The sequence below is a fragment of the Salmo salar genome, chromosome 18, assembly GCF_965601325.2.
Source record: "Salmo salar chromosome 18, fSalSal1, whole genome shotgun sequence".
NCBI classification, from domain to species: domain Eukaryota; kingdom Metazoa; phylum Chordata; class Actinopteri; order Salmoniformes; family Salmonidae; genus Salmo; species Salmo salar.
In genome coordinates this window covers 27784186-27928364 of record NC_138308.1, presented here as the reverse complement: position 1 = coordinate 27928364, position 144179 = coordinate 27784186, and the positions used below count along the sequence as shown (strand labels likewise).

Below are 144179 nucleotides of genomic sequence, written 5' to 3'. Positions count from 1 at the left end.
CCTTGAGACAATTGAGACATGGATTGTGTATGTGTGCCATTCAGAGGGTGAATGGGCAAGACAAAATATTTAAGTGCATTTGAACAGGGTATGGTGGTAGGTGCCAGGAGTACCGGTTTGTGTCAAGAACTGCAACACTGCTGGGTTTTTCATGCTCAACAGTTTCCCGTATGTATCAAGAATGGTCCACCACCCAAAGGACATCCAGCCAACTTGCCACAACTGTGGGAAGCATAGGAGTCAACATGGGCCAGCATCCCTATGGGGACACCTTGTAGAGTATGCCCTGACAAATTGAGGCTGTTCTGAGGGCAAAAGGGGTGGGGGGGAGTGCAACCCAGTATTAAAACACGGTCAGATACAGAGAGAGAGAGAGAGAAAGAGAGAGAGAGAGAGAGAGAGAGAGAGAGAGAGACAGAGAGAGAGAGAGAGAGAGAGAGAGAGAGAGAGACTGAGTTGTGTGTCTTGTCTCAGCCAGTCTCTGAGGCTACGTTACAGCTTGTAAAGGGCAGGTTAGGACGTGGTTAGTAGAGATGGGATAGACACTGAGATAGCTTGATGAAGTGTAATGTTGGAGAATGAGGCTCAGAGCGAAATAAAATTTAATTGGTTTGTATGGCCCTTGGTGTCCAGTCAGACATACAATACAGGCCCCAAAGAGATTAACTCTGCTTATCAAAATGGCGGATTAATTCATCAGTAAAACAATGTCATTATAGTGAAGACAGCTCACTCAGAGTTTATTTACCCCTAACAGTGCATAAAGATTTTACAACTAATATGCAGTAATTAGCCGTGGCGATGAAGTTGTATGATTGCCCTGTTGTTTCCTTATAGCTACTCTCCCAGTTAGTCCTCTGTAGTCTCTGTTCCCTTCTTTGTTTTATGGGGCATGGAAAATAAAGACAAGTTAATGTAGAGCGATAGATCATGCCAGTTCTAAGGCTGGTCCACCATTTTAAACAATGTAGCATTTAACCAGAAGAGTGAAGCTAATTATTTCAAATGGCAGCTTGTGAAACAGTATTAATGTTTCGTTTCTACATGGATACATCTAATATTACGCACTGATGAAGAGAGTCTGAAATTAGAATTTATAAAGAATTAACTAGCAGGAGAAACATGCAGAGATGTAGGCCTAGATGTCAAATAGAACATGTTCAAATAGAAATTGGTGTCGTTCAAATAGAACATGACTTCCTGCCACGATTATTAGAGCTTTGTTATTAGAACAATCTGCTCCAGTGATTCTGAAAAAAAATTGTTTCCATTCAAAGACAACAAGATGATAACCCATTGTTACATGGTGGTCCTGTGTTGCTCAGTAGATTAAGCATGGCACTTGCAACACCAAGGTTTGTGGGTTTGATTCCCGCTGGACCCACCCGGCCGCTATGCTTGTTGTAAATGATATTGCAAATGCCTTAGATGATAGAAAGCACTGTGCTGCGTTGTTTGTAGATTTGTCAAAAGCTTTTGACACTGTAGACCATGCTGTCCTTTTGAGTAAGCTGTCATCTACAGGACTGGGCACTGATGCCTGCCGATGGTTTTATGACTATCTTAAAGATAGAACTCAGGCCGTCATGGTCGACGGGGTCAAGTCCGACCCCTTACAGTTACTTAAAGGGGTCCCTCAGGGTTCAATAATTGGCCCACTATTGTTCTCACTTTATATAAACAACATTGGTGATGATGTCAGATATTGTAAATTCCATTTATATGCAGATGACACAGTAATGTACTCTATTGCTCCAACAGCGGACCAAGCTTTAATGCAGTTGGAGTCTGATTTTAGGATACTACAGGGGTCTCTTTTACAGCTAAAACTTGTTTTAAACGCTAAGAAAACAAATGTCATGTTTTTTTCTAGGTCTAAACTCTCAGTTAGAAACACTTTTGTAATCACTAGCTTGGGTGGTACTTAAATCAAACAGGTCTCTGCATATAAATACTTAGGGGTATGGTTAGATGATAGGCTTTCTTCTAAAAAACATGTTACTGAATTGGGGAAAAAGCTCAAATTCAAAATAGGGTTCCTTTACAGAAACAGGGCTTGTCTGTCCTCTGTAAATAGAAAACAAATTGTGCAGGCTACTTTTATGTCCGTTTTAGATTATGGTGATATTATCTATATGCATGCATCGGCAAACACATTAAAACCACTGGATGCTATTTACCATTGTGCACTCAGGTTTATCACGGGTGACAGTTACAAAACTCATCACTGTATCCTATATCAACATGTGGGTTGGGCCTCTATCTGTGAGGCGAGAGCAACATGCTCTCTTGTTTATTTATAAAGCACTTCTTTTAAAACTACCTCCATATATATCGTCATTAATTTCCACTAGATATACTAATTTTAAAACCAGATCACAGATGTGGATTACATTAGAGACTCCTGCGGTCTCCACAGAGTTGGGTAGGACTGCCTTTAGTTCCTTTGCACCTTATTTATGGAACAAACTGCAGATCCAACTTAAGTTAGACACTCTGGTGTCCCTTGCCCATTTCAAAAATGTTATGGAGGATCAATATGATGTCTGTGATTGTTTCTGTTGAATTGTGTCTTTGTTTTATATGTTTGAAATGTTCTTGTCTGTATGCCTAAAACTGTACATGTCAACATGTTTACACAGGGCACAGCCGTAAAAGAGATCCAGGTCTCAGTCTGTTTTCCCTGTTAAAATAAAGATTTAAAAAAGGTAAAATGCATGCATCCCTGAAAGTCGCATTGGATAAAAGTGTCTGCTAAATGCCGTTATTAATATACATGGAGCGTACAAAACATTAAGAGCATCTTCACCCTGTCAGAACAGTCTCAATTTGTCGGGCATGGACTCTACAAGGTGTCGTTACAAAGGGATGCTGGCACATGTTGACTCCAATGCTTCCCACAGTTGTGTCAAGTTGGATGTCCAAGGCTGGATGTCCTTTGGGTGGTGGACCATTCTTGATACACACAGGAAACTGTTGAGCGTGAAAAACCCTGTGTCACGGCTGTCGTATGAAAGAGACCAAGGCGCAGCGTGCGTATCGTTCCACATCTTTATTTCTATGTGAAACTATGCAAGACAGACAATAAACTATAAACAAAAACAACAAACCGTGACGAAGAGGTGCTACATGCATAAACTCAAAATAATCTCCCACTAGTGGGAAAAACAACAACTTAAATATGATCCCCAATTAGAGACAACGATGACCAGCTACCTCTAACTGGGAATCATATGAAAACCCCAACCTAGAAAAAGAACATAGAACACAACATAGAAAATTTAAACTAGACAAAAAACCCAACATAGAAAAAAGAAACTAGAACCAAATATAGAGATAAACAAACTAGACAAAACCCCCCAGTCACGCCCTGACCTACTCTACCATAGAAAAATACGAGCTCTCTGTGGTCAGGACGTGACACCCAGCAGCGTTGCAGTTCTTGACACAAACCAGTGCGCCTGGTACCTACTACCATACCCCATTCAAAGGCACTTAAATATTTTGTCTTGCACATTCACCCTCTGAATGGCACACATACACAATCCATGTCTCAAGACTTAAAAATACTACTCTCAACCAGGAAGAGGGGCCTGTCTCAAGACTTAAAAATACTACTCTCAACCAGGAAGAGGGGCCTTCGTCAGACATTTTGAAGAAAAAAATAGGTCTATCCCTCAGAGTGATTCACTTTGACTGAATTGTAACTAATTCTGTCAAATGTTAATCTTACAATAATGTTATACAATGTTACGCTGTTATTAGCCCATAAATTACAGGGAAGCTCTTTCTATCAGGTTTGAGGAATTTATTGCAACAAGGGTCCTTCTATTGTAAGACACAAAATTATAATTTTTTTTGTGTTCATTCAATCTAATGCACATGTCAGAACTATGGAAGTAGGCCTAGATATTTAAACAAAACAAACACATTTCAGAGAGATGACAACACTTGAATATGCAAGTATGCACATGTCTTCTCAGCATGTCAGAACAGCTGTTCAGAATGTCAGTGAAACATTCTGTGCTTTAGCAAAGACTGTCACAGAGGGAGATTCATGGTGATTGAGAGTTGAAAAGATTAAGAGAAAGTTCCCCCAAATAATCATTGCTTTCAATGCCAGAGACATTATGGAAGCCTGTTTAGGGAAGAGTGGGGTAAGTTGAGCCGAAAGGTTAGTTGAGCCACCCCTTGTTTCTAGGAAACCATACACAAAATGTATAATTTGACCAAATATTTAGGAAGAGGTCATCATTTCATGCAGTCTGTAAAGGAAGAAACCACATGGAAAAAATTGTAAAAAGTTAGGTCCAAAAAACAGATTTTCATCAGGTCAAATTAATTTATTGTGTTAGAGTTTTCCTGATGCTGGTATCTAAACCAAAGTAGATAATTTTAAGATTGTTCTATACATCAGTCGGGGTCTCTATTAGCTTCAACATGAAGTCCTAAACCCGAGCATGAAGTGCATCCTTGTAACTGTAGGGGCTAATATAGTTCAAATGTTTGCCTTGGGGTAAGTTTGCTGGCTACGTCCCTTCCGTCTTCAAGAGAGCGAGAGTTGCACCCCTTCTGAAAAAACCTACACTCGATCCCTCCGATGTCAACAACTACAGACCAGTATCCCTTCTTTCTTTTCTCTCCAAAACTCTTGAACGTGCCGTCCTTGGCCAGCTCTCCTGCTATCTCTCTCAGAATGACCTTCTTGATCCTAATCAGTCAGGTTTCAAGACTGGGCATTCAACTGAGACTGCTCTTCTCTGTGTCACGGAGGCTCTCCGCACTGCTAAAGCTAACTCTCTCTCCTCTGCTCTCATCCTTCTAGACCTATCTGCTGCCTTTGATACTGTGAACCATCAGATCCTCCTCTCCACCCTCTCCGAGTTGGGCATCTCCGGCGCGGCCCACGCTTGGATTGCATCCTACCTGACAGGTCGCTCCTACCAGGTGGCGTGGCGAGAATCTGTCTCCGCACCATGCGCTCTCACCACTGGTGTCCCCCAGGGCTCTGTTCTAGGCCCTCTCCTATTCTCGCTATACACCAAGTCACTTGGCTCTGTCATATCCTCACATGGTCTCTCCTATCATTGCTATGCAGACGACACACAATTAATCTTCTCCTTTCCCCCTTCTGATAACCAGGCGGCGAATCGCATCTCTGCATGTCTGTCAGACATATCAGTGTGGATGACAGATCACCAGCTCAAGCTGAACCTCGGCAAGATGGAGCTGCTCTTCCTCCCGGGGAAGGACTGCCCGTTCCATGATCTCGCCATCACGGTTGACAACTCCCTTGTGTCCTCCTCCCAGAGTGCTAAGAACCTTGGCGTGATCCTGGACAACACCCTGTCGTTCTCCACTAACATCAAGGCGGTGACCCGATCCTGTAGGTTCATGCTCTACAACATTCGCAGAGTACGACCCTGCCTCACACAGGAAGCGGCGCAGGTCCTAATCCAGGCACTTGTCATCTCCCGTCTGGATTACTGCAACTCGCTGTTGGCTGGGCTCCCTGCCCATGCCATTAAACCCCTACAACTCATCCAGAACGCCGCAGCCCGTCTGGTGTTCAACCTTCCCAAGTTCTCTCACGTCACCCCGCTCCTCCGCTCTCTCCACTGGCTTCCAGTTGAAGCTCGCATCCGCTACAAGACCATGGTGATTGCCTACGGAGCTGTGAAGGGAACGGCACCTCCATACCTTCAGGCTCTGATCAGGCCCTACACCCAAACAAGGGCACTGCGTTCATCCACCACTGGCCTGCTGGCCCCCCTACCTCTGAGGAAGCACAGTTCCCGCTCAGCCCAGTCAAAACTGTTCGCTGCTCTGGCACCCCAATTGTGGAACAAGCTCCCTCACGACGCCAGGACAGCGGAGTCAATCACCACCTTCCGGAGACACCTGAAACCCCACCTCTTTAAGGAATACCTAGGATAGGATAAAGTAATCCTTCTAACCCCCCCCCCCCCCCCCCCCTTAAAAGATTTAGATGCACTATTGTAAAGTGGTTGTTCCACTGGATATCATAAGGTGAATGCACCATTTTGTAAGTCGCTCTGGATAAGAGCGTCTGCTAAATGACTTAAATGTAAATGTAAATGTAAGTTGAGCCAATGGCCATGAGGTAAGTTGAGCCAATGGCCACAGGGTGAGTTTGGCCAATCGCCATGGGGTAAGATGAGCAAATGTAAGTGTTTTCTAATGCAAGGCATTATCGCTGGGATATAAGGTAACCCCAGGGCCTGCCCTTTGTTAAGTGTTTAAAAAAGTACAATGTTTTTGGGTGTTACGCCTGTGTTAAAAGATGATGATTAAGAAAATGATTTAAAGACAAAAAAATGTATTGTGATTGTGTTGAATTGTGTTTGGGAAATAAAGATAGACATGGTTTTCAAAAGGTAATATTTAATACAGTACAGAAAAGTGTAGGGCTCTCAACTTACCCTGTCCTTATTTTCAACTTACCCCAAACACGAGGTAAGATGTACCAAGATACTTTTAAAAACTTTTCTTCACAAGCTATGTTTTGAAAACGGTCATGTTTATTTCCAGGAATACACAACATCCTGAAATCTATGTAGATATCTTTGTTAGAAATAATATTATATTTCCCTTGACGGAGTCATACTGAATGTAAAAAATGGCTCAACTTACAACACTCTCCCAAACAGTTCATCCATTTTATTTGGATGCCATTTTATTTGGATGCCTTCTATGGGATCATGCAAATCTACATGAAAAGGTATGAGCAACTCTGGCACATTCAAAGGATGATACACAGAAACATTCGTAAATTTCCTTACCTGGCATTATTCACTTGTATAACCCAACTCTCAGGGTTATCAATAGTTGCCACAGTCAAAATTGGCTATATCGTAAATATTTATGAAAACACAAATTTGCTTTTTGATCTTAATCTAAGGTTAGTGTTAGGCATAAGGTTAACAGTGTGGTTAAGGTTAGGTTTAAAATAACTTTGATGATACATTTTAGAAATAGGCGGGGTTTATGACTTTGTGGTTGTGGTAACTAGCAATTGTCAGTTGTGTTATTGAGGCTCTTTTGTAGTGCTAAAGCAACCTCTGCTGGTCAGCGCAGGAAATAACCAGCTGCCTCTTTTCTGTATTTCCGTTTCCGTGTAAACAAAACAACATGGCAGCCCACGTAGGTACTGGCATGGAGATTTCGAGTTTTACTTTTATAGTTTAGCATTTCTAAACTCGACAGTATGAACGACTCAAATTGTCAGTGTGCTGCTCTACAGTTCTATTGCACCGCAGGGAACGGCATGGAGCCTTTCCTGATTCAGGAGGTGAAGACCAAACTTGCAGCCAAAGATGTGAGTAGTCAAGACATAAGTTAGTTCCAGGCTACAGTATTAGTGTAGCTAACGTTAGTAATAATGTGCAATGAATTTATATAAAACACTAGCCAATAAAGTAATACCGTTTATATAAAATGGTCTTCCTCTTAACTAGCTGGAAGCCAGGCAGCTGACTGCGCATGCATATTGCAAAGGTTGGCTGCTTTGAAAAAAGCCAATCGTAAATCCTGGCTCTGTATTAATCTTTTCTTATTAACAAGTGGTCATTTCATGTTGTTGATATGATTATATGTTAGGGAATTCTTAGTTTGCACTAAATAAGTGTATTGTGTAGGTGGATCACATCCCTGGAAAAGTGTTCTTCACCACCTCTTTTGAAATAAAGCAAGTGAGGGAGCTGAAATCTGCAGAGAGGCTGTTTCTACTTTTAAAGCGACACTCCCCCCTCTCGGGCCATACAGGTAAGCCTACCAAATATTCTGTATGAATATTTATCCTCTCTGATTAAAAGTATGAGGCTGCAATTAAATGGTTTGCACAGGACTTTATATTTTCACTGTATTTACTTTTCTGTCACACTCAGCTAAAACACCATCTGGTATCCAGTCAAGGCTCATGGGTGATGGAAGTGACTGGACCAGAGCTGTGTTGTCATGGAGATGCCTGCAGAGAGACCTGATGATGAGAAGCGACTGTACCTTGAGCGTGGCCCTACCAGGGAGGAAGAGGAAGAGGGAGGAAGAGGAGGTGAAAGAGAGTGGTGTTGAGGGGTCAACTTGTAACGGGCCAAATGGAGCACAGAAGCTGGGACTAGAGGGAGAGAGACGAGAATTAGGACCAAGCAAGGATCACATTTCATCAACAGAAGACTCTGGAAGGGTAAACTGTGTTGCAGGGGACAAAGTTGAAGAGGACCGTATAGAAGGCAGCCGTGACAGGAAGACATCCACAGTGTCTTTCAGAGTGAGCTGTCGGTGCAGTGGAGCCCTGTCCAGACGTTTCTCTCCCCAGGTATGCACTTTGGAGGAGAGAAGGTATTTGTCACATCTTTTCTTCTTAATGGAAAATGCGTATAAGAACAGGTGTTTAGTCTGGAAGGTTTCAGGTTATTGTGTTTTTTTTAATGAGGTGATAGATGAGGATTTGACTTTGTCCTGTTTGTGATGGTGTCTGTCTGTCTAGGATCTGAGTAGGATCATTGGAACAGCGGCGAGCAGACAGCTGGGCTGGAGAGTGGACCTGAGGAAACCAGATCTGGAGGTAATATGAACCATATATGGTCATCACACTAACATGAAGATAATCTGGAGGTTATATTAATTTTGCCATAACCATAATTGGATGATTACCGCAACCTGTGAGGAGATTCTCATATTTCTTTGTCTGACCATGCCAAGTGTAAAAGTCCATTTAACTTTTCTGCAGTCAGGCATGTAGAATATACTGTTTATACACAGAACAAAGATATGAACGCAACATGTAAAGTTGGAATTGAATGTTCGTTTCTCTACCATAAGCCGCCTCCAATGTCATTTTAGAGAATTTGGCAGTACGTCCAACCGACTTTACAACCACAGACCACGTGTATGGTGTTGTGTGAGGGAGCTGTTTGCTGATGCCAATGTTGTGAACAGAGTGCCCAATGGTAGCAGTGGGGTTATGGTATGGACAATGCATTTTATCGATGGCAATTTCAATGCACAGAGATGCCGTGATGAGATCTTGAGTCCCATTGTCATGCCATTCATCTGCCACCATCAACTCATGTTTCAGCATGAGAATGCACGACCCCATGTCTGTACACAATTCCTGCAAGCTGAAAATGTCCCAGTAAATATGTTCTTAACTCTATTTTCTTAACTGCATTGTTGGTTAAGGGCTTGTAAGTAAGCATTTCACGGTAAGGTGTTGTATTTGGCACCTGTGACAAATAAAATTAGATTTTCTTCCATGGCCTGCATACTCACCAGACATGTCACCTATTGAGTATGTTTGGGATTCTCTGGGTCAACAAGTACAACAGCGTGTTCCAGTTCCCGCCAATATCCAGCAACTTCGCACAGCCATTGAAGAGGAGTGGGACAAAATTCCACAGACCACTATCAACAGCCTGATCAACTCTATGCGAAGGAGATGTGTCGTGCTGCTTGAGGTGAACCTTCACCCCAGTTCTGAGGTCCTGAGCGCTTTGGATCAGGTTTTCATCAAGGATCTCTGTAGTGTGCTCCGTTCATCCTTCCCTCGATCCTGACTAGTCTCCCAGTCCCTGCCCCTGAAATACATCACCACAGCATGATGCTGCCACCACCATGCTTCACCGTAGGGATGGTGCCAGGTTTCCTCCAGGTGTGACGCTTGGCATTCATGCCAAAGAGTTCAATCTTGCTTTCATCAGACCGGAGAATCTTGTTTCTCATGGTCTGAGTGTCTTTAGGTGCCTTTTGGCAAACGCCAAGTGGGCTGTCGTGCATTTTACTGAGGAGTGGCTTCCGTCTGCCACTACCATAAAGGCCTGATTGGTGAACTGCTGCAGAGATTGTTGTCCTTCTGTATGTTTCTCCCATCGCCACAGAGAAACTCTGTAGCTCTTTCAAAGTGACCATCAGGGTTCTTGGTCACCTCCCTGACCAAAGGCCCTTCTCCCCCGATTGCTCAGTTTGGCCAGGTGGCCAGCTCTAGGAAGAGTCTTGGTGGTTCCAAACTTCTTCCATTTAAGAATGATGGACGCCACTGTGTTCTTGGGGACCTTAAATACTGCAGAACTGTTTTGGTACCCTTCCCCAGATCTGTGCCTCGACATAATCCTGTCTCGGAGCTCTATGGACAATTCCTTCAACCTCATGGCTTGGTTTTTGCTCTGACATGCACTGTCAACTGTGGGACCTTATTTTAGACAGGTGTGTGCCTTTTTGAAATCGTGTCCGATCAATTGAATTTACCACAGGTGGAATCCAAGTTGTAGAAACATCTCAAGGATGATCAATGGTAACAGGATGCACCTGAGCTCAATTTCGAGTCTCATAGCAAAAGGTCTGAATACTTATATAAATGTTTTTTTTAATATATAAATTTGCAAAAATGTCTAAAATCCTGTTTTCGCTTTGTCATTGTAGGGTATTGTGTGAAGGTAATTAATTGAATCAATTTAGAATAATACTGTAACGTGTCAAAATGTGGAAAAAGTCAAGGGGTCAGAATACTTTCCGAATGCACTGTTAAATGATGCGTTTCCTCTGTAGGTGAATGTGTATATGAGTGATGACCACTGTGTCCTCGGGATACCTCTCCTCAGGTTGGTGACATGATCAGAACCTGTTCTTGCCCTCTGTGTCAACAATTGTATTCAATGTCTATTTCCTTCTGGATATCTCTTCTAGTTGACTATGTCTAATAGTGTATGCTTCCCTCTTTCTCACCAGGCTTCCTTTAGCCAACCGGAGTTATATGAAGACTACTGGGCTGAGATCCACTATAGCCTGGGCCATGGCCTCTCTGTCAGACATCAAGGTACTGTAGCTACCGCATGGCATGGAAGGAGTTCCTCTCTCCAGCTCACGTGTTTGGTCTCATCTTCCTCTCGTTGATGTGTGGTTGTGTTCTGAGGTTCTGTGCTAACATCAAAAGGACCAAATATTTTGTTCTCTTCTCACACCGTCGCTTGGCCTGGTGTGTTCTGAATGTATTCTCTCTCTCTCACCCAGCCTGGCTCTTGTGTGATAGACCCGATGTGTGGAGTGGGAACTATTCTACTGGAAGCTGCACATGAATATCAGGTGTCTTCTGAGGGAACCTTTTATATTGATCCATTTGAATTTTATGGTCATTTTATGATGCTTGTGTTAGCTTTTTGATGTGGATGCAGTTAGGGGATGTAATTGACAGAAAAAAAGTTGTAAACATGCTGATCCTTTTTTAATTCCATTACATTTGTATAATTCCACTTAAATATATGTTGTTTTGTTCAGAAATTCATAGTGTTTTTTTCTCCAAACAGGATGCCTTTTTCCTGGGTCTGGACATTGATGAGTCTCAGTTGGTGAAAGCTGATCAGAATGTGGAGTTTGCAAAGTTTGGGGATAGGGTGCAGCTGCTGCAGGCATCATCCAAGGGTAGGAATGCCAATCCACTACACATGAGTCATTGTGAAGTATGCCATTTATGTATGACCATTTGTCATGTATGACTTCATAAAAATGTGGTTAATTCTGATGTATGTACGGTAGATCAAATTAGGTATTTTAATACATGTAGCAGTTGTCCCTGATATACTGTAGGCATTATGGTATTTGTTTACCCACAATGCAGTAAATGATTCTGCATGATTTCCTAATTTAATTCATTCCTCCTCGTTTTCCTCCTTTCTGTGAAGAGATTCCACTGCCTTCCTGTAGTGTGGATGTCGTTGTCTGTGATGTCCCTTTTGGGAAGAAGTTTGGCACCAAGACTGGCATGGCTGCCTCTCTTCCAGTGATTGTGAGAGAGATGGAAAGGTATTGTATTTAGCTAGCTGTAGTATCATGTATCCCAATTTCATAATTGCTCAAATAAACATTCAGGATACAGCAAAAGTTGAGAATGGAATTGCTTATTGATTGATTTATTTTAATCAATCAAACATGCATGTTTTTTCAGAGTTCTCTGTGTGGGTGGGACCCTGGTTTTGCTGCTTAGTCCCCAGCTCTCCTGCCTGCTGAAGAAAAGCATGACCCCCAGACCAGTACCTTCACACACCCAGGGAGAGGGGACTGGGGTGGGATTGGGAGGTGATGTGGACCCCTCCCATACCCCAAGCCTTTTCCCCTCACTGCAGCCCCTAAGCTACCACAGAGTGAGCCTGGGAGCTATAGACGCTCTTATTCACAAGTATGTCAAGATCCTGACTGCTACTACCACACTCAGTGGACCTGACTGTATACACACACTCAACCCCTGCATAGTGGAGCCTGAATGACACTTTTTAGGAGATGGATACACTGGATTCAAGAGACATTCACACAGACTTCAAAGACAATGCCACCTGTGAAACACAGAAAATCACTATCAATTTGGCATGGTTAGAATTTTACCAACGTGTACTGTACTACCACAAAATGAAGCAAAATACATACATGTCATAGAATGTCAAACCCAATTTTGTTACTACTTTTATTCTATTCCAATTACTTTGTTAATGGTGGAAGGAAATAATGCATATTTCTCGAGTTCCTCAGTTTCACTTCTCAGGAGTCTGAAATTCTGCAGCTCTATTTACCCAATCAGACCACGGCTCACATCCAACAATTATTCACTGTCTGGGATTAGATTACAGAATACATCCACTGAGACTAAGGTAAATACACTCATCTTAGGTTCCACTGGGAGGATCAGGGGTTGATATCCATTGATGGGGGGGGGGGGGGGGGGGAGCACAGGGGTTTGGTCTGTGTCCATTGATAAGAGGATTAATGAATAGCCACAGATGGATGTCCTTACAATTTTGGTTAGAGATCTGCTAGTATATTCTGCTTGATCCATTATGGTCAGAGTACATATCAATGTCAGTTTGAGTCACCTCTGTCTATAAATTCTATCTTCTTTTCTATAGTTATTTTCCTTTCAAATAACTTAGTCATTTTTGATGACCCGTCAAGGCCTCTGTTTTCCCACCAGTGATTTGACCGTTACTTGCATGACACTGAATTCTGATCACACATAGGAAATATAATGTGGAAATGTAGCAGTAGGCTGAATCACAGACATAATTGCATAAAGGCCCCAGACAAAGCCTGAATGCAGGGGTGTAGCTAACATTGATGGTTCAATATTTCCATAATTCCAGCATGTTTTGCTACATGGAGGTAACCTAGATTTTTATGCAGGGTCTAGTAGAAGCACTCCGAAGTGTTTTCACCCTGAAAATGTAGGAGTCAATGTTAGTCCCAGACGCCTGCTGCAGCAGTGTCAGACCAATGTCTGGGGATGGGCTTGGTCAGCAGGCTGTTGCTACGGCTCAGAGTTGATGTGAAAGATGCAGTAAGAGGTGTGTCCGACACCATAAAGGGGTGTGTCCGACACAGTAAAGGGGGATGTCCGACACAGACATATTAGACTCTTTCTTCCTACAAGCCCTTGCTGCAGCTCAGTGTGTGTGTGTGTGTGTGTGTGACACACAGCAAAGTGTATATCAAACGCAGGAAAGTGTGTGTCAGACACTGGCGTTTGGGGCAGCCTTGCCCTGCTGGGCTTTGCTGCTGCTACAGCTGAGGATGGGGAAGGTGGTGCACAGGCATCCAGATGCCACCGTCAGCCCCAGACTGAGCCAGGCACAGAAGCTGGACCAGCTGTAGCCATGCTCCACGTCAGCAGGCAGCCCGTAGATGAAAGGAGGAACCCTGGCCAGGTCGTAGGACACGTTGGCCGCGTAGGTACACAGGGAGATGATGCTGAAGGTCCCTAAGAAGGAAGAGGGACCGCAAAGAGGAGGAGAATGTGAGAGACAAATCAGTTGTTTAAGAAAACACACTATCACTATCAGGTGATTTTTTTGGGGGGGGTTAACAGTACCTGCCATGAGAAAGAGCAGCCCAGAGACGTGCTGAGTGAGACTCTTCTCCCAGGCGAAGCTGACAGACGCCACGATGCAGCCACACAACAGAACGGCTGCCGCCATGCCTAGAAACCCTGCTGTGATCCGCCGCAGGTCTGACATCAGGGAAAGGAGGAGAGGATGAGCACACAGTTGTTTCCCTCTCTGTAACCACTCTCTTTTCTAGTGTCAGCTAAATGTAATTCATGTAAATGAATATGTGCCCTCCTTTTGAATGGAAGGTAGTAGGAGAGTAATAGGATGTCTGAATGAATCAGGGAACCTCCTTCATAATGAGAAAAGGTTCTTACGTAAGAGGTGCCACTCATCCTGCTGGATGGTGCGGGTCAGGTTGAGAGGGATGTTGCGGAGCCGTATGGGCTGGGAGAAATGGTACTTGATGATGGTGCATCGCTGGGCTATACCTGCACAGAGACAATAACTTGTGTGAACATATTGTGTATCAGGTTAAGGCCAAAAAATAGAAAAGGGCAAGTGTTTCTCAAGGACAGTTGTCTTGAGAAAAGCTGTACTCATTTCTAGACTTTATAAAGCCCAAGGGGGTCTACTTTCACTTTAATGCCATGATTTATTCTAGCATCTTAACTCTATATAATTAGTTGCTGTAGTCAAGTCACGTACACGTTAAGGTTTACTTTGATATTCAGACCCACATGTCATGTGAACAGACTTCATAATAGGCTGTAAGTTAGAATTTTACCCACAAGATGGCAGATTTTACTTCCTCTAGACTAGTAAAAGCCAAACGTGGAAATGCCGTACCAACCCCAATAGGTCTACTACATCTCTGATAACTAACAATATAAACGCAACATGTAAATGTTGGTCCCATGTTTCATGAACTGAAATAAAAGATCCCAGAAATGTTCCATACGCACAAAAAGCTTATTTCTCTCAAATTTTGTGCACACATTTGTTTACATGACTGTTAGTGAGCATTTCATCTTTGCCAAGATAATCCATCCACCTGACAGGTGTGGCATATCAAGAAGCTGATTAAACAGCATGATCATTACACAGGTGCACCATGTGCTGGGGACAATAAAAAGTCACAAAAAATGTGCAGTTTTGTAACACAACACAATGCCGCCAATGTCTCAAGTTTTGAAGAAACGTGCTATTGACTTGCTGACTGCAAGATAGTCCACCAGAGCTGTTGCCAGAGAATTGAATGCTATTTTCTTTATCATGTCATTTTATTGAATTTGGCAGTACGTCCAACCAGACTCACAACTGCAGATCACGTGTAACCACGCCTGCCCAGGACCTCCACATCAGGCTTCTTCACTTGTGGGATCGTCTGAGACCAGCTCCCCGGACTGCTGATGAAAATGAGGGGTATTTCTGTCTGTAATATATCCCTTTGTGGGAAAAACTATTTCTGATTGGCTGGGCCTGGCTCCCAAGTGGTGAGGGTTTGTGCCCTCCCAGTCCCACCCATGGCTGCACCCCTGCCCAGTCATGTGAAATCCATAGATTAGCCTAATTCATTTATTTCAATTGACTGATTTCCTTATATTAATTGTAACTCAGTAGAATTGTTGCATTAAGTATGGCAGGGATCTGACCTGCTCCCCTTCCCGAAAACTATATACCAATATTAGAAAAAGTTGGCCTAATGACATTTCTATTGTCACTTACTATATTAATTGGTATACAAAATGTTTATTTGAGAAGCCTAGCTAACCAAACTCAACTCCACGATTTCGAGCTTTTGAGCAAGTTTCCAACTGATTGAGTTCAGAGCATGTTATGTACAGAAGGCACCCGTTTATCTATTCACATATATTAAAATTCATATCACGTTCTATCCTCATGCAAATGATATGGATCATAGAAATATAATGTATATTGAACACATCCAATGCTTGCTAGAATGCCTTTTGTGTCAGGCCAAATGTAATGACCTTGATTTCTGACAGATCACAGAGCTTATCTGAGGTCTGGATGGTTATCCGAATTAATAGATTTGTTATGGACACAAAAATACACAAACATGGCTTACAGATGGGCTAGGCCCACACAGAATCTCCGAGGGCAACATGATAGTTTAAAACATGTTTTGAAGCTATACATCGTTTGTTTACAAACACTGAAATTGCAACAAAAACAACTACATTTTGGGTTATAACGGGTTTAAGTCAGTTGTAGCCTATAAACTCATGAGTTTTCTTCAAAGATCAATGGATGTATTCTATCATTAATTGAAATGACCATTGAACAGCATTGCATGCATTTACAAATAGTCCTACTATTTCTTTCAGGAAAGTTATCGGCCTATATATTGGTTCGATGTTAAGTAATATCTCCAAGCGATGCGGTTTCACTGCACCGCACTGGGCCCGGGGTCAAATAACCCACAGCATCTCTTACCCTTGGATATGAGGTTGTCGATGTCCTTGTCCTTTCCTAGATAATAACATTTCCTCCAAAGTCCAGAGTAAGTGGAGAAAATAGGGCGCCCGCATTCCGTTTCTAAAATTCCCATTCCCAAAATGGACCTCCAGTTTTCCAGGAGCTCCTCTCTACTCCCGACGTGGATCGCTCGGAGCAGCGCCTGGTTCCTCCGAGGATTGCTGCTGTCCATCAGGGGCAGGTGATAGATGGGCATCAACCGGTTCTTGTGTTCGTTGGCGTCCGGCCCGAACTGGTCGCAGTTCTGCCTGTGTCGTGTGGTGTCCGTCTCGTACCAGTGGTCAGTCATGATAGCGGTGATGAGAAGCACCAGTGACGCCAGGCTCATGGACAAACTGATAGCTGTCACCAAGGTCTGTTTCTCCATCCTTCGGTCATCAACATTTGAAGAGTTGGTCAAGGAAGCATCTGTCACTCTGTTCACTTCACTCCTCCTAATCAACACGGGTGTGCAGGGCTTCATCCTGTTCTACATGATGCCGAAAAGGCTGTAAAGTCCTGGCATCTCCGGCTGGGTGCAGGCACTAGAATAACCTGCCTCGTGTTCCTGCTCTCCCACTTTGTCGACTCCCTGACTTCAGTATATCCTATAAATGTGGGATGAGGAGTGTGTATATCTGCAACCTGTGCGCGGGTGACTCTCTGTGTGCTGTGCTTCGGATTTCCAGTCTTGCGGGATTAAAACAGGTGCGGCGCACAGAGCGCGCGATGAAATGTCAATCATTCTGTCAGCGCAACGGCGCGTCGCTAATAATACAAGTCCCTGTGGCATGAGAGTCATGATAACACCACTACTACTTATCATAATATAAATATATTATAATTATTTTTTAATAGCAACAATGTCTTTTGTCATTATCATAACCTAGATGTATTTTTCATTTCTTTAGTGATGTCATAGTTGAAACACAGAACAAACACTTCAACACAGTGCATTCAAATAGTCTATTTAGGCTAATGATTAACATGATGCTGCAACATGGTCAGAGACATTGTGCAGAGAAAAGGCTCCCTTCTGCTTCATTAGCAGATATGTGGCATGGACGTCTCAGGACATGGTGCACAAGTGCTTATGAAGATTCATTAACACAGGTATATTTGGCTTCTCATTCAGTGGCTGTTGTTGATTTGTTCATATGCACTCAGCAGAGCCTTTGTATCAAAGGGCCTTCTGTAAAGTAAGAGCAAGTACATCAATAGGGAGTGAAACTTCAATAAAGCTTTCTTAGCTGTCTTTAATCAATATTGACTGAGTTTCACTTTCACCTTTTTACCCCTCCAACGTTTTTCGTCTGTGTGTGTGTTGACGTAGGTGCATGGTTAATCTCTTCCTTATTGTTGAACAACCATCCATGAAATTAAAGGCTTGATTCCTGCCCAGAGTATTCAGCAGAAATAAACCACTCCAGCTATTAGGTATAAATTGAGAGGATATTTATTCTTCCTTGTTGTTTGGTTCAGTGAGGCAGGCAGACATTAACTTAAAATCAAAGCTTTCTTCGCATTTGTAGACTTGCATAAATAAATGATAATAAACTAATTAAAAACCGTAAAAGCATTTATGGGGTGTGTTGGCAAGCAGCCTCAGTGACAGACACGAGGCTATTCCTCTTCCCAACTCAGACTGCATAGTAGGCTACTCTGCCATGTCACCACAGGGTGGAATTGAGAACAAGGGTGCTCTTTAATTAAGTGATAATGCCCGAGAAGCGTTTTGAGGATATATTGGCACGGGTGTTGTTAGGCCTGAGACCAAGTCGTGCCGATATATCCTCCAAACACTGGCTTCAAGGGCATTATCACTTTTTTACAATGGGTTACCAACATTGTATAAAGTGGCCAGTGGCGACCCATCATTTTTTTGGGGGGGGCTTGCCTGTTTTGCATGTTATTTTGGCTTTAATACTTGTCACATATCAGTTTGCAAACAATGGGAAAAAATATATCATTGACTTAATAAAGCCGCATACAAACATGATTTTCTTGAGTAAGGGAGCTCCAAAATGCAGGTGTTTCAACCTAGCTCAGTGCTTTCTGTGGCAGTGTGGCAAGAGAGCAGAAAATATGGAGATTTTGAAAATTCAAGCCCCTTGGGTGCTGCAATATAGTTACATTGGAAGTGCCCATCCAAGAAGGCTCAAGGTCATTGACCACAGATAAAATTACCTAAAATCCCATTATATCTGCAGTAGCTTTGATTGGACTAATCAAACTTTCATATCTTAGCTAGCAGTCATCATCATGAATCAAGTCGACAATCTACTGGCAAATCCTTTTTAATCCTTGTCATATGAAGAGAAATAATGAAGAGAAATTATAGATAAAACGTATCGGTGCTCATTGGCCATTGGACATAAACATTACACAACAAGTTGGAAATTGCAAATTCAACAATGAGTGGTTCGGAAGGTATCAGTGGCTAACTGTGAATTCAAGACAACTGTGAACTCAGGAAAAACGAGCTACGACTTGGAAAATACGTTTTGAACTTTCATCCAACTCGGGAATTGTAAATCTGGAACCCGGGCCTCTTTCTAAAGCTACGACCAGAAGATCACTGATGTCATCATGATTCAACCTTGTTTTTTGTGCGAGTTCCCAGTTGTCTTGAAAGCACCATCAATCCAGAGAATGCCAGACTTTGATGACAAAGTTTGATGACAAAATTTGCCCACGAAGGACCACCGCGCCACCTTCCTGTTCAAGTGAGCAATAGCACAACAAGGTGAGTCCAAAAATGACAGTATGCTGCTGCATAAATGATGTAATATGCCAGGGAGATATGTATACTGTAGCTAAGAAAGTTATACTAAGTGTATATTCTGTAGTAAGCTGTTAGTAGCCCATGTGCCTCACCCTAATAATTTGGTCTATTTTCACCTCTTATTTTCCCCTACTTTTCTGACTTGGTGGTGCACATGTAGCCTATAACCTGTTTTAGAGAAATTTTTCCAAGACTAAGGAGATGATTGTGGACTACAGGAAAAGGAGGCCCGAGCACGCCCCCATTCTCATCGACGGGGCTGTAGTGGAGCAGGTTGAGAGCTTCAAGTTCCTCGGTGTCCACATCAACATCAAACTAGAATGGTCCAAACACACCAAGACAGTCGTGAAGAGGGCATGGCAAAGCCTATTCCCCCTCAGGAAACTAAAAAGATTTGGCATGGGTCCTGAGATCCTCAAAAGGTTCTACAGCTGCAACATCGAGAGCATCCTTGACTGGTTGCATCACTGCCTGGTACGGCAATTGGTCGGCCTCTGACCGCAAGGCAGTACAGAGGGTAATGCGTATGGCCCAGTACATCACTGGGGCTAAGCTGCCTGCCATCCAGGACCTCTACACCAGGCGGTGTCAGAGGAAGCCCCTAAAAATTGGCAAAGACCCCAGCCACCCCAGTCATAGACTGTTCTCTCTACTACCGCATGGCAAGTGGTACCGGAGTGCCAAGTCTAGGACAAAAAGGCTTCTCAACAGTTTTTACCCCCAAGCCATAAGACTCCTGAACAGGTAATCAAATGGCTACCCGGACTATTTGCATTGTGTGCCCCCCCCCCCCCCTCTTTTTTACGCTGCTGCTACTCGCTGTTTATCATATATACATAGTCACTTTAACTATACATTCATGTACATACTACCTCAATTGGGCCGACCAACCAGTGCTCCCGCACATTGGCTAGCCGGGCTATCTGCATTGTGTCCCACCCACCACACACCAACCCCCTCTTTTACGCTACTGCTACTCTCATCAGAGAGTAGCAGTACAGGGAGAACACTGTAAAAATGGCCCATGTTCTGAATTCTGTCGTCGTACATTTCAAAAGTGCTGAACAAATATTTATATTGACTACATCCGTCCTAGCTCGCTCATTAATGTCTTAATCGAAATTACGGATTGCCTCTTATCCCCTTGTCGTCCCCTTATGCCATAGTTTGTACATCTCAATTGTCAGTAGAAACCACATTTGTTTAAGCAAGTCAGCTATATCACCTATGTTTTTTTAAAGCAGTAAATGAGGCTGAATGAACTGTTTCACTGCCAGACAAGGCTCCGCTGATGCCAGGTGGAGCAGTGGTAAGGTGTTGGGACTGATGTTGGGACTCTGCTGTTGGGACAGCTTTACAGTATGTAGGCCCAACAGTTTGTTGGCACCATTTGTCACCATTATAGTGCAATTGATGTATTGTTTAATGTTGTGTTGTGTAGTGGCTTTGCTGGCATGCATCCCACATAAACATTTTTTGCCCCACCAAGATTGACATGCTAAAATCGCCACTGAAAGTAACCATGATAGTTGATCCTCAGCTACCACGAGCTTCACGGCCCATCGGACGGATAGTGAAGACGATACCAGGTGCAGATGGAAGGATCCGGACTGCGAAGGTCAAGGATCGAGTCTACTTGCGTCCTGTTGCCCTATTGGTGGAGCTTCCCACCGTGTTAGACGACGCAGACTTGCTTTCATAGAAAGGAAGACAGAGGCTTTTACTAAGTTCGAAGTAGTTACACTAATTCTGGGGCAGCATGATTTGGAAAGGCACACACCTTTCTATATAAGGTCCCACAGTTGACAGTGCATGTCAGAACAAAAACCAATCCATGAGGTTGAAGGAATTGACCGTAGAGACACAGGATTGTGTCGAGGCACAGATCTGGGAAGGTTACCAAAACATTTCTGCAGCATTGAAGGTCCCCAAGAACACAGTGGCCTCCATCATTCTTAAATGGAAGATGTCTGGAACCACCAAGACTCTTCCTAGAGCTAGACACCCGTCCAAACTGAGCAATCCGGTGAGAAGGGCCTTGGTCGAGGAGGTGACCAAGAACCTGATGGTCACTCTGACAGAGCTCTAAAGTTCCTCTGTGGAGATTGGAGATCCTTCCAGAAGGACAACCATCTCTGCAGCACTCCACCAATCAGGCCTTTATGGTAAGATGGATGCCACTCCTCAGTAAAAGGCACAGAACAGCCCGCTTGGAGTTTGCCAAAAGGCACCTAAAGACTCTCAGACCATGAGAAACAAGATTCTCTTGTCTGATGAAACCAAGATTGAACTCTTTTGCCTGAATGCCAAGCATCACGTCTGGAGGAAACCTGGCACCATCCCTACGGTGAAGCATGGTGGTTGGAGCATCATGCTGTTTTTCAGCGGCAGGTACTGGGAGACTAGTCAGGATCGAGGGAAAGATGAACGGAGCAAAGTACAGAGAGATCCTTGATGAAAACCTTCTCCAGAGCGCTCAGGACCTCAGACTGGGGGCGAAGGTTCACCTTCCAACAAGACAACGACCCTAAGCACACAGCCAAGACAACGTAGGAGTGGTTTCGGGACAAGTCTTGGAATGTCCTTGAGTGGCCCAGCCAGAGCTCGGACTTGAACTCGATCTAACATTTTTTATTTATTTAACTAGGCAAGTCAGTTAAGAACAAATTCTTATTTACACTGACGGCCTACCCCGGCCAAACCCTACCCCGGGGACACTGGGCCAATTGTGCTCCGCCCTATGAGACTCCCAGTCACGGCCAGTTGTGATACAGCCTGGCATCGAACCAGGGTCTGTAGTGATGCCTCTAGCACTGAGATGCAGTGCCTTAGACCACTGCGCCACTCGTGAACATCTCTGGAGAGATCTGAAAATAGCTGTGCAGCAACGCTCCCCATCCAACCTGACAGAGCTTGAGAGGATCTGCAGAGAAGAATGGGAGAAACTTCCCAATTACAGGTGTGCCAAGCTTGTAGCATCATACCCAAGAAGCCTCGAGGCTGTAATCACTGCCAATGTGCTTCAACAAAGTATTGAGTAAGTGTCAGAATACTTATGTAAATGTGATATTTCAGTTTTATATTTGTAATAAATTAGTAAACATTTCTAAAAGCCTGTTTTTGTTTTGTCATTATGGGGTATTGTGTGTAGATTGAGGGGAAAATATATAATTTAATCAATTTTAGAATAGGGCTGTAACATAACAAACTGTGGAAAAAGTCAAGGGGTCTGAATACTTTCCGAAGGCACTGTATTTTCATTAAAAACATTATTTTGATGAATTTATTCATACTATTTCATTCTTCCTCAAGATTTAGTCCTTGCTACACAAGCCGGCTGGTCGTTCGTTCTATCAGTTCGGTTGCCAGAGACACGACCCAGTCGTTCATTATTTTTGTTCTGTATCTATAGACGTCGTTCGTTCTAAACGTTCGATTGCCATACTGGCAGCCAGAATAACAGCAAAGTAGCTGCATTTGTTTAAGCTGTTTTCTAGTGACATTTATTTGGATACATCCATATCAATGAGCTAATGAGGCTTGTTTTCGCCTGGCATAGAAAATGTGCTCCCTCATCAGGACACTGTTGTTCAGAGGAACTAGCCAACAACACAGCTAACAAAATCACTTCAAACTGCAGCTGGAAAGACTGCAAACCAGCTGCATTTCCTTTCAGTTTACCTTTTTCAATTGACATTCTTTGTATATATCCATAAAACTTATGCCAGCTGATTCATGATTTCGACTGGTTGAGAAACGTTTCCTGTCCGTCTGTCTTGTCCCGACCCGTTCATTACTGTGGGACAGGTGCATTGTCACGGATGTCGTAGGAAGGAGCGGACCAAAGTGCACCGTGTGTGTCGTTCCACATTTTATTTACACTGTGAAACTATGCAATACATATAAATAAACTGAATAACAAACACAAACCGTGACGCAGAGTTAACATATACGTACTCAAAAACAATCTCCCACAAACCCATGTGGAAAAAAAACATACTTAAATATGATCTCCAATTAGAGACAACGAGGACCAGCTGCCTCTAATTGGAGATCATCCCAAACAAAACCCCAACATAGAAATACAAAACTAGACCCTGACAACATAGAAATAGAAAAACTAGACAAGAACACCCCCCTGTCACGCCCTGACCTACTCTACCATAGAAAAACAGCTTTCTATGGTCAGGACGCATATGTCAGAGAGACAGACAGCAAGGTTTATACAAATCTCAGCTGTTGAAAACTAAATGTTAGTCTAAAATAAATGTGAGATAATGACTAGATGCTTTTTAGAGTGGAGATCAAGTTTATAAATTGCTTGGCTGATGAGACAGGGGATTGTGCAGTCAGATGGAACAGAGTAAATAGGCATTTTAACGTCATAGATTTAGCCGGTGGTAACTGGTCGAATAGACACCGGCTGGAATGCGGTTCAGGATTAGATCCACCCATTGTATAAATACTTGTAACACAATAGCTGCAGTAGCCTATGTTCCAATTGGACCAGTTGACACCTGCGTGGTCTGTCATAATTCTTGCATTGCACTTCATTACAAGACCAAGTTGGCTAGATAGTGGCTGTGGTAACAAGTGGAATCCTCTAAGTCAAAATGGGCTTTTTGGTCTGAGTTTAAGGTTAGGGTTAGGCATAAGGTTAGCAGCGTTAAGGTTAGGGTTAGGTTTAAAATCAAATTTAAAGAAGATAAATTGTAGGTGGGGTTTATGACTTTATGGCGGTGATAAGTAGTGACAACCTACACAGACATTATCTCACTCTTCCGTGTATCAACATGGCTGTCTGACCTCTATATTTACAATACTTTCTAAGTATAAGAACTTATTGAGTGCCACTATAGAGGTCAGTATTGGTAATATTATGTGGTCATTATCTACAGTGCCTAGTGAAAGTCTACACACCCCTTGCACAGTCTTCACATTTTTGATGTACCTTTTGAAAAGACATTCTGGTGTGTCTTTGACATGACCATTTGTGTAATTGTCCAGCTGAAAAATGTAACTATTCCAGGGTAATGTTTTCAGAAGACAGACTGGGTTTTCCTCTAACTTTTTATCTGGGCTTTGCTCCTTTCTTATTTAATTTGAACCTTAAACTCCCCAGTTCCTGCTGGTGACAAGCAAACCCATAACATGATGCCACCACAATACTTGAAAATACAGAGGGTTGTGTTGTATCGGATTTGACTCAAACCTGTAGTTTTAAATTTAGGCCAAAAAGTTAATTTCTTTGCTGTGTTGTCTTGCCATATTACTTAAAGGCCTTGTCGCAAACATAATGGATGATTTGGAGTGAATTTTTTAACACAGACTTCCTTCTTTTCCCTTTGTCATGCAGGCCAGTAATGTGGATGAATGCAATGTTGTTGATCCTCTGTATTTTCAAGTATTTATGGTGGCAGCATGATGCTATGAGTATGCTTGTCAATGACAGGGACTGGCGAGTTTGTCCGGATCAAAATAATATGAAAGGAGCAAAGCCCAGATGAAAAAGTTAGAGAACCTTGTCTCAGTCTTCTGAAAACCCAACCCTGGGATAGAGTTTTTTAAAATTTTATTACACATATGTTAATGCAAAAGACACCAGAATGGCTTTCCAAGAGGTGTTCATGAATGGTCCAGTCTCAGTCCTGACTTAAATCTGCTTGAAAATCAGTGACAAGGTTTGAATATTGCTGTCCATCAATGATTCCCAACCAAATTTACTGAACTTGAGCAATTTTTACAAAAACAGCGGATATACATTGTTTCCCTAAGAGTTGTGCAAAGTTGGTAGAATCTTATTAAAAATTATTCACAGCTGCAATGGCTGCCAAATGTGCTTCCACCAAGTATTACCTCAGTGGGGTGGAGACTTACACAATCAAGACATCTTCGTTTTTATTTTGTAACTAATTTGGAAAATGGTCTATGATTTTCTTTCACTTTGAAAATATTTATTAGCTTCTGTAGATCAGTAGGGAAAAAAATCTAATTTATTTACTTTTTTTTATTTTTTATTCAGATTTTACAAGTGGTGTGCAGACTCTCTAGGCACTGTCTGTAATGTGACTAATTACCAACGATAGCTACATATATTTTATTTATTTATTTTTATTTCACCTTTATTTAACCAGGTAGGGAAGTTGAGAACAAGTTCTCATTTACAATTGCGACCTGGCCAAGATAAAGCAAAGCAGTTCGACAACATACAAAAACACAGAGTTACACATGGAGTAAAACAACATACAATCAATGATGCAGTAGAAAAAAAATAAGACTATATACAATGTGAGCAAATGATGGATGTTATGTATCCCTGGAAATAATTAGAATTCATGTAAACATTACAGTTTTGAAAACATAGCTTGTCCAAAAAAAGTGGTCTCTTGGCACAACTTACCCTTGGTATGGAGTAAGTTGAGCCATGGGACAGGGTAAGTTAACCCACCTACACATTTATGTACTGAATGAAATATTATCACTACCTTTTCAAAACCATGTTTATCTTTATTTCCCAAACACAATCACTTTTTTGTCTTTTAATACTTTTAAGCATCTTTTAAAACAGGCTTAACATTTAATAAACACTGTACCTTTTAAAACACTTTTAACATAGGTCAGGCACTGTGGTTACATCATATCCCAGCGATAATGCCTTGTATTACACCTGGTAAGAAAACACTTCAATTTGCTCAACTTGTCATTGCCTCAACTATTGGCTCAACTTTCCCCATGGCCATTGGCTTAATTTACACCAATGCAAACATTTTGACTATATTAGCCCACACAGCTACAAGGATACACTTTAAGGACCTAATATTGAAGCTTATAGAGACCCCAAATGATGTATAGAACAATCTTGAAAAATGATCTACTTTGGTTTAGATACAAACATCATGAAACCTCTTATACAAATTTGTTTGACTTGGACACTTTGTCCATGTGGTTTCGTCTTTCACAGACTCCATGAAATGATGACCTCTTTCTAAATATTTGGTCAAATGATTAATTTAGTATGTTTACCCCACCCTTCCCTAACCCAGCCTGCACACACACACATACACACACCACCAAGGAATGAATGGCAGTACCCTGTAGTGGACTAAAGCTAATTAACATCCCTGCTCATCAACCGTTCACTCCAGGCCTCTTGTCACCAAAACCAATGTAAAGACTTTGCTATTATCAATCGTCAATTGAGCATAGGAGTAGTGATTGACTTGGCAATGCCGTTGAACAATACCTTTGAATACACTAACATGGGCACTCAGAAAAATGCAAACGTGAATTAAAAGCCAAACAGTTTCGTGTAGAGATCTTATAGGTCTCCTGTCTAAATCTTTGTTAAACGTTCTGCCATAAAGGCAGTGAGAAATAACTGAGGCTAAAGGGTTAACCATGTAGCCTACTCCAGTGTTTAATTGTTGTAGAAGCCATGTCGTTTGTAGTTTGGGGCCCATATCCTTTTCTTGGGGCCAGAGCCTGTTTCATTCAGTCTTTATCTCTCACTTGGTCTTTATTGTCAGCCAGCCATCTGACACCGTTGTAAGCTGCTGCACACTTTCTCCCAGTCTGCTTTTTTTTTTAAGAGAGAATTTAAAACTACACATTGATGCGCATGCCCATTGCGAATTGGAAGCCATGTTGAAGTTTTGGTGGAGGCTTGCTGTTATTTTCTGACGCTGTATGTTTTTTTTCGATTTGTAGTATTGGTGTCGTTCAACCATACCATTCGGGAACCATAAATCGGAGTTCTAAAGATGAATTCCAGCGTCGACCTATCCAGGCGCAATCCGCAGGAGGATTTCGAGTTAATTCAGCGGATAGGAAGTGGCACATACGGAGATGTCTACAAGGTAACTGCAGCAATAGTAGCATGTAGTTAATTGCTCTGCTATTTTGATACATTACAATATAACACGCGCATTACATTGTAACGACGCAGGGTATTCCAATTGACCCAATGATAAACTAGAAAGCATACTACGTTTTTTTACACTAAAACCTTGCGCTCAAGTGCTGGTGAATACCTTTGCTTGGAGCCGTGGAAGGCACCTGGCCAGAATATCATATCGCGAAATACTTAACAGATAGCCCAATCCCTCTCATGTTCTGTTTTGATAAACATAATTACGCAGTCCGTCACACTTGGTCACTGGGTGGCTTTGTTACAATGTTGCATTCCTGTTTGTTAGTGTCCTATTTATGGTGTGGTAGAATATCCCCGAACGATTCAGTCTGGTTCCACACATAAGACAAGGCCCGGCGCAGTCGGTCAGCCAGGGCAAGGGAAAGCACTTAATATTCAAGTTTAATTAAATTGTAGCCCAACAAACATTTACATTGGATATTATTTAAGGAACTTAATTATACAGTTTTGGGTCCCTCCAATAGAGTTAATTGTGTTAAATTGTTAGGAGCGGCAGGTAGCCTAGCGGTTTGCAGCAACCTAAGAGTTGTCAGTTCGAATCCCGGGTCCGATTGTAAAAAATCTTGCGTCAGTGAGCTGGTAACCAGAGGGTTGCTGTTATCAAATCCTAGATGCCATTGCCTGATGTTTGGCCCTTGAGCAAGGCACTTAACCACTCTAAACAACAGCTTCCATGATGCCCAGTGTGGCAGCCCACCCACTCCTCCAAAACCTGTATATGTGCATGCATGTGTGTCTTTCGCAGGGGTTGGGTTAAAAGTGGAAGTACAATTTCGGTTGTACCTAAAGTGATCTTAATCTTCTAGCTATTAAAAATATTGCCTATTCAGACCATTACTCTGTTCCAGCCGGCAGATGGGCGTTATTAGATACCACTGGCGTAGCACAGAGAATTTGACCAATCTTAACTTGTCAATACTTCCTCAATTACCGACTTGGAAGAGAAGCAATGTCTTCTAAACATCCATGTCTAGTTTTAAAGTAAATAAATGTTTTGCTCCATGAAGTAATCCAACCATGTGTATGCCGCCATCTTGACTATTTCAAATCTTCTCTCATTGATTGAGACAGGTGGGTGTCCACCCCAAAGGGCCGTATGTCTTCTTCTGTGGAGTTTAACAAAACCTATATCCTAGTACTACCTAATTTCTTCCATAGCTCCCTCCCCAAGCTCTGGGGCCTCAGGGTATTACTGCTTGTGACATTGCGTCGTATAACTCCTTCCCTGAGAACTTTTATTCCAAAGAACCGCTCAGCCCCATCCACAATATTGTCCATCTTCCTGGACCTCCCTTACACATTAGCCGTGCCATTGATCACCATTGCCACAAAAATCAAAGTCCACCTTCTTTACACGTAACATCCCTGCATCCTCCTAAAGGGAAGCCAACTCTGCAGCCTGCATTTAAGGACTTGCCAACACCATGGAGTCCTCAAGAGTTCCTTTTGTTCCGTCCACCCTTTTGACAGCTTCTGTATATGAAATGCACTGGACGGCCCTGACTTTGGCAACCTCATTCTGTTTAGTCCTTGTCAGGCACTCAAAGATGTAGCTACATGCTTTCCACCACAGATGTAACACTTCACAGCTTCTTCATAACATTCACCATCACCTTTTTTCCACAACTTCTGCATCTCGGTTTCCTCCGCCTGTAGACACTCTCTACGTGTCAAAAGATGTTACACCGTTTACACTGCAACGGCCTGGAAATAAAAGCTCTTTCAGGAAAGTACACACCCCAGCTTCACTCTGGTCGGGAGGGACTCCACATAAAAAAAACACAAGAATAGACAAGCTCTTCTTTTCCTTGCCACTGACCCAACGATTCATCCTCCGTGCATCAACCACTCAAGGAATACTCTTCAGCTCCTCGATGACCACTTCTTCCGAGACTCCAGCAATGACTCCCTTGACAGGTGCTCTTCTCCTTAGCTCAAAGCACAATGCAGCATGGTCATTTCATGTGTGGTCATTCGCCTGTGTTCAGCAGAAACACAAAAAGTCAAGACCAGCCCACTCCTCGTGACTCACCGACTCCACTTTACCCACACCATCTTGGATACTTCCAATGGATTTCACAATTCAGGCCCCAATTGTCCCAGAAACCGGACTCCCACCAGATATGAGGTATTCTTCACACTAGGCATATTTTTTTCCATCACAACTTTTGCTTCTTTAACTGTTCTTTTGAACAAAGGTCCATTCTTCCTTAATTCCACCGACATCAGATTTAATATTTCCACCATCCTTCCTTCATCTGAGTCTGTGCGCTCATCTTCTCCCGATTGGCTATCAAATTCCATTGTTCTGGTGGCCTCAACAAATTTGTCCTGTCTGCTTAGTCGACTTTCCTTTAAATCCTGTCTCTTGAAATATGTCCATTACACTCACCTGTCTCGATCAATGAAAGAAGATTTGAAATAGACAAGATGACGGCATACACATTGTTGGATTACTTCATGCAGCAAACATGATTTTACATTTTGATAATGAGGCATTTTCTACATTTAAACGAGCCCCTTGCAACTAGACCTGGACATTTTGAAGACGTTGCTCCTCTCCAAGTTGGGAATTGAGGAAGTATCTCCAAGTTAAGGTTGGTCAAATGATCTGTGCTGCACCAAACAGTACCTAACCTTTAACGGCTAATGAAACATCACATTAGCCCGTTATAATCTGCTAGCTAGTCATTCCTTTGTTGCAAGTGCACCACAAATAAACCTTTCACTCCTCCTACTTGTTGTTATAAATTAACCACAATATTGTGGGAGGCAGTGGCGACCATTCAAAATTCATAAACATTCAAACAACGCAGATTTTATTATGCCGGGTTAGTATAACCTTGACTTCACCCAGAGTAGGCTACTTAACAATCTTTTTGCCATGCAGTTAGTTGTTTGTCAAAGTATTTAGAGTATTGCATGGCAATTAATTGGATAAAGAGGAATTTGAAGGCCTACAATATGAAGACATCAAAGTATATGTTTAGACAGTAACCATTAACTATACAGAATATAAGATATGTAGAAGATGACCTTATCAACTGTAGCCCACATCCTGAAATGTTTAGCTTAAGGACATTTGCTGCACTATGCTTTCAGGAATGGAATAATTTTCACCTTGGTCATAGTGATTGAATGTAAAATGTGAGTGGCACAGCTGGGCAGGCATGGTCTGGAATGCAGTGGTCCAGACTTCCTGTGTGTGTGATCCATTGTTTAAGACTGATCCTGTAAAGGAAGAGGTAAAGCTTGTTCAGACCTTCAGCTGGATGTGTTCACAATCGGACCGTGCAGAACCGTCTGCAGTGGCCATCCTGTTTGGGCCGGGGATGTTCTGTTTTCCTCTAGTTTCCTTATTAAAACTGTTGGACATAAGCCCCAACTTTGTTTATCTTCAGGGAGGCTCCTTCTACCTATTGAACCAGTGTAATGTACTGTAACAGCCTAAGTTTACCTTGTGTTTTCTTGATACACACACTAAAACATACTGAGCCAAGCATTTCTTCTACCCTAAGGAAATGAAGTAGCTCATACAGCCTCCGTATTGTTCGCCACTATGCTTGTCATATCATCATTTGCTAACAGTGCAGATTACACCAGTACGATGGGGAGAGAATCAGAAGGCGTGGCGGGGTGGTGATATCTGCCACCCCGTCCCAATAAGAATGTGTTTGTTGTGGGCTACAAAACACTGTTGTTTTGTCAGCTGTGTCTGTAAGATAGCTGTGCTCTCTTTCTAAATGATGTCTCCTGTGTCACTATCAACGCCATTGGTTAAGATGTTATAAAACATGCATTAATGAGGGTTTATTCCAAGGAATAGGTTACTCCACAATACAACAGCATTCCTGTATTTGAATAATGAGGCAGTAATCACGCATGACGGCTGTCTTTTACTGCCCTTGTCCAATACTTTTTGTTTCGGGAGGGCAGAAGTTCAGTGAGGATTTTTGTTGTTTGGATTGGAAGCGGGACTTTAAGGTCTAAATTAGAGGTCGACCGACTATGATTTTTCAACACCGATATCGATTATTGGAGGACCAAAAAAGCCGGTACCAATAGCCGATTTTTGTTTTATTTATTTAAAATAAAAATGTAAAAAATTATTTGTAATAATGACAATTACAACAATACTGAATGAACACTTATTTTAACTTAATATAATACATAAATCAATTTAGCCTCAAATAAATAATGAAACATGTTCAATTTAGTTTAAATAATGCAAAAACAAAGTGTTGGAGAAGAAAGTAAAAGTGAAATATGTGCCATGTAAGAAAGCTAACGTTTAAGTTCCTTGCTCAGAACATGAGAACATATGAAAGCTGGTGGTTCCTTTTAACATGAGTCTTCAATATTCTCAGGTAAGAAGTTTTAGGTTGTAGTTATTATAGGAATTATAGGACTATTTCTCTCTATACGATTTGCATTTCATATACCTTTGACTATTGGATGTTCTTATCGGCACTTTAGTATTGCCAGTGTAACAGTATAGCTTCCGTCCCTCTCCTCGCTCCTACCTGGGCTCGAACCAGGAACACATCGACAACAGCCACACTCGAAGCAGCGTTACCCATGTAGAGCAAGGGGAACAACTACTCCAAGTCTCAGAGCGAGTGACGTTTGAAACGCTATTAGTGCGCACCCACTAACTAGCTATCCACTTCACATCGGTTACACCAGCCTAATCTTGGGAGTTGACAGGCTTGAAGTCATAAACAGCGCAATGCTTGAAGCATTGTGAAGAGCTGCTGGCAAAATGCACGACAGTGCTGTTTGAATGAATGCTTACGAGCCTGCTGGTGCCTACCACCGCTCAGTCAGACTGCTCTATCAAATCATAGAATTAATTATAATATAATAAACACACAGAAATACGAGCCTTAGTTTCCGGATTCGACCATATTAATGACCTATCATCTCGAAAACAAAACGTTTTTTCTTTCAGTGAAATACGGAACCGGTCTGTATTTTATCTAACGGGTGGCATCCCTAAGTCTAAATATTCCTGTTACATTGCACAACCTTCAATGGTATGTCATAATTACGTAAAATTCTGGCAAATTAGTTCGCAACGAGCCAGGCAATGAACGCAAGAGCAGTGACACAATTTCATGTTAGCAGGCAATATTAACTAAATATGCAGGTTTAAAAAGATATACTTGTGTATTGATTTTAAAGAAAGGCATTGATGTTTATGGTTAGGTACATTGGTGCAACGACAGTGCTTTTTTCGCAAATGCGCTTGTTAAATCATCACCCTGTTTGTCGAAGTAGGCTGGGATTCGATGAGAAATTAACAGGCACCGCATCGATTATATGCAATGCAGGACACATTAGATAAACTAGTAATATCATCAACCATGTGTAGTTAACTAGTGATTATGTTAAGATTGATAGTTTTTTATAAGATAAGTTTAATGCTAGCTAGCAACTTACCTTGGCTTCTTGCTGCCCTCGCGTAACAGGTAGTCAGCCTGCCATGCAGGCTCCTCGTGGAGTGCAATGTAAGGCAGGTGGTTAGAGCGTTGGACTAGTAACCAGAAGGTTGCAAAAACAAATCCCCAAATCCCCCCTGAACAAGGCAGTTAACCCCCGTTCCTAGGCCGTCATTGAAAATAAGAATGTGTTCTTCATCTGACTTGCCTAGTTAAATAAAGGTGTAAAAAAAAAAAAAAATGATATTAAAAAAAATCGGCAAATCGGTGAGCAAAAATACCGATTACCGGCCATTCCGATTAATCGGTCGACCTCTAGTCTAAATAATTTTATACTGAACAAAAATATGAACGCAACATGTAAAGTGTTGGTTTCATGAGCTGAAATAAAAGATCCCAGGAATTGTTTTTCACTCCATTTTTTTTGGCGCAAATTTGTTTACATCCCTGCTAGTGAGCATTTCTCCTTTTGCCAAAATAATCCATCCACCTGACAGGTGTGGCATATCAATAAGCTGATTAAACAGCATGATCATTACACAGGTGCACCTTGTGCTGGGGACAATAAAAAGATGCCTCCAACGTCGTTTTAGAGAATATGGTAGTACGTCCAACCGGCCTCACAACCGCAGACCACGTGTAACCACGCAAGCCCAAGACCTCCACATCCGGCTTCTCACCTTCTTCACGATCGATCGTCGTGAGACCAGCCACACGGACAGCTGATGAAACTGAGGAGTATTTCTGTCTGTAATAAAGCCCTTTTGTGGGATTTTTTTTATTTATTCTGATGCCCTCCCAAGCCCACCCATGGCTGCTCCCCTGCCCAGTCATGTGAAACCCATAGGTTTTGTTCTAATAAATGTATTTCAATTGACTGATTTCCTTATAAACTCAGCAAAAAAAGAAACAGCCCTTTTTCAGGACCTTTTCTTTCAAAGATAATTTGTAAAAATCCAAATAACTTCACAGATCTTCATTGTAAAGCGTTTAAACATTGTTTCCCCATGCTTGTTCAATGAACCATAAACAATTAATAAACATGCACCTGTGGAACGGTCGTTACGACACTAACAGCTTACAGACGGTAGGCAATTAAGGTCACAGTTCTGAAAACTTAGGACACTAAAGAGGCCTTTCTACTGACTCTGAAAAACACCAATGAAAGATGCCCAGGGTCCCTGCTTATCTGTGTGAACGTGCCTTAGGCATGCTGCAAGGAGGCATGAGGATTGCAGATGTGGCCAGGGCAATAAATTGCAATGTCCGTACTGTGAGATGCCTAAGACAGCGCTACAGGGAGACAGGATGGACAGCTGATCGTCCTCGCAGTGGCAGACCACGTGTAACAACACCTGCACAGGATCAGTACATCCGAACATCACACCTGCAGGACAGGTACAGGATGGCAACAACAACTGCCCGAGTTACACCAGGAACGCACAATCCCTCCATCAGTACTCAGACTGTCCACAATAGGCTGAGAGAGGCTGGACTAAGGGCTTGTAGGCCTGTTGTAAGGCAGATCCTCACCAGACATCATTGGCAACAACTTCGCCTATGGGCACAAACCCACCATCACTAAACCAGACAGGACTGGCAAAAAGTGCTCTTCACTGACGCGGTTTTGTCTCACCAGGGGCAATGGTCGGATTTGCGTTTATCGTCGAAGGAATGAGTGTTTCTCAAAGGCCCATACTCTGGAGCGGGATCGATTTGGAGGTGGAGGGTCCGTCATGGTCTGGTGCGGTGTGTCACAGCATCATCAGACTGAGCTTGTTGTCATTGCAGGCAATCTCAACGCTGTGCGTTACAGGGAAGACATCCTCCTCCCTCATGTGGTACCCTTCCTGCAGGCTCATCCTCACATGACCCTCCAGCATAACAATGCCACCAGCCATACTGCTCGTTCTGTGCGTGATTTCCTGCAAGACAGGGATGTCAGTGTTCTGCCATGGCCAGCGAAGAGCCCGGATCTCAATCCCATTGAGCACCTTTGGGACCTGTTGGATCGGAGGGTGAGGGCAAGGGCCATTCCCTCCAGAAATGTCCGGGAACCTGCAGGTTCTTTGGTGGAAGAGTGGGGTAACATCTCACAGCAAGATCTGGCAAATATGGTGCAGTCCATGAGGAGGAGATGCACTGCAGTACTTAATGCAGCTGGTGGCCACACCAGATACTGACTGTTACTTTTGATTTTAACCCCCCCTTCATTCAGGGACACATTAACAGAAATTGAATAGTCACATGTCTGTGGAACTTGTTCAGTTTATGTCTCAGTTGTTGAATCTTGTTATGTTCATACAAATATTTACACTAAGTTTGCTGAAAATAAATGCAGTTGCCAGTGAGAGGACATTCCTTTTTTTGAGTTTATGAACTGTAATTCAGTAAAATTGTAAATTGTTGCATTTGATAATTTTTTGTTCAGTATAGTTCTGAGCAGGTTATGTAGGCCTGTTGTCTGTGAGTGGCAGGGTAAGCAGATGAGAAACGCAGCAGGTTATGTAGGCCTGTTGTCTGTGAGTGGCAGGGTAAGCAGATGAGAAACGCAGCAGGTTATGTAGGTCTGTTGTCTGTGAGTGGCAGGGTAAGCAGATGAGAAACGCAGCAGGTTATGTAGGCCTGTTGTCTGTGAGTGGCAGGGTAAGCAGATGAGAAACGCAGCAGGTTATGTAGGCCTGTTGTCTGTGAGTGGCAGGGTAAGCAGATGAGAAACGCAGCAGGTTATGTAGGCCTGTTGTCTGTGAGAGGCAGGGTAAGCAGATAAGAAACGCAGCAGGTTATGTAGGCCTGTTGTCTGTGAGTGGCAGGGTAAGCAGATGAGAAACGCAGCAGGTTATGTAGGCCTGTTGTCTGTGAGTGGCAGGGTAAGCAGATGAGAAACGCAGCAGGTTATGTAGGCCTGTTGTCTGTGAGTGGCAGGGTAAGCAGATGAGAAACGCAGCAGGTTATGTAGGCCTGTTGTCTGTGAGTGGCAGGGTAAGCAGATGAGAAACGCAGCAGGTTATGTAGCCCTGTTGTCTGTGAGTGGCAGGGTAAGCAGATGAGAAACGCAGCAGGTTATGTAGGCCTGTTGTCTGTGAGTGGCAGGGTAAGCAGATGAGAAACGCAGCAGGTTATGTAGGCCTGTTGTCTGTGAGTGGCAGGGTAAGCAGATGAGAAACGCAGCAGGTTATGTAGGCCTGTTGTCTGTGAGAGGCAGGGTAAGCAGATGAGAAACGCAGCAGGTTATGTAGGCCTGTTGTTGTTGTCTGTGAGAGGCAGGGTAAGCAGATGAGAAACGCAGCAGGTTATGTAGCCTGTTGTCTGTGAGAGGCAGGGTAAGCAGATGAGAAACGCAGCAGGTTATGTAGGCCTGTTGTCTGTGAGTGGCAGGGTAAGCAGATGAGAAACGCAGCAGGTTATGTAGGCCTGTTGTCTGTGAGTGGCAGGGTAAGCAGATGAGAAACGCAGCAGGTTATGTAGGCCTGTTGTCTGTGAGTGGCAGGGTAAGCAGATGAGAAACGCAGCAGGGGATTGGTTTCTTTGGCTTCCTCAGGAGTTTAGCATTTCCTTTTATGAGCGTTGTACCTCTATTCACACACTGTGTTCTAACGTAGTGTCTACATGTGAAGTGTGGGTTATGAAACTTCACAGCACAGACTGTGAAGAGGGGGTTTTGGTAAGGCTATTAATCATCAAGTTAGGTGTTGTCAGAAAGTCTCTGAGCTCTCTGGGGGTGAGTTCGTCCTTTGTCCTATGTTGTCCGTCTACTAGCCATGCTTTAATAAAGCCTTGGCCTTAGCTTGGCTCTGTTTTATTCTTCTGGCCATCCACTAGCTTATTCCACTGGTCTAGCTAGCTGCTGGTCTGGGATGCCGGAATTTGGCCTAAAGCATTAAGGAGAGAAACTGGAACCAATTCTCTCACGCTCACTCCCCACTTGCCGCACACACCCTTGTTTTTTCAGGGTCTAGGCCTATGTTATAATATGTAATTTAGCAGACGCTTTTTTCCAAACCGACTTACAGTAAAGCAGGCATACATTTGTATGTATTCTAAGTGCAATTGTTGGGCCCTTTTTATTTATTTCCATTTGGGCTATGTTTATTATTTAGCTCATTTGAGGTTTTTAGGACAATTTTTGTTTTATCTTGATTATTGTCCGGTCGTGTACTGCAGCTGGCCCAAAACAGAGCGGCACATCTTGCTCTTCATTGTAAACAGAGGGATGATATAAATACTATGCATGCCAGTTTATCTTGGCTATGAGTTGAGGAGAGACTGACTGCATCACTTCTTTTCATAAAAAACATGTTAAATCCCAAATTGTTTGCATAGTCAACTTACACACAGCTCTGGCGCCTCCACTTATGCCACCAGGGGTCTTTTCACAGTCCCCAAATCCTGAACAAATTCAAGAAAGCATACTGTATTGTATAGAGCCATTATTTCATGGAACGACATTCCATCTCATATTGCTCAAATGAACAGCAAACCTGGTTTCAAAATACAGATAAACACCTCGTGGCACAACGCCTCTCCCCTATTTGACCTAGATAGTTTGTGTGTATGTATTGATATGTAGGCTACGTGTGCCTTTTTTAAATGTATTTTTTAATTGATGTAGTTCTGTCCTTGAGCTGTTCTTGTCTATTAATGTTCTGTATTATGTTTCATGTTTTGTGTGGACCCCAGGAAGAGTAGCTGCTGCTTTTGCAACAGCAAATGGGGATCCTAATAAAATACCAATGACTGACTGTGGGTTGCGTGGTCGGTTTATGTTTCTATGGCCTGGCTCAGAAGCAGTGAGAGAGCGAGGGATAGGGGGAAAGTTCAGTGACCCAGTTTTCCCAGGATAAGCCTGGATTTTAACGCTGGCTGCCTGGGCTGAAAGAGGGAGCCAAACCCGCTGCCCGGGTTTGAACCATATACGGAATGAGCTCAGACGCTGGGCATAATGGCTCTTAGTCCAATGGTGCCCAGAATCATAAGAGATCTAATAATTTAGAGGGGGAGACAAAGGAGCGAAGTGACAGGTATCCTAGCGGTTAAGAGCGTTTGGCCAGTAACTGAAAGGTCGCTGGTTTGAGATCTACAAGCCCACAGACTAAAGTTAGTTTCTGTGTTTTCACTCTGCCTTCACTAGAGGGGTGCTTGTCCCTCCTGGTGTAAAGCTGGGAAGTGGGAGCGAATCTATGGAGATTTCTATTGAAATGTTGTGGGAGTCACAAACAAAGGAGGTGTTGTAAAAATGCAGAATGCAACTTTCAAATAATCACTGTCTGTAAATATGCCCATATACTATGAACAAAAATATAAATGCAACATATCTTGTGTTGGTCCCGTATTTCATGATCTGAAATAAACATCTCAGATATTTTCGATGTGCACAAAAAGCTTACTTCTCAAATTTTGTGCTCAAATTTGTTTACATTCCTGTTAGTGACAATTTCTCCATTGCCAAGATAATCCATCCACCTGACAGGTGTGGCATATCAAGAAGCTGATTAAACAGCATGATTCTTACACAGGTGCACCTTGTTCTGGGGATAATAAAAAGCCACTAAAATGTGCAGTTTTGTCACACAACACAATGCCACAGATGTCTCAAGTTTTGAGGAAGAGTGCAATTGGCATGCTAACTGCAGGAATGTTCACCAGAGCTGTTGCCAGAGCATTTCATGTTCATTTCTCTGCCATAAGCCCCCATCAACGCCATTTTAGAGAATGATGCAACTGTGGGTTTGCACAACTGAAGAATTTCTGCAGAAACCGTCTAAGGGAAGCCCATCTGCGTGCTCATCGTCCTCACCAGGGTCTTGACCTGACTGCAGTTTGGTGTTTTAACCGACTTCAGTGGGCAAATGATCACCTTCGATGGCCACTGGCACGCTGGAGAAGTGCTCTTCACGGTTGAATCCCGGTATCAACTGTATCGGGCAGACGGCCTGTATGGCGTTGTGTGGGCGAGCGGTTTGCTGATGTCAACGTTGTGAACAGAGTGCCCCATGGTGGTGGGGTTATGGTATGGGCAGGCATAAGCTACGAACAACAAACACAATTGCATTTTATCGATGGCAATTTGAATGTACAAAGATAACGTGACAAGATCCTGAGCCCCATTGTCTTGCCATTCATCCACCACCATCACCTCATGTTTCAGCATGATAATGCACGGCCCCATGTCGCAAGGATGGTACACAATTCCTGGGAGCTGAACATGTCCCAGTTTTTCCATGGCCTGCATACTCACCGACATGTCACCATTGAGCATGTTTTGGGTGCTCTGTATTGACGTGTACGACAGCGTGTTTCAGTTCCCGCCAATATCCAGAAACTTCGCACAGCCATTGAAGAGGAGTGGGGCAGCATTCCACAGGCCACAATCAACAGCCTGATTAACTCTATGTGAAGGAGATGTCGCACTGCATGATGCAAATGGTGGTCACACCAGATACTGACTGTTAATTTAAAATATCCACGCCACTACCTTTAAGGTATCTGTGACCAACCGATGCATATCTATATTCCCAGTCATGTGAAATCCATTGATTAGGGCCTAATGAATTTATTTAAATTGACTGATTTCCTTATGAACAGCAACTCAGTAAAATCTTCAATTGTAGCATTTTATAATTTGGTTCAGTGTAGTTTCACAACCATATGTCATGATCCAAAAGTGAATGAGTCATAATTTAACAAAAACAAATGATTAGCAAATAAATGGATTCTGGATTAACACAGCATATTTTACAAACATATTTCTTACTTTGCAAACACAATTGGTCAAATATGTTTTTGTGAGTATAACAACATTTGCATTACATTTGTGAGTTGACTCCCATTTGTGTGGCCTCATGTTTTACAGATCAGTTTTACAGATCAGATTAGGAAATCCTCAATTCTCATAAAAATAAGACTAAAAAAATGAATATTGCAATTTACTTTTAGAAATGCATCTGTTTGGTGTCCTAGCTTCCTTTTCTATAATAAGTTCCTCATTTCCTAGCTTGCTTTCCTTTCGCCCTTTTTTCCTCTTTTTCTTTCCTAGCTCTTTTCTCCTATCCTTTTGTAATTATTTCCTTTTCTTGCTCCCTTTCCTTCACTAGCTTCCTTTTCTAGATCCCTTTCCTAATTTCCTAATTTCCTAGCTTTCTTTTCTCATTTCCTTGTTTCCTTTCTTTCCTCTTCTCCTTTTATAATTGCCATTTCTTCCTTTCCTTGTTCTCTTTCCTTGCTGTCCTCCCCTCCTTTTCTTTATTAGCTCCCTTTCTGCCTATCCTTTCCTAGCTTCCTTGCTTCCTTTCTTCCTTTCCTAGCTTCCTTTCCTCTTTCCCTAGCTTCCTTTTCTAGATCCTTTCTTAATTTCCTAGCTTTCGTTCCACATTTCCATGTTCCCTTTCCCTAATGTCCTGTACTCTTTTTCTTTCCTCCTTTCTTGGTTTCCTTTCCTTGCCTTGGTCTTTCCCATCTTCCTTTCCTTTTTATTTGCTATGCTAGCTCTCTTTCCTCCTGTCCTTTCCCCCTTTCTTCCTATCATAGTTTACTTTCCTCCTTTCCCTGCTCTCTTTTCTTCCCTAGCTTTCTTTCCTCCTCCTTTCCTGGATTCCTTTCCTCCTTTTCTTACTCCATTTCCTTCCCTAACTCTTTCCTTTCCTAGACCCATTTCCTCCTTTCCCAGCTTCATTTCCTCCCACTACATTAGTCACTGAGCATTCTACACTACTACTACTACTACTACTACTACTACTACTACTACTACTACTACAATTACAATAACTATAATGGTAGCAGCAAACCAGTGGCCGATGGTAGTGTCCACCCTGAGATTGGAAGGGTGGAGGTTTGGTCCCTGATTGTGTCATACCAACCAGACTCAAAGAATGTGACCTGATGCCTCCCTGCTTGGCACTCAGCATTAAAGGGGAAGTTCACCAATTTTTACATGAAGATTTATTTTCACTCTTTATGTGATTGTAGTTGATCCCCAAGACGTTTTTGATATGTTGTTTCATTACAGAGAAAATGGAGTAGTCACTTGCCATCGACTACAATGCATTATGAAAATGTGTCTAAAATATCATTTAAAAAACTCTCCAAACCAACTCGTATTACATCAGAATCACATTCTGAAGATGTCTCGCAATATTTGAAAAATGTTCCAATGTCCCATAAATCCATATTTGCATCTGTTGTTGTTGTTGTAAACATCATCATTCAAACAGATTTATGGCACAGTGGAATTTGTTTTGGGGGAGTGCAGAGAAGTCATTCAGAATGGGATTCTGTTGTAATGATTGGCTGTGGACTGTTTTCTAATATGCTTTAGACATATTTTCTTATTGCATTATAGTCAATGGCAAGTGATGACTGCAAAATGTGACAACCTCATACATACATACATACATACGTGCATACATACATGCATGCATACATACATACATGGATATAGCATTTTAAGAGATAATAGAACCTTCAAGTTAAAATACAAGTAAAACACAATTCACGTTTACTTTTAGGAGATACTCGAAGAGTTGATTAAGTGGACACTCAGAGTGAAGTGGCAAAAGTAAGGTATGGGTGACTGTATCATTCAGTCCTGGCCTGTGGAATAGTGAGCATGTGTGTACTACGGGTGACCTGCCTTACACTTGTCCTTGGCAGGCAGGTAAACAGTCTCTGAAGGGGGACTTGGGACATTGCAAAGTCCAGCCATAGGTTGTCTTTGCTCATGAAGTGAGGGCAATGATCAGTGTAGTGCATCCATTATCCTTTTATCCAAGGTATGCCGTGCCATGGAAGATTTGGCAAGCACGCTTCTGGATGCTCTCAAACTGGCCACCAATGATTGATTGATTGATTTATTTTGCTGTGGCCCTCCTCCAGATAGCGCTAGTCTGTTGTAAGTCCTTACCCCCAATCCATCTTCTTAATGCTGAGTGCCAAGCAGAGGGGCATCAGGTCACATTTTGTAGTCTTTGGTTGGTATGACTCAAGCAGGGATCAAACCTCCAGCCTTCCAATCTCAGGGTGGACACGCTACTATAGGGCCACTGATTTGCTGCTACTGTTATAATGACTGTCATAGTTGCAGTAACAGTAATGTAGAATGCCCAAAGTCACTACTGTTGTAGGAGGAAAGTCAACTGGGAAAGGATGAAAATAATCTAGAAAAGGAAGCTAGGGAAGTAAAGGGAGCAAGAAAAAAGGAAAGGAAGCTATGATAGGAGGAAAGCAAGCTAGCATAACAAAGGAGAGGAGGAAGGGAGGAAAGGGATCAAGGAAAGGAGGAATGGAAGACGGGAAAGACTTAGGAAAGGAAAGCAAAGGTAGCTAGGAAAGGATAAGGGGAAAGGGAACTAGGAAAGCAAAGGAGGGAGGAAAGGAAGGAAATAAATATAGGAATGGAGGAAGTAACTAGGAAAAGAGAAGAGGAAACTAGAAAAGAAGATGAAAGGAAGCTAGGGAAGGAAAGGAGCAAGAAAATTAGGAAAGGAATCTATGATATTAGGAAAAAGTTTGGAAAGGACAGGAGGAAAAAGAGCTTGGAAAGCAAAGGAGGGGAGGAAAGGGCTCAAGCAATGGAAGTTAGGAATGGAATATAAGAAATTAAGCTAGGAAATGATACGAGGAGAGGAACCCAAGGAAGGAAAGGGAGTAAGGAAAGGTGGAGAGGGAAGGAATAGATAGATTGATTGGATAGGAGGAAAGGAAAAAGGGTGAGGGAAGGAAGGAAAGGGATCTAGGAACGGAGGAAATTAAGATAGGAAAGGTAATTGTTATATTCATTTTTATCTTATTTTTTAAGAACTGAGGATGACCTAATCTGGAATCCGTATATTAGAAATTTTATGTCACATGCGCTGAGTACAACAGGCCTTACCGTGAAATGCTTACACGCCCTTAATCAACAATGCAGTTCAAGAAATAGAGTTAAGAAAATATTTACTTTTTATTTTAGTTTATTTAGTAACACAATAAAATAACGATAATGAGGCTATATACAGGGGGTACCGAGTTAATGTGCGGGGGTACAGGTTAGTTGAGGTAATTTGTAGATGTAGGTGGGGGTAAAGTGACAATGCATAGATAAAACGGCGAGTAGCAGCAGTGTAAAAACAAAGAGGGGGGGGGGGGTCAATGTAAATATTCTGGGTGGCCATTTGATTAATTGCACAAGATCTGTAAAACCCAACTCACAAATATGTGGAACAACTCACAAATGTGAGTCAAGTCACATGTAAAATGCAGGTCACAAATGTGGAGTCAAATGTCATATTCACAAACATATTTGACCACTTGTGTTTGCAAAGTAGGAAATATGTTTGTAAAATGTGCTGTCTTAAACAGAAAAAACCTGTCTTGCATTTATTTTTTGTTAATGAGGACTCATTTGCTTTTGGATCTTGACATACGTTTGTAAAACTATAATGAACAAAAATATAAATGCAACAATTTAAAAGGTTTTATTGAGTTACAATTCATATTAAGAAATCAGTCAATTTAAAGAAATGCATTAGGCCCTAATCTATGAATTTCACATGACTGGGCAGGGGGGCAGCCACGGGAGGGCATAGGTCTACCCACTTGGCAGCCAGGCTCACCCACTGGGACCCAGCCATTCAGAATGAGTTTTTCTCCACAAAAGGGCTTTGTTACAAGCAGAAATAGTTCTCAGCACCCTCATCCAGAAGCTGGTTGTGGAGGTCCTGGGCTGGCGTGGTTACATGTGGTCTGTGGTTGTGAGGCCGGTTGGGCGTACTGTCAAATTCTCTTAAATGAAGTTGGAGGCGGCTTATGGTAGAGAAATTAACATTAAATTCTCTGGCAACTGCTCTGGTGGACATTCCTGCAGTCAGCATGCTCCCTCAACTTAAGACATTTGTGGCATTGTGTTTAACAACTGCATATTTTAGTAGCCTTTTATTGTCCCCAGCACAAGGTGTGTAATGATTATGCTGTTTAATCAGCTTCTTGATATGCCACACCTGTCAGGTGGATGGATTATCTTGGCAAAGGAGAAATGCTCACTAACGGATGTAAACAAAATTTGAGAGAATGAAGCTTTTTATGCATTTCTGGGATCTTTTATTTCAGCTCATGAAACATGGGACCAACACTTTACATGTTGTGTTTATATTTTTGTTCAGTGTAGATAACTTTGTCATAACATGTGAGCTTGCATGGTTATATCCAATTTGTCATTCATGTTCATGGGATCTATAGATTTAGGTCTAGGCTGTCGGTTAGCTGGCCTGCCAACATGGGCCTCCTCTTTAGCCTCTGTCAGTTCTCTGGCTGTCCAGCTAGGACTAGACCTACGCTGTAACCCACACACAGCTCACTCTGCCTGGAGTGTGCGCCTGATGCTTTCTTTCCTTCACTCCTTTTCCATATTGTAAGTAGATGGTTTTCCATGCACAAAGTTCCTAGTTTTCCATGTACAGCATCCCCGCTTTTCCACACATTGTGCTCCTTTTTTCCATACCATGATGTCCCTGTTCTCCACAGGCCTAATGAATATTGCACCTCATATATTGCACCTCATGAATACTGCAGTCCTGGAACTGGTCCCCAATCGCAGCTAGTCCGTTGTAACGCTCTCCTGCCACCTCCTATATTTAGAATAGACCCACTGCTGCGGAAAAGACATATGGTCTTCTGTAGCCTACATCAGTGTTCTGTGTGTCTAGAGCCCTCTATCTCCGCACCAGTGACCATGTTTACATGCACACCAATATCCTGTTATAATTCGGGATGCTCAAGTATTCTGTTTTAGAGGTAACTCATATAAACATCATATCCCATTTTACAGTAACCTGAAAAACTTTGTATCCTGGTTATGAGAAACCCGGATAAGATGCCTGGGATATGCTGATCTTAGACGGGATACTGTGGCATGTAAACATCTTATCCCGTTTACTGATGCTTTTCAAATCAACGCCGAGTACAACAGGTGTACAACGTGAAATGCTTACAAGCCCTTAACCAACAATGCAGTTCAAGAGTTAAGAAAATATTTACTAAATAAACTAAAGTAAAAAGTAACACAATAAAATGACAATAATGAGACTATATACAGGGGGTACCGGTACCGAGTCAATGTGTGGGGGTACAGGTTAGTCAGGTCATTTGTACATGTAGGTAGGGGTAAAGTGACTATGCATAGATAATAAACAGTAAGTATCAGCAGTGTAAAAACAAAGGGGGGGTCAATGTAAATAGTCAGGGTGGCCATTTGATTCATTGTTCAGCGGTCTTATTGCTTGGGGGTAGAAGCTGTTAAGGAGCCTTTTGGACCTAGACTTGGCGCTCCGGTACCGCTTGCCGTGTGGTAGCAGAGAAAAGTCTGACTTGGGTGACTGGAGTCTTTGACCATTTCTTTGGGCCTTCCTCTGACTTTCATGGGTGTTTTTGCATACAATTCTGCCTGCGCAGTTCAATCCACCATAATAATTCAATTTATTTAGCTGATTCTCTATAGTTAGATACACGCAGCATCTCTTCTGTCATAACTTGCTGTCCTAGAAGACTAAAGTAGTGCTCACTAGAAAGTCTTACGTTCTATTTCGAAACAGTGGAATTGTAGTAGTGGATTAATCCTGTCCAAATGTCATCGGTTTGACCGGTTTTAAAGAAATGAAAAGCTGAGAGAACTATGAAACACCTTTCTGATAAGACTTCAGTTTGTCTTAGGTGCGTATTTTATTCCATTTAATTAGGAATATTATATTTATTCATGGCTACAGGGATACTCGTGAGCGGGATATCAAAAGTATATGTAAACAGCTTATCCCAAAAAAGACCTTAAGCGGAATATGAGCTACTATCCGGAATACTGTGCGCATGTAAACCTGATCCATGATATGTGGCCTAGAGTAGACCAAGCTTGCTGTTTGGCCACTGTCTGAGTCGACTGAGGTGAGGTTCTCTCATGATAGAAGATGGCGTCTAACCATTGATTATACAGATGACGTATTATGGCCTTGGGACCATTTACACTTGTCATGAGTCATCAGGCACTTGTCAGTCCCTTGTCTGCTGAAGTACTTCTTTCTTTCCTATTTGTCTTTGTTTTTCTCTTTCTGCCTTGTCCTCTCTGTCTCACTCTCTCTGTCTCACTCTCTCTAGGTCTCTCTCTCTCTAGGCCCCTCTCCTCTCTGCTTCTCTTTCTGTCATTCCCTTTCTCACTGGTGACATCGGAACTGAAGCCTTTTAAGTCAGCCTGCCAACTATTCTGGGACGGTGGAGTTGTATAGTGCAGTGTTCGTATAGTGAAAAGGGCTTTGTTCATATTGCTCAGTGAGCCCTCAGTGTCTCAGTCTGAAATTGAGGGCTGGTGAAGCTAATAAGGCAGATGTTCCATGACTGGCTGTAGCTCAAAACAAGGGCCTGTATGGGAGGGTGTATATAATGTCACATGGCGTCTGTGGATGTCAATCTTCATCCTGTCTCCCACATGGTCTTATCTGCTCCTAGTAGACTGGGAGTTCTTTTTGGCTTCAGACTGGGTATTACCCATCTGTCTGGACGTTCCAGCTATAGAAGTTCTATCTCCAGTTTGACATGGGCCATTCTGTCTGGGAGGTCGATCTGTGCCCAGATGGGATGTTCCATCCATAGAATTAGAATTGTGGGTCTGTGCCCAGACTTGTTGTTCCATCTGGCGCTAGTCTGTAGACTACTCAATCTAGCTATTAGATCTCATTTAGTCTGTCTCTCAGGTTCAATCAGATCAAGTCTTTTACAGACACCATGTTTGTCATTCTTATCCATGCTGTTACTGGCTACGTCAGGGCTGTGCTGGATTGAGTCTCCTGAGCCCTGACTCGTGTCTACAGGTGTCTTTTCCAGAAGTGTCTCTCAGCGATAGAGGCTTTAGGGTTTCAGTCATGAAACAGGGGTTTGAATATTAAATACTGGTGAGATGTAGCTTCTTACTGTAAATCAGGGAGACCCAGATAATGTAATATTGAGAGGGACAACAGCCTGTCAACAATTTAGTCAGACTTTCATTTCTTGTAGATATTATATGATGTAGCCTACTCTGATCTCTTTAAATAAAATAAAAAGATTGAGAAATTTGCTCTGAGTTCCTTGGCTGGACAGCAACTGTGGGTGTACCAATGGGAGGGAGGGGGGAGGCATGAATCAGCAATGTCAAAGTCAATCAGGGCTTTTTCACTTCCAAAGTAAGCGCTCTGTAAAATAAATGGTTTATGTACCAGGATTTAAAGTAAACGACCAGTGCTGGCGAGGGTGATGGTGACGCCTCGCTCAACTAAGGCGTTGATTCTGTAATGATAGAATGGATGAGCAGAGAGAACTGACTCCTGACTGCAGTTTGTGCAGCCTCCTGTAAAAGCCAGAGCTCTGTGGAGGAAATGCGTCCTTTAAACGCAGTTTTTCGACCCAGCATTCTGAGACCACATATATTTTTATTCATGCTTTTCATATATTATTCCACCACTATTTCTACGTCACTAGCCCACTAATACAGTGTCTTTTCCCTTGTCTGACAATGACCATTAGGCCAAGGTTATGTTAACTTTATTTATGGTTATAGTGGTCATTTAAGAACAGGAAGTAGTAAATCTATAATGAACAGCCTAAATATGTGTTATTTGTGAGTGAAAATAGTGGTTTCTACGAGTCCGGTCCCCGTGGTTGGTTGTTCCATTTCTAATCTCTCGTCTGGCCCAGATCTGAGCCATCGTGCTATGAGCCCCACCTAGGGAGTGTGTGTGTGTTTGGCACAGTTTTTCACTGCATCCTCATTATGCTTATTTATAATGTTTTTGAAATCGTACTGCCATAAAATAAAAAGAAGTCTGTCACATATTATTTTCATTCATACTGGCAGTGTATCATACAGTTATAATATAGCCTAGACGATGGGTTTTGATCGTGCTGGTTCATTAAAACTGAAGTCGTCGATGTATCATTATACATCATGCAGCTCAGGCTTTGGCTTTGTAACTTACTTTTCTGTAATTAGTCCACTGATCAGTATTCCTGGGTGCTCACGCTGTTCTCTCTCCTCTGCTGCTGGGAGATTGCCATGTATGCAGGATGCAAATTATATTTAAATGCTGCCCCCCAGTGATCGTGCTGGCTGACCTCTGACCCTGCGATTGACTTGCTCAGTGTTCCCATGCGATGTTAGCAGAACGCTGATAGGGTTTACTGCTTGCCCAGTCACGCACTCGGTAATGAGTAGAGTGAAGTGAACACTGTTAGGAGGAGTAATGTGTACAGGAGTCCGCTTGCAGTGGAATCAGCTTCCAGTCCCTGTGTGATGTTTCATAAGACTTGATCTGGATACGTGCTGGCCTCCTGGAGCTATCCTGAGAGGATATGTACAACATCAAAGGATCAACTTCCAAGAGGGAAGGGGAAAGTGAGGAGACTGGTGGAGGAAGGGAGGGGAGAGTGAGGAGACTGGTGGAGGAAGGAGAGGGGAGAATGAGGAGACTGGTGGAGGAAGGAGAGGGGAGAGTGAGGAGACTGGTGGAGGAATGAGAGGGGAGGGTGAGGAGACTGGTGGAGGAAGGAGAGGGGAGAGTGAGGAGACTGGTGGGGGAAGTTAAAATGATTGAGCTTAGCTAGCTTGAATGCTGATGACAGAGCTGTTCAGTATGGCACAACGATGTTTTAATGATCAGATGTATCATGTAGAATAGACATGCCTCTGACTTGTAGGCTACATCACAGGAGTCAGCTCTTCATGACTGTTTTAGTTCAGTATGGCACAACGATGTTTTAATGATCAGATATATCATGTCACATAGACTGACTTGTAGCCTACATCACAGGAGTAGCTCTTTTCATGACTGTTATAGATCAGTATGTGGAACCTTCCAGAATGTGACCTTGATGTTGGAGACTGACACAGAAATGGACAATGAATATCAGAGAGATGGAGCGGATGGCCTTTGAAATGAAATCTCAGAGCAGGAGACCGATGAGGGAGATGTTCAACATATATTACAGGGTTGATCCTCCAATCAGTTTCTAAATTAACTTTAATCTAGTCTTTGTGTCCAGTCTTATTCATTAGGCCTAAACTAGGATGGGTGATGGGGGAATAACATCTGATATCAATTTTGCTCATCAAACTCTCACAAGATTTCAATCGACTCACTTTTTTAGACAGATTAGAGAGACTGAGTTGGGTTTCAAAAGATTTTGACACAGAAAGAGAGTCATTTAGCCTGATGTGGTGTGTTGATGTGTTAGCCCTAGTCAAAGGGACTGTTTTTTGAACTGGCTTAGACCTGTGACATAAGGAGATGGATGAGTTCAAGTCAGTCACCATGTTAGATTGTACTGAGTAAGAAAATGTTCCTTGAATTTCAGTCTGAAGGAATGCCAATGTTTTCAGTCCAAATCAAGTTGTATTGGTCACATACATACACATGGTTAGCAGATGTTAATGCGAGTGTGGAGAAACGCTTGTGCTTCTAGTTCCGACAGTGCAGCAATATCATCTAACAAGTAATTTAACAATTCTACAACAACTACCTAATACACACAAATCTAAGTAAAGGGATGGAATAAGAATATATGCCTATAAATATATGGATGAGCAGTCCGTTTCCATCGCCGTAAAGGTTTATTTTTCATATTTTTCATTCTCAGTCTGATGGTTGGAATGCAATAAGCTACTGTTTGAATTGTTAACTGCTCACAGATTAAAGGGGACATTATTTTCATTAGTCCACTGCTGATACAGTCCCAAAATGTTTTGTATGTCAGCAGTCAAGTTTTCAAGATATTGGACTTTCAAGACGCAAAGTGTCAAATGCCACTAGGGGTGTAACAGTACGTTTATTCTTACACTACCGTTCGGTATGGAGACCTTGGTTCGGTCCGCACGGTGAACCCTAATGAATACATAAACAAAATATATAAACTCAGTAAAAAAAGAAACGTCCCTTTTTCAGGATCCTGTCTTTCAACGTTCGTAAAAATCCAAATAACTTCACAGATCTTCATTGTAAAGGGTTTAAACACTGTTTCCCATGCTTGTTCAATGAACCATAAACAATTAATGAACATGTGTTCAATGAACTGTCATGACGTTGGCCTCTTTGAGTACAGGGAGGACAGTTGACCCCCTCCCCCCTTGCACCATCCCCCAACCTACCTTCCCCCACCCAGGCCCTGTGTGAAAGGGTTGTAAAAACTCTAAGAGGAGAATCTCTTGCCACATGGCCCATAGAGAGACACAGGAAATTCTTCCAACTCACAGAATTGGGGAGCCAAGCGACATTTGTGTTCTGGAGAAGGTATGGAAGACTGGTGAATCCAGCTACGAACTGGTCCGCTTGGTACAATTTTGTGATACTCAGAAGAGACAATATAGCCATATTACCATAAAACGGTTTATATAATAGCCTCAGCGATGAGACTTGCACCACATGGTTGTATAGAATGTATTAATAAGGATAAAGCTATTTGTAATACATTGAGATGCTATGTACTGATGTTAATGTGATAGAATTATATTTCTGTACCAAGCTTAACTCAGTCATCGGCACGCCCCCAGGGACACAGACAGGACCAGGCGTCATGTTCTATGTTCACTATAAAACCCCCCCTACCTTACTAGTCTAACAGACCCCGGCCTCCACTCCATTGCGAGTTGGCCAATAGGTTTGACCATCCAAGTACTCTACTGAAAGTGAACTATACCACGTGGTTAACTTTTAGACTATCGATACCGACAGAATAAGAACAAGTCTTTGATATTAATTAGTAGTCTGCAGCTAAGTAAATTATATAATTGAACGCGAAGACCAACGAAACAGCCAGTCTATGACGACATTAATGAATGTCGCTTTGAAAGATCCATTCTAACCGAGAGAGAGAGAGAGAACTCTCCAACCGAACGACGCTCCAAGAAGGATCCCGACGACACACTGAGCGTAAATATATATTGATTGCAATTGTTCTCAAAAGAGTGAGCGTTCATGTGCAAAGGATTAGCATGTAAATTGTTAATATTAATGAACTTTGTGTGTCCTCAGCTGACCGTTTATGACCCTTTGTTAACAAGACACCAGCCATGCCTGTGTTAGCCCACTAGGGCACATTACTCTACCAATTCTTTGTGATGATAATTACTGTTTGTATACTTTCTGTGAATGAATTAGTTTAGTAAATAAATGATTTTAAGACGATTGATGTATGGATGACTCTTAGTAAAGACTGGGTTCGTGCAGATACAACAATTTACGACGTTTGGAATGAGACTGGACGCGAGGTAAAATACACCATTTAAAGCAGAAGATAATCGGCCTATACTATAATAGAATATAATATATAATGTTATAATATAGGAAAGTTATATTAGGAAAATTATAACTTGGTAATCTGAATATTTTCCTTGGTGCCCCGATCTCCTAGTTAATTACAATTAAACGATTAATCAGTTTAATCGCGTGATAATAATTACAGGGAGTTAATTGATAAACATGTCTTCAGTTTAATGGTACCCCAAAGACACGACAGAACCATAAACAATTAATGAACATGCACCTGTGGAACGGTCGTTAAGACACTAACAGCTTACAGACGGTAGGCAATTAAGGTCACAGTTCTGAAAACTTAGGACACTAAAGAGGCTTTTCCATTGACTCTGAAAAACACCAAAAGAAAGATGCCCAGGGTCCCTGCTCATCTGCGTGAACATGCCTTAGGCATGCTGCAAGGAGGCATGAGGACTGAAGATGTAGCCAGGGCAATAAATTGCAATGTCCGTACTGTGAGATGCCTAAGACAGCGCTACAGGCAGACAGGACGGACAGCTGATCATCCTCGCAGTGGCAGAGCACGTGTAACAACACCTGCACAGGATCGGTACATCCTGTGTCTCTTAGGTAAATCTGGGCTGGAAAAAAAACATTTTGGACTATTCTGTTAAAACAACTAGAGCCTTTGCACTTTGTAATAATTGCCGCATTTCAAGCTGTCTTTTTGTGAGGCACAACCAGGAACTAGTTCTGTACGATTGCGAATGTTGTCGTCGATAAACCAGAATTGGAAGGTCCTCAATCATTGTTTAAATCTCTAGACACAGCCTACAGGAAGGTGGTGAGGGCACTCGGAGTGTGGTGTCAGGAAAACAACCTCTCACTCAATGTCAACAAAACAAAGGAGATGATCGTGGACTTCAGGAAACAACAGAAGGTGCACCCTCCTATCCACATCGACGGGACAGCAGTGGAGAAGGTGGAAAGTTTTAAGTTCCTCGGCGTACACGTCACGGATAACCTGGAATGGTCCACCCACACAGACAGTGTGGTGAAGAAGGCACAACAGTGCCTCTTCAACCTCAGGAGGTTGAATAAATTTGGTTTGTCACCGAAAACCCTCACAAACTTTTACAGATGCCCAATTGAGAGCATCCTGTCGGGCTGTACCACCGCCTGGTACGGCAACTGCGCTGCCCACAACCACAAGACGCTCCAGAGTGTGGTGCAGTCTGCACAACTCATCACTGGGGGCAAACTACCTGCCCTCCAGGATAGAGGTCGTCCGAATTATGATTTTTCAACACCGATACCGATTATTGGAGGACCCCAAAAAAAGCTGATACCGATTATTGGAGGACCCAAAAAAAGCCGATACCGATTAATCGGCCAATGTTTTTTATTTACATTTTTATTTTTATTTTTATATATTTGTATTAATGAGAATTACAACAATACTGAATGAACACTTATTTTAACTTAATATCATACATCAGTAAAATCAATTTAGTCTCAAATAAATAATGAAACATGTTCAATTTGGTTTAAATAATGCAAAAACTAAGTGTTGGAGAAGAAAGTAAAAGTGCAATATGTGCCATGTAAGAAAGCTAACTTTTAAGTTCCTTGCTCAGAACATGAGAACATATGAAAGCTGGTGGTTCCTTTTAACATGAGTCTTCAATATTCCCAGGTAAGAAGTTTTAGGTTGTAGTTATTATAGGACTATTTCTCTCTATACCATTTGTATTTCTTATACCTTTTGATTATTTGATGTTCTAATAGGTACTTTAGTATTGCCAGCCTAATCTCGGGAGTTCATAGGCTTGAAGTCATAAACAGGGCAATGCTTGAAGCACAGCAAAGAGCTGCTGGCAAATGCACGAAAGTGCTGTTTGAATGAATGCTTACCAGCCTGCTGCTGCCTACCACCGCTCAGACTGCTCTATCAAATCATAGACTTAATTATACTATAATAACACACAGAAATACAAGCCTTAGGTCATTAATATGGACAAATCCGGAAACTATCATTTTGAAAACGAGACGTTTATTCTTTCAGTGAAATACGGAACCATTCCGAATTTTATCTAACGGGTGGCATCCATAAGTCTAAACATTGCTGTTACATTGCACAACCGTCAATGTTATGTCATAATTATGTAAAATTCTGGCAAATTAATTACGATCTTTCTTAGGAAGAAATGGTCTTCACACAGTTCGCAACGAGCCAGGCGGCCCAAACTGCTGCATATACCCTGACTCTGCTTGCACAGAACGCGAGAAGTGACACAATTTCCCTAGTTAAAAGAAATTCATGTTAGCAGACAATATTAACTAAATATGCAGTTTTAAAAAATATATACTTGTGTATTGATTTTAAGAAAGGCATTGATGTTGATGGTTAGGTACACATTGGTGCAACGACAGTGCTTTTTTCGTGGATGCGCTTGTTTAATCACCCGTTTGGCGAAGTAGGCTGTGATTCAATGAGAAATTAACAGGCACCGCATTGATTATATGCAACGCAGGACAAGCTAGATAAACTAATAATGTCATCAACCATGTGTAGTTAACTAGTGATTATGTTAAGATTGGTAGTTTTTTATAAGGTAAGATTAATGCTAGCTAGCACCTTACCATGGCTCCTTGCTGCACTCGCATAACAAGTAGTCAGCCTGCCACGCAGTCTCCTCGTGGAGTGCAATGTAATCAGCCATAATCGGTGTCCAAAAATTCCGATTACCGATTGTTATGAAAACTTGAAATCGGCCCCAATTAATCGGCCCTTCCGATTAATCGGTCGACCTCTACTCCAGGACACCGACAGCGCCCGATGTCGCAGGAAGGCCAAAAAGATCATCAAGGACAACAACCATCCGAGCCACTGCCTGTTCACCCCACTACCTTCCAGAAGGCGAGGTCAGTACAGGTGAATAAAAGCTGGGACCAAGAGACTGAAAAACAGCTTCTGTGTCAAGGCCATCAGACTGTTAAACAGCCATCACTAACACAGAGAGGCTGCTGCCTACATACAGACTCTAAATCATTGGCCACTTTAATAAATGGGTCACTAGTCACTTAATAATGCCACTTTAGCCTCCCGAGTGACACAGGGGTCTAAGCCACTACAGATTCTAGGTTCGAGTCCTGGCTCTGTCACAGCTGCCCACGACCGGGAGACCCATGGGGCGGCGCACAATTGGCCCAGCGTCATCCGGGTTAGGTGAGGCTTTGGCCGGCAGGCATGTTGTTGTCCCATCGTGCATTAGCGACTCCTGTGGCGGGCTGGGCGCAGTGCACGCTGACACGGTCGCCAGATGTACGGTGTTTCCTCCGACACATTGGTGTGGCTGGCTTCCGGGTTAAGTGGGCATTGTGTCAAGAAGCAGTGTGGCTTGGCTGGGTTGTGTTTCGGAGGACGCATGGCTCTCGACCTTCGCCTCTCCCGAGTCCGTACGGGAGTTGCAGCGATGAGACAAGACTGTAACTATCAATTGGATACCACGGAATTGGGGGGGAAAAAAGGGGGAAAAAATATAATAATACCAAAAAGATTATGCCACGTTAATAATGTTTACATATCTTGCATTACTCATCTCATATGTATATACTGTATTCTATACCATCTATTGCATCTTGCCTATGCCGCTCGGTCATCGCTCATCCATATATTTATATGTACATATTCTCATTCCATCCCCTTACTTAGATTTGTATGTATTAGGTAGTTGTTGTGGAATTGTTAGATTACTTGTTAGATATTACTGCACTGTCAGAACTAGAGGCACTGGCTACACGCGCATTAACATCTGCTAACCATGTGTATGTGACCAATAACATTTAATTTGATTTAGTTTGGGAACATTCTGGCTTCCCAGTAGATTACAACGGAGATGGACAAAGTTGTGGATAAAACGTTAACACTATGTCGCCACGCTCAACGAGAATAGCCTATGCAGCTGCCAAAGACTCCAATATGTTGCACCATTTACGGCGGAGCAAGACTGAAAAACAGAGACAAACAACACAACATTGTTTCCCTCTGTATTCAAGCAGTACTTGGCTGCTGATTTATAACCGAGCCAAAGAAATTAGAAGAGCGATAGGTAGGCTATGTTTTATATTTTATACTTTGGTTTATAGCTGCGGACATTACGAACTTCCCTCTTGCACCCATTTCAGCATACCGGTAGTGCCAGCTCTATATAAGCAAACCAAAGCCGAAGTTTTCAATGAATTGGTCAATGCATCCTGTTTTGTGCTTAGTGACATCACATTACCCTGGAGTGGGAGATGTACGTACGGTGGTACAGACACGGCCCCTTTGAGAGTCACAAGTGCTCATCTGGCGCTGAAGGAGGCAGTGTCATGGTGCGTTTTTTTAACCAAGTGGGAATTTACCACATACTAAAAAAAAACCTCTTGAACAGTAGTGATTACTAGTGGGAAATTCAGCTATCATCCTGAGCATCCACTTCTCCAACATGGTGACCACTGACCGCTGACTGGCCTCTAGAACAGCATTTACTGTAGTTAAATGCAACCACAAAACATTCTTTATAAAACGCAATCTATTAATGTGGTTTTTGAACTCTAATTTGTTTACAAGCATGATTGCTGGACTTTTAATTTATGGTTGACACAGCTTTCTGGCCATTAGCCAATCCCCGTTTCACAACGAATTCTGACTTTACAACTGGTAAATTCCCACCTACCACATGGTTACAAACACAGCATCAGAGTGGAAACTTGAGGCCCAACATAACAATTCTGGCACAACAGACAATGCCAGGAACATTGTGAATGCTGAGCATTGTGACTGGAATTTAATTTCCCCGCTGTACTGAAAACCGAACCATGACCCCAAGAATCACAGTACGTACCGAACCGTGGGTTTGGTAAACCGTTACACCCCTACCAGCCACATCATAATGATGCACAGTGTATTGTTTTTATGATCTTATTTGCTTTTCAAAGGTGAATCAGCCATCTTCAGTAATATCATCAAACTTATTTGTTTATGAATCTCTTTGCAAATATTCTGTCCATATGTTCAGTATTATTATTATCATACAATACTTTGGATACATGTGTTAGCCTGTAAGGCCAGTTAGCAGTTAAGCAATGTTATCCTACAGTAGCTGCCAAGTGACTGTTCTAGCCTACAATCTCTCAGGCTTAAACACAGTGTTGGTCTGACAGAGGCCAGTCCTCTCTCAACTCCAGTATGTTCCCTCCTACAGACAGCTGGCTAATAAATGCTCTCTCTCTCTCTCTCTCTCTCTCTCTCTCTCTCTCTCTCTCTCTCTCTCTCCCTCCAGGCCCGTAATGTCAACACCGGGGAACTGGCTGCCATTAAAGTTATTAAGCTGGAACCTGGTAAACTCTTTTTTATTTCTCTCTGCTGTGTGTCATTACTGTTTCCCTCCTCCTCCTTTCCTCCCCTTGGTCCCTTTTTCTCTTCTCCTTTCTCTCCTCTCTTATCCCTCTGTCATCCACCGTTTCCCAGGTTTTCTCTAGTCTTTTACAAACCCATTTTACACTAGGCAGTCTCTTGTCTTCTGTTGCAGAGATATAATCAAATGTTTATTTTGTTAATCTTCCTCTGTCCCCAACAGCTGAATCGAATTATCCCTTAGAAAGACAAGGCCATGTCCGAATACCCATAATTGCATCCTAAATATTTTGTATTTATGTTTTAGCCAGTGGATTTCTGTTTTCTCACTGAAGTGTTTCTTGTTCTCTTGGCCTGCACCGGGGACTCAGGATGTGGCAGCATTATTGATGTCATTTTAATCAAGCCTTTTGATTTGAACAGATTGTTTTAGATTTGTAGGCTAGGCTACCTATTTAATTGATGGATCAAGCCTTACCAGTCATTCTGATCTCTTTCCCAATGATCAGTGCTTTAGTTTATTATGTTGCTGTCCAGCGGTTCTGAATTTGCGATGCACCTGCCTGTCCACGTCCTTTTCATTTGAACATTTTGAAAAATTTGGTGTGTACTGTTTTGATTTCTATATGTTACAGCACTTTGGTTTTTACTGATACATATGATGAAATTAAACAAATGATCTGTTTCTGTCTTCAGTCCTTTTTAAATAGGATAGATGGGATATATGGTCTACTACTGTATAGGTTGAATGTGATCGTCTGCCTATAACCAGCCTGAGCAGGCCTAGAACTCCATTCCTATTCTATTCAGAGTTTAGAGAAATTAGTTACATTGGAAATGAGCTATTATCAGGCTGGTTAATGCGATGCATGTCTTTTGAATTTAGAAAAATCCACCCGCACTCGGCCCCGCCCCACCTTTTCAGCCAATCAGGAGCATCTCCTGCGTTGCGGCCGTGGCATACCGCATACTTTTTACTAAAAAGTACGTGCTAAATAGAATGCGACGATGAGTACATAGTATGCAGTTTAAGTATGTAGTATTCGGACACGCCATCGTCTTGTCTCCGTCTTCACAATTTAACAGTCCAATTAATGCCTTTTTATGGTTCTCTCTCATCAGTCATGATTTCTGCCTAGATGTTGGTTCACAGTACACTGATTTTAATGATTAGATGGAACTATAAACATTTTGTTTGTTTCTGCTTGTGATTTATGAGCGTCATCATTCAAACCCCTTGTCTCTCCTCCGAAAGTGTTTATTTTCTGTCGTATTTGAGTGTAATTTTCAAAGCCCTTTAATGGAAGTGAATGCGTGCTGCTAGGCTACATTCCAATAATTTCCCCAAGTCTAGAGCACAGCTTGCGAGCCAAACAAAATAACATGCAGCACACGCAGTGTCCCAGTTTCCGCTTCCTCCTCCATAGAATGTTCTATCGGCAAACAACCACAAACGCTACCAAGCTGCCACCTAAATGTGTGTTTCTGTGCCCGTGTATGCAATACACATGCATATCTTTATCACTACAGTTGGACTACATTCCTCCCACACAGAAAGCTTGTTTCAATGCATGTCTTTATTTTTCCTGCACACTGTGAATATAATTTTGTTGCGCACATTAACAATTCTTGCATCACAAAGAGGATTAGGCAAAATTTACAAGATGACATCCTTGTCAGTTTTTCAGTATTTTGATGGCATCCTCTTAAGAGATGCAGCTGACGGTTGGTGAGGGAACAGCCTAGTCTGTCTACTGTACCAAGATACTTTTAGACTAAAGCTGTGCCTCTATTGTCTGTAGGCCTTGTCCATTGATGTACATCTAACCCAGGGTTTCCCAAACAGACCCCAAGGCATGCACGTTTTGCTTTTTGTCCTAGCACTACAGAGCTGATTCAACTAACCAGTGCTTAATGATGAGTTGGTTATATAAATCAGCTATGTAGAGCTAGAGTAGGGCAAAAACCAGGACATGCACCCCGGGGGGGGGGGGGGCTGCAGGAGCGACTTCGGGAAACCCTGGTCTAACCTGACGAAAGCTTTTCACTCATTGAGTTTTTCAATACAGTTGCTATGAATTTAATCTGAATAAAGACATTGAACAGGATCTTAAGCACTTTGGGAGACCCGTTTTGGCTCGTGAGTGCTACTTTCTACAAAAACTGTGCTGCATCACTAAATATATAAAGAGAGATGAGGGGTTGGGATGCACCCAATGTATGATAGGTACCAGATAAGACATTGGGAAGCATTCCATTTCTTCCCACATTGCTTTATTGGCATTGAAATGAATTTGTAAAATGCTGAAACATGGGGAATGGTCTGTTCATTTCAGACATGGCCATCGTCTTGTCTCCGTCTTTACAATTTAACAGTCTAATGAACGCCTTTTTATGCTTTTCTCTCTCATCAGTCATGATTTCAGTCTGGATTCTTGGTTCACAGTACATTGAATTCATGAATTAGATGGAACTATAAACATTTAGTTTGTTTCTGCTTGTGATTTATGAGCATCTGGCTGACATGTCATGGTCACGCTGGGAGCGATTACAGTAGAGGAGCTACTTGATACGGACTGCGCCGCCTCAGGCCTGCAGAAAGCTTTGGTGCAGTGTTGAATATGCTAAAGCCTCACGCTTTAGCCGCACACCAGTTTTCTCTTCCGCACACTGCATCATTGCTTCCCACCTGAGATATTTTAACTTGACGTTTTATTCATTTAGCAGACTTACAGGAGCAATTAGGGTTAAGTGCCTCGCTCGAGGGCACTTCGGCAGATTTTTTCACCTAGTCGGCTCAGGGATTCAAACCAGCGCCCTTCTGGGTACTGGCCCAACGCTCTTAACCGCTAGGCTACCTGCCGCCCTAGCAGTCTGTGCTGTCCCATACAGTTTGTGCAGCTAGACTGACCACCACATGGGTTATTAGCTCTGACTTTGCTGAAAGCTACTTTGAGGAAAAGTGTACTTACTATGGCTGTGATACGTGGTTGTCTCACCTAGCTATCTTAAGATGAATGCACTAACTGTACGTCTCTCTGGATAAGAGCGACTGCTAAATGACTTGAATGTAAAATGTTCACCTCTCCCTTTAAAACCTGTATGGAAACTCCCGCTCACCTGCCCTCAAACGGTTGGAGGATATCTCATTGCTGACTGTATTGTTGTGCGGCATGTGTAGTTGTCATGCCCCGTGGGAAAACCTAGAGCCATAACCTAAATGTGGGTAAAAGAGCTGACAGCCAGCAGTTTTCAATAGCATTGTGTTTGATATCCTAGCCTAGCATTAGCCTAACCTGTCTTAAACTCATTGAGGTTATATACTACACCTATAACATAACGGGAGGAAATGATCCCTCTCATTTGCTTTCTCTTACACACAGACACAATGTTGTTGTTAATGTTCAACTGTTAGCCGCGCATTAACATTAACAGAGGGGAACGATTATCTGGGGCTCGTTATTCTTCTCTCTCTCTGTGTGTGTTGTCGCTAAGCTAGCTGTCAGGCTGATTGTCCTATAGAAAGGCCAATGTGGACGCACGCTCCATGGAAATGTAGTGGTCACAGTCAGAGGAATGTGTTATTGTTCACTAGAACAAGCACTTTATTTTTAGATTTCTCTTAAGTGTGTTCGAAGCCCTGTACTTATCACATTCTTTCCATTGTCTCTGTTCCCTATTGCTTGTGTGTGTGCCCGTGTGTGTTTTCAAATGTCTGTGCTTCTAAGTAGGTGTGGTGTGTGTGTGTGTGTGTGTGTGTGTGTGTGTGTGTGTGTGTGTGTGTGTGTGTGTGTGTGTGTGTGTGTGTGTGTGTGTGTGTGTGTGCGTGTGTGTGTGTGTGTGCGTGCGTGCACACCCTCTTGTATGTGTTATTCCCCGGCTTTGAGATCTATACACAAAGTGATGACTACAGGACACGCTTATGGAGTCTGGCTTTAGGAGATATGGAAAGGTCATGCTTCAGACTTGTGCATTTGCTTACATGCTTCAAGGTTTTCCTCAAACTTTCCTTCTGTTGACAACGGAGTTGCTTGGCTTTGAGAAAAGGTATTTTAGCTTTGACTTCAGACAGTTCTCAAACAGTAAGCTGGAATAAGCAGATGAAATGGGGTGTTTTTCACATCCATCCTACAAATGCAAGTCCTTACATGACTCACTGCTCCAACAAACGCTGCTGCCACAACTTTCTATTTAGAAGAAAGTTTGACTTTTTGTTTTGACTACTTTGTCAGGAAGCAGGACCTGTATTACCCAAGGTGAAACTGCTAATGGAATCAGACTAATGATTCAGTTTGTACTGGCACACCCATCAGAACATGTCAGGGTTGACTGTCTTAAAGCCTGGGTCATTGAATAACAAACACACGTGTGTGTGTGTGTGTGTGTGTGTGTGTGTGTGTGTGTGTGTGTGTGTGTGTGTGTGTGTGTGTGTGTGTGTGTGTGTGTGTGTGTGTGTGTGTGTGTGTGTGTGTGTGTGTGTGTGTGTGTGTTTGAGATAAAGATCTATTTGAATCCTTACAGTGAATAGGCTACCATGGATTATAAACCCGGTGGTTTCGTGCCCTGAATGCTGATTGGCTGACAGCCGTGGTATATCAGACCATATACCACAAAATGTGAAAAATAGTCAAGGGGTCTGAGTACTTTCCGAAGGCACTGTAGCTTCAGGGTTTATGGGTTTACATAGTGAATGGTCCGTTCTAGAAGTGAATGTATGCCAGAACAAAGTGTTTTATACTGCTAAGCATCAGTGAGGGGTTTGGCTCAGTCTTCAATTGATTGGTTGACTGGAATGTGATTTATGCAGTCTGAGCGTCTGAAAGGCTGGGTCTGGATTTCAGATGCAAAAACCTTGAGCTTGATTTGATAAGCCATTGCACCGGTGTACCAGTCGTTTTCAGCAGGCACTAAAGGACAACAATCGAAGCCTTAAAACACGGCACTGTGTTTGTACTTCATCTTCAAATTTAGCTGACTTCTCCCAGGGTTGAGTCCTGAGTTCTCCGTACACAACTCATCATTTTCATGTCAAAACCATATTGACACATCAATTCTGATTTAAGCAAAAGTTTTTAAACTGCACTTGGATGTCATTCAGGATTCGGCCCACAATCCTTCTTTTGCCTCTGTGCTGTAGCCTATGATTTGCCCTTATTTTCCCTTTTGTGTTGCCCTTCGTTATCCTTGAGAGGTGACGTGAGGACCGTAGCGGTGCGTGGGTAAAATCACTGGGGAACCAAAATCCCCCCCCAAAAAGCCAAATTACATCCCATGTGTTGTGATAATTGCTTTGTTTGCTCTATAACATGTTAGTCCATATGCCTTGCGACCTTGCGTTAGTCCATATGCCTATATAGACCTAAAGGCAGATACAATAAGAAGACAGTGGCAGGATAAATTCATCCACACATTTGTTTTATCACAAAACCAGATAGTCACTCTGTCCAGTGAAGTCCACAAAACATATTTCATGTACAGTAACAGACACTTACTTTACCTACAGCATGGTCAAGCAAGTGAATGTTTCCATCACTAAACAACTATTGATTTAGAACCACAGAGAGTTACTGCAAGTCACAAAGAAAAAAGGGTCTGCCTCCACTATTGTGGCACCATTTCAATTTCAACATTTCAACATCATCAAAACAATTCTGCTTAGTCTAATTTAGTGAGAACTATAAGATATCAAAAACAATTTAGTCCAATCAACGTAAGCTAAATATGTGGCTGTCCATGTTTCTGATGTCACTGTGTGCGTTCATGCAAGTAGAAAAACATGTTAACTCACCATACTTGTAGAGAAACACCAATGCCATCCACCTCTCTTTCATGTTGACGAAACAGTCTATGACTCTGTCAAACAGTACCCACTTTTAGTTTTTGTTGTTCTAGGCTACCTGGCTAAAATTCTTGCTTGCTAGCCTAACTTCCATTCATGGGCAATGTTAGCTAGTTAGTATCAGCCTTCTACTTCTAGCTACATATTGAACGTCCATCCTCTCAGGCCAGGGGCACAACAACGTATGAATTAATAGTATGCGCAGAATCTCCATTATAATCATTGGCCAGTATGGAAAATTAAGTAAAACCACAAGTGCAAATCCCTATCTCCACCCATGGCTAATTAGGAAAGGGACAATTTTAGCTAGCTTGCTAGGAAGACAACAACACAACAAGATGCAACAATTCCGTTTTTTCTATCGATGACTAATGCTCTCAATGGGATTTGATAGGGGTGATGCCCAATCCAAGCTGGCTTCCCTTAAAATGTTTTGATGCGCCAGGACCATTCACAGTTAACTCGCTCAGTTTAGCTCAACACTGATTGTCAATTTTTTTAAATACTTTTTTTGTCAAGGGAGGCCAATGTCATACAGACGGCATCAGATACAGTGCATTCGGAAAGTATTCAGACCCCTTCACTTTTTCCACATTTTGTTACGTCTCAGCCTTATTCTAAAATGTATTTAATTGTTTTTTTCCTCATCAATCTACACACACTACCCCACAATGACAAAGCATAAACAGGTTTTTAGAAATGTTTGCAAATGTATTAAAAAACAGATACCTTATTTACATAAGTATTCAGACCCGTTGCTATGAGACTCGAAGTTGAGCCCAGGTGCACCCTGTTTCCATTGATCGTCCTTGACTGGAGTCCACCTGTGGTAAATTAAAATGATTGAACATGATTTGAAGAGGCACACACCTGTCTATGTAAGGTCCCACAGTTGACTGTGCATGTCATAGCAAAAACCAATCCATGAGGTTGAAGGAATTGTCCGTAGAGCTCCGAGACAGGATTGTGTTGAGGCACAGAAGGGTACCAAAACATTTCTGCAGCATTGAAGGTCCCCAAGAACACAGTGGCTTCCATCATTCTTAAATTCCTAGAGCTGGCCACCCGGACAAACTGAGCAATCGAGGGAGAAGGACCTTGGTCAGAGTTCCTCTGTGGTGATGGGAGAACCTTCCCTCCACCAATCAGGCCTTTATGGTAGAGTGGCCGAAAAGAAGCCACTCCTCAGTAAAAGGCACATGACAGCCCACTTGGAGTTTGCCAAAAGTCACCTAAAGGACTCTCAGACCATGAGAAACAAGATTCTCTGGTCTGATGAAACCAAGATTGAACTCTTGGTCTGAATACCAAGCGCCACGTCTGGAGGAAACCTGGCACCATCCCTACGGTGAAGCGTGGTGGCAGCATGCTGGGGAGATGTTTTTCAGTGGCAGGGACTGGGAGACCAGTCAGGATCGAGGGGAAATATGAACGGAGCAAAGTTTCAGAGAGATCCTTGAAGAAAACCTGCTCCAGAGCGCTCAGGACCTCAGACTGGTCAATTACCCTAAGCACACGGCCAAGACAACGCAGGGGTGGGTTCGGGACAAGTCTCAATGTCCTTGAGTGGCCCTGCCAGAGCCCGGACTTGAACCCGATCGAACATCTCTGGAGAGACCTGACAATAGCTGTGCAGCGACTCTCCCCATTCAACCTGACAGAGCTTGAGAGGATCTGCAGAGAAGAATAGGAGAAACTCCCCAAATACAGGTGAGCAAAGCTTGTAGCGTCATACCCAAGAAGACTCAAGGCTGTAATCGCTGCCAAACGTGCTTCAAATAAGTACTGAGTAAAGGTTCTGAATACTTATGTAAATGTGATATTTCAGTTTTGGATTTTTCATAAATTTGCACAAACATTTTTGGTTTTTATTTGTCATTATGGGTTATTGTCTAGATTTATGAGGAAAAAACACAATTTAATATATTTTAGAATAAGCCTGTAACCTAACAAAATGTGGAAAAAGTGTAGGGGTCTGAATACTTTCCGAATGCAGATGTAGATGGTGTACATGTAAGGAGACTGGCGCTGTTTCGCTCGCTCGGATGCTTTCTCCTGTGAGATACAATTCAGCCTCTTGCGAATTGAAGGAAAATTATGAAACACAGAGACGAAAGATACATTTTTGGTTATTTCTTTTTGGTCTATTTTTGGGGGGAACCCTGACTTCCCTTGGCATCCATGAATACACGCCACTGCGTGAGGAGGACCGTCACCCATCAGAGCCATCTTTGACGCAGATCAAGCTGTCATGCTGCAGCGTCCGGGTGTAAACACTGGTGTAGCTGGATGATATAGCCTAGCCTACCATGTGACAGTGATAGCACTTAGCAAGCTGTGTGGCTCTATCCCTGCTCAGGGCGCTAGAAGGATATCGGTAGTTATGCAAGGATTAATCATTTGGCCATTCACCCACATGAATTCATAGCAGGTTTTAGTGACTGGAAAGGGATAAACCTCTCTATGCATAACTTGTTTTTAAGGCTTACGTGAACAATTTGAAGCTGTATGCCTTTTTGTCCATTATGTTTCTACACTTCCTGTCAATATAGCTGCTGGGGCCTTGGGTCAGAACCATTACCATAGTAACAGAGATTTTCTATTATGGGTCAGGAAGGGCACTAATTTGCTTCGACAGTCACATATCTGAGGGGCTCGACACCCAGATAAAACCTGAAAGCCACACCCAGGGTATCCATCAGATGGTAGACCTTCACCTCGGTGTCAGAGCTCAAAGAGTGCAAAGGTCATCTTGATCCATGGACTATGTAAGCCTATGTATGCTAAGCCTATGTATGCAGAAGCCAACTCTACAACATTCACCCACAGCCATTCTTAATGTTGTCAAAAGCAATCTGCCAGAGATGGTTCTGAGTGTGGATGGATGCAAGTGTCTCACTGATTTCACTTTTACAGTATAGATGAAGCAACTGAAACAGTCATTTTTACATTTGAATAAGATATATTTTTAAGCTGGCACGCCACTGGAATGATTGTCTTTTAGCTATTTTATCCATGCTGAGGTGTGCTGTCATTTCATATAAGCCTGGGCTCTTTTAGACATGTCCCAGTGTTTGAAGGCATTCTAAAATAGCTGGATTTGATGCAGTTAGCGCTGCTTTCAATTTTTGCATCAATATATTTCCTGTAGACACTACAGCCTCCACCAGCGCACAGCCTAATGATGATCAAAACAAGTTCTATCATGTTTACCATCTGCTTTAATTTGAAATGATTTCATGTCTTGGTGTCTGTATCCTGCGACGAATGCTTGGCTGTGTTGGCCTGGTAGCCGTGTCTGTTTATGCTTAAGCTAACTTCTCTATTGTTGTTTGGCATGACAACAACATGTCACGTGGATGTGGCTAAAGCACAAACAGATCTAGCCACCAGGCTAATGCTTTATGGCCTGAACATGATCCAGCCACCAGGCTAATGCTTTATGGCCTGAACATGATCTATCCTCCAGGCTAATGCTTTATGGCCTGAACATGATCTATCCACCAGGCTAATGCTTTATGGCCTGAACATGATCCAGCCACCAGGCTAATGCTTTATGGCCTGAACATGATCCAGCCACCAGGCTAATGCTTTATGGCCTGAACATGATCTAGCCACCAGGCTAATGCTTTATGGCCTCAACATGATCTAGCCACCAGGCTAATGCTTTATGGCCTGAACATGATCCAGCCACCAGGCTAATGCTTTGTGGCCTGAACATGATCCAGCCACCAGGCTAATGCTTTGTGGCATGGACATGATCTAGCCACCAGGCTAATGCTTTATGGCCTGAACATGATCTAACCACCAGGCTAATGCTTTGTGGCCTGAACATGATCTAACCACCAGGCTAATGCTTTATGGCCTGAACATGTAACTGATCGGATGACTGACTGTTTGATTAACAGGTGAGGACTTTGAGGTGGTGCAGCAGGAGATCATTGTGATGAAGGACTGCAAACACTCCAACATCGTGGCCTACTTCGGCAGCTATCTCCGGTAAGACTGACATACTGATAGATCCGGTATGGATAGACAGTATTACAACTCTCTGAAGTTGGACTCAAATGATACAGCTATTTCAGGCATGACATTGAATATGTTGTCGTTTTAGATGGAGCAAAATTTAAAGTACAGCTAAAATGTCTGTCTTTGGTCTAATCGAGACTTGTTGTCTGATTGGGACAGCATCAGTCTTGCTATCTTGTGGTCTGTGAGTGTATCACTTCCCTTCTCCTTCAGGAGAGATAAATTATGGATCAGCATGGAGTACTGCGGAGGAGGATCTCTGCAGGATATTTATCACGGTAGGACACACACATGTGCGCACATAGTCTCTTCAAGCACACACCCGTTCCCACATTCACAAAGTCACTCACTGTGGTGACCTATGCATTCACCCATGCTCACAGTCACCCTAATAGAATAGCTGTGTAAAGCACAGTAGATGAAAGCTTGTTGCAATCAATATCCACACTCTTCCCACTCTCCCACTTAAGCTGTCATAGCCAGCCAGCACAGTAAATAGCACTCGTAAGTCAAACATCTGGTGTTGAACTCAAACTTGTGTATGAAATGCTTCAGATACTTTGCCTTGCTCTTAAACTCTGCCCTCTTTCTCCCTCCTCTCCAGTGACTGGGCCTCTGTCCGAGTCTCAGATTGCGTATATGTCACGGGAAACCCTTCAGGTACGTTTTTTTCCCCTGCTGACGTGTGAATCTATGGGTCAGATTGACTAAGAATTAGTGATGTGTTGTTTTCTCCCTTCCTTACAGGGTTTGTACTATCTCCACAACAAAGGCAAAATGCACAGAGACATTAAGGTAATGCCATGTCAATGATGGCAATAAGCGTGCTTTCAAGTAGAGATGATTGACTTTCAAACCTTGTTTGGTGTGGTTATTTTTTGCCTGACCCTGTAACTTTTTCTCATAGGGAGCAAATATTCTATTGACAGACAACGGCTATGTGAAATTAGGTAAGGTCTTGGACAACCATTGCTTTCCCTTCAACCAGATATCAGTTGCCAAAGCCTCACCTTGACTACTTAGGCTGCATTCACACAGGCAGCCTAATTCAGATATTTTTTTGCCACTAATTGGTCTTTTGGCCAATCACATCAGATCTTTTCAAATCAGATCTGGCTAGAGCCTGTCTAAACGCAGCCTAAGTTACCTACTGTATTAGAATAAGATCTCACAATACTTATTATCTTTTGCTAATTTTCTCTCTATTTTCCCTCTATCTCCTTAGCTGACTTTGGTGTATCAGCACAGATCACTGCCACGCTGGCTAAGAGGAAGTCCTTCATTGGAACTCCATACTGGTGAGCTTCACCGCTGGTCACTCCACTCGGTGTCACACTCTGGATGGGCTCTGACATGATGGTGTGGTTAATTGACTTATTGATCTAAGGATGTGACAGACCATTCATATTGCTCTGGACAGTGTTATGATTAGTGTTATGGCTGGAATTGATTGACTCACAATGATTAATTGGTTCATGACTGATGCTAAGTACTCTTTTATTTATTCTTTTTTCCCTCTCCCTCCTCTCAGGATGGCTCCAGAGGTGGCAGCAGTGGAGAGGAAGGGAGGCTACAACCAGTTGTGTGATATCTGGGCCGTGGGCATCACCGCCATTGAGCTGGCCGAGCTGCAGCCTCCTATGTTTGACCTGCACCCCATGAGGTAGTATGTGTGCTGGGAGATGTGTGAATGAAGCCTTGACAATGTGATGTGATGCTGGATATTTCTTGTTCTTTTTGTTCTACAAACCAAGTCTGTTTTCTTACTTTCCAGGGCCCTTTTCTTGATGACAAAGAGTAATTTCCAGCCGCCCAAATTGAAAGACAAAGTGAAGTGGTAAGGGTTCATGTTCTCCTCTGTGAATAGCAGGGATTGGAAACTGTTCAGGGAACAGAACCGAAAACCGGAAAAGAACAAACAGGAACCTGGAATGAAAGTGATCAGTACTGGAATGGAACCATTATTTAAAATGCTGGGAACTGGTTAATTTACATTTTAGTCATTTAGCAGAAGCTCATCCATAGCGACTTATCGTAGTGCGTGCGTACATTTTCATGTTTTTTCCCCCCGTACTGGTCCCCCGTGGGAATCAAACCCACAACCCCAAGCTCTACCAACTGAGACACACGGGAACGTTCTTTTACGTTCCAGGCATTTTTTCTAGTCCCACAAAAAAATGCAACAAAGCGCCTATGCAAAGCCCTCTCTGTCACTCAAACATATTCCAGTGTCTGCCTGCAAGCTGAAAATGTTTGTCAGTGTATGTGCATGTTTAGGCTACTGTAGCCCCTCCCCCCTCTGAAGCATAGGCTACTGTAGCCCCTCCCCCCTCTGAAGCATAGGCTACTGTAGCCCCTCCCCCCATCTGAAGCATAGGCTACTGTAGCCCCTCCCCCCTCTGAAGCATAGGCTACTGTAGCCCCTCCCCCTCTGAAGCATAGGCTACTGTAGCCCCCCCATCTGAAGCATAGGCTACTGTAGCCCCCCCCATCTGAAGCATAGGCTACTGTAGCCCCCCCCCATCTGAAGCATAGGCTACTGTAGCCCCTCCCCCCTCTGAAGCATAGGCTACTGTAGCCCCTCCCCCCTCTGAAGCATAGGCTACTGTAGCCCCTCCCCCATCTGAAGCATAGGCTACTGTAGCCCCTCCCCCCTCTGAAGCATAGGCTACTGTAGCCCCTCCCCCTCTGAAGCATAGGCTACTGTAGCCCCCCCATCTGAAGCATAGGCTACTGTAGCCCCCCCCATCTGAAGCATAGGCTACTGTAGCCCCTCCCCCATCTGAAGCATAGGCTACTGTAGCCCCTCCCCCCTCTGAAGCATAGGCTACTGTAGCCCCTCCCCCCTCTGAAGCATAGGCTACTGTAGCCCCCCCCCATCTGAAGCGTAGGCTACTGTAGCCCCCCCCATCTGAAGCATAGGCTACTGTAGCCCCTCCCCCCTCTGAAGCATAGGCTACTGTAGCCCCTCCCCCCTCTGAAGCATAGGCTACTGTAGCCCCTCCCCCCTCTGAAGCATAGGCTACTGTAGCCCCTCCCCCCTCTGAAGCATAGGCTACTGTAGCCCCTCCCCCCTCTGAAGCATAGGCTACTGTAGCCCCTCCCCCCTCTGAAGCATAGGCTACTGTAGCCCCCCCCCCCATCTGAAGCATAGGCTACTGTAGCCCCCCCCCCCCCCCCATCTGAAGCATAGGCTACTGTAGCCCCCCCCCCCCCCCCCATCTGAAGCATAGGCTACTGTAGCCCCTCCCCCCTCTGAAGCATAGGCTACTGTAGCCCCTCCCCCATCTGAAGCATAGGCTGCTGTACTGACATTGCAATCGTGACTCAGAAGATAGGGAGAGAGATTTTTTTTATTAACTAGAGAAGAATGAATCAACTTTTTCAATGCTAGTTAAGGCTATTATAGGCCAGGGCTATCCAACCCTGTTCCTGGAGAGCTACCGTCCTGTAGATTTTCACTCCAACCCTAATCTATCACACCTGATTCTAATAATTAGCTGGTTGATAAGCTGAACCAGGTTAATTACAACTGGGGTTGGATTGAAAACCTACAGGGTAGCTCTCCAGGAACTGGGTTGGAGAGCCCTGCAATAGGCCTAGTTATCACGTTTCATGTTGGATTTATTAACTACAAGAAGGCAAGATGTTTTATTAATTCTGGTGCCACTCTGCACACACAATCTTGTTAGCTAGCTAGCTCAAAAGACATTCAAAGTTCCTCCATAGAAGCCACAAGTATAAATCTGTGACTCTAATTCAGATAATGCATGTCTTAAGATGCCAAGTAGAGTATGACACAGGAACAGGACTCCGGAGGGTCCCGCGGGATTCTGTCAGGAATTGGAGTGAAGTTCTGTGAAGTTCGGGACAGGATCAACAGTCTACAGGAACGGGCAGTACAGGAATAGTTACAAACTGAGTTTTTTGGTCGTAAATATGTCATGTGTGGAGCATTTTGTAAAAGCACCAACTGTGTAGGCTAGGCCTAATATAGTTTACTTAATAAAAGTAAATACAAAATAAATTGTACATTTCCCCCTTCTGTCGGCTCACTCTCGCACCTTGCTACAGTAATACATGGCTTGTAAGAAATGCTGGTGTTTAAACAAATAGGCTATCAACTGGAGGGTTGGACAAGCGGCCTGAAGCAGTATACCTGCTCTACTCACTTTACCATCAAGCCCAATTCTTCGTGTATTTAACTAAACCCGTGCCATCTGCGGTGAAGAGGGAAATAAAAATAGATTGACTGATGCAATACTGCCGCTCAGGTTTTTTCGATGTTCATGTTGTAAATGTTAATGGGTTGTTAATGTTCATATGTGGGCAGTGCTCAGCTGGAGCCTACAGATTTATGCAGGTGCTGTTATGTGCAGACCATCCTGCTGGGCTCTTTGTCCTCATCCTCCAGCCTTAATCGATATACATTTAGGTCATTTAGAATATGCTCTTATCCAGAGAGACTTAGGCCTACAGTCAGTGCATTTAACTGAAATAGGTAAGACAACCACATCACAGTCGCATATTGGATTACTGAAACTATTTTCAATACTTCCTAATTCTGCGTCCACAAATGAGCACGGGACGGGAGTGATTTTTATTGGGACGGGACAGGAAAGTTCTGGGGTTATAGAACTGTTGCGGGATCAGGACAGTACAGGGGGAAAAAATGACGGGACAAGCATTGCCCACATATTAATACATTTTCACTCCCATATCAATCTCTAATTCCCAGTGCTTCAAGCCTCCTCCTCAAACCTCTCTCGCTCTCTCCCCACCTGCTAAATTCCATCCGCTTCTAGCGCCAAAGACTAAACTTGTCTGTCCATCACACATGTTATCAACCAGCTTGCCTGCTCTAACCACGCTGATTGGTGAAGTCATTTAATGAACTAAATGTAAACTGTTAGATTTCACAGGTTACAAAGGGAACAATATAAACCGTAACTTTTTTGGGGTTCCAACTTTATTTTGCTGGTCGGAACAGTGGAACGGAACCCCCAAAAATTGTGATTCTGTTCAGAATGAAAAAATGTGAAAATAATTTACGTTCCAACCCCTGATTTTTCAATTCATATTAAAATCATAAATGTTCTAACATGTATCTGTTTGTTCTGTCTCCTCATATAAAAGGGGAAATAATTTCCATCATTTTGTCAAATTGTCCCTGACGAAAAGTCCCAAGAAGAGGCCAACAGCAGAGAAACTATTACAGGTACCCCCAGTCTAAATGGAAACACTAGATTTCAGTGTCTGTCAAGAAAACATGTTAACCAGCCAATCATTGATTACCAGTTTAGAGAAGTGTAAATGCAATGGCCATCCTGTAGGCTGTGACCTCACAATCCTCTTCCTGTGTCCACAGCACCCATTTGTGTCACAGCCTCTCAGTCGAACCCTGGCCATCGAGCTGCTGGACAAAGCCAGCAACCCAGACCACACCACATACAATGACTTTGATGATGACGACCCTGAACCAGAGGTACAGTCACCACCCCAACCTTTACAGCTCCAGTTTTATCCAATCAAATGACTGGATGAAGACTGACACCTGTCCTCATTGGTCGTACCATCGTTCTGATCTCTTTACTGTCCGAGTTCTACATATTTTCTCTCTCCTCCATTATCCCTCTCTCTGCTCCTTCCTCAGTTTAAGTATAGGGGCCACTTCCTTCCCATCACCCCTGGTGCTCGGCGAGCTCCTCGCTTTGCCATCCGCAAGAAGGTATCAGTGTGGCCTGCATTAGAACTGCACCAGTACCTTGGTGATCAGTACCTGCAGTAACAGAGCACTAACTAACACCAATCTGTGTGTGGTCAGATAGACTGGACCTTGTCAATGAACCCTGCTCATGGAGTTTGTGTTACTTACTTTGTTCAATCTTTCTGCATGTGGGATTTTGAAGATTGTGTTTTAGGCGTGAATAGGCTTTTAAAAATTTTACCAGGTAAGTTGACTGAGAGCACATTCTCATTTACAGCAACGACCTGGGGAATAGTTACAGGGGAGAGGAATGACCCAATTGTAAACTGGTGACAGTATGAGGGCTAGATTGGGGAATTTAGCCAAGACACCAGGGTTAACACCCCTACTCTTACAATAAGTGCCATGGGATCTTTAGTGACCACAGAGAGTCAGGACACCTGTTTAACGTCCCATCCGAAATATAGCACCCTACACAGGGAAATGTCCCCAATCACTGCCCTGGGGAAAGAGTGCCTCCTACTGGCCCTCCAACACCACTTCCAGCAGCGTCTGGTCTCTCATCCAGGGACCAACTCTGCTTAGCTTCAGAAGCAAGTCAGCAGTGGGATGCAGGGTGGTGTGCTGCTGGCGCAGGGTGGTGTGCTGCTGGCGCAGGGTGGTATGCTGCTGGCTACATGCAGTTAAACTGAGAATAAGTTACTCCCAGCTCAAACATGCCTTCTATTGTTTTTGTACATCAGTTTGTTAAAGCTAATTTTAACAGGCTTGTGATTTGTCTGGCTATGTGCTAGGCCAAGGGTGTGTGTAGTGCATGAACATGCATATAGTAACTAGAACTTGTTAGGTATGCTGAGGTGAGGTCGAGCTGCAGGGTTCTATCTGTATGTAGTGTGTATATATCAGTATGTGTTTGGTCTCACAAGAAGACTGGTAAAGGAAACTTCCACTTAAGTCAATGGATGACGTGAATTTGAGCTCCTTGATCTGCATCTTTTGTTTTTGTTGAGACATCTCCTGCTGCCTTGCGTTGCCATGGTTTAATTGCCTGTTTGCAGTGTGGTCTGTCTTTGCTGTGTTCTGTTGCTGCCGTGTAGGCGGAGACGTTGTTGTGACTGACTGGGCCATTGTTCTAATTTTCCCTGACTCATAGGTCAGAGATCAGAACAATTTCAGTCCCTTCAAATATACACATCTTAGTGACAGTAAATTCTCTTGGATGCTCAGCACTGTCCTTTTCCCTCAGAGAGAGGTTGAATTATGTTTTTGTTAGATGATGAAGTTTGCACAGGATTTAATGTACTACTGTACAGTTATTGGACTGAGGAATGACACTAATTTAAGCATTATTGTAATTTTAAGCATTATGACTTGGGTTATGTGTGCGTGATGATGTGTGTATGTACAGTTGAAGTCGGAAGTTTACATACACCTTAGCCAAATACATTTAAACTCAGTTTTTCAAAATTCCTGACATTTAATCAGAGTAAAAATTCCCTGTCTTAGGTCAGTTAGGATCACAACTTTATTTTAAGAATGTGAAATGTCAGAATAATAGTAGAGAATGATTTATTTCAGATTTGATTTCTTTAATCACATTCCCAGCTGGTCAGAAGTTTACATACACTCAATTAGTATTTGGTAGCATTGCCTTTAAATTGTTTAACTTGGGTCAAATGTTTCAGGTAGCCTTCCACAAGCTTCTCACAATAAGTTGGGTGAATTTTGGCCCTGACAGAGCTGGTGTAACTGAGTCAGGTTTGTAGGCCTCCTTGCTCGCACACACTTTTTCAGTTCTGCCCACACATTTTCTATTGGATTGAGGTCAGGGTTTTGTGATGGCCACTCCAGTACCTTGATTTTGTTGTCCTTAAGCCATTTTGCCACAACTTTGGAAGTATGCTTGGGGTCATTGTCCATTTGGAAGACCCATTTGCGACCAAGCTTTAACTTTCTGACTGATGTCTTGATGGTGCTTCAATATATCCACATAATGTTCCTTCCTCATGATGCCATCTATTTTGGGAAGTGCACCAGTCCCTCCTGCAGCAAAGCACACCCACAACATGATGCTGCCACCCCCGTACTTCACGGTTGGGATGGTGTTCTTCGGCTTGCAAGCCTCCCCCTTTTTCCTCCAAACATAACGATGGTCATTATGGGCAAACAGTTCTATTTTTGTTTCATCAGACCAGAGGACATTTCTCCAAAATGTATGATCTTTGTCCCCATGTGCTGTTGCAAACCGTAGTCTGGCTTTTTTATGGCGGTTTTGGAGCAGTGGCTTCTTCCTTGCTGAGCGGCCTTTCAGGTTATGTCGATATAGGACTCGTTTTACTGTGGATATAGATACTTTTGTACTTGTTTCCTCCAGCATCTTCACAAGGTCCTTTTGCTGCTGTTCTGGGATTGATTTGCACTTTTTGCACCAAAGTACGTTCATCTCTAGGAGACAGAACGCGTCTCCTTCCTGAGCGGTGTGACGGCTGCGTGGTCCCATGGTGTTTATACTTGCATACTATTGTTTGTAGATGAACGTGGTACCTTCAGGTGTTTGGAAATTGCTCCCAAGGATGAACCAGACTTGTGGAGGTCTACAATTTTTTCCTGAGGTCTTGGCTGATTTCTTTTGATTTTCCCATGATGTAAATTAGAGACACTGAGTTTAAAGGTAGGCCTTTAAACTCAGTAGTACACCTCCAATTGGCTCAAATGATGTCAATTAGCCTATCCGAAGCTTCTAAAGCCATGACATAATTTTCTGGAAATTTCCAAGCTGTTTACTGGCCCGGTCAACTTAGTGTATGTAAACTTCTGACCTACTGGAATTGTGATACAGGGAATTATAAGTGAAATAATCTGTCTGTAAACAATTGTTGGAAAAATGACTTGTGTCATGCACAAAGTAGATGTCCTAACCGACTTACCAAAACTATAGTTTGTTGACAAGAAATTTGTGGAGTGGTTGAGAAACAAGTTTTAATGACTCCAACCTAAGTGTATGTAAACTTCCGACTTCAACTGTATGTGTTATGTATGTGTCTTGGATATTTAGGTATTCTATTCTGTTTTCTTCCTGACAGTCTCCAGTGTCTGTTCCCCATCGGATTCGCTCCACCAGCAGGAGCACCAGGGAAGGGAAGACGCTGTCTGAGATCACCTGTAAGTGTCTGTGTGACTGGACCAGTTTCCCAGACCCAGATTGAGCTGACTCCTGGACTACAAAGCATGCTTAGTGGAGAATCACCATTGAATGTGCTTTTTAGTCCAGGACTAGGCTGACTCTGTGTGGCTGTGGTGGATTCAGTTTTATCACAGTCTGTGGTTATTGGCAGTGTGCTTTTCTGTGGTGTGGATTGACTGACACATTCATTTCTTTGTGAGTTCATGGTAATCACAGTTTAGTGAACCTCTGTCTGTCAGGATTAACGTTGGCATGAGTATAATCTACTCTTTTCAGCTTCCACAGATGAACGGCTCCTCAAACCATGTAGTGAAGGAACACACACACATACACACACACACACACACACACACTCCTCTGTTAAAGTACCTCAACACACTCACTCATCTAGCTCTACCTGCGGCTGTGCAGTTAAACTTCTCTCTCTCGCGCTCTCTCTCTCTCTCTATTTCTGTCTCTCTCTCTATTGCTCTCTATCGCTCTCTATCGCTCTCTCTCTCTCTCTCTATCTATCTATCTATCTATCTATCTATCTATCTATCTATCTATCTATCTATCTATCTATCTATCTATCTATCTATCTATCTATCTATCTATCTATCTATCTCTCTATCTCTCTATCTCTCTATCTCTCTATCCTCTCTATCTCTCTCTATCTAGTTGGCCAGGTGAAGTTTGACCCCCCGTTGAGGAAGGAGACAGAGCCCCATCATGAGCTGGTGAGTAGCCTGGTCCTGCAGTGTCCCCCTAATACCACTGTGGCTGAACCCTGTGTGTTGGTGCCGTAACAGGGGGGGGGGAAAAACATAGATAGGCCCAATTAGCTGCGACTCTGCTGAAGTTTAAATCCCAATTAATGCATTTCTGATCTCAAGTCTTCCGTATTATCAATTTCCCAGTTTAGCATATTCCCTGTCCTTTTTTCTCCTAAATTTGTCTGAATGCGCCCCTGGCTGAGGTTTCAGTGCAGGGTTCATACGGCATGCATGGCCACCCCTCTTCTCTCCCCTCACTCTCATCCCTCACTCCCTACCTCTCTTATCCATCCTCTCCCCTGCTTTAATCCCTTTCTCTGATTGGATGGCATTAACTTTGAATTAATGGGTCTTTCTCACTCTGCCTGTTGAACAGCCCGACTCTGACCCTTTTTTGGACTGTGCAGAAGAGCTGTACTACACGGCGAGATCTAATCTGGTATTTTCCCACATCTCTCCATTTCTTCTTCTGGGTCGTCTCTCTTCTTCTTAACGCTTAAATGTCCTCTTTCAGTTTGCCTTGTCTCTTTCGTGGTTCTTTTGAGTGTCTAAGTTTGATGGATGTCAGTAACTGTTTGTTCATTTGTGTCTGTGAAGCCGTCTTCGCCTCATTGGCTGTTTCTGTTGTTATTCTGGTCTTATGTTGGTTGTTATTTGAACTGGATGGTCTTCAACCACACAACCTGTTAGACCTCACCAGCACATCTAAGGCTCAGAGAGAGGAATGGAGGGATGGGGGAAAAACTGTATAGAGGGAGTGGGATGGAGGAAAAACTGTATAGAGAGAGAGGAATGGAGGGATGGGGGGAAAACTGTATAGAGTGAGTGGAATGGAGATGGAGGGATGATATACTGTAGGTAGAGGGATGATATACAGTCGTGGCCAAAAGTTTTGAGAATGACACAAATATTAATTTTCACAAAGTCTGCTGCCTCAGTTTGTATGATGGCAATTTGCATATACTCCAGAATGTTATGAAGAGTGATCAGATGAATTGCAATTAATTGCAAAGTCCCTCTTTGCCATGCAAATGAACTGAATCCTAAAAACAACATTTCCACTGCATTTCAGCCCTGCCACAAAAGGACCAGCTGACATCATGTCAGTGACTCTCTCGTTAACACAGGCTGGAGATCACTCTGTCATGCGGATTGAGTTCGAATAAAAGACTGGAAGCTTCAAAAGGAGGGTGGTGCTTGGAATCATTGCTCTTCCTCTGTCAACCATGGTTACCTGCAAGGAAACACGTGCCGTCATCATTGCTTTGCACAAAAAGGGCTTCACAGGCAAGGATATTGCTGCCAGTAAGATTGCACCTAAATCAACCATTTATCGGATCATCAAGAACTTCAAGGAGAGTGGTTCAATTGTTGTGAAGAAGGCTTCAAGGCGCCCAAAGAAAGTCCAGCAAGCGCCAGGACTGTCTCCTAAAGTTGATTCAGCTGCTGGAAAGGGGCACCACCAGTACAGAGTTTGCTCAAGAATGGCAGCAGGCAGGTGTGAGTGCATCTGCACGCACTGTGAGGCGAAGACTTTGGGAGGATGGCCTGGTGTCAAGAAGGGCAGCAAAGAAGCCACTTCTCTCGAGGAAAAACATCAGGGACAGACTGATATTCTGCAAAAGGTACAGGGATTGGACAGCTGAGGACTGGGGTAAAGTCATTTTCTCTGATGAATCCCCTTTCCGATTTGTTTGGAGCATCCGGAAAAAAGCTTGTCCGGAAAAGACAAGGTGAGCGCTACCATCAGTCCTGTGTCATGCCAACAGTAAAGCATCCTGAGACCATTCATGTGTGGGGTTGCTTCTCAGCCAAGGGAGTGGGCTCACTAAAAATTTTGCCTAAGAACACAGCCATGAATAAAGAATGGTACCAACACATCCTCCGAGAGCAACTTCTCCCAACCATCCAGGAACAGTTTGGTGACGATCAATGCCTTTTCCAGCATGATGGAGCACCTTGCCATAAGGCAAAAGTGATAACTAAGTGGCTCGGGGAACAAAACATCGATATTTTGGGTCCATGGCCAGGAAACTCCCCAGACCTTAATCCCATTGAGAACTTGTGGTCAATCCTCAAGAGGCGGGTGGACAAACAAAAATCCACAAATTCTGACAAACTCCAAGCATTGATTATGCAAGAATGGGCTGCCATCAGTCAGGATGTGGCCCAGAAGTTAATTGACAGCATGCCAGGGCGTATTGCAGAGGTCTTGAAAAAGAAGGGTCAACACTGCAAATATTGTCTCTTTGCATCAACTTCATGTAGTTGTTAATAAAAGCCTTTGACACTTATGAAATGCTTGTAATTATACTTCAGTATTCCATAGTAACATCTGACAAAAATATCTAAAGACACTGAAGCAGCAAACTTGGTGGAAATTAATATTTGTGTCGTTCTCAACTTTTGGCCACGACTGTACTGTAGGGAGAGGGATGTCTCTGTACTGCAGAGAGATGGATGAACCTCCTCATAGGGAAACCTGTGACTGACTTGGACCCCTGAGGCCATGGCCTATTAGATCGGGAACAGATCAAGCCCTACGTTGCCATTACCAGTCCCCCCTGTTCCCAAATGCCAAATAATACTGCTGACTCAGACCACTGACTCCACAGTCACAATTAAACTCGTTAGACCTCATTTCTTTCCCTCATATGAATACTGGGGGATTTGTTGACATGACTGAGGCAGCAGGATATGGCAGTTTGTTAGCATAAGTAAGAATATGTTAGCTGAGCTCTCTTTGGCTTAATGTAGTATGGCTGTCAGTTTGCGGTGTGTTGGTCCGTAGGAGTCACAGTCTGTCACTTAGCTGTGAAGGGGGAATACCGGTATCTATATCCTGACTGGAAAAATCGATATGTCCTCTGATCTGAGGGACCCGCATTTAGGGTTGCAAAGGGTCAGAAACTTTCTGGTAAACTTCCAGATTTCTTCTGGAAATTTTCCATGGGAAGTTGAGCCCTGGAATGTTGGGAATTTTGCTTAAATTCATCAAAACGTTATCTTATAACAGTGAACCTTTTTTGTGGGATACACATAAGGCAATTCTAGGTATTGTGGCATATTTTGGTTAAACTATCCCCAATTCAATGGAATTGCAACCCTCTGCATGCACAGTGCACTCTTCCATCACATGTACAGCTGATTCTCAAGATCTTGCACACTAATGAGATGCTATTGAGCCCACACTACTACACTGTCTGAGCCAAAGACTACATGCTTTCTGGTAAGTTTTGATTACAATACTGGGTGGGTTGAAAATATTTGATATGACATACAGTACATGATTTTTTGTTAACTAATAAATAGTAGCCTACAGCAAAGTGTGTTTAAATCATTTCTAACTTATTAACAATTTCTGCTAGTTAGTTTTTGCTACCATGTGGGTTTTAGCTTGCTTGTGCCTGCTAACTGAGGAGAGTTAATTCACCTGTTTCCATATGTTACATTAAAAAAAAATGTATCTTACAAAGGAGTTGTTTAATCTAACTGCTTAACTATTTATCTATACATGGAATTGTATTTGGTTTTTATTTACACATTTTTTCCTAATCTTTACAGGAAAATGCCACGGGCACTATCTGATGTGTGGAGACATTTCACTGCAGCTAATGTAGAAGGAAAGGCTGTGTACATTTGCAAATATTGTGCCAAATCATATGTGAAAAATGCAACAAAGATGCAGAATCATCTGGCAAAGTGCATAAAGTTCCCTCAGCGCTCACAACAAGCAACCTCTGACAATAAAAGTCCCTCTACTTCTATTCGAGGTGAAAATGATGAATCCGACACCTTATCGATAGCAACAGCTCACGGTCCTCCTGGAATCATAATTTTTATTTACTCAATGGAGGAACGTAGTCAGAGAAATGCTGATGAATGTCTTGCTTGAGCTGTTTATGCAACTGGTTCACCTCTGATGCTCACAGGCAATGTGTTTTGGAAGAGATTTTTGAATGTTCTCTGCCCAGCATACACCCCTACAACCAGACATGCTTTATATACTCATTTGCTGGATGCAGAGTTCAACAGAGTCCATGTGAAGGTCAAGCAAATCATAGAGAAAGCAGACTGTATTGCAATTATCTCTGATGGGTGGTCAAATGTTCGTGGGCAAGGAATAATTAACTACATCTCCACCCCTCAACCAGTATTCTACAAGAGCACAGACACAAGGGACAACAGACACACCGGTCTCTACATTGCAGATGAGCTGAAGGAAGTCATCAATGACCTTTGACCACAGGAGGTATTTGCACTGGTGACAGACAATTCTGCGAACATGAAGGCTGCTTGGTCTAAAGTGGAGGAGTCCTACCCTCTCATCACACCCATTGGCTGTGCTGCTCATGCATTGAATCTGCTCATCAAGGACATCATGGCACTGAAAACAATGGATACACTCTACAAGCGAGCCAAGGAAATGGTTAGGTATGTGAAGGGTCATGAAGTTATAGCAGCAATCTATCTCACCAAGCAAAGTGAGAAGAATAAGAGCACCACATTGAAGCTGCCCAGCAACACCCGTTGGGGTGGTGTCATCATCATGTTTGACAGTCTCCTGGAGGGGAAGGAGTCTCTCCAAGCAATAGCCATATCACAGTCTGCCAATATGGACAGCCTCATCAAGAGGATCCTCCTGGATGATGTATTTTGGGAGAGAGTGGTAAGCAGCCTCAAACTCCTGAAACCTATATCAGTAGCCATTGCACGGATTGAGGGAGACAATGCCATCCTGTCTGATGTTCAGACTCTGCTTGCAGATGTAAGAGAAGAAATCCGTACTGCCCTGCCCACTTCACTGTTGCTCCAAGCAGAGGAAACTGCAGTTCTGAAATACATCAAAAAGCATGAAGACTTCTGCCTGAAGCCCATACACGCCACAGCGTACATGTTGGACCCCAAGTATGCTGGCAAGAGCATCCTGTCCAGTGCGGAGATCAACAAGACCTATGGTCTCATCACTACTGTGTCTCGCCACCTTGGCCTGGATGAGGGCAAGGTTCTTGGCAGTCTGGTGAAGTACACCTCTAAGCAAGGGGTTTGGGATGGAGATGCAATATGGCAGTTGTGCCAACATATCTCATCAGCCACCTGGTGGAAGGGACTTTGTGGATCTGAGGCTCTTTCCCCTGTTGTCTCCATCATCCTCCAAATCCCACCAACATCAGCCGCCTCTGGTCCTTGTTTGGAAACACACACACCAAAGCACACAACAGGCTGACTAATACAATGGTTGAAATGTTGGTGGCCATCTGGGCAAATTTGAGGCTTTTTGAGCCTGACAACAATCCATCCTCAGCAAGGTTGGAAAGTGACCGTGAAGATGAGGCCTCAGAGTCTGATGTTCAAGAGGTGGACATTGAGGAGGTCCAGGGAGAAGACATGGAAGCCTGAGAGGAAGACAACCAAAGCTTTAGTTTCTAGACTATCATTTTACAGATGTATGTTGAAAACGTTTTTGGGAGATGCGATGGATCATTGGGGATCATTCAATATTCCCTTTTGTTGTTCAGTGAAATCATCCCATGTGAAGAGTCATCTCATTTAATTAAAGGTCAATTATAGTTTTTTAAAATTTCTATTGGAAGGATTTAATCATTTGCAATTATGTCTACTTATAATAAGGTAAATTGTTTATGTTTCTGTCTCCATATGATATGGTAAATATATCCAATGCAAAAAACATCTACATTTAAATGGTATTAATATTAATTTGCGTTAATTACCACGGAATCTTTCCACCTCTGAATATGTCCCAAAATGTGCAACCCTACCCGCAATGATACTGTTCAGTAAAGTCAGTCACATTGATGCAGTACACACACACATACACACACACACACACACACACACACACACACACACACACACACACACAGAGATGAGTATGTTATGTGAATGATATGAATGGAAAATCTACTGAATAGAGGTATCTCAGCAGAATTAGCTACAACGGTATGGGCGAAGGGTGACGTGTGTGTGTGTGTTCCATAGTGCAAAATGCTGTCATATCCCTTTACTTTTATCGCACATGCACATTAGAAACATCTATCATAATTAGAAACATCCATCATAATTAGAAACATCCATCATAATTAGAAACATCCATCATAATTAGAAACATCCATCATAATAGAAACATCCATCATAATTAGAAACATCCATCATAATTAGAAACTATCATAATTCAGTGTTTTTTCTCTAAGCACCACTGCAGTGGTGACCTCTGACTTGTAGTGTCATCAGCCTTGCCAGCCCCTGAGGTTATTCTCACGGAGTCAAGGTACTGTAACATCCTGGATGGCCTGTTCATTCGTGTCATCAGTGTGACCAGGGAGTCATTGAGGTTACACCACACTCACCCTTGTCTCTCTCCATACAATCTCTAAGTGTTTGTAGGTGTTGTGTGTGTATGCATGTGTCTCAGCTCTTAATATAGTTGATGCCGTACAGTAGGTAACCTCAGCCATGGTGCCTTTCCACATTGACTGTGTGTCGTCGTGTTTCAGAAACAGTCCTGTAATTGTGATATGCCTCCTAGGATCTTCAACGGGACTATGGACAGGAATCTCCAAGCCTGGTGGGAGGGAACAAGTAAGTCACTCTTTCTGGGTTTCTACTCCTCTTCCTCCACCTTTCATCCTCGTCCTCTGTTCTTCCCGTCCCTTCCCTATGCTTGATCATCTTTCCTCCCTATCTCTCCTTCATCTCTTCTCCTTGCCTCTCCAGCTCTCCTCTCTTCTTCTTTCAACTGTCCTCGCCTCCCCCACTCTCTCTCCTCTCTTCTTCACCTTCTCTTGTCCTCACCTCCCCCGCTCTCCCCCGCTCTCCCTTCCTCCCCCGCTCCTGTCCTCCTGTTTTATCTGTATACGGATTAGCCCGAGCAGATGGTAGTGTGGTACTGAGAGGTGACTTCCTGTAGAGAGAAAGGCATCTGATGCATCTGATCATTTATTCATGACACCTTTCCTGGAACTCAGCTCAGAAGAAGTGTGTGTGTGTGTGTGTGTGTGTGTGTGTGTGTGTGTGTGTGTGTGTGTGTGTGTGTGTGTGTGTGTGTGTGTGTGTGTGTAATAACATAGACAGACTTGCTGCTGCTTAAACCTATAATGATCTGCTCCGTTGCAGGATGGGATGGATTGATATATGGTGTGTTTTCAGTGTATAGGATAAATCAGACGAGGATTATTGAAAAAGCCACTCCTTCCACATCTGAGGCACTCTGAATCTTATTCTGTTATCTCATTACTGTACAATTGATGTCCACATTCCTTCTCCCACTGGACAGCCTCATAGGGTTCATATCCTTCTCCCACTGGACAGCCTCATAGGGTTCATATCCTTCTCCCACTGGACAGCCTCATAGGGTTCATATCCTTCTCCCACTGGACAGCCTCATAGGGTTCATATCCTTCTCCCACTGGACAGCCTCATAGGGTTCATATCCTTCTCCCACTGGACAGCCTCATAGGGTTCATATCCTTCTCCCACTGGACAGCTTCATAGGGTTCATATCCTTCTCCCACTGGACACCCTCATAGGGTTCATATCCTTCTCCCACTGGACAGCCTCATAGGGTTCATATCCTTCTCCCACTGGACAGCCTCATAGGGTTCATATCCTTCTCCCACTGGACAGCCTCATAGGGTTCATATCCTTCTCCCACTGGACACCCTCATAGGGTTCATATCCTTCTCCCACTGGACAGCCTCATAGGGTTCATATCCTTCTCCCACTGGACAGCCTCATAGGGTTCATATCCTTCTCCCACTGGACAGCCTCATAGGGTTCATATCCTTCTCCCACTGGACAGCCTCATAGGGTTCATATTCTAATTTTCTCTCATGCACACTCACGTGCATACACAAACACACTGTTGCTTAAACATAGCTGACCTGACCGCTTCACACATCGCAGCTGAGTGTACAGCTTTGAGTGGCTAAGGTGTAAATGTTCGATGGGTTATGATGTCATCTCAGCTGGGATGAAACTCACACACTATCACACTCAAGCACGCTGAATTAATCTTCTCTGCGGTTTCCATGGGTTTTTGCCCTGTAGCATAAAAAAATGTTGTGTTAAATTAGGTCAGAACCCCCCTCTGAGAAATAACACCTTTACTCATGTCATGTGTGATTCTGTCACTGAGTTGACACTTCTCCTTCGTCCGTTTCACTCGTTACTTGACAGGACTCTTCTCAAATCAGTGGAGGAGGAGCTTAAGCAGGGGTGAGTTAGGCCACGCCCCACAGGTCTCCACCTGCAACTGCTCTGGTTTTTGATTTGCTGACGTGCCCTAACCGCGCCCACCAGCAGCCAATCAGTGTTAACGCAGGACTAATCCAGCCAATCAGTGTCAAGCTAACTGTATCTGCTCTGACTGCTGCGTTATGGCTTGGTTATGTTGTGTCCATTGTTGTTCAATGCTTAGTCAGTGCAGGCTGCCCTGTGAGATCACCTGACACCGTGAACTTCAACAAAGCATGGCTTATACACTGACTTAATTACTTAGTATAAGCCTTATCTAGTTACACAGTCTATGTTGAAATCACCCAGCTCTATACGTAAAATTAGCAAAATATAGTATTAAGGTTTAGTAAGACATATTCCTATTTGGTTTAATTCTATTGCAATGTAGTTCTTATGTACCTTTTATGTAGTTTAAGTGATGTCATTATGTTACCCTAGTGGTGTAGTTGAGTTAATTTCCCCTTGTCTCAGTGTCTCCTCCCAGTGGGTGAAAGAGGAGAGCAGCTTGACTTTGCCTCTTGGCCTCTTTGCCTTGTTGTGAGTCCCCCCCTCCATCTATCTCCATCTCCTCAGGGGTCATATGGCCTCTTTGCCTTGCTGTGTCTCTCCCCCCCCCCCATCTATCGCCATCTCCTCAGGGGTCATATGGCCTCTTTGCCTTGCTGTGTCTCCCCCCCCCCCCCCCCCCCATCTATCGCCATCTCCTCAGGGGTCATATGGCCTCTTTGCCTTGCTGTGAGTCCCCCCCCCCTCCATCTATCACCATCTCCTCAGGGGTCATATGGCCTCTTTGCCTTGCTGTGAGTCCCCTCCCCCAATCTCCTCAGGGGTCACATTTAGAGACTGATTATGATGAAACTCAACTGTAAGTCCTTCTCGTGTTTTAGTCCATCCGCCCTCTCTGAGGAGGAGGAGGAGGAAGAAGGCTACCTCTTCCAGTTTCATTCACACGTCTTCATGCTGCATTCCACACCACGCCCGTGCTGTGCCTTTAGTGCCCTCTTGTGCTTCCTCCCTGGCCAAAAACCCCTCTCCGTCCGTCTCTGCGCCTCCAGTATCCCTGTTTCCTCCCTCAGTGGAGTTTGATCTTCGGACTCAGACATGGGTCTTGTTCATTAACGCAGTACAGCAGAACTATCTAAAAGTTTCTGACACATGTCGTGTTGTTTCCTCTAAGTGATCTAGCTAACTGTGCTCCCATCGTCTTCCATCTGTGAGATAATGAACGTGATTGTTGTCATGTTTGGGTTCTATGGTCAGACTGCGTTGCTGTAACCCCTGACCCCTACCGTTCATTATCTGTTTCTTCGTGTGTGTTCATTCTGTGACACCTGCTACCATGCTTTCTGATCTCGGTGTTTGTTCATACCGCCTGTTTGCCGTCTGTTTCCAATGTGGGTTCTCGCTGCTTGTATCCTTACTGTTGACATGGTTGTCTTGGGGTCCATCCAATCCCCAACCCTCTGGTTTAACCCAGTGCCACTAGGTTTGTGTTCTCTCATGGTGACGTTGAACTTGTGACTCCATTTGATTGGTGCCATGTCTGTGTCTGTCATGATGGAGGGGTTGAAGGTGTTCTCTGATTAATGCCATGTCTATGTCCGTCATGATTTGAGTGGTATCTGACTGGAACATACTGTACATACACATTACATTGACTGCACCTTTGGGAGATCCTGTTCAAGGGAATGCTAACATCTTGTGTGTCAGTTGTCTTGTGGTGTTTTCTGGGGTTGACAGACCTTTGTTGTCTTTACCCACAACTGTCCTGTTGTCTAAAACTACGTTGTGTTACTTAGTTGTCTAACACTGTGTTGTGATAGGAGACCATGTTGTTTGAAGTGATAGTCTGTCGCTGTGTCTGTCATTCTGTGTTAACACTTATTGTGACAACATTGTTTTGTAACTGTCAGTATGTGGAACCTTCTGAATCTTGTCACTGTCTTACAAAACTAACCCCACCTCAATCTCTTTCCCTCTAGCAAACACAGTACCATCATGAGGCCGAAGGTCCCACCCCCACTTCCCCCCAAGGTAGGACCACCAGCATGTATCATACTGCAGCATTTTGGATCACGATCAAACAACCAAGACTAGTATTTAGTGGAAAGGACCCTCGAGCAAAATTCAGAGTTGCATACATCAATATTTTCTCTCAAAGCTAATTCAAACTATTGACATTACATTTGTAAGATGGGCAGCAGAGCTTGACAAATTAGGAATGAAAGGGCAAGCATTAATCAACCTGTAGAGATTGTCTACCTTTCTGCTGTCTCTGTGTCTCTTACTCTCTGTCTCGGTGTCTCATCTCTCCATTTTCTCACTCTCCCCTTCCAGCCCAAATCTATCTGTCCGCCCCAGGAGAGCCCGTCCCAGGGAGAGGATGATGTAGACGAAGGGGGGACCATCAAGCGCTGCCCCGTACCAGAGAGCCCTGCCCGACCCGCCTCAAATGTACCCCCCCGCCCTCCACCCCCACGCCTGCCCCCCCACAGACGCAGTAGCCTAGGTAACGAGAGTACACAGAGCCAGGCTGACTCAGAGCCCGAGGGGAATGATGCTGGGAGCTTTAGGCATTTCTGGGAGTGGCTTCATGCCCCACACACGGAAGAGGAGTTGGAAGATGTGTTGGAGGAGGAAGAAGAGAGTAAGGCCGGCCGATTGGTAGCCCCGTAGACGTCACTCCTCCCTGATTGGTTGTTAGTCCCATCAATCAGCGTCCGTAGTGTCTCGCACTTTCTCTCCCTCCTTTCCTCTGTCCGTCTGTGGATGTATACAGTGCCTTCGGAAAGTATTCAGATCCCTCGACTTTTTCAACATTATGTTACGTTACAGACTGTATTAAATGTATTAAATAAAATGTAAATCCTCAGCAATCTACACACAATACCCCATAATGACAAAGCGAAAACAGGTTTTTAGAAATGTTTGCAAATTTGTTAAAAATAAAAAAGATACCTTATTTAAGTATTCAGACCCTTGGCTATGAGAATCAAAATTGAGCTCAGCTGCATCCTGTTTACATTGATCATCCTTGATGTTTCTACAACTTAACTTGATTGGAGTCCACCTGTGTTAAATTCAACTGATTAGACACGATTTGGAAAGGCTCACACCTGTCTATGTAAAGGCCCCATAGTTGACAGTGCATGTCAGAGCAAAAACCAACCACCAAGACTCTTCCTAGAGCTGGCCACTCGGTCAAACTGAGCAATCAAGGGAGAAGGGCCTTGGTCAGGGAGGTGACCAAGAACCTGATGGTCACTCTGACAGAGCTCTTGAGTTCCTCTGTGGAGATGGGTGAATGTTCCAGAAGGACAACCATCTCTGCAGCACTCCACCAATCGGGCCTTTATGGTAGAGTGGCCAGACCACATGACAGCCCGCTTGGAGTTTGCCTAAAGGCACCTAAAGACTCTCAGACCATGAGAAACAAGATTCTCTGGTCTGATGAAACAAAGATTGAACTCTTTGGCCTAAATGCCAAACGTCTGGAGGAACCTGGCACCATCCCTACGGTGTAGCATGGTGGTGGCAGCATCATGTTGTGGGGATGTTTTTCAGCGACAGGGACTGGGAAACTAATAAGGATTGAGGCAAAGATGAACGGAGCAAAGTACAGAGAAATCCTTGATGAAAACCTTCTCCAGAGTGCTCAGGACATCAGACTGTGGTGAAGATTCACCTTCCAGCAGGTCAACGACGCAAAGCACACAGCCAAGACAACGCAGGAGAGGCTTCGGGACAAGTCTCTGAATGTCCTTGAGTGGCCCAGCCGGAGCCCAGACTTGAACCCGATCAAACATCTCTGGAGAGACCTGAAAATATCTGTGCCGCAATGCTCCCCATCCAACCTGACAGACCTCCCCAAATACAGGTGTGCCAAGCTTGTAGCGTCATACCCAAGAAGACTCGAGGCTGTAATCGCTGCCAAAGGTGCTTCAACAAAGTTCTGAGTAAAGGGTCTGAATACTTATGTAAATGTGATATTTCAGTTGGTTATTTTTTTACAAATTTGCAAAAATGAGAGAGAAAAAATCGTTTTTGCTTTGTCATTATAGGGTATTTTGTGTAGATTGATGAGGGGGAAAAATTATTTAATCAATTTTAGAATATGGCTGTAACGTAACAAAATGTGGAAAAAGTTAAGAGGTCTGAATACTTTGAGTGCAGTGTTGTGTTGCTGCAGTCATGTGACTCTGTCTGTAACCAATCTCCTGCCTCCTCTCTCCCATCGTTGATATCACATGTTGTCCATGATCAATCAAAATGTAATGGAACTCTCTGAATGGAATCCAGCATCCAAAATGTGCTACGCCATTCTCAGCTCAGTGTGTTAGCATGATCGAATCATTTAGTTTGAGAGATGTCCCACTCTTTTAATCCTAACCAAATATATTCCATTATATACTGATTAGTACTAATTATATTTTAGCATATGTGTGTACGTCTCAGTAGAACACTCACACCATTGAGCTACTGTCTTCAGGCAGCCCAATTAGGAGCTTTTTCTACTCATTTGTCTTTTGACCTCAGACTGCTCTTTTGCTTGTAATTGGGCAGAAGTTCAGAATTAGACTGCCTGTGTAAATGCCGCTTTAATCTCATGCGTGTTAAATACCACACACACACACACACACACACACACACACACACACACACACACACACACACACACACACACACACAGAGGCATGCACACACTCACCGAGGTAAGTGTAATAAACATGTCTCCTGCTGCAGGTAATGGATTGAGCTCTCACCAGAATGGAGAAAAGGACAGTGCTGCAGAGAGGCAGTCCACCATGCCCCCTAGTGTCCCCATACGGAAAGACAAGAAGGACATTCCAGTAATGCCACCAGATCCCGCACACTCTCCTTATTAACACTGACATTTCAATACATTCCTTTCACACTAGGGCATCACCATACTGATTATTATTAAAGCCAGTAAACCATTCATCTAAAATGAATGTGGACCAGTGATCATTGTCCTTATCTGTGTCTCTCTGTATGCATCTCCTCCCCCTCTTTTCAGAAGCCAATCAGTAATGGTCTTCCACCCACACCCAAGGTCCACGTGAGTATGATGCCGCCTTTACAGACACGCCAACTTACTGAAACATTATGAATCCAAGTCAACTATGGTGTTGACCTCTAAAATGGAGCTTTCAAAACAAGACATTTCAAGAAAGATTACTATTGTGTTTGGCTTCCCTCTAACTGTCCAACCTCCATCGTTCTTGCTCCTCAGATGGGGGCCTGTTTCTCCAAGGTGTTCAACGGCTGCCCGTTGAAAATCCACTGTGCCACGTCCTGGATCAACCCAGACACCAGAGGTAGGACACTGGGAAAACAACACAGCCTATCAGTGACTTGGGTGTCACTTTTTCCAGCTTTATTGTCATGACTTATTAGATGAATCATTGCCATGATGATGATTTTGATTAAAGGGGTACTTCAGGATTTTGGCAATAAAGTACTTTATCTACTTCCCCAGAGTCAGATGGGTACTGCATCCAGTATGAAGGAAGTTAGAGGTACTTTTGCGAGTCAATGCTAAGTAACATTAGCACAATGACTGGAATTCTCTAGTATCTACTAGCATGCTAGCAGTTACCATGGACTTCAGTCATTGCGCTAACGCTAGTTAGCAATTGTGCTGATGCTAGGCATAAACTTCCTTTAAGCTGCACGCAGAGACATGTTTTTTATCCACAAGTTCATCTAACTCTGGGAAAGTAGATAAAGGGCTTCATTGTCAAAATCCTGAAGTATCCCTTTAACATGATTAATTGGCTCTGTTTTGTCTTTGTTTCAGACCAATATTTGATATTTGGTGCTGAGGAAGGGATCTACACTTTAAACCTGAATGAACTGCACGAGACGTCAATGGAGCAGGTTTGTTCTTTTCTCTTCTGGTTGAAGTACCATTTTGCTCACAATGCTTTTTTTCTTCAATGGAGGATTCTGAATGTTGTTATCAAATCTTCATTGGCTCTCTCAATCTCCTTCTGTCCCCAGCTCTTTCCCCGGCGTTGCACTTGGCTTTATGTTATGAACAACTGCTTGCTCTCTATATCTGGTAAGACAATCTTGGACCTATAGTGTCTTATTTTGTTGTTTGTTCTGTATCTAGTAATGGTTTTGCAGTAGAAGGGGTAATGTGCTGCTCTGACATTTTGAAATTTCTCTGCCAAAAAGGTACACATTTAAGAGGCACTTCAAAACTTTTACTCTGGAAAATTGAGGCAGGAATTTCTCTGTTTAAATGACGTCTGCCCTTTCCCCCAAAATATAATCTTGCCCTGTAAGGTGTGTTTTGGAAGCAGACCTTTTAATTTATTTTTGGGGTCATAAATTGCCTTTTAAAGGTTTAGAAGTCTAGCTGAAAATCGTATTTTGTTATTGCTTCAGGAAAAGCCTCCCAGCTCTACTCTCATAACGTAGCTGGTCTGTTCGAGCATGCCCGCCAAATGCAGAAGTTACCCATGGCCATTCCCACACACAAACTCCCGGACAAAATGATTCCAAGGTAGGATATGTGAAGTATTTTCATTCATTTGGGTTTGAGCTTGGGGTGTTTAACAAGATACATGTAAAACTGAGTTCTTGACCCTTATGATCCTTGTAGGAAGTTTGCCGTATCTAATAAGATTCCAGACACAAAAGGTTGCCAAAAGTGCTGTGTAGGTGAGTGCTCAGGAGGGTGGATCACCCTTACGAATCTGTGCACACACTACCAGAAGTCGCTTTGGATAAACGCGTCTGCTAAATGGCATATATTATCAACATTCTTGACTTACGGTACAATTAAATAAGAGAAGTTGAGGACAGTTCTGAATAATGCACAAGACATATTGATAGAGTATAGCTCAGAGGTCAAAGACTGATTGTGAGAGACCTTGAATGTGTTTGTTTGTGTGCAGTGAGGAACCCATACAGCGGTCACAAGTACCTGTGTGGAGCGTTCCAGTCCAGTGTGGTTCTGCTGGAGTGGGTGGAGCCCATGCAGAAGTTCATGCTCATCAAGGTCAGTCAGAGTTTGGGCCAGTTCAGGTCGTTCTGGGGCAGACTGACTGAGGATGACTAATGGGTTATAATGGACTCTATCTGGCTTGGATAACCTAATGCAGTCCTGTTCATGCAGCTTATTAGATTGTAGCGTGCAAACATTGCTCGTCTCTAAGAGTTCAAAGTTTTCATGTCATTTCTGGTGTGTAACGGCATGCTAAATCTATCTCCTTTGGTCTCTCCTGTAGAACATCGACTTCCCCCTGCCCTGTCCCCTGGAAGTGTTTGAGATGCTGGTGGTACCGGAGCAGCAGTACCCTCTCATCTGCGTGGCCGTCAGCAAGGGCACCGAGCTCAGCCAAGTGGTCCGCTTCGGCACGGTCAACCCCAACTCGACATCCTCCTGGTTCACAGAGGCCGGTCAGTGGAACATGGTCGTCGCAGCGACGGTGATGATGATGATCTTCATTAGGGAGATGATTGTTTCTAATGACTTGTTTTTCTGTCCCCTCAGATACGCCCCAGACGTGTGTCATCCACGTCACCCAGTTGGAGAGGGACACCATATTAGTTTGTCTCGACAGTAAGTTTTACCTCCCGGCAACAACTTGACTAACCCAAAGAATAATTTTATTCTCAAATGAGAAATTCCAGATTCTGCATAAGTAAATGAAACCATAAACTATTTTCTCTGCTCAGGGTGTATAAAGATAGTGAACCTACAGGGACGGTTGAAGTCAAGCAGGAAGTTATCTGCTGAGCTGACGTTTAACTTCCAGATCGAGGCGATAGGTACGTTTCCATAACCATGGCATTCACACTTCTACCCAGCCCAAACAAACCAAAGACTGGGTCCTGTTGTGCTGAAGACAGATATTTCCATCTGTGTGTACGTCTCTACGCAGAAAGATAATTCCATCTGTGTGTACGTCTCTACGCAGAAAGATAATTCCATCTGTGTGTACGTCTCTACGCAGACAGATAATTCCATATCCTAAGAATGTTTTTCATGTGAAGCATTTCTCAGCTCGTATCTGTGCTTTTTGTGGTCAGTGTAACATCCACACGTCTTTGCAGTGTGTCTCCAAGATAGCGTTCTGGCGTTTTGGAGGCATGGCATGCAAGGGCGGAGTTTCAAGACCAATGAGGTAAGCGGAGGACGTGTTGGTGGGTGGCTGTCTGAGAGGAGTGGTTTGTTTGTGTACACTAGAGGGTGACTTTCCCCTGTCATGTCCCGGTCCTGTTTATAACAACAACAACAATGATCCCGTTGTATGTGTTTGAATATGATCTTAAATGATAGATGGTATGTCTGCACCCCAGATCACCCAGGAGATCTCTGATAACACACGGATCTTCAGACTGCTTGGATCTGACAGGTGAGTACTGTAAGAGGGTCCAAGCTGCTCAAGGTCACCTTACCTGACACTTACACACACTTACATACTTTGACCCCTTTCACTTTTACACTCGCAATGATATTTTGTAGAAATATTTCTCTTTTAGATATTTCACTTCTACATTGGCGATAACATTAACATGGATGTCGTCATGATGCCCAGTTTGTTTTCAAATGACCTGCTTCAGTAGTATAGAACCCTGAACGCCTGAAGCCTTTGGTGTTAGTTGTTGGTTGTGTTAGTTGTTGGTTGTATGCATGCTTGCTTCTCTTAATTGCTTGTTTGATTTTGTGAATGAAGAAACTCTCAGCACGACAGTTCAGGGCAGGAGGGAGCCGCCAGTCTGCCCAGGTATACTCCCTTCTCCCTGGGTCACACCAGGTCTCGCCTAGCCTACAGACTCTCTGATCTATGGATGTCCCCTCTGGGGACCCTTGATTTCATTCAGCCTGTATGAGTGTGTGGGTGTGTCTCTAATGCTTCTATTATCTCTGAACCCATTGGTTTTCTGTTTTCTTGGGTCAGTAACTACTTTGTTACAGCACGTTGACCCTCTTCACATGATGGAATTTGTCTATGGGGCTTGACTATGCTATAAGTAGGATCTGGTGTGTGTTGGGGGGTGTGGGGTCTGTTGGTGTGAAAGAGTTGTTTTCTGTGTGTAAGGCTTACATCCTTAATCCTCCTGGTCCCCTCTAGGACATATCCTCTCACAGTGTCAGTCTGATCTGAACCTGCCCCCCCCCCCCCCCCCCCCCCCCCCCTGTGTTTCAGAGTGGTGGTGCTGGAAAGCAGGCCGACAGACAACCCCACAGCACCCAGCAACCTCTACATCCTGGCTGGACACGAGAACAGCTACTGATCAAACCCCACAGCATCCTGGGAACACAAGCCACTACAGACAGACAGACGCTAGAGACAGACAGACGCTAGAGACAGACAGACGCTAGAGACAGACAGACGCTAGAGACAGACGCACAGACGCTAGAGACAGACGCACAGACAGGCCTAGAGACAGACGCACAGACAGGCCTAGAGACAGACGCACAGACAGGCCTAGAGACAGACGCACAGACAGGCCTAGAGACAGACGCACAGACAGGCCTAGAGACAGACGCACAGACAGGCCTAGAGACAGACGCACAGACAGGCCTAGAGACAGACGCACAGACAGGCCTAGAGACAGACGCACAGACAGGCCCTAGAGACAGATGCACAGACAGGCCCTAGAGACAGATGCACAGACAGACCTAGAGACAGATGCACAGACAGACCTAGAGACAGATGCACAGACAGACGCTAGTGACAGACAGACAGACCTAGAGACAGATGCACAGACAGACGCTAGCGACAGACAGACAGACGCTAGAGACAGACCTAGAGACAGACCTAGAGACAGACAGACGCTAGAGACAGACGCTAGAGACAGACCTAGAGACAGATGCACAGACAGACGCTAGAGACAGACAGACACTAGAGACAGACGCTAGAGACAGACCTAGAGACAGATGCACAGACAGACCTAGAGACAGATGCACAGACAGACCTAGAGACAGATGCACAGACAGACCTAGAGACAGATGCACAGACAGACCTAGAGACAGATGCACAGACAGACGCTAGAGACAGATGCACAGACAGACGCTAGAGACAGATGCACAGACAGACCTAGAGACAGATGCACAGACAGACCTAGAGACAGATGCACAGACAGACCTAGAGACAGATGCACAGACAGACGCTAGAGACAGATGCACAGACAGACGCTAGAGACAGATGCACAGACAGACCTAGAGACAGATGCACAGACAGACCTAGGGACAGATGCACAGACAGACCTAGAGACAGATGCACAGACAGACGCTAGAGACAGATGCACAGACAGACCTAGAGACAGATGCACAGACAGACCTAGAGACAGATGCACAGACAGACCTAGAGACAGATGCACAGACAGACCTAGAGACAGATGCACAGACAGACCTAGAGACAGATGCACAGACAGACCTAGAGACAGATGCACAGACAGACAGACAGAGACAGATGCACAGACAGACCTAGAGACAGATGCACAGACAGACCTAGAGACAGATGCACAGACAGACGCTAGAGACAGATGCACAGACAGACGCTAGAGACAGACAGACGCTAGAGACAGACAGACCTAGAGACAGACAGACGCTAGAGACAGACAGACGCTAGAGACAGACAGACGCTAGAGACAGACAGACGCTACAGATAGACAGAGACAGATGCACAGACAGACAGAGACAGACCTAGAGACAGATGCACAGACAGACAGACGCTACAGATAGACGCTAGAGACAGACAGAGACAGACCTAGAGACAGATAGATGCTAGAGACAGACAGACAGAGACAGACCTAGAGACAGATGGTAGAGACAGATGCACAGACAGACCTAGAGACAGATGCACAGACAGACCTAGAGACAGATGCACAGACAGATGCTAGAGACAGACAGACAGACAAACGCTAGAGACAGACGCGGTAGACAGACAGATGCTAGAGACACGGTAGATAGACAGACAGACAGACAGACAGACACACTATAGACAGACACACTATAGACAGACACACTATAGACAGACACACTATAGACAGACTATAGACGGGCAGACAGACAGACTATAGGCAGACTATAGACGGGCAGACAGACAGACTATAGACACACTAGACACACTATAGACAGACAGACACACTATAGACAGACACACTATAGACAGGAAGACTATAGACACACTATACACACTATAGACAGACACACTATAGACAGACACACTATAGACAGACACACTATAGACAGGAAGACTATAGACACACTATACACACTATAGACAGACACACTATAGACAGACAGACAAACTCTAGGCAGACACAGCCAGGCAGACACAGCCAGGCAGACACAGCCAGGCAGACACAGCCAGGCAGACACAGCCAGGCAGACACAGCCAGACTATAGACAGCCAGACTATAGACACACTATAGACACACTATAGACAGACAGACACTACTGCTTTAGCTTCACAGAAGACAGATCCTTCAAGGGTCCGCTTCCAACTTGCCTTTTACACCTTTATTTATTGTGGCAGGTAACAAACACCTGGATGACTTCTATATGATTTCAACCACTGCTAGCATCTCAGCTCACACCACACAAGTGCTTAATTGACCTGTATTTAATCGTTGTAAATATAAATGTAGTATTTTTTTGCAGAAAGGTACCCTGGCTACTCTGGGGTTGTACACTAAAGACTGGTCATGTAGATACGTGTGCATAGGTATTCTGTACAGTTATGGAGAATATAAAGATTTTAAGGGGTGGTGAGTGGTGCGGAGGGGGGGGGTGACAGTTTCAGCACTAAAAAGGACTTCCTGTTTTTTGATCATGTGACCAGGGACAGGATTTGAAGCCCCCTCTCTGAGGTTTGGCTAAGTTTGAGCAACAAGGAAGTACCACTATACTGGCAATGTCATTCTGCACGCATCGTCAGCCCAAATGTGGGAACTTCCTTTCTGGTTTGCTTTGAGAAATGTCTGATGGGAGATCTACAGTTTCATTCTTAGCTTCCACTTCTAACTCTATGAGGTGAACATTCATTTCAAACTGTTTTAATTGCAGGCTTACTTCCCAGCTTAGTTGTATGCTTTTTTAATACTGTGGAATCACTGGTGTTAAAATTTGCACAAAAAGATATTTAAAAAAAACAAAAAAAGAAACGTGACGTTGTATGTAACTGTATGTGTGTGTGTAAACTTAAAGTAAACATACATATGTTCTCACAAGCTGTGACACAGGGGTTACAATAGATAAGTCAAGTTATTCTAGAACACTCACTGAACTTTTTTTGAAATACTTTGAGATAGTGGAGGGTGAAATGTCAAAGGTGAAATACCAAAACAGGCTCCAGCGGTGCTGTTGTTTTAATCACCAGTTTCATCATGTTGTAATTCTCAATGTCAATATCGATCATATACACTATAGTCAAATGGCCAGAACTAAACATTCCTTACTGTAGGGCTCAGTGACGATGTTAAACAAATATGAATGTTACATGTTTTTATGTAATGCCAAAATGTGTTCTCAATTTATGGCCAAAATTTGTTGGGTATCTCTACCTCGTGTTAGAACAAAAGGAAACGAGTTGTGTAGAAGGAAAAAAGTCAAAACACTACAAAATTCATGTTGGTTTTAATTTACACAGTAAACATGTGTAATGATTATGGACAAAATAGTTCTTCCTTTCTGCTGCATTACCATTTTCATATTGCAATGCACATTATTACATGTATATACTGTAAAATAAAATCGGTTGGTTTTACATACTGTATAATTGCCTATATTTTGTTTCAAATGTGTAACAGATTTATGAAACTATGAAATATTATGATAATGTTGAATCTGTTTCACAATTTATGGTTGTAAGCATTGTACAGAAGTACAAATATTTTTCAAAGGGAAGTAATTGCTAAGCAGGCAATATGATTTGTGAGTTTTTCAGAAATATATTATTGGTTGGTTAACATGTGGTACAGCGAATATTGATTACAACGTGGACTTTTCTTATTTTGTTTGATTTGTCTTGTCACAATTTCATTTATTAAAATTCAAAAAATAACTTCACATTAAAAATCAACATTTTATTTTGGCTTGAGGGGGAGATATTTATTCCAATCATCTTGATGGCGAATTATAGATCTTTACCTACATTATTGCAGTTCATGAGTATACAGTATTATGCAAAATATATTTTCTCCGTGGATATTAAGGAGACCTCTAAAATGGAAAACTAGTACTAATTCAAAAACAAATACTTAACCTATACAGTATTTTTACAGTAATTAAATAAGAAAGGAGTAGGTCAGTCTGATTTGGTCTTCCAGCATGTTTCATATTGTATTGCAGTGTATGTGTGTCTATATAGCCTATCATGTTGCTTAGAAGTGTGTGGGCGTTATCAAGGCACCTATTTGAAGCCTTTCTCAGACCACTGTTAATTTGTAGTGCGGTTCTAGTCACACTTCACACAGCAGTCCCACGGTCGATGCCTAGGTGGGCGACTCCTGGGGTATTGCCTGCCTCTTGCTCACTGGAGTTCTGGCATTCTGTCTTATCTTTATCCTTGTCTTTCTCTCCTCCCCCCGACCTAGAGGACACAGTATATATGAGGTTACTGCACTGCTACTGGATACACCGTAAAGCATTACTGGAGTAATTCCAGCATGTATTTGACAAGCATTGTTTATTCCTAGCTCCTGTAAATGAATGGTGCTGTAAAGTTCCCTTGATACAAGAGAAGAGATGTTCACAGCACGACCTGTCAGACGAACATTGTCTCGAAACTTGAAAAATTACATTAAAGCTTTCAAACCTTATTTGTGGCATACAAATAAATGTTTCTACGTAAACACCAAATGGAAATTTGTTTAGTGGTGAGTGGACGATTTGCTGTTAGTTGTTTTTTTTTTTTGCTACTGACATTGTCAAATAAAGTGTAGGATGATGTTGGCTTTCTGAATTTGATACTGCCAATAATGTTCTGTTTTTGGTCAGCATTTCCAGCATATATTACTTTTTCTTGAAGAGCTTCTTGAAGGAGCTCCTGAATCCTCCCTTCTCCTGTTTCCGGCTCCTCTCACTGAAGGGGGTGTGGTTATTCCCCTCAGCCTTCCATCTTGGCTCCTCCCCCCAGGGTAGGCTCCCAGAGTCCTACGTAAAGGAGTAACATTTGTTGTAAATACACTCAGTGGTCTGTAATAATATCACATAGTCACAAATGGCCCCCAAACTGAAACACTCAAACCTCCCAGCAGGCCATAGTACTCTCACATTCAAGTCTATGGCTGATCAGCCCTCTTCCATCTACAAAAATAAACAACCTTAGGGCTCCTCATAAACTCAACCTCATTGCTTGATAACTGTGGCCTTCATCCACTTCCTGATGCGCACCTTGTTGTGGTGGTTATGTAGCTCCTCTTCAGTGGCTGCTATCTGTCTCTCTGGCTCTGCTCTGTGCTGCGGGGGGCTGATGGGGCTGTTGTTGCTGCTCTGGCCCTTGCTGCTGCGTGGGTGATATTTATTACTGGACTGCCTCTCCAGCTTGGCGTGTTGTTGGGCCCCGTTGCCCCTTAGGTGGTCAGAGAGATGTCCGGGGCCACTATCCCCACTCACAGTGCTGTCCAGCTGCAACCCGTTCAGGGACTTGCTCTTACGCTGATCGGCCTGCAGGGGGCGGTGGTGGTGAACTCTCATCATTCCGGCCTCTTCTGGAGACACGCACCCCCGACCAGGCAGCTGCTTGTACCCACTCTCCCGGCTGCCCCCGCTGTTGTAGACCTCACGGATGGCCTGGTGGCTCTTGGGGTAGCGCACAAAGGCAATGTCGATGCTAGAGTCAGAGGAAGTGCTGGAGCATTGGTCAAACATGGACATGTTGTGAAGAGAGGAGTTTGTGTCCTCATACAGCCCTTCCAAGCCCGGGGCATCCCCAGGGAGAAGGAACTCCCCCAGGGCATTGGCCATGGCTGAGCCTGGGGGCAGCCGTTTGCCGGGCAGCCGCTCTGATGACCCCATCTCAGGGATGCTCTGCAGGCCTGGGGGTTTGAGGCGAGGGTCGGTGTCAGGGGAGAAAAACGGGATGGCAGAGTCGGAGTGGTGGGCCTCGCTCTCCCAGTCCTGAAAGCGTCTAGACTGGATCTGCTCCAGGAGCCTCTGCTTGCTGCATTTCACCTGGTTGGCATGCTCTCTGTGAGGGGAGAGGGGGAGACTGTCAGTGGGACAGACGGAGTTAGTGCATGAAGAAATGCATGGAGGACTGACTGATAATATGAATGTCTGAGTGTAGTCAGAACATAACTTACAGTATTGCATTGCTGCTGGGGTAAGGAGAGCCCATCTCATTGGCTTGCATAACGTTACCACAGTCCACGTTTTTGAAGAACTGCTTCATAGTTGACCTGCAACAAGAAAGGAACTATATTTAGCCCCGCAAGGAGCTTCTTCTTCTTTATATGGTCACATTCACAGCAGAATGTCTGAAATATACCATCACAGTTCACTGTCCTCAGACCAGTTCATCTGAATCCTGTTCCCCATGTGCACACGCTTACCAAAACACAAAATCTGAGCCTGGATCAGAAGCTGACCTCTTGAGCTCCTTGCGGTTGTGCAGGAGCAGCTCTTGGTTGTGCTGCAGTAGGTGGGCGTACTGGGCGGTGAAGGCACTGAACTGCTGGATGCACAGCAGCAGCAGGTAGTAGTCAGGGTGCTCTGCGTCCGTCTGCTTCAACAGGGTCTGAAACCAAACCAGACCACACAGGGATGCTACGGACTCATGTGAACCAAGCACTAACCAGTTCATGCAGTCACTGCTCTAATCTCAGCTAACCCAGAACTAAAGTCTTGCTTAATTGGTGAGATGTTTGATGAAGTTCTGGGTCCATGCATGTTAAGAGACGATATGAAGAGCTGCTAGAATGAGAAGTAGAACTGGAACGAGGACCACCACCCTCTCTCTTTACAAGTCTATGGGCTGAATGCTAACTCCTGTAAAATCGTGATTTGTCTAAATAACCAGTGACGAAAAACCTAAGCACCAGAACTGTTGCTGCTCGTTAGCTATCGGTGCCCAATAGTATAAAGACAGATCTACGGTACCATTTCAGTTTACGTGGTCTGCCCACAAGACATTATCACCACTCTGATTTAAGATACTCTGATGGTGAAGTCCGCTCTTTTCTAAATACCTATGTTGGGTTGGTGGTGTACTGGATGTATGTATCAGAGTGTCATGGAGGGGAGAGAGCCTAACCTGCAGCAGCAGAAGGTACTCAGGGATCCTCTGTACTGGCTGGAGGAGCAGAGTGTGGAGAGAGGGTTGTGTCTCGTCCCCCATGATGTCACCCTGGAACATCAGACAGTCAATCAGAGAAGAGACAGTCAGGTGACTTAAGTCTCCACAGAAATCATGTGAAATCAATTGTCCGGAAAGGTTATCCTGTAATAAAGGCTGTGTGAGTATAATGTCATAAAACTAAGTCATAATAAACTTCACTCCGGTCTACTTGTCATGTGTTCTTTGTTAATTGAAAGAGATTTACTCAACAATTTCCTGAAGTAACCCTTTCCTTCTGGATAACTGCACTATTGTGACTATGTTGGTAGCTCAGTGCGGGTAGCTCAGTGCGGGTAGCTCAGTGCGGGTAGCTCTGTGCGGGTAGCTCTGTGCGGGTAGCTCTGTGCGGGTAGCTCTGTGCGGTGGTTGTGGTCAACACTGCCTGGTTGTTCAGTGTTCCTAGTTTACCTCAAACAGGCCGGCTGCTTTTAGTGAGGTGGTGGTCAACATGCTGACCACAGACAGACATTCAGGTAGCTCCTTAAGATACGACACGTAGAAGTCCAGGAAATCACTCTGTAGAAGACCGGCAAGATGGAGAATTACAGACAGACAGACAGACAGACAGACAGACAGTTAGACAGACAGTCATTGAAACTCAGTAGATAGTGTCATAGTCTAGAGTCTAGACAGGCAGAGAAATGACCAGGGACATAAACAGAGCAATACAATATATCCCCCCCAATCCCCACATCTCTTCTGAGTATCACATGTGGTCTTGTGATTCATTTGAAGTGCTCCACATGTGACACTGTGACTGGTGAGAAGAGGCAGTGAGTCACAGCCTTCCCCCTGGAGAGTCTCATCTGGGGCCACTAACTCCTAATCCAACCATTTAACTCATTTCCCTCTTTCAATCAGTCCCACCCACTTAAACACACATTGGTCCTAATACAATTATCACCTAATAGGCAAGATACTGTATGTTAGGGGTTATGTAGTTATGTGAGGGGTTGTGTAGTTATGTTAGGGGTTGTGTAGTTATGTTAGGGGTTATGTAGTTATATGAGGGGTTATGTTAGGGGTTATGTAGTTTGCAGGCAGCCTGTGACACCATAACTAGAGCCCTGAGTTTCTCCGGATCAGGTTAGAAAAACTCAGGGCCCCTAGCCATGACTTCATGGGTCATTTGTGTCTGTGAAAGGTTTGTACCTCTTTGCTGGTGAGCCTCATGAATACATCTCCCATGATGCCCTGCCACTGGCACTTGAGGACCCTCTCCTGCAGGGTGTGGAGAAGCTCCAGGTGTTGCTGGATGAGGAAGCGTAGAGAACTGGGGAACGGCCTGGATAGAGAAAGATGAGATCGATATAACACACATCACATTACACTGCGAGGAGAGCGGTACAGAACAGAGCAACATATAGCCATCTAGGGAGCGGTTTAAAATACAGGAGGCCAATTATATTCTATGGTAATGGAGAGAGTGTTGAGAAGGAGAGAGGCGAACATTGAGGTGGGAAAACATAGTGGAAATACACACAGTCCAGGTAGTGGTGGTGGTTGACAGGCACAAACAGAACTGGAGAATGAGAATGGATGGATGAAAGAGAGGGGAAAAGATGTGGATAACTACACAAAGAGACAAAGGAGAGGACAGAGTTGAAATTATGGAATTGAAAGATGCATTCAAACATTATGGTGTTAGTAGACAGATTACTGAGGTAAATGGACCAATGTTTTTGTTGTAATAGCAGTGTTAGTAACAGTCATAGCATGCTAATAGTAGCAGTCATTTATATTTTGTTGTATTCATGGTTGAACTGTGAGCGACAGACTCCCTACCTTAGAACACATATGATCAACTGTTCTGCCACCGGACACTTGTCCCCCAATACTTACAAACAAATACATGAACTTACACACATCAGTAAGCAGAAATACAACAATTTCACACAAAAAAATCGTTATGACTCATTGCTCTTATTAGTGTTAATTGAGATTATCCAGATGAAGAGACACACTCCAAAGGTCAGAGGTTATTAATGAGGGAAAGGGAAAAAGTTTAGTATAAGTAACTAGGGGAGAGCTCCTCTCTGAAAGTTGAAAATGTAGTGCTCAGATGTCTCTGTGAACTCCAGATAAACAGGGATTTCATTAAGTCAGATCTCTGTGGAGTCCTTTAAAAAGCCTCTGCTTGCCTGAATGGCTGCGTTATTCAATAGATTAATTTCCTTTCCTCGCTCTTTTATAATGTCCTCCTTCTGACTGTAATTAGATCGGTATCTCCTGTTTAAGCCCCTGTGTCAATGAGTGCATGTCAGTGTGCCAAAGACGAGGGTAGTCTTTGTTATATTTATGAACCGAACCAAGGTCAATGTTGAGAAAACAGTTATAACTTCCTCTGCTTTCATGAGTCATAGTGCACTATTAAACCCTAACCCCAAAATATGAATTCATAGTGCACTATTAAAACCTCTTAAGGATCGGATGCTTTTTTTAAATTTTCACCTAAAATGACATACCCAAATCTAACTGCCTGTAGCTCAGGACCTGAAGTAAGGATATGCATATTCTTAATACCATTTGAAAGGAAACACTTTGAAGTTTGTGGAAATGTGAAATTAATGTAGGAGAATATAACACATTAGATCTGGTTAAAGACAATACAAAGATACATCATCTTTGAAATGCAAGAGAAAGGCCACAATGTATTATTCCAGTTTAGACGCAATTTAGATTCAGACTGATCCAATGAACCATTGTATTTCTGTTCAAAATGTTGTATCAAGTCTGCCCAAATGTGCCTAATTGGTTTATTGCTACATTTTCTAGTTCATATCTGTGCACTCTCCTCAAACAATAGCATGGTATTCTTTCACTGTAATAGCTACTGTAAATTGGACAGTGCAGTTAGATTAACAAGAGGTTAAGCTTAATTGCCTCTTATGAAGCTCGAACATATGTAAAACCGGTCTGCTGGCTCTGCTGTTTTGAACTTGAACAAAACAGTTCAGACACTGTGTTGCTACTAGATCTTATGTAAAATGTGTAAATAATACCCATCAGTGGTACAGTACCGTTTGTCTTTGGTGTGGAGGGCCTCTGAGCTGTTGAAGGTGATGTTGGCTTTCAGCAGCAGAGATAGGTATGACACATAGACCCTTTCTGACTCCAACAGCTCCAGGGCAGCAACCTGCCTCTTACCTGACACACAAACACACACACACACACACACACACACACACACACACACACACACACACACACACACAGTCACGCACAAACACACACACAAAGTGAAAAAGAAGCACCACACTGACATACTTTTTACACCGCTGTGACCTACAGTATTAAATGGGAATTTGTCTATTGACTGCTAAATAATTTAACGTAGGGCTCCCTAATGTAACAAGGGAATAAGTCACTGACGTGTGTAACGTCAGCGGTGATGTCACTCACTGTTCTCTGGGACGCTCTGTGCATCCGTGTCGTCTCGGCTCTCTTTCCTTTCTCGCCACACTGGAGACTTAGACTGACCTCTCTGGGGCTGGCCACTGGCTGCGTCCTGCTCTGAGTTAGAGGCTGCACCACACAGTACACACATGGAGCAAACACAAGCATTTGCCATTCAATTCCACTGTCTTTCATGTGCTGTAAACATCCCTATATAGCCCCCAGGTATTTGAGTCAGCTGAGGCAAGTACGTTCAATGACTTTCATAAACAGGTCTTTAAGGAACAGCTCGTCAGTACAATCAATGACACATACAGGACCGGTTATGAATGTCTGTCCCTCAGAGCCATAACTCACTCTGTGTGGAGGCTGTGCTCATCTGTGGAGAGCCGCTGGGCAGGCTGGCAAAGTAATGCTGGATGACATTGAGCTCTGTCTGGTTGGAGAGACACCCATGGCCCTCCCCAATGCAGTCCCCTTTGGAGCTTTTCCTGACAAAACCAAGGGGAAGCAACAGAGAGTGGTGAGTTCACGTCAGGTGATGATGCAATGTGTGTCTGTGAATGTTCATGCATGCAACATGTGTCAGTGTCACGTACCTCTGTTGAACGGACAGGATCTCTCTGCCGGTCTCTGATTGGAGGAGCTCCAGGCCTTTCTGTAGCTCTTTCTGTCTGCTGGTAACCTCTTTGATCTGGGATAGAGCACCGCTCAGGTCCTCCTGAACACAACCACGACATACAGCACAATCCCATCACTACGATATCTAGCTACGTTCACAATACATGTGCCACAGAGTAACATACTGTAATAATTAGGCATCCTGCTAGAATTGCTAGAGACTGTTACTGGTTTGACTGTAGTCCACTTTTTTTTACTATAGTCCACCGTAGTCCACTTTACAAGCGTTTCACCCCACCCGCAATAAAATATGCTAAATATGTTTGTGACCAATAAAATTTGATTTGATAGTATGAGAAGAATGACTAAAAGGCACATATTTGGTATCAGATATCAATGAGGTTTGTTCAAGTCATGTGGGAAGTGGGGTACCTTAAATGTGTTGAGGGAGTTCCTGATTCCCATGATCCTGTCATCCACGTCGCTCTGCTGGCCCTGAGCCCTCTCCTCCAGACCTCTGTCCCTCTGCTGCAGCGCAGACACGTCCTGTAACACTCCCTGCAGCCCCGTACGCAGCTCCACCACCAAGGCCTGCAGCTGGAACACCAGGTCAGAGGTTAGGGGTTAGGATGTAACAACAGTTACTACATCGATGGTTGTTTGTGACCTTACTAATGTCTCCAGAATGTTCAGAACACACTGTAACTACATTGGTTCTTTATGTGGGGGTGAATAAATTACTTGGAGAAATGAGCAGCTGTTTTGACAAGGAAAAGAGTAGAGGGGAAAAGGAAGGATGAGAGAAGGAAGATGGGGAAAGGAGAGAAAAAAAGATGGGTGAAGGTGAGAGTGCTGGGGTATAAGATGTCAGAGGACCAAGACAGAAAAGGAGAATAGAAACGGGAGTTGAGAGTTAACGGAGACTGACGGGGAGCCTATTGAACATTTCTGTGTAATTTGAACATCTTGGAGATCGCTGCTCTCCCCATGCAGTCCTCACCAGCAGCTTCCTGTCCTGAAGTGTACTGTCTGTGAATCTCACTGTAGCCATGTGTGGCCCAGCAGTTACCCTTTCAGAGGTCAGCGAGGTCACAGCTCATTTTGGCACAGGGTTTGTTTCCAACAAGGCTCTCCACTGAGTCACATTATTCTCTTTATCTTCATTATTGCTGTTGTTGTTTGGAGAGTGTCCCAATTTCTCCTTTTTGCTCTCCCGTTAGAGGAAAGCTTTTTTCTGTCTCTAGTGTAGCGGCCGTTCTTAGGCTGTGGAGATTAATTAAATTTAGTCTGCAGAGATAAGTGAATCAGCTCATGTGAACAGACAGGGATTCAGGCTGCTGCCTGCCCCTCTCAGCTCCTCTCCTTCCGTCCTCTCTCCTCTTCTCTCCTCTCCACTTTACTCCTCTTCACTCCTCCCCCTTTGCGCCTCTCCTCTACTCTCCTCTCCTTTTCTTTTCTTTCCTCTCCTCTTCACTCCTCTTCTTTCCTCTCATCTACTTTCTTCTCCTCCTCTCTCCTCTCCTCTCCACTCATCTATTCTCCTCTCATCTCCTCTTCACTCCTCTCCTCCTCTCCCCTTCACCCCTCTCATCTACTCTCCTCTCCTCTACTCTCCTCTACTCTCCTTTCCTCTCATCTACTCCCAATCATGTGAAAGTCATCAGGCTGCAGATTCAATACGGCTGCTGCCCTTCTTTACAGATGTACAGATCTTATTAGTGTACAATACCTTGTCTCTGCTCACTACTTTAGACTGCGTAGCAGTACATACATAACACATACAGTTGAAGTCAGAAGTTTACATACACTTAGGTTGGAGTCATTACAACTCGTTTTTCAACCACTCCACACATTTCTTGTTAACAAACTATAGTTTTGACAAGTCGGTTAGGACATCTACTTTGTGCATGACACCATTAATTTTTCCAACAATTGTTTACGGACAGATTATTTCACTTATAATTCACTGTATCACAATTCCAGTGGGTCAGAAGTTTACATACACTAAGTTGACTGTGCCTTTAAACAGCTTAGAAAATTCCAGAAAATGATGTCATGGCTTTAGAATCTTTTCATAGGCTAATTGACGTCATTTGAGTCAATTGGAGGTGTACCTGTGGATGTATTTCAAGGCCTACCTTCAAACTCAGTGTCTCTTTGCTTGACATCATGGGAAAATAAATCAGAAATCAGGCAAGACCTCAGAAAAAAACACTGTAGACCTCCACAAGTCTGGTTCATCCTTGGGAGCAATTTCCAAACGCCTGAAGGTACCACGTTCATCTGTATAAACAATAGTACGCAAGTATAAACACCATTGGACCACGCAGCCGTCATACCGCTCAGGAAGGAGACGGGTTCTGTCTCCTAGAGATGAACGTACTTTGGTGCGAAAAGTTCAAATCAATCCCAGAACAACAGCAAAGGACCTTGGGAAGATGCTGGAGGAAACAGGTACAAAAGTATCTATATCCACAGTAAAACGAGGCCTATATCGACAGAACCTGAAAGGCCGCTCAGCAAGAAAGAAGCCACTGCTACTAAACAGCCATAAAAAAGCCAGACTACGGTTTGCAACTGTACATGGAGACAAAGATCGTACTTTTTGGAGAAATGTCCTCTGATCTGATGAAACGAAAATAGAACTGTTTGGCCATAATGACCATCGTTATGTTTGGAGGAAAAAGGGTGAGGCTTGCAAGCAGAAGAACACCATCCCAACCGTGAAGCACGGGGGTGGCAGCATCATGTTGTGGGGGTGCTTTGCTGCAGGAGGGACTGGTACACTTCACAAAAAAGATGGCATCATGAGGAAGGAAAATTATGTGGATATATTGAAGCAACATCTCAAGACATCAGTCAGGAAGTTAAAGCTAATTCGCAAATGGGTCTTCCAAATGACCCCAAGCATACTTCCAAAGTTGTGGCAAAATGGCTTAAGGACAACGAAGTCAAGGTATTGGAGTGGCCATCACAAAGCCCTGACCTCAATCCTATAGAAAATTTGTGGGCAGAACTGAAAAAGTGTGTGCGAGCAAGGAGGCCTATAAACATGACTCAGTTACACCAGCTCTGTCAGGAGGAATGGGCCAAAATTCACCCAACTTATTGTGGGAAGCTTGTGGAAGGCTACCTGAAACATTTGACCCAAATTAAACAATTTAAAGGCAATGCTACCAAATACTAATTGAGTGTATGTACACTTCTGATCCACTGGGAACGTGATGAAAGAAATAAAAGCTGAAATAAATAATTCTCTCTACTATTATTCTAACATTTCACATTCTTAAAATAAAGTGGTGATCCTAACTTACCTAAGACAGGGAATTTTTACTAGGATTAAATGTCAGGAATTGTGAAAAACTGAGTTTAAATGTATTTAGCTAAGGTGTATGTAAACTTCCGACTTCAACTGTACCTAATAGCAATGCAACACTGTCAGTGTATTGTATTGTACTTCACAGCTGTCCAGTACTGTTACGATATTTGACATCTATGTAGCACGGTGTTAGAAAATACTGTATACTAGTCCATTGATATGTAGTACCAGTAAACATTTTGGACACACCTAGTCATTCAAGGGTTTTTCTTTATTTTTACTATTTTCTACATTGTAGAATAATAGTGTAGACATCAAAACTATGAAATGACACATATGGAATCATGTAGTAACCAAAAAAGTGTTAAACAAATCAAAATATATTTTAGATTCTTCAAAGTAGACACCCTTTGCCTTGATGACAGCTTTGTACACTCTTGGCATTCTCTCAACCAGCTTTATGAGGAATTATTTTCCAACAGTCTTGAAGGAGTTCCCACATGTGCTGAACACTTTTTAGTTGCTTTTCCTTCACTATGTGGTCCAAGTCATCTCAAACCATCTCAATTGGGTTGAGATTGGGTGATTGTGGACTCATCAGACCAAAGGACATATTTCCACCGTCTAATATCCATTGCTCGTGTTTCTTGGCCTAAACAAGTCTGTTCTTCTCACTGGTGTCCTTTAGTAGTGGTTTCTTTGCAGCTGTTCGATCATGAAGGCCTGATTTACACAGTCTCTTCTGAACAGTTGATGTTGGGAAGCATTTATTTGGGCTGCAATCTGAGGTGTAGTTAACTCTAATGAACTTATCCTCTGCAGCAACTCTGGGGCTTCCTCTCTTGTGGCAGTCCTCATGAGGGACAGTTTCATCACAGTGCTTGATGGTTTTTGCAACTGCACTTGAAGAAACTTACTTTAAGACCTTCATGTCTTAAAGTAATTTTCCAGATTGACTGACCTTCATGTCTTAAAGTAATGATGGACTGTCAATTCTCTGTGCTTATTTGAGCTGTTCTTGCCATAATATGGACTTGGTCTGTTACCAAATAGGGCTATCTTCTGTATACCACCCCTACCTTGTCACAACACAACTGATTGGCTGAAACGCATTAAGAAGGAAAGAAATTCCACAAATTAACTTTTAACAATGCATACTTGTTAATTAAAATGCATTCCAGGTGACTACCTCATTAAGCTGGTTGAGAGAATGCCAAGAGTGTGCAAGCTGTCATCAAGGCAAAGGGTCGCTATTTGATGAATCTCAAATATAAAATAACACTTCTTTGGTTACTACATGATACCACTTGTGTTATTTCATAGTTTTGATGTCTTCACTATTATTCTACAATATAGAAAATAGTAAAAATAAAGAAAAACTCTTGAATGAGTAGGTGTGTCCAATCTTATACTGGTACTGTACATATAAAGATTAGAGACAGGCCGTAGTCAAAGCTATTTCCGTTTCTCTGGCAGTGTTTATTCATATCCCCATTAGCTTTTGCAGAAGCAGCAGCTACTCTTCCTGGGGTCCACAGAAAACACAAAACATAACAAGTAACAAAATACTGATAGACAAGGACAGTCACACAAATGTTAAATACACCCATATACAAACAATACAATGTAGTGTTGATCCTACATACTCTTCATAGGCAGCAGTGTTTCTTGCAAGGGGGGTGACTATAGAGCGGGTTACCTGAGCAATCTCCAGGTTGGCCTCCTCCATTTCCTGGTCTTGTTCTAGGAGTCAAGAACATCAGGTAATCACACATCGTTATGGACTTACAGTAGCTCCCTATCACTCACACATCACTATGGAGATCATCCTCAGTTACTCAGACACAAACCATTCTTTGGGGATACATATGAGGCAAATAATGTAGTCGTGTGGGATTTTCAACACAACGTCTCTATGCAGCCTATGCACAGTAAATCATATGGTCACGTGGGATTTTCAACACAACGTCTCTCTATGCAGCCTATGCACAGTAAATCATATGGTCATGTGGGATGTTCAACACAACGTCTCTCTATGCAGCCTATGCACAGTAAATCATATGGTCATGTGGGATGTTCAACACAACGTCTCTATGCAGCCTATGCACAGTAAATCAAGTAACAGTAAAACCACTACAAGTTACCCGAACATTGAAATTCTACATGAAATGGTAAGGTAGAAAAGGCTCTGTGTCATCAGACAATCAAACAGTTGTGCCATAATGGAAATACCCTACTGTATTAAGAGTCTGTTTCTGTTCAAATACCAAACGTCCAAACTACGAGCAGCATCGTGAAGGTCACTTTAAATGTCTGCTTGTCATGCATTATGCATTTGAGCTTGTGCTGGAATGACATATTCTGAGCAGTAATACTGCAAAGCTCGTGAAAGAAGAACACTGTAGATAAAAATTCATGACAACCAATGTACAAGTAAAAGTAATTCCAATGGTTGTATCATACTTAAGAGTCAGTACCCAGCTAGCATGTTCTGAGAACCATATGGTACCAACTGTTGCAATAATTGTCCATCAACAACTTGTTTCATAAAAACTGTTAATTTGGCCAAGTAACTAGTTCAAAAGACATACAACAATCATTGTGACTCACAGCACACCAAAGATATTTCTCAACAACAGTGTTTTACTGTAGCCTCTCTCTGAACTTTGTGACTACCGCCAAATCAGAAAACAGAACCATCAACCATATTGGTGATACCTGTACCGTAGGTGACATCTTGGTTATAGAAGCAGAATTTACCATCTGACTTGCCGTTTTCCATGGTTCCTGTGCCCACCTGCTTAGTCAACAAACAGGGTTGTGTGGTTTTAGCGTTCACGGCACTCCTCTTTTCTGTCCTCCTCCTGAACACTGGCCTGCGATCCGTAGCTCTAAACCATGAGTCTGATGATCCTCCACACAAAAAGGGCCCTTGTGGAATGATGGCGGGAGAGGTCCAACACAGAAAGAGAGAGAGAGAGAGAGAGAGAGAGAGAGAGAGAGAGAGAGAAGAAAGAGAGGGATAGAGCTAGAGGGCTTTTGACAGTCCTTCATGAGGAGAAAATTGGACAGCTGATTCGATTTTCCCTTACCCTGAAAGTCACATTTTGTAGGAAAGATAACTAAAACAGAGCTGTGACACAGGATTTGGTCTGCTCAGGACAGTGACATGCAATAAGTAGTCAGGATATGGCTCTGTAATTCCATACAATTATTTGGCCAAATTTACTTAAAGACTGTGTATATGTTACTGTTTGAAACAATGATGCATGATGTGCTTCAATGTGTGTTGTGTGTTATGCTTGTAATTGAGTAGGCCTACTGCACGTGATGTTGTAGTGTATTTGCACATATATTTTTTATGGGTCACTCATACACACACACAAGGATTCCCATTTCCCCAATGTTGTGTAAATCATGAATGTGTCATTGGTGTCAGTCTTGCTAGTTGGGTGAAAGTTTCTACTGTAGCTGGTAAAGTTATTATTCGTCAGTGTTGTGTGAGTCACTGTGACTATGTGATGCCAGCGGGCACAGTTTCTCAGATCTTACACTCCCATTTCTCTGAATGTTGAATTCATGGTGGGTCACGCTTGCTGATGTTATCTGACTCTGAAGAGAACACCATGCCGAGGCAGGAGAGCATGCGACTCTTGGCCATTGCAACAATGCATTCCACATTCGGTCATATTCAAGTGAGCCTGTGACTTGTTGGAGGCCCACATGAGGGGTGATCTTGGACGAATACATTTACATCCATACTTGGTCTCTTACAGTACATTTATCATTTAGCTGTCATTTCAGATATACAAGTACATTAATATGGCTCCTGTGCTACTGTCCAGGAGTTAACACCAATCATTCCAATCTCAGCTGGCTGCCCAGCTAGCACATAACGTTCTGAGAACCATATGTTTCTTAGAGCTTGGTGAGGTCGTGCATACAACCTTCCCACAACTTTCTGTGAATGGTGCAGGATAGTTGCTTGGCTTTCGCACATTCTCAGCACATTTAAGGAACTTGACAAAAAAATAAGTTATTTTCTTGGTATTTCATTACTTTAACAGAATGTTTTCTAAAAGTCCAAACATGGTAATATTTCATTTTAGTAATGTTCTAGGAACATTCTCCAACTGGTTTGACATTGGGAATGTTCTCAAATAGTTCAGAAAACGTTAAGAAACAACGTTCTTCTGTGGGAATTTCAGTATTTCAGGATAACTGCACTGTTGGTTAAGGGATTGTAAGCATTTCACGGTAAAGTCTACAGTTGTTGTATTTGGTGCATGTGGCAAATAAAGTTTGAGTTGATAACATTTCCTACAGGTTTTCTCATGGTTTTATTTAAAGTCATGTTCTCAAATTTTCCGAGAAAGTTAAGAAAACGTTCCATAAAAACCACAACAAACTTTAATAATGTTCAGAGAACGTTTTACGAATGTTATTTAAAAGTATATACGTTGAAAAAAATATAAATACAACATGAAACAATTTCAAAGATTTTACTGAGTTACAGTTCATATAAGGAAATCAGTCAATTGAAATAAATTCATTAGGCTCTAATCGAGGGTTTACCAAACTCGGTCCTTGGGACCCCAAGGGGTGCAAGTTTTGGTTTTTGCCCTAGCACTACACAGCTGATTCAAATAATCAAATAATCATCAAGCTTTGATCATTTGAATCAGCTGTGTAGTGTTAGGACAAAAACCAAAAAGTGCACCCCTGGGGTCCCAAGGACCGAGTTTGAGAAACGCTGCCCTAATCTATGGATTTCACATCACTGGGATAACAGATATGCATCTGTTGGTCACAGATACACTATATATACAAAAGTATGTGGACACCCCACACCAGTTGCTGACAGGTGTATACAATCGAGCACCAAGCCATGCAATCTCCATAGACAAACATTGGCAGTAGAATGGCCTTACTGAAGAGCTCAATGACTCTCAATGTGGCACCGTCATAGGATGCCACCTTTCCAACAAGACAGTTCATAAAATGTCTGCCCTGTTAGAGCTTTCCCGGCCATCTGTTTTGAGCCTGACATTTTTAGCAAGATACACACAAATTGCCTGTATTGCATGTTATTTTCACATTAATACGTGTCACGTACCAGTTTGCAAACAATGTAAAGAAATATATATATTTGAGTTAATAAAGCTGCATACAAACATGGTCTCTTTTTTGCTTTCTTGAGTAAGGCAGCTCCAAAATACAGGTGTTTCAGCCTAGCTCAGTGCTTTCTGTGGTGGTGGGGCAGCCAGTGGAAAATACGCAGGGGTTGGTAATGTTCTCTAGTTGCACCGTGATTGGCTCACTGTTCTGTCACTCATGGGGACACTTTGTCACCTCCAAATCTAAGGGTAGAGCTCCATAGAGTTACATTAGAAGTACCCATCCATGGACTGATCATGTCAACATCATACTTTCAAAATCTTAGCAGTCATCATCATGAATCAAGTTGACAATCTACTGGCAAATTCTTTTTAATCCTTGTCATATGAAGAGAAATAATGAAGAGAAATTATAGACACAACATATCGGTGCTCATCGGCCATTAAACATAAATATTACACAACAAGTTGGAAATCGCAAATTCAACAATGAGTGGTTTGGAAGGAATCAGTGGCTGACTGTAAGCATTGCAAAGCAATGGCCTAAACTCGGAATTGTAGGTCAGGAACTCGGGCCTCTTTCTAGAGCTACGACCTGAAGATCACTGATGTCATCATGATTCAACCTTGTTTTTTTTTTTTTTGAGTTTCCAGTTGTCTTGAAAGCACCATAAATCCAGAGAATACCAGAATTTGATGACAAAATTTGCCCACGAAGGACCGCTGTGCCACCTTCCTGTTCAAGTGAGCACAGCACAATAAGGTGAGTCCATAAATGTCTTGTATGCTGCTGCATAAATGATGTAATATGCCAGGGAGATGTGTATACTGTAGCTAAGAAAGTAATACTAAGTGTACGTATGTTGTGTAGTAAGCTGCCTCACCCTAATAATTTGGTATATTTCCCCTCTTACGTGTAGCCTATAACCTGTTTAAGAAAAATGTAATAATCAAATATTGTAAGAGCTTTCATTGTCTGCTCATATGCCCCCTTTATTTATCCTACGGTTCTGACTTGGTGAACAGGGAGAACACTGTAAGAAAGGCCCATGTTCTGAATTCTGTCGCTGTACATTTCAAAAGTGCTGAACAAATAGTTATATTGACTACGTCCGTACTAGCTCTCTCATTAATGTCTTAATCGAAATTACGGATTGCCTCTTATCCGCTTGTCGTCTCCTTATGCCATAGTTTGTACATCTCAATTGTCAGTAGAAACCACATTTGTTTAAGCAAGTCAGCCATATCAGCTATGTTTTTTTAAAAGGCAGTAAATGAGGCTGAATTAACTGTTATATTGCCAGACAAGGCTCCACTGATAGCCAGGTGTAGCAGTGGTAATCTGCTGTTGGGACAGCTTTATGTAGGCCCGACCAGTTTGTGGGCACCGTTTGTCACCGTTATAGTGCAATTAATGTATTGTTTAGTGTTGTGTAGTGGCTTTGCTGGCATGCATCCCCCAATTGTTTTTGTTCGTTTGCCCCACCAAGATTTACATGCTAAAATCGCCACTGGGTAGGCCACACAAGCTCACAGAACGGAACCGCCGAGTGTTGAAGCGTATAACCGTCTGTAAACGATTGCTACACTCACTACCACGTTCCAAATTGCCTCTGGAAGCAACGTCAGCACAAGAACTGTTCATCGGGAGCTTCATGAAATGGGTTTCCATTGCCGAGCTGCCGCACACAAACCTAAGATCGCCATGCGCAATGCCAAGTGTCGGCTGAAGCGGTGTAAAGCTCACTGCCATTGGACTCTGGAACAGTGGAAACGCGTTCTCTGGAGTGATGAATCACACTTCACCATCTGGCAGTCCAACAGACAAATCTGGGTTTGGCGGATGCCAGGAGAACGCTACCTGCCCAAATGCATAGTGCCAACTGTAAAGTTTGGTGGAGGAGGAATAATGGTCTGGGGCTGTTTTTCATGGTTCAGGCTTGGCCCCTTAGTTCAAGTGAAGGGAAATCTTAACCAAATGTGCTAGCTGGTTGTTTTCCAAGAAATCAGGGAGTTGTGTGTTGCCCCTCCTTATGTAACATAGCCTTGTTACCAGTGTCACAAGTTCTTGCCTTGTGCTTGGAAGGCTGCAGCACAGGACCACTGGGGATGAAAAGCTAGTTCAGACGCTCAACAAGAGATTCGTGTTTCAATGAAGGTCACACTATTCCCACAAATCAAGGCCTTCCTGTGAACAATGTTCTCATTCTTTGTGTGTTTGTAGAGTGCTGTTCTCGCTCACCCTGATAAGCGTATGGAGGTATGGGCATGTTCTCCTCCGATCTGATACGATGGATGGGTGATGCAGTACATGTGCCATGCTACCTCCCACTCCTCCAACCACAAACCACAACAACCACCCCCAGCCCACACCCTCTACACCCATATCAACAGACCCAGGCACTCCAAGCTAGCTAAAAGGGGGAATTACCAACATCTGTGAACTAAAGCGTAGGCAAAGTCATGTCCAGTCCTCTTTCTCTGAGAAAGGCCCAGCCTGCCTTATATCATTAGGCTATAGCCTGGAACAGCAAATTGACAAGGGGCAGTGCTGCTCTGACCTATGCTTGTTTTGTCAGAGGGGTAAAAAATTTAAAAGGAATTCCTCATCAAAATACACAACTCCAAAATAAAAGGAAACTAAGTTATCTATGATCTCTCAGCAGATGTTTGATGATTTACTGAAGACACTTATAGGCATAACCAACACACGTGTTATTGAGAAATTCGTCACATAACTGAATTTGGTGAACAAAGTTAACAGCAGATGCAGACATTAAGCATAAACACTGTATACATGGTATACATTCTACCACACACTTTACTGTGTCATGGTAAATGGTGTGAGTAAAAATACATTCTTGTTGGCATTCCAGAAACAGAACATTCATTGATGGATTCCTCCACTGATCTAGATTACTATGCTGATTATAAACAGTTAAAGCTGCAATATATCACTTTTTGGATGACCTGACCAAATTCACATAGAACTGTGTGTTATAGATCTGTCATTCGCATTGAAAGCAAGTCTGAGAAGTGGTAGATCTGTTCTGTGTGCACTATTTCTAAGCTTCCCGTTCTTAAGTTTAGTATTTGCTTCTTTTACTTCAGTCTTTGATAAAGGCAGAAATCTTGAAGAGACCATGAAGAGACTCATTGCAGGAGTTTTATGGGAAGAACAAGGACATTGTATGTGCCGTTTTATTAGGTGCCTTTAAAATCTCCCTCTCACTGGAGTCTAACTTTGTTATATGTACAATTGCAGTCGGAAGTTTACATACACCTTAGCCAAATACATTTAAACTCAGTTTTTCACAATTCCTGACATTTAATCCTAGTAAAAAGTCCCTGTCTTAGGTCAATTAGGATCACCACTTTATTTTTAGAATGTGAAATGCTAGAATAATAGTAGAGAGAATTATTTATTTCAGCTTTTATTTCTTTCATCACATCCCAGTGGGTCAGAAGTTTACATACACTCAATTAGTATTTGGTAGCATTGCCTTTAAATTGTTTAACTTGGGTCAAATGTTTCAGGTAGCCTTCCACAAGCTTCCCACAATAAGTTGGGTGAATTTTGGCCCATTCCTCCTGACAGAGCTGGTGTAACTGAGTCATGTTTATAGGCCTCCTTGCTCGCACACACTTTTTCAGTTCTGCCCACAAATTTTCTATAGGATTGAGGTCAAGGCTTTGTGATGGCCACTCCAATACCTTGACTTTGTTGTCCTTAAGCCATTTTGCCACAACTTTGGAAGTATGCTTGGGGTCATTTGGAAGACCCATTTGCGAACAAGCTTTAATTTCCTGACTGAGGTCTTGAGATGTTGCTTCAATATATCCACATAATTTTCCTTCCTCATGGTGCCATCTATTTTGTGAAGTGCACCACTCCCTCCTGCAGCAAAGCACCCCCACAACATGATGCTGGCACCCCCGTGCTTCAAGGTTGGGATGGTGTTCTTCGGCTTGCAAGCCTCACCCTTTTTCCTCCAAACATAATGATGGTCATTATGGCCAAACAGTTCTATTTTTGTTTCATCAGACCAGAGGACATTTCTCATTTCTCTCTACGGACTCGGGAGAGGCGAAGGTTGAGAGCCATGCGTCCTCCGAAACATAACCCAACCTAGCCGCACTGCTTCTTGACACAATACACATCCAACCCAAAAGCCAGCCGCACCAATCTGTCGGAGGGAAACACCGTACACCTGGCGACCTGGTCAGCGTGCACTGCGCCCGGCTCGCCACAGGAGTCTCTAGTGCGCGATTAGACAAGGATATCCCTGCCGGCCAAACCCTCCCTAACCCGGACGACGCTGGGCCAATTGTGCGTCGCCCCATGGACCTCCCGGTTGCGGCTGGCTCCGACAGAGCCTGGGCTCGAACCCAGAATCTCTGGTGGCACAGCTTAGACCACTGCGCCACCCAGGAGGCCCTCATGGGTTCCATGTTGAGTTTAAGTTTCAAGCCAGGAGCTGCCTTGTTGTGGATGCCTCCAGTCCAAACAAGTCCCTGAGAATCTGTGAACTTCCCGTCACCATCCAACCTAGACAAAAACAACAAATAGAGCTATAATTAGCCATAGGCCTAGCCTAACATTCACTACTAGCCTGTGACAGGAAAAAGTGAACATGCTAAAGTCATGGGTTCACCAGTTCTTGCTGCTGCAATATTTGGTCCCATCGGGGAATCTGTATGTCCCAGTGCCGTGGTACATGTTGTCTTTAAGTCCCCTTCATACATTGGCCCAGAGGGATGTTCCAGAGTCCCTCTGCCTTCCGTATGGAATAGATGGAGCACTGTCCACTCACAGCAGAGTACCCACCCTGAAACCATGTTTGCCTATGCCACTTCTCACCACAAATTCCTCTGTGAACCTGCAGCACTCACCTTCTGGTTATGACAGCCCACAATGCAGCTGGTTAGAACATGTGGTTCTAACAGTTCGAATCAAAAATCTAATGTTACTGAGTCAATATGATATGAGGACTTCCCATATCTGTCACCATTCTGGAAAATATAGGATACTTTCAAACTGTGTTCCTCTGAAATGAAATATATGAGTGGAGTTCAAAACATACGCTGATACATAGGATAATAGTTAGCCTAAAGCACAAACATTTACAATATTTAGGATATACATAGGATGGTCTGTGAAGTCTGGTCTGTACATTTGCTTTCTGTGGCCTTTCCTTTCTTCTCTGCAGGAAAAACACTTAATTAATAATGACATTATAAGGAACAGAGTGAATGGAATGGCATCAAACCATGTGGTTGATGTATTTGATACCATTCCACTTATTCTTCTACAGCCCTTACCACGATCCCATCCTCCCCAATTAAGGTGCCACCAACCTCATGTTGTAGCTAGATAGCTAACTAGCCAGTAAAACTTAACTCCATGATGTACTTCACATCAACTGACCGTCAAGTACACCGTGGAGTTTTACTTGGCTAGCAACTCACCTGACATGTTTGTGATGCTTTGACAATTTACTTAATGTTGAGTCATTAGCTGGCTGTCTGGCTGTTAAGCCAGTCTACACATTTCGGATGTGTTGCTAGTTCAAACATGACTATATCTTACTCTCTATTTTCGTGCTGGTCCAGCTGATTTTGTTGCACTCTGCACTTCCCTAAACGTTATGTTACCATGGCAACTCTAAAGTTATACAACTTTCACCGGAAAAGAAACTTTGACCTCTGATTCATTAACCAATGAGAGAGAAGCTGAATTTGCCGGTGGACCGATCAGCTTTGTGTCAGGTTTGTACATGTTCTTCGGTCTCTGGTTAAATAACCTGTTATTTGTCTCTCTTATGTATTTTTCCTCGACCGTTCGTAGATAGTACGTGTTTTTTTGTTTGTTTTTAAAGCAAAAGCTTTCACTAAATGTCCTCTTGCCCATAAAGAAATAAACAATGTGTTCTACCGACCTACCGGTAGCTAGGCTAACTATTTAGCTAGCTAACGTTAACGGTAGCTAGCATGGCTACTGTCTAGCCATCTTCGGTACTAGCTGACTGTTAAGTGTACTGTTGAGTCATTCTGGTCAATTATCTCGTTTGCCCACAACCCATTGCGTTTTATGAACTAAACACGATGTAAACGTGTTTTGTCAGCCAGAAAGAACAATTTTAGCTACCCGGTTCTCCCGTTTAAGGCACCGTCACCGTGCCTTGTATAATTATGGCCACCGGCGCCGTATGTGTCATTGAACTAAAAAATGAAGCCCAGAGTAGGAAGTGAAGTCAGCAACTGCAAAACAACCGAGTGCTACAGTAATGCAAGAAGTATGTCCGGCGCATAATAACATAGTTACCTGGCAATGTGTTATGCTATTGAATAGTCAAAGGCTCGTTGCAAACTACATCTGGTATTAGACTGCATCTCTCTCTCTCTATACAGGTCGACTACTGTATCTTCCTCTCATTTAGCACAGATCACAATCAGGTGTCAAATGACTATGCACTTAGTTTTGTGTAGACCTTATTCATGAAATAGACAGACATTTTAACTCAAGATACTTGTCATCCCTAAGCAGGGTTGACACCATAGCACTAATAATGTACCTCTTGATTTGTCTGCTTTTGTTCTCTTCAGGTGTGATTATACTTTGGATTACAGAAAGAGACGTGAAATGAGTGGAAGAAGGAGGGGGCAGCCCAACAGAGGTGGAGGGCGATTTAACAAGCCCGGAGGAGGGAGAGGAAGAGGAAGGGGGGGAGGAGGAGGAGGAGGTGGTGGGGGAGGGGGAGGAGGTGGAAAGGCAGCTAGTGGTGGCTGGGATGACGGTGACGATTTCAGCCTTGATTTTGGACCCAGTCGCTCAGCCAGGTACAGTGTAATTACATTTACATTTTAGTAATTTAGCAAACACTCTTATCCTGAGCTTTCGTCTTAAGATAATTAGTTAGCTACTAGAGTAGTCATGCTTGCTCTGATCTTTTGAAATGTGGAATAAGCCTGAATAATTAACTTATTTCTCTCATCTCTCTTTCTCTATCCACAGGCCCACCTCAGGCAGAGGAAGGGGTGGGGGCAGCGGGGGTAGCAGCAGAGGTAGAGGAGGACGGGGAAGGAGCACTGGTGGAGGGAGGGGTAGAGGTGGCGGAGATAGGGGTAGGGGAAAGGTTAATGGTAGGGGTTTACCCAAGTCCCTAATTAGCGAGAGACCTCGGCCTAGGCTGGTGGATGAAGACAGGCCTCGCCTCAGGCCTGAGATGATGGGCAACATGCCCATGCAGAAGATCTTCATGACCAATGAGAACCAGGAGCAGGTGAAAGAGCTGCTGAGAGAGCTGCAGACCCAGGACTACGACGACGAGCCATATGAGTGAGTGTTCTCAAAACATACTGTGAGAGACTGTCCACTGGGGTGCCTTCAGAACACTGGGGTGCCTTCAGAACACTGGGGTGCCTTCAGAACACTGGGGTGCCTTCAGAACACTGGGGTGCCTTCAGAACACTGGGGTGCCTTCAGAACACTGGGGTGCCTTCAGAACACTGGGGTGCCTTCAGAACACTGGGGTGCCTTCAGAACACTGGGGTGCCTTCAGAACACTGGGGGACTGTATAATATTAGAATAATTGGTTTGTGTTCAGGGATGGTGTTTTCTTCTCGGCAGAGATTTGTTTAGGGATGTATCAGGTGTCACCTTGTTTACCCGAATAGACTAATAACATCACGTGATCTTAACCCACCTTTCCTTTCTCAGTGAAGAAGAGGAGTATGAGGAAGAGGAGGAGTATGATGAGCTGGATTACCGGGAAGAAGGGCAGTTCTGGAACACCCATGATGAGCCTGTTGAGCGTGCAGAGAGCCCCGTCTATGATCCTGACTCTGAGGATGAACGGCGGCCCACTCCCGAGCCAGTCATAGGACTGTTTGCCATAGGAAAGCTCTGCAGGTATCAACACCACTTAGATTCAGACTTCACTTTCTGTACCCATCTCAGCTCTAATGATATGTCAGGGTGGGATATTTAGTGACACTTTTAAATTGTTTAGGAAGGGGGTTGCTTCCAGTCATTGTGATGAATGTGTCATGTCTTGATGTGTCGTTTCTAACATCCCTCCCTCGGCGTTGTGTGTAGGTATGGTTTCGACCGGGAGCGCAGCAAGCAGGCCCTGGAGGCAGGTGTTGGGGAGGTGGGAGCCACCATGGAACAGCTGCTCCTCCAGGTTTTCTCCGAGCGCTACGGCCCCAAAGCTGTCTCCCCCGATGGCCTCCAAGGGGCGCCCATGGACGAGTGCCTCACCCAGAGACAGGAGGAGGCCTTGGCCCTCACCGCCATCTACGGCGACCGCTTTACCGAGCGTATCGCCAACAGCGTTTGGACTGTCACTTTGGACCCCGACTTCCTGGCCGACATTGCCAGAGGAAAACAGAACGCATCTGCTCGCACCGACGACGCCGTTCAAATTAGGGACGTCTGCAGCTTCTACCTAAAGGGTGCCGGATGCAGGTTTGGAGCTAAGTGCAAGTATAAGCACCAGATGCCCACCAAGGGGACAGCTTCGGGCCCTCAAGACCCCGTGGGAGCCAGCCAACCTGGGTTCAGCAGCTACTCCTCTCCAGAGTACGAGCTGGAGGTCCGCTTCCCTAAAGGGAACCGCTACCCCTTCCAGGCTCCTGTCGTGGCCTTCAGCACTAACGATGAGACCATAGGGGCCGCAGCCAGGCTGAGTGTCACAGAGCATCTGTTCGGGGAGGCCTTGGCTGCAGCGAAGGAGGGGGAGCCCGTGGTCTACACCCTGATCACTTGCTGCGAGGACGAGGCCACCATGAAGGAGCTGCTGTCAGTCACCCATCATAAATACAGCTCCCTGCCCCCTGTGGTAGTGGCTCCACCCCCTGCTGCTGTTGCCATGACGAAGTGCAAGAGTGGGAGGAGCAACACGGCATCACACGTGGAGAGCAAGCGTAGTACGAACACCAACAGAACTACCCCAACTAACAGCACCGCCAACAGCAGAACTACCCCAACTAACAGCACCGCCAACAGCAGAACTGCCCCAACTAACAACAGCACCGCCAACAGCAGAACTGCCCCAACTAACAACAGCACCGCCAACAGCAGAACTGCCCCAACTAACAACAGCACCGCCAACAGCAGAACTGCCCCAACTAACAACAGCACCGCCAACAGCAGAACTTCCCCAACTAACAGAACAAGCAGCCACAGGACACAGCAGGCCACAGAAGACTTGGAGGAGGAGGAGGAGGAGGAGGATGATGAGGAAGAAGTGGTGGTTCCTGAGACCGAGAGCTATGTCAACCTGAGGAAGAAGATGGTGAAGAGACATGAAGAGAGGACAGGGAGCCAGCAAAAGGAGAATGCCAAACTGTGTCGAGAGTTCAGGACAAAACAGGTAGAGTGGAGAACGTACTTCATTCTGGGCCGTTACTACAGTACAAGAGGGACATGTAAACAGCCTGTCTTATGCTATTTAGCTCCATCTATTGGTTGTATGGGAGACTTGCGATTCATCAGTCCTGTCCATTACTAGTTATGGCCATATCCGTACGCCTGAAAACATGTAGTCATGAAAAAGCTCGCTCCCTAATGATGATATGTGAATGTCTGTTCTGTTCCTTTCTCTGCCAGTCATCCAGGCGCTTCACCTCCATGTTGCAGCAGAGACAGAAGCTGCCTGCTTGGAATGAGAAGGAGAACATCCTGGACCTGTTGGACAACTGCCAGGTGCTGGTGGTCAGTGGCATGACTGGGTGAGTCAGTGACAGGCCTGAGTACACTGCAGCACAGCACACTATGGCCAATATGGCATATTTCAAGGACCATTTTCAATATTTGCGTCAATCTGGAAAGTAAAATCTAGTAATTAGTTATAGACAATTGTTTGTGTGGAATGCCACAGATGTTACTAGAGATGTTGCATTTTGCAGTGTTCTGTGTTTGGTGTTAATATCTGGTGTCTTTGTGGTGGACTTGTACAGGTGTGGTAAGACCACCCAGATCCCTCAGTTCATTCTGGATGCATCTCTGAGTGGGCCTACTGACCAGGTGGCTAACATCATCTGCACCCAGCCCCGCCGTATCTCTGCCATCTCTGTGGCTGAGAGGGTGGCACAGGAGCGGGCAGAACGCCTCGGTAATTCAGTGGGCTACCAGATCCGCCTGGAGACCGTCAGGGTCAGTGGAACTCAATGTTGTACACATGCTCACATGCATAACCTTGCAATCTAGTTAAAGCTGTTTTTTTTTACGTGAATTATACTTGCTCCCTCTCTTTCTCATATCCCCCCCCCCCCCCTCTCTTTCTCATATCCCCCCCACTCTCTCTCTCCTATCCCCCCGCCTCTCTCTCTCTCTCATATCCCTCTCATATTCTCTCTCTCATATCCCCCCCTCTCTCTCTTTCCCCCGTGTGTGTGTCTCTCTCTCCCTCAGTCTGCGGCCACCAGGCTGCTGTACTGCACCACAGGAGTTCTACTGAGGAGGCTGGAGGGGGAGGCAGACCTCACAGGGATCTCTCATGTCATAGTGGATGAGGTGCATGAGCGCACAGAGGAGAGGTGAGATATCAAACACATACACACTGTGAGATACTTATTAGTATGCATAAACATGAAAGCCAACAGCATACAGACTCACTCACTATCGTGCTAGTAGCCTCCCTGTGCTTTTGACCACTGTCTCTTTCGCTCTCTCGCTCTCCCTCCGTCCCTCTCCCTCAGTGACTTCCTCCTGTTGGTGTTGAAGGATCTGATGGTCCAGCGACCAGACCTGAAGATCATCCTGATGAGTGCCACCCTCAACGCTGACCTCTTCTCCCAGTACTACAACAACTGTAACACCATCCACATACCAGGTACTGATACACACCATCTACCCCAGCACACTCCGTCCGCATCCTTGAAGCCTCTTAGCATATTTAGGGCAAGGTGTATAGTTAGACCAGTCAGTAGTTACCTCACGATCTCTTGTGTTTCCCAGGACGCACTTTCCCTGTCGACCAGTTTTTCCTGGAAGATGCAATTGCCAAAACCCGGTAAATATCGCACTCCCAAATCTGAAATATTGTACCATAAACACAACAAGGTATTGTTTCTGTTCTTCAGGTTTGTTTGACCTGTACATTCTACTCTCCTCCCAGGTATGTGATTGAGGATGGCAGTCCGTTCATGCGCTCGGGCGGGGGGAAGGACAAGTCCTCATCAGGCAGTAAGGGGGGCAGAGGGGGGGGCAAAGACCCCGTGGACCAGCTGGGAGACGACATGTGGTCCTTCATGAACCTCCAGAAAAAAGACTTCATTAAAGACTCCATCCCTGACCAGCAGCTCAGCCTGCAGGAACTCACTGTCCGATACAAAGGTTTCTGATCTCCCCTCTGATAAATACACCACACTGTCTGAAATGGAACCCTATTCCCTATATAGTGCACTGCTCCTTTGTCTGGGAGGAGAATGCTCATCAGGATGTTTTTGTTTGTTTAAAGACACCAAGAAGTCTGTCTTGAAGACAATATCTGCCATGGACCTGGATAAGATCAACATGGATCTGGTGGAGAGTGTACTGGAGTATATTGTGGACGGGGACCACAGCTACCCTCCAGGTGAGCGAGCACTACAGACAGAATTATAACTAGGAATGACAGATGGATAGCTGCACAGTAAAGGTGTCACAATATGATTTCACTTTAGTTAACATTTGACCATGAAGTTATGCAGTACCCGGGTGTTAATACTCCTGTAACAACATAACCTTCCCTGTCCTGCTCTGTCCAGGTGCTGTGTTGGTGTTCATGCCAGGCCTGGCTGAGATTAAGACTCTGTATGAGCAGCTCCAGTCCAACAGGATGTTCAACAATCGGAACAGAGCCAGGTAAGGAAATACATGGACCGCTGTACTGGATGAGATTCTGATTTCGGTGTGATTGTGATGGTGGTACAGCTGTAGATGGGTTATGTTTGTTGTGGATGTAGTTGTGTGTGTATTAAAGTGTGTGTCCCAGGTGTGTGGTGTACCCGCTCCACTCGTCCCTGTCTAACGAGGAGCAGCAGGCTGTGTTCAAGCGGCCACCAGAGGGCGTCACCAAGATCATCATCTCCACCAACATCGCTGAGACCTCCGTTACCATCGACGACGTGGTCTACGTGGTGGACTCAGGCAAGATGAAGGAGAAGAGGTACTATAACCTCTGACCTCTAAACCCTCTGATGTCTTTGCAGACGGGGCTGTGTTCCAATACGCTCAACTGGTTTCAAATTCTGATAAGCGCACATTGGATAAGTTCAGACTCTGTTACTGGGTACAACTCATATATTTTCTACACTAACCTGTTGTAAGGAGGGGACCAAGTCCTTGATAACTGTGCCTGTGAGGCTGCTTATAAAACACATTGGACCAGATGGTATGTGAGTGTTATTTGGCTGACTCAGTCTGTCCCCTCAGTTACGACGCCTCTAAGAGCATGGAGAGCCTGGAGGAGTCGTGGGTGTCCCGTGCCAACGCCCTGCAGAGGAGAGGGCGAGCGGGCCGCGTGGCCTCAGGGGTGTGCTTCCATCTCTTCACCAGTCACTGCTTCCAACACCAGCTGGCAGAGCAGCAGCTGCCAGAGATCCAGAGAGTCCCCTTGGAGCAGCTCTGCCTCAGGTAATCAGAGCAGAACAGGATTCTTGTCCCCTTACTACAGCACTGTGCTTCTCGTGGTGCTCTCAACTGGCCAATTAGGTGTTATTTACTCATGTACTGTCTCATGTACATTCTTATTTAACCACTGACCGTCATTCAGTTGAACCTTCCCTGCATTTTCAATATAGGAACTCATGATGTTGTCACCAATGTAAACATTTTCCCTTGGAGATTTCCCAACTGCCCTCTTTCTCCAACTCCATCTGTCTTTATCCCCACTTCCACCTCTCAGGATTAAGATCCTGGATGTGTTTGCAGAGCGGCCATTGGATTCCGTGTTCTCTCGGCTCATCGAGCCCCCGGCCATGGGCAGTCTGGATGCGGCCAAGCAGCGTTTGCAGGACCTGGGGGCTCTGACGGCCGACGAGAAGCTCACCCCTCTGGGCTATCACCTGGCCTGTCTGCCTGTGGACGTCCGCATTGGCAAACTCATGCTGTTTGGTGCCATCTTTCGCTGCCTGGACCCTGCCCTCACCATCGCTGCCAGCCTGGCCTTCAAATCCCCTTTCGTAAGCCACCTCTAACTACCATTTGTGGCTCTGAGCCTACCAATGGTCTTGAGAATGAGTAGAAACGTTAACTGAAAGAAAGGAGCAATAATTAAGAATTATCACTGTGAAGTGTGAACTCCTGTCGTTCACTCTGTGAATGTTGTAATGAAAAAAATTCAGTCTCAAGTCTTTCTCCTGTGCTCTCACCCCTCTCCTGTGTCCTCTCCTGCTTCCTCCTTTCTCTCCTCTCCTGCGGTGTGTTCTTCCTGTGGCTAGGTGTCTCCTTGGGATAAGAGGGAGGAGGCCAATGAGAAGAAGCTGAATTATGCCCTGGCCAACAGTGACCATCTGGCCTTGCTGCAGGCATACAAGGTGCTGTGCTGTACATACTGGATAGACCTGAACCACTCCACTGTGTATCCTCTAACCATGTCATCCATATTGACATGCCATAACACTCACTCAATACTGAAATGTTAGCTGAACCAGCTATGGAAAAATTGCATTTGCCTTGAGAAACAGATGAACAGGTTCTGAGTGGCAATTCAATTTATAGAACCATCTACAACACAGAGTAGCTCTACATACGATTTGCAGTGGATATGTGACTGTCTAATGTAATATGTGTTGCCGTTGCACAGGGCTGGTGTGGTGCAGCCAAAAACGGGAATCAGGCCGGGTTTCAGTACTGCAGAGAGAACTTCCTGTCTAGCCGGGGCTTACAGGTGAAATACTGTTCTGTGGCATCGTCTCCTGACAGGTGGCAGTACTACCATGTATTGTACAGTACTTGCAGGAGTCTGAGATGTGCTTTGTGGTGTGCAGGAGATAGCCAGTCTGAAGAGGCAGTTTACAGAGCTGCTGTCTGACATTGGCTTCGTCAAGGAGGGACTGAAGGCCAGAGTCATTGAGAGAATGGCTGCCAAAGGGACTGATGGTATAATGGAGGCTACGGGCCGTGAGGTAGGATGCTTTATTGAGAAATATGTATCTAAGAAATGTCCATTATATAAATCCTGCATTGCTATATAAAATCCGTTCATAAATCATTAAGTGAATAATTTCACCCTTTAACTCTTGGACAGGCCAACCTCAACTCTGACAACATCAGGTTGATGTCTGCCATGCTCTGTGCTGCCCTGTATCCCAATGTAGTACAGGTGAGCCTTCACCCATCCAGCATGATCAACAGCTCAGTCCTTGTATAATGTGTGTACCTGAGCTGAGCCAGTGTTTCCTTGTGCTAGGTGAGGTCTCCTCATGAGAAGTTCAAGCAGACCAGTAAAGGAGCGGTGAAGATGCAGCCCAAAGCAGACGAGCTGCGCTACATGACCAAGAATGACGGCTGTGTCCACGTACACCCCTCCTCCGTCAACTACACGGTAACACACAGCCTCATGAATAAAGTACAGACAACCACTACTCTTTTACAGTAACTAAACAACCACACAATAGATACCATGTTAGTTTGTGTATGCCTGTGTGTGGTGGTTTCAGGTGCGCCACTACGACAGCCCCTACCTGGTGTACCATGAGAAGGTGAAGACGAGCCGTGTGTTCATCAGAGACTGCAGCATGGTGTCGGTGTACCCCTTGGTGCTGTTTGGGGGGGGACAGGTCAACGTGGAGCTGCAGAAGGGAGAGTTCGTCATCTCCCTGGACGACGGCTGGATCCGGTTCGCCGCAGCATCGCACCAGGTCAGCTGATTGGTTATCACTCTCAGAATGACGATTTAAGATCCTGACCTGGCCCCTAGTTATAGCCTGGTCAGTTCACGTGTTCAGGGGGAACTGGGCCATTATAATGAGTAATAAGCTCTTCGTCAATCAGCTCTGTGTTCCTGACTGCAGTATCTCCTGTGTGTGGCTGCAGGTGGCAGAGCTGGTGAAGGAGCTGCGCTGGGAGCTGGACCAGCTCCTTGAAGATAAGATCAGAAACCCCAGCATGGACCTGTGTACTTGCCCGAGAGGCTCCCGTATCATCCACATGATCGTCAAGCTCATCACCACCCAGTAAACCACCTCCATTACACACCCAGCACTTGTCTTTAGATGAATACTTTGCTCCACCTCCCAGTCTTACAGTACATTGGATCAAGTCTTATTGGTGGTAGCATTGCAATGATACAACTGCTGCTGAACAAGCATACAGAAATCAATGTTTTTGCTGTCATAGGAAGTGCAATAGCTTTGGCAGAGTTGATTGTTAAGTTTGAACTGAATTGCTAAAAAGGTTATTTAACTGAAATGGTAATTTGCCATTGTTTGTGTATATATATTTTGGCCACATTTCCTGTATATATGGGAAACTCAAGTTGCGTTTTATTATAGGTTGTGCCTTTCTTGCACACAACTAAAAATAGCATTTGAGTCCATATTGGATTCCCGTACTGAAAATGGTTGCACATTTATGCTTTTGTGTGTATTTAGATATAACTAATGCATGATTGACTGAAATGTGAATAGAGCTCTAAGAGCTTCTGCATTATTGTCTTTCTGTACATTTATATAGAATAAAATTAACACGCTGATGTAAAAATCATGCCATCACTATTAAAAGGGCTCATTGAAATGTAGACAATATGGTAAAAAGCTGCCAAAGAATTTATAAACAATGTCTCATCAGCTTCAGTGACTAACTTTAGTCTGATGAATATTACAACTGAAAATAAAACAAAAAAATAAGTTGTGTGGGTGAATTCATGTAGTCCTTTTTAGTTGTTCAATCACGTTGTACACATTCTACTTAAAATCTACGTTTTGCTGTATTAAAAGTTGACACATATTTTTAAAGGCACAATGCAGTCAAACTTGATTTGCAGTCAAAAACCTCTGAAGAGACGTGAAAAAAGCTGTGCAGCAACGCTCTCCATCTAACCTGACAGAGCTTGATGGGATAAACTCCCCAAATACAAGTGAGCCAAGCTTATAGCGTCATACCCAAGAAGACTCGAGGCTGTAATCGCTGCCAATGGTGCTTCAGCAAACTACTGAGTAAAGGATCTGAATACTTGTGAATGTGATATTTCAGTTTTTTTTAAATATAAATTAGCAAACATTTTGAAAAACCTGTTTTTGCTTTGTCATTATGGGATATTTTGTGTAGATTTATGAGGGGGAAAAAAACAAGTTAATCTATTCTGGAATAAGGCTGTAACGTAACAATATTTGGAAAAAGTCAAGGTCTGAATACTTTCTGAAGGCGCTGTATTTGTTCAGTGTACATTGGATTTGAAAGAAAAGTAATCAACGTAAATTGTTGAGGGTGAAATTTAAACTACAAGATTGTCATCATTGTAACCAATTTTCAATATAGACAAACCTTGTATAAAATATGTTGTATTTGTAACTTTGAAACAACATCAGATCTTCAATGTTATATCTACTAGAAAGAAAATACTATATGCTGGGCAGCACCTCTTACTGGAGAGCTGATCTATCTACAGCTATCCCTTTGGTCTCCCATCCAGCGTTTTAACCAAGCCCAGCTTTTATATTTGTTACTGACTACTACCAATGTGCTATTATGAGAATGATTATTGAGAAACATAACTAAATATATTCACTGTTGCTATTGAATTCATTCCAAAGGGTAGGTTTAACACAGCAAATAAAATGTAACCATACTCTATAAGTCACCAAACATTAGGAAACCCCCCCACCCCTTTTGTCCTCAGAACAGCCTCAATTCGTTGGGGCATGCACTCTACGAGGTGTCGAAAGTGTTCCACAGGGATGCTGGCCCATGTTGACTCCAATGCTTTCACAGTTGTCAAGTTGGCTGGATGTCCTTTGAGTGGTGAACCATTCTTGATACACACGGCAAACTGTTGAGCGTGAAAAACCCAACAGCGTTGCAGTTCTTGACACAAACCAGTATGGCTGGAACTTGCTACCATACCCCATTCAAAGGCACTTAAATATGTTGTCTTGTCCATTCACCCTCTGAATGGCACACATACACAATCCATGTCTCAATTGTCTTGAGGCTGAAAAATACTTCTTTAACCTGTCTCCTCCCCTTTATCTACACTGATTGAAGTGGATTTAACAAGTGACATCAGTACGAGATCATAGCTTTCACCTGGAGTCACCTGGTCAGTCTGTCATGTTCTGAATGTTTTGTATATTCAGTGTATATCATCAAAAATACTATTTAGGCCTATATAGCATTTACAAAGTCATCAACAGCTTTCGTTTCAATTCAACCCAGGGTTCAACTAAAAATAGACAATTCATATAGGCCTAGGGTTTCAAGTTTTGGTTGATTTCAAATGTAATCTTCAAGTTTATCAATATGTTGATTCAAGTCTCCATCTCAACCAAAATAATCAAAGTTAAAGAATAGGACTAAATCAAATCCAAGTTTATTTAAAGTGCATTTGAAGTTTGATTAGGTTTAGTCCTCTTCTTTAATTTATATTTTTGGTTGAGATGGAGATGTAAATCCAGCATATCAATCATTAATTTGTAGACAAACTGGAATTTGTTGACAACCAAACACAATGCAATATCACTTTTGCAATACAGTAAATAGCCTATTAACTTATCGACAAGTTAACAAATGATATGTTGGATTCACGTCTCCAACTAAACCAAATATAAAAGCTCAAGAATAGGATTAACGTAATTTTATATTGGTTAATAGATGTTGATATTTGGTTGCGTTGTCAACCAAACACAATTCAATATTTTTGTAATAACATAACTTTCAGCTATTTAAGGCTATCTTATAAACTAATGTAACAGTCGTTATTCAACCTTAAAATGTGTAACACTTCCACGGCCATATTTTGAGGTTCGCCTCCTGTAAGTATAAATGTCTTCTTATATAATCATGTTCAAGATAGCATGCAAAGGTCGCAGGTCTGTGGAGAGCTTCACAATTGCCCTAATAATCTGCTCAGAATCTCCAATCATCACTTACACCATGTATTTTAACGTAATCTCAACAGCACTCCAGGTCATTTGGTTGTGCTATTAGATGAAGCACAGTGACTACATATTAAGTTGTATTAATGTTCAGTATCTGACATTGTATTCCCATTTGAACTTTGTTGTATTTTTAAATGGTTGAAAGCACAGTGATAACACATTTACATGACAACTAAACCAAAAGTCTGATATTGTTTTCTCATTGGACTTTGGTTGTGCTTTAGGATGGTTGAAAGTATAGTGATAACACATTGGGAATTCAATAAACTTCTGTCTTTTTGAGTGGGTGAATAAAGCTTGAAATGTCATTCATCAACCAAATATTACCCACAATTCCACGTTGAAATGATGTGGTGTGCCCAGTGTGTTGCCACTATCCCCAATGACAACACTGAGGTTTGTGACATCCAAGAGACATCAAAGCCAAAGCTGTCCATAGTTGACACCCTTTCCTGCGCAGAAGTCAAAGCTGACCAGCCACAACCGACTTTCTGTCCCATGGCATCGATGAAGTGGAGGAGGACAAACCACATGAACTTCTGTGTTAAAACAAGTATACAATTTAATATTCACCACCATTTACAATTCAATCAGCTTTTTAAATGATTAAGATAATTTCAAGGCCAGTATAATCAAATGATTAAACGCAACAAAATATTTTTGCAGTATTACGTGAGCAGAGCACTTTCTGACAAACCAGAGGTGGATACGGCTGTGGATCCCCTCACAATGAGTGAGTTTTCCGGAAGAATTGTGCCTAGGTGTGGATTGATTAAGGTCATTCTGTTACAAAATGTTTTTACAACAGAAACCGTTTACTAAAAACGGAAAAAGATTTGCCACGAATACGAGAGATTCTATTGGACAAATTCAGGTTGGTCCCTCCCCGTTTGGTTCCTATTGCTCTGTTTGCTTCCGTTTGGTTCTTAAACGGTAAACGGTTTCTGTTGCGAGACGTAATGATTACACCCCAGGAGAGAGATGTGCAAAAATATGTTACAGTCAGACAGTATAGTGAAGATGGATCTATGGGCAGGTCCAGATGACATAAATGTACCAACACACCACATGTTGTATTAAAAACACTTTATTTTTGTACTTATTAGGCAAAGATAAGAAGTCTTGTAAGAGGGGTATGAGTCACCTGCGGCTGTGTGGCCTCCAGACAGGAAAGAGAGAAAGAGGAGCAGAATCCCACCATTTCCCATCCTTAAAAAAAAAAAAAAAATCCTATTAATTCTATTTTTGCTGTTGATTGTTGATCATGAATCAAGAATTTATTCTATTAATAGTTGTTTTGTTTAAATAAATTATTGCATTCCAAAGTTTGTCTTTTAGTTGTCATTTTCCCCAAAATATAAGAGGTGGCTAGAGCTCAGATATGAGCATGTGCACTCCATGACATCTGCTCATTGGTGGACATGAAAACACAACTGAACTTGATCGCACATGGCAACAACATCCCCATGGGGTTGTTCTGTCATGAACACATCCTATCAACAGATGGAGCCATTGACCTAAACTCTGTGGTAGCTTTTATTTACCCCTGAACTGTACTACTAGAGCATTTTAGTTATTCGTTCACAAGTGAATGCATTTCCATTGAAATAAACGTTGTGACCAAAATATGCAAAAACATTATTTTCTCCATGGTAATGTAAAATCGCTTCAACATACTCTGTAAGAGATCTGTGTGCTGTTTAATAAATAAATAAATCCTTGATGCTGTAATAACCTTTCCTCTGACAGTCCATTCTAAACCGCACATAGTCTAGACTTCAACCTCTGGGGAACATGTACTTTAATGAAGGCACATATTTTGATAATGGAACTGTTGGCAGTCCTGTATGTATGAAGTTATTTGAAATAAGCTTACTGCTATGTATCAGATACCAATATGAAAGAGACTGCTGCAGTCTTCTGAGTGCACACCAGATTCCTATGCTGCCTGTGTTTTCTAAAGGGCACTCGTTTTTCTGTCACATAATTCCATTGCCAGAGGCTCTAATTGGTTTCTCTGAAACGGTGATTCAGACTCCTTTTTCCCTGTTGGTAAGTATAGCTGAATCACAACACATTAGTATTCTCCATCCATGTGATGAAGTGAAAATGAAGGTGTCCCTGCTCCCCTGAGTCTGCCAGTGAGTGGTGGATTAGCAGGCTGCATCATGGCAGGGGCTGCAGCTCTGAGACTGTGATTCAGCTGATAGCTCCATTTTTTAAAACGTTTTCTCTTTGATGGTTCGCATACAGATATCTGTTGTTACTGACACACATCAGACAGAGAAAGGCAGACAGACAGACACACAGACAGACACACAGACACACACCAGACATATTATGATTGCTATGATTGTGTCTTCCTCTATTTATACTCAGGCAAAAATGTTTATTCTATTCTACTGAGCTATTTACTTTATGTTCATATTCTTATCTTGTATTATTTGTTATTGTTGTTGCATTGTCCAGAAGGACAAGGACTGTGTATAGTGTACCATGCGTATCCCGTGTAGCTCAGTTGGTAGAACGTGGCACTTGTGTTGCTAGGGGTGTGGGTTCAATTCCCACAGGGGACCAGTATGAAAATGTATGTACATGTATCCAGTACATATAATTAACGACAGTTGAATTTGAAACACACCATTCTTTGATGGGAGAATGTTGGTTGTCAATGCAGTAAGGTTATCAGCACAATGCCTAGAGAATCATTGCATTTGTCATACTTCTAAATGATCATCAGTTACTAGCTGGTGTTCAGTAAGAGACAGTGTTCTATCTGTCAGTCTGATGCTTAGACATAAGTCTTCTCTGGCTGAAGGTTATTTCTATTTCCCAGTCTCAGGAAGAAGGCTGTCTGAGAGGAGTTTGTTCCGTTTGAGTGGTTTGCTACCTGATTCAAATAAATGATTATCTTAATTGAACCCATTTGGACTCTGTCTCCATCACACCACCACTGCTGCTGAGAGGAATAGAGGTTTACCACCACTTACCCTGCTCCACCCTCAGAATGTCTCCATGTGCTGTTGAATGGTAGAAATGTACTTGTCTGTTTTGTCATGTGGGCAGGAAAAAAGGCCCTTAGGCATGACATGTCATTCTCCAGTAAAGTGGATGTCAAAACCCATTGTTGTTCACGGCACTTCAACACCCTGTCTGTTTGTCTATGTAAATGCCTTGTGGAGAGATGACTGAAGGCATGGCCGAGCGACAGGGAAAGTAGATCAAGCAGATGCAGCAGACCATGGGATTAGATCCTGCGAGAGCACAGCTGCCTAAAACATGTGCTGCCATAATGGCCATCAGAAAAGAGCATCTGGGACTCACCCCAACAGATGCACATACAGGCGCACACACACACATTCACGCACACACTAAAAACGTCTGATGAGGTAATTTACAGGAACGGATAACTTGGTAAACAGATTAAATCAAATCAAATCAAAATGTATTTGTCACATGCGCTGAATTCAACAAGTGTAGACCTTACCGTGAAATGCTAACTTACAAGCCCTTAACCAACAGTGCAGTTCAAGAAGAGTTAAGAAAATATTTACCAAATAAACTAAAGTAAAAAATCTAAAAGAATAAAAAGTAACACAATTGAGGTAATTTGTACATGTAGGTAGGGATGAAGTGACTATGCATAGAGAATAAACAGTGAGTAGCAGCAGTGTAAAAACAACGGGGGGGGGGGTCATAATAGTAATAGTCGTAATAGTCCGGTGGCCATTTGATTAATTGTTCAGCAGTCTTATGGCTTGGGGGTAGAAGCTGTTAAGGAGCCTTTTGGTCCTAGACTTGGCTCTCCAATACCGCTTGCTGTGCGGTAGCAGAGAAAACAGTCTATGACTTGGGTGACTGCAGTCTCTGACAATTTTATGGGCTTTCCTCTGACACCGCCTATTATATAGGTCCTGGATTGCAGGAAGTTTGGCCCCAGTGATGTACTGGGCCGTACGCACTACCCTCTGTAGCGCCTTACGGTCAGTTGCCGAGCAGTTGCCATACCAGGCGGTTATGCAACCGTCAGGATGCGCTCGATGGTGCAGCAGTAGAACTTTGTGAGGATCTAGGGACCTATGCCAAATCTTTTCAGTCTCCTGAGGGGGAAAAGGTTTTGTTGTCCCCTCTTCACGACTGTCTTGGTGTGTTTGGACCATGATAGTTTGTTGGTGATGTGGACACCAAGGAACTTGAAACTCTCAACCCGCTCCACTACAGCCCTGTTGATGTTATTGGGGGCCTGTTCGGCCCGCCTTTTCCTATAGTCCACGATCAGCTCCTTTGTTTTGCTCACATCGAGGGAGAGGTTGTTGTCCTTGCACCACACTGCCAGTTCTCTGACCTCCTCCCTATAGGCTGTCTCATCATTGTCAGTGATTAGGCCTAGCACTGTTGTGTCGTCAGCAAACTTAATGATGCTGTTGGAGTCGTGTTTGGCCACGCAGTCGTGGGTGAACAGGAAGTACAGGAGGGGACTAAGTACACACCCCTAAGGGGCCCCAGTGTTGAGGATCAGCGTGACAGATGTGTTGTTGCCTACCCTTACCACCAAGTCCAGGATCCAGTTGCAGAGGGAAGTGTTTAGTCCCAGGGTCCTTAGTGTAACAGTTGTTAAAGTACTGTGTGAATTTCACCAGGTTCATATATTAATATGGCATGTTGATTTGTTGTTATGCATGCCTGCATCCTGGGAATAGGGGAGTGTGTACTTACGTTTTGCCCTTCGTGCTCGTGCTCAAATCATTCTGATGCACTATGAGAGGTATGCATGTTTTTTCTGTCGTCTTCAGAAAAGTTTGATTCCTTTAAGCACAAAGTCATACACACAGTGTTTTGTTCATGAATAATGTTGTATATTTCGAGGTTACTCATAAGTGGATGGTATTGTTGAGATGCAATTGTAATTGTACTTTTTAGGATGATATTAACATTCTGAATTCAACATGTGGTTACTAGCTTGCTAAGGTATTTGCTAGCTATTGTATGTGTGAACGATGGCTAGCTCGTCGAATGATCCCAGTCCCTTGTATTGTATGTCTGTTGTAGAAAGAGGCGATGATTCGCAGAACATATTTGTGCTCTACAAATGTTTTGTCTTTTCTTTTGGATGCAGGTATGTGGTTTTATCTATGTCAAATATATGTTATTTGTTGATACATAATAAGGAGAGGCTGTACTAATTTTTGTACTCTAGCAAATAATTTTGATGCACTATCAGAGAAAGAGGCGACGATTCGCAGAACATATTTGTGGTCTACAAATGTTTTCTCTTTTCTTTTGGATGCAGAGAGTGAATTCTGATTCATTAAAACAACCTGATCTCCGAAGTCCACGTCTACAGTCTCAATCAACCACACACAACACAGAGCTACAGCGGTGCAGTACAGCACCGGTTACATTAGCTTAGTGATGAGCTTCGTGGGCACTATGGTGTTGAATGCTGAGTTGTAGTCAATGAACAGCATTATCACATAGGTGTTCCTTTTGTCCAGGTGGGAAAGGACAGTGTGGAGTGCGATTGAGGTTGCGTAAACTGTGGATCTGTTGAGGCGGAATGCGAATTGGAGTGGGTCTAGGTTATCCGGGAGGATGCTGTTGATGTGAGCCATGACCAGCCTTTCAAAGCACTTCATGGCTACCGACATGAGTGCTACAGGGCAGTAATCATTTAGGCAGGCTACCTTCGCTTCCTTGGGCACAGGGACTATGGTGGTCTGCTTGAAACATGTAGGTATTACAGACTCAATCAGGGAGAGGTTGAAAATGTCAGTGAAGAACCTTGCCAGTTGGTCCGCGCATGCTTTGAGTACACGTCCTGGTAATCCATCTGGCCCAGCGGCTTTGTGAATGTTGACCTGTTTAAAGGTCTTGCTCACATCGGCTACCGAGAGCGTTATCACACAGTCATCCAGAACAGCTGGTGCTCTCGTGCATGCTTCAGTGTTGCTTACCTCGAAGCAAGCATAAAAGGAATGGGTACTTTTGATACTTCTTGCTTTAGTTTTTGCTTGTAAGCAGGAATCAGGAGGACAGAATTATGGTCAGATTTGCCAAATAGAGGGCGGGGGAGAGCTTTGTATGCATCTTTGTGTGTGGAGTAAAGGTGGTCTAGAGTTTCTTTTCCTCTTGTAAAAAGTTGTAAAACTGATTTAAGTTTGCCTGCATTAAAGTCCCCGGCCACTAGGAGTGCCGCTTCTGGGTGAGCATTTTCTTGTCTGCTTATGGCCTTATAGAGTTGGTTGAGTGCGGTCATAGTGCCAGCATCGGTCTGTGGTGGTAAATAGACGGCTACGAATAATATAGATGAGAACTCTCTTGGTAGATAGTGGGGTCTACAGCTTATCATAAAGTACTCTGCCTCAGGCGAGCAATAGCTCGCACCAACTGTTATTGACAAAAAGACACACACCCCTCGTTTTACCAGACGTAGATTAGATGGATTAATTTCTGTGTTCTGTCAGTTTAAACTCTGAATAAGATTTATATTATTCAATTGACAGCGTGTGAAAATGCATTTAGATTTACTTACAAATAAATATACTGATATGTAGGCCTACTACTCTAACCTCAAGCTCCTGTTAAATTCATGTAAAAAAACTACACTAATATTCTGTAATGTTCTGATGGCGTCAATGAATACATCATACAACAAGGACTCAAAGATCAATAAAAACAGAACAATTGTATATCACAAGGCTACGCACGTGTTTTCATTTGGAACTTGCAACAATGTTTCTCGTTACTAACATATGTTTTTTTTATAGTCCGTTGTCTCTTGGACGACAATTAACCAGTTCCATGTGGAAATGTTAAAATCTGAGGCACTACGGCACTGGGTACTATTATCTAATTTGGTGAGTTACAGCTAGTCTGATTAATCATGCTGTAATACACAATTAATTGGTATATAAAGCCTGAGACATTTGTGTGCAACATCGTTTAAATGTACCTTACAAGCCAGAATGTTGAATAAAATCACATTTAAACTTACTCTACCAGTTGTCTGGGCAGATGGTCATTCAGCTGCTCGAAATTTGAGAAAATATATCCACAAGAAAGTATTGTTTACCCGACTTTTTAGAGAGCCGGTAGGTATATAGTTAGGTTCAGCACAAAGGTACAATTTGGTTTATATTGGATATTCGGTTTCCTCTTATCAATAGAAATTGAACCAAGCATGCCATGACACATTGTATATTCTGAATCAGGGGAGGATGGAGAACAAGCCACACCTTATTTACACCAAATAAAAATATATACGCAACATGCAACAATTTCAAAGATTTTACTGAGTTACAGTTTATATAAGGAAATCAGTTAATATAAATTAATTCATTAGTCCCTAATCTATGGATTTCATATGACTGGGCAGGGGCGCAGCCATGGGTGGGCCTGGGAGGGTATAGGCCTACCCACTTGGGAGCCAGGCCCTGGAAATCATAATGAGTTTTTCCCCACAAAAGGGCTTTATTACAGACATAAATACTCCTCTGCACCCTCTCCCCCCTCAGATGATCCCGCAGGTGAAGATGTAGAGGTCCTGGGGTGGCGTAGTTACAAGTGGTCTGCAGTTGTGAGGCCGGTTGGACGTACTGTCAAATTCTCTAAAACGACGTTGGACCATTCGTACAACCAATCTTGCAATCGATGTGCCAATTGCACACTCTCTCAAAACTTCAGACATCTGTGGCATTGTGTTGTGCGGCAAAACTGCACATTTTTAGTGGCCTTTTATTGTCCCCTACACAAGGTGCACCTGTGTAATGATCATGCTGTTTAATCAGCTTCTTGATATGCCACACCTGTCAGGTGGATTGATTATCTTGGCAAAGGAGAAATGCTCACAAACAGGGATGTAAACCCATGTTTTTAAAAAATAAGCTTTTTGGGCGTATGGAACATTTCTGGGATCTTTTATTTCAGCTCAAGAATCATGGGACCAACACTTTACATGTTGCGTTAATATTTTTGTGCATTCATATTTTTGTTCAGTATATTTTATTCGATTGAACATTGAAATCCAAATAAATTAGTTATGATGAGTTTTAAAGTATTAATGTGCAGCAGGAGACACAAATTACTTGACTTTCGAAGTCTGCCTCGGAAAATGACAAATGGATGATTGCATCTACACTGAAAGGTGGGAAGAAGTGATAACAGGATGATGAAATGATATGAAAACTAAAAATGAACAAGCCTGCACCAACCATGTGTGTGTTTGTGTGTGTGTGTGAGAGAGAGAGAGGAGAGAGAGAGAGAGAGAGAGAGAGAGAGAGAGAGAGAGAGAGAGAGAGAGAGACATTGTTCATTTCACTTTTGTTTTATCTATTTCACTTGCTTTGGCAATGTAAACATATGTTTCCCATGCCAATAAAACCCTTTGAATTGAGAGAGAGAGAGAAAGAGAGAAAGAGAGAGAGAGAGAGAAAGAGAAAGTGAGAGAGAGAGAGTACGCAAAAGAGAGGTGAGAGTGAAATAGTGTGCTTGTGAATGTGTAAGGTGTGTGTGGCTGGAGCTTTTGCTGATCATTATTTGAGTTTCATTACAAATATTTTATAGCATAGTGTTTTATGAATGCGCATGGTAAACACTGAGTCAAGTTTTATTGGTCACATACATACACATGGTTAGCAGATGTTAATGCGAGTGTAGAGAAATGCTTGTGCTTTTTTTTCTGACAGTGCAGCAATATCTAACAAGTAATCTAACAGTTCCACAACAACTACCTTATACACACAAATGTAAAGGGATGAAATAGGAATATGTACATATGAATATATGGATGAGCGATGACTGAGCGGCATAAGAAAGATGCAATATATGGTATAAAATACAGTTTAAACATATGAGATGAGTAATGCAAGGTATGTAAACATTATTAAAGTGACTAGTGATCCATTTATTAAAGTGACCAATGAGTTAAAGTCTGTATGTAGGCAGCAGCCTTTCTGTGTTAGTTTGTGCTGTTGCGCCTTCTTCACCACACTGTCTGTGTGAGTGGACCATTTCAGTTTGTCCTTGATGTGTACGGCGAGGAACTTAAAACTTTCCACCTTCTCCACTGCTGTCCCATCGATGTGGATAGGGGGGTGCTCCCTATGCTGTGTCTGTTTTGTTTTGATGACCTTGAGTGAGAGGTTGTTTTCCCGACACCACACTCCGAGTGCCCTCACCTCCTCCCTGTAGGCTGTGTCGTCGTTGCTGGTAATCAAGCCCACTACTGTTGTGTCATCTGAAAACTTGATGATTGAGTTGGAGGCATATATGGCCTTGCAGTCCTGAGTGAACAGGGAGTACAGGATGGGGCTGAGCACGCACCCTTGTGGGGCCACAGTGTTGAGGATCAGTGAAGTGGAGATGTTGTTTCCTACCTTCACCACCTGGGGGCGGCCCATCAGGATGTCCAGGACCCAATTGCACAGGGCGGGGTTGAGACCCAGAGCCTCAAGCTTAATGATGAGCTTGGAGGGTACTAGGGTGTTGAATGCTGAGCTGTTGTCAATGAACAGCATTCTTACATAAGTATTCCTCTTGTCCAGATGGGATAAGGCAGTGTGCAGTGTGATAGCGATTGCATCGTCTGTGGACCTAGTGGGGCGATATGCAAATTGAAGGGTGGCAGGTAAGGTGGAGGTGATATCATTCCTTGATTAGTCTCTCAAAGCACTACATGATGACAGAAGTGAGTGTTACGGGGTGATAGTCAGTTACCTGTTCAGTTACCTTTGGCTTCTTGGGTACAGGAGCAATGGTGGCCATCTTGAAGCATGTGGGGACAGCAGACTGGGATAGATAGAGATTGAATATGTCCGTAAACACACCAGCCAGGTGTCTACGCATGCTCTGAGGATGCGGCTAGGGATGCCGTCTGGGCCGGCAGCCTTGCGAGGGTTAACACGTTTAAATGTCTTACTCACGTCGGCCACGAAGAAGGAGAGGGGGGCCCATAGTCCTTGGTAGCGGGCCGCGTCGGTGGCACTGTTGTATCCTCAAAGTGGGCAAAGAAGGTGTTTAGTTTGTCTGGAAGCAAGACATTGGTGTCCGTGACGTGGCTGGTTTTCTTTTTGTTTCTTTTTTCAAGTCATCTTTCCATGGTTAAATGCGGTGGTTCGCACTTTCAGTTTTGCACGAATCCCGCCATCTATCCACAGTTTCTGGTTAGGATAGGTTTTAATAGTCACAGTGGGTACAACATCTCCAATGCACTTCCTTATAAACTCACTCACAGAATCAGCGTATAAATCTATATTATTCTCTGAGGCTGCCCGGAACATTTCCCAGTCCGCATGATCAAAACACGCTCTCCCCCGCCCTGGATTCCGATTGGTCAGACCAGCGTTGAATAGTTCTCGTCATGGGTACATCCTGTTTTAGTTTCTGCCTTTAGGACGGAAGGAGCAAAATGGAGTTGTGGTCAGATTTGCCGAAGGGGAGGGCCTTGTATGCATCAAATTAGAGTAGCAGTGATCCAGTGTATTGCCTGCACTAGTGCTACAACCAATATGCAGATAGAATTTAGGTAGCCTTGTTCTCAAATTTGCTTTGTTAAAATCCCCAGCTACAATAAATGCAGCCTCAGGATATATGGTTTCTAGTTTGCATAGAGTCCAGTGCAGTTCCCTGAGGGCCGTCGTGGTATCGGCTTGAAGGGGACATACACGGCTGTGACAACAACCGACGAGAATTCTCTTGGAAGTTAATATGGTCGGCATTTGATTGTGAGGGATTCTAGGTCAGTTGAACAAAAGGACTTGAGTTCCTGTATGTTGTTAAGATTACACCATGAGTCGTTAATCATGAAGCATACACCCTCGCCCTTCTTCTTCCCAGAGAGATGTTAATTTCTGTCAGCGCGACGCGTAAAGAATCCGGAGGCTGTACCGACTCAGAGAGAGCCATGTTTCAGTGAAACAGAGTATGTTATAATCCCTGATGTCTCTCTGGAAAGAAACCCTTGCCCTGATCTCGTCAACTTTGTTACTTAGAGACTGGACATTGGCGAGAAATATACTCGGAAACGGTAGGTGGTGTGCACGCCTCCGAAGTCTGACCAGGAGGCCGCTCCGACTACCTCTTCTGCGGCGACATTGATTTGGGTCAGCCTCTGGAATCAGATTCAATGCCCTGGGTTGTGGTGCGAACAAACGAACCCTTCGGGATTGTCGTATTCCTGTTCGTAATGTTGGCAAGTTGATGTCGCTCTGATATCCAATAGTTCTTCCCGGCTGTATGTAATAACACTTAAGAAATTCTGGGCTAACAATGTAAGAAAAAATACAGTTGAAGTCAGACGTTTACATACACCTTAGCCAAATACATTTAAACTCAGTTTTTCACAATTCCTGACATTTAATCCTAGTAAACATTTCCTGTCTAAGGTCAGTTAGGATACCCAATTTATTTTAAGAATGTGAAATGTCAGAATAATAGTAGAGAGAATACTTTATTTCAGCTTTTATTTCTTTCATCACATTCCCAGTGGATCAGAAGTTTACATACGCTCAATTCGTATTTGGTAGCATTGCCTTTAAATTGTTTAACTTGGGTTAAACGTTTTGGGTAGCCTTCCACAAGCTTCCCACAATAAGTTGGGTGAATTTTGGCCCATTCTTCCTGACAGAGCTGGTGTAACTGAGTCAGGTTTGCAGGCTTCCTTGCTCGCACAGGCCTTTTCAGTTCTGCCCACAAATCTTCTATTGGATTGAGGTCAGGGCTTTGTGATGGCCACTCCAATACCTTGACTTTGTTGTCCTTAAGCCATTTTGCCACAACTTTGGAAGTACGCTTGGGGTCATTGTCGATTTGGAAGACCCATTTGCGACCAAGCTTTAACTTCCTGACTGATATCTTGAGATGTTGCTTCAATATATCCACATCATTTTCTTCCCTCATGATGCCATCTGTTTTGTGAAGTGCACCAGTCCTCCTGCAGCAAAGCACCACCACAACATGATGCTGCCATCCCCATACTTCACGGTTGGGATGGTGTTCTTTGGCTTGCAAGCATCCCCCTTTTCCTCCAAACATAACAATGATCATTATGGCCAAATAGTTCTATTTTTGTTTCATCAGACCAGAGGACATTTCTCCAAAAAGTACGATCTTTGTCTCCATGTGCAGTTGCAATCTGTAGTCAGGCTTTTTTATGGCGGTTTTGGAGCAGTGGCTTCTTTTTTGCTGAGCGGCTTTTCAGGTTATGTCGATATAGGACTCGTTTTACTGTGGATATAGATACTTTTGCACCTGTTTCCTCCAGCATCTTCACAAGGTCCTTTGCTGTTGTTCTGGGATTGATTTGCACTTTTTGCACCAAAGTACGTTCATCTCTAGGAGACAGAACGCGTCTTCTTCCTGAGCGGTGTGACAGCTGTGTGGTCCCATGGTATTTATAGTTGCATACTTATGTTTGTACAGATGAACGTGTACCTTCAGTTGTTTGGAAATTGCTCCCAAGGATGAACCAGACTTGTGGAGGTCTGCAATGTTTTTTTCTGAGGTCTTGGCTGATTTCTTTTGATTTCTGATTTATTTTAGAATTTGAAGGTAGGCCTTGAAATACATCTACAGGTACACCTCCAATTGACTCAAATAATGTCAATTAGCCTATCAGAAGCTTCTAAAGCCATGACATAATTTTCTGGAATTTTCCAAGCTGTTTAAAGGCACAGTGAACTTAGTGTATGTAAACTTCTGACCCACTGGAATTGTGATACAGTGAATTATAAGTGAAATAATCTGTCTGTAAACAATTGTTGGAAAAATGACTTGTGTCATGCACAAAGCAGATGTCCTAACCGACTTGCCAAAACTATAGTTTGTTAACAAGAAATGTGTGGAGTGGTTGAAAAACGAGTTTTAATGACTCCAACCTAAGTTTATGTAAACTACCGCCTTCAACTGTACATAAAACAACAAAATACTGCATAGTTTCTTAAGGACTAGAAGTGATGCGACCCTCTCTGTTGGCGCCATCTTGGTGATAGTTTTCAATAGAAGTGTAAAAGTAACAGCACAACATTTAAGTTCTTAACAGTCAAGCAATAACAAATTAAAATGCATTTTCTTTTCACTTCAGTTGTCATCTTCCTTCATTCTTTTTCTTTTTTCAGTTTCAGTTTTTTGTCCATAAATTCTCATAACAGAGAACAGTTTAATACAGTCCCTTGCTTACAGAATAAGCCTATCCGGTGTCTTACACAGCCGTCCCACCTGTGAGGAAGTGGGCTCTGACGAGGTAGAGTCATGAGCTGGTGAGCTTGGTGGCGGAGGTGCCCCAGTCTCAGTTGTCTCTTTTCTATCACGCAATGCCTTGTGTAACAGGTTTTTATCAGTTGTCGTTTCCATCACGCAAGGCCTTGTGCAACAGGTTTTTATCACGGGTTGTTTCCATCATGCAATGCCTTGTGTAACAGATTTTTATCAGGGGTTGTTTCTGTC

At 43.4% G+C, this 144179-nt stretch overlaps 5 protein-coding genes across 15 annotated transcripts; 3 read left to right on the top strand and 2 right to left on the bottom strand.

Annotated features, from left to right (window-relative positions):
* Nucleotides 1-6106: 6106 nt before the first annotated feature.
* Nucleotides 6107-12450, top strand: thumpd2 (THUMP domain containing 2). The gene is made up of 10 exons (XM_014154965.3): nt 6107-7339; nt 7659-7785; nt 7908-8335; nt 8507-8584; nt 10564-10616; nt 10744-10831; nt 11026-11097; nt 11319-11433; nt 11694-11814; nt 11957-12450. The coding sequence occupies exons 1-10, from the start codon at nt 7229-7231 to the stop codon at nt 12273-12275; spliced, it is 1512 nt and encodes a 503-aa protein (XP_014010440.3). The 5' UTR covers nt 6107-7228; the 3' UTR covers nt 12276-12450.
* Nucleotides 11906-17055, bottom strand: LOC106577158 (transmembrane protein 178A). Its single transcript, XM_014154967.3, has 4 exons — nt 16284-17055; nt 14201-14314; nt 13868-14005; nt 11906-13756 (listed from the first exon to the last, which is right to left on the bottom strand). The coding sequence occupies exons 1-4, from the start codon at nt 16786-16788 to the stop codon at nt 13509-13511; spliced, it is 1005 nt and encodes a 334-aa protein (XP_014010442.3). The 5' UTR covers nt 16789-17055; the 3' UTR covers nt 11906-13508.
* Nucleotides 17056-26701: 9646 nt separating this feature from the next.
* LOC106577155 (mitogen-activated protein kinase kinase kinase kinase 3) lies at nt 26702-96625 on the top strand. 8 transcript variants are annotated; one of them, XR_014381369.1, is made up of 35 exons: nt 26702-26945; nt 56027-56084; nt 65848-65938; nt 66182-66246; nt 66573-66628; nt 66716-66763; nt 66876-66918; nt 67194-67266; nt 67500-67631; nt 67743-67805; nt 71105-71186; nt 71337-71453; nt 71622-71696; nt 74759-74837; nt 75520-75578; nt 75991-76053; nt 82162-82214; nt 85853-85904; nt 86208-86379; nt 88614-88720; nt 88909-88950; nt 89125-89209; nt 89692-89771; nt 89895-89955; nt 90288-90405; nt 90505-90563; nt 90800-90903; nt 91133-91304; nt 91399-91467; nt 91584-91676; nt 91962-92032; nt 92208-92263; nt 92585-92635; nt 93059-94937; nt 94972-96625. XR_014381369.1 is itself a non-coding variant. In XM_014154958.3 (34 exons), exons 1-34 carry the CDS (start codon nt 26850-26852, stop codon nt 93144-93146), a joined length of 2733 nt encoding a protein of 910 aa, XP_014010433.2. In that variant the 5' UTR covers nt 26702-26849; the 3' UTR covers nt 93147-96625. The 8 variants fall into 8 exon arrangements, 7 of the variants coding, with proteins under 7 accessions (XP_014010433.2, XP_014010434.2, XP_082820992.1 ...); XM_014154958.3 differs by having other exon boundaries at nt 93059-96625; XM_014154959.3 differs by lacking the exon at nt 92585-92635 and having other exon boundaries at nt 93059-96625.
* Nucleotides 96477-110486, bottom strand: arhgef33 (Rho guanine nucleotide exchange factor 33). 4 transcript variants are annotated; one of them, XM_014154955.3, is made up of 15 exons: nt 110295-110486; nt 109234-109277; nt 104648-104812; nt 104194-104315; nt 103952-104085; nt 103601-103723; nt 103219-103345; nt 101351-101483; nt 100607-100714; nt 100115-100207; nt 99414-99598; nt 99165-99260; nt 98254-99070; nt 97877-98013; nt 96477-97450 (listed from the first exon to the last, which is right to left on the bottom strand). In XM_014154955.3, exons 1-15 carry the CDS (start codon nt 110314-110316, stop codon nt 97327-97329), a joined length of 2430 nt encoding a protein of 809 aa, XP_014010430.1. In that variant the 5' UTR covers nt 110317-110486; the 3' UTR covers nt 96477-97326. The 4 variants fall into 4 exon arrangements, with proteins under 4 accessions (XP_014010430.1, XP_014010431.1, XP_014010432.1 ...); XM_014154956.3 differs by having other exon boundaries at nt 98254-99049; XM_014154957.3 differs by having other exon boundaries at nt 99450-99598.
* Nucleotides 110487-119383: 8897 nt separating this feature from the next.
* Nucleotides 119384-128489, top strand: dhx57 (DEAH (Asp-Glu-Ala-Asp/His) box polypeptide 57). Its single transcript, XM_014154953.3, has 22 exons — nt 119384-119491; nt 119667-119990; nt 120373-120564; nt 120751-122029; nt 122266-122387; nt 122616-122811; nt 123070-123194; nt 123357-123490; nt 123616-123670; nt 123776-123993; nt 124118-124234; nt 124407-124503; nt 124634-124807; nt 125074-125274; nt 125546-125822; nt 126081-126176; nt 126446-126529; nt 126630-126767; nt 126890-126964; nt 127052-127186; nt 127302-127502; nt 127678-128489. Exons 2-22 carry the CDS (start codon nt 119878-119880, stop codon nt 127819-127821), a joined length of 4173 nt encoding a protein of 1390 aa, XP_014010428.2. The 5' UTR covers nt 119384-119491; nt 119667-119877; the 3' UTR covers nt 127822-128489.
* Nucleotides 128490-144179: the final 15690 nt, after the last annotated feature.

What these genes read in the sequence shown, in the direction of transcription:
- LOC106577158 (XM_014154967.3), bottom strand. Translation starts at nt 16,788, where the DNA reads ATGAAGCCCTGCACACCCGTGTTGATTAGGAGGAGTGAAGTGAACAGA. An exon ending in CGACAACCTCATATCCAAGG is followed by an intron (nt 14,315 to 16,283) that starts GTAAGAGATGCT and finishes GTCTCTGTGCAG; the next exon opens with GTATAGCCCAGCGATGCACC. An exon ending in GGATGAGTGGCACCTCTTAC is followed by an intron (nt 14,006 to 14,200) that starts GTAAGAACCTTT and finishes CCCTGATGTCAG; the next exon opens with ACCTGCGGCGGATCACAGCA.
- thumpd2 (XM_014154965.3), top strand. Translation starts at nt 7,229, where the DNA reads ATGAACGACTCAAATTGTCAGTGTGCTGCTCTACAGTTCTATTGCACC. An exon ending in TGAGGAAACCAGATCTGGAG is followed by an intron (nt 8,585 to 10,563) that starts GTAATATGAACC and finishes TTTCCTCTGTAG; the next exon opens with GTGAATGTGTATATGAGTGA. An exon ending in CCTCTCTGTCAGACATCAAG is followed by an intron (nt 10,832 to 11,025) that starts GTACTGTAGCTA and finishes TCTCTCACCCAG; the next exon opens with CCTGGCTCTTGTGTGATAGA.
- LOC106577155 (XM_014154958.3), top strand. Translation starts at nt 26,850, where the DNA reads ATGAATTCCAGCGTCGACCTATCCAGGCGCAATCCGCAGGAGGATTTC. An exon ending in CACCCACACCCAAGGTCCAC is followed by an intron (nt 88,951 to 89,124) that starts GTGAGTATGATG and finishes CTTGCTCCTCAG; the next exon opens with ATGGGGGCCTGTTTCTCCAA. An exon ending in TTGCCAAAAGTGCTGTGTAG is followed by an intron (nt 90,564 to 90,799) that starts GTGAGTGCTCAG and finishes GTTTGTGTGCAG; the next exon opens with TGAGGAACCCATACAGCGGT.
- arhgef33 (XM_014154955.3), bottom strand. Translation starts at nt 110,316, where the DNA reads ATGGAAAACGGCAAGTCAGATG. An exon ending in ACAGAGCGTCCCAGAGAACA is followed by an intron (nt 103,346 to 103,600) that starts GTGAGTGACATC and finishes TTTGTGTGTCAG; the next exon opens with GTAAGAGGCAGGTTGCTGCC. An exon ending in AAGAAGCTCTTCAAGAAAAA is followed by an intron (nt 97,451 to 97,876) that starts GTAATATATGCT and finishes TGTGTCCTCTAG; the next exon opens with GTCGGGGGGAGGAGAGAAAG.
- dhx57 (XM_014154953.3), top strand. Translation starts at nt 119,878, where the DNA reads ATGATGGGCAACATGCCCATGCAGAAGATCTTCATGACCAATGAGAAC. An exon ending in GGACCACAGCTACCCTCCAG is followed by an intron (nt 124,235 to 124,406) that starts GTGAGCGAGCAC and finishes TGCTCTGTCCAG; the next exon opens with GTGCTGTGTTGGTGTTCATG. An exon ending in TGTATCCCAATGTAGTACAG is followed by an intron (nt 126,965 to 127,051) that starts GTGAGCCTTCAC and finishes TCCTTGTGCTAG; the next exon opens with GTGAGGTCTCCTCATGAGAA.